Source organism: Leuresthes tenuis, unplaced genomic scaffold (assembly GCF_036924035.1).
Source record: "Leuresthes tenuis unplaced genomic scaffold, fLeuTen1.0.hap1 SCAF_20, whole genome shotgun sequence".
Lineage (NCBI taxonomy): Eukaryota > Metazoa > Chordata > Actinopteri > Atheriniformes > Atherinopsidae > Leuresthes > Leuresthes tenuis.
In genome coordinates this window covers 5,595,593-5,735,160 of record NW_027325374.1, presented here as the reverse complement: position 1 = coordinate 5,735,160, position 139,568 = coordinate 5,595,593, and the positions used below count along the sequence as shown (strand labels likewise).

The window sequence follows — 139,568 nt, the reverse complement described above, 5'->3', positions numbered from 1 at the left end:
GCCAAAATAGTTGGAAATTAATATTCAGTCAGTCAGCAAATCAACAAACCAATTTCATGTATATTTTACAAACTCTCCAGTTGGCACTTAATGAGAGTTAAAAGCAAATATCTTGAGCTGTCACATAAATGCAGTGGAACAAAAAGTGCAAAACTTCTCTCTGAAATCAAGTCAGTTATTGATTGTAAGTACCAATTTGCATCCATGCCTTTGTCATTCTACTATCTAAGCAACAGCACTATTCTGTGGATTTTATCTATCTTTATCACCCATTTACTGACATGAACATGACTTCTGTTAAATCGAAACTAAGCACTAAGAATTTTATGTCTTATATCAAACAACATCTTCGTAAAGCATAAACAGCCAAGTGAGAAAAAAATATGTACAAGAAAGAGTGAATAGTAACATTCAACGGGTGTCAGATCTTACAGAAATAAAAGTATGGATTAAAAGAATACCAATATGCAGAATTAGAACAAGTTTAACTTTAATACAGGGGTTGTTTCAGCTCTAAAATTTTCAAATAAATGCTAGTAAGGCATCAGTATGACCTGTGTTTGATTACAGGGGGTCAAGATATGAGTCTTCAGAGTTTTAGAAGACATAAGTAGGTAAAAAAGCTGCTGAAACAGTTTCCAAATAGCTGATATCTCTTAATTATTCATTTTCCCTGTTTGAGCTGAGATTTCATTAATAACAGAAGAAAAATCATCAGTATTACAGCAGGATTTACAATCATTTTAATGGCTGCCATCCAGATGCATTTCAGGCCTTAAACTGGCATTAATGCTTCTGGCAGGGAATGAGGTTCACAGTTTGGACAGGCGTGAACACTGGCTGCTGTCACAGCATCACTTTGGGCTAAGATTTCAGTGGAAATGCGCCTCCTGCTCTCTGCAGTATTCAGATCTAAGTGGTTTAAAGACGAGTTTATTGAGTTCATATAAACAATAAGCCAACTGCAGTCAAGAGGACACAGTGACGAAACTCATGGACATCTCAAAGTCTCTTAGATGGGCTTTGATCGTACAAGAAGTGTGTTTATTTCCCTTTGCAGATGTGACAGTAGATGTTGTGCATGTCAAAGTTTCTGAATATTTGTCTGTTACATTTGAATGTATTTTCAGCTGGATTGTTGCAGGTTGGTGGTGTCACAGTCTGCTCTGTCACAGTTTATGTTAATCATGTTATGTTCTAGTCATGTTTTTCCCCTGCCACCTCGGTTCACTCACGTCACCTGGCTCATTGTTCACAGCTGCATTCACTGATCACTCCCTTCACAGTATTTAGCTTCCTGGTTTCCTTTCAGTCACTGCAGAATCCTCACTATCCCTTCATGCTGAGTCATGAAAAGCTAAGTTTGGTTACCTGCCTCATAGTCTTGTTTGGTCATAGCCTTGTTAAGTTAATCATTGTCATAGTATTTATTCCATAGTTTTGTTTTCACAGTCTTGTTAGTTCACCTAGTTAAGTATTTTTGATGAGCCGGCTCTGCCGCACCTTTTGTTCCTGCTCCCCGTTTTGTAAATAAACCTTTTGATTCTGGAAAAGAGTTGCATCTGGGTCCTACCTCTCCACAGTTCGTGACAGGTGGCTTGTTGAGGTTGATGAGGACCCAAATGCATATGACAACCTGAGGCGTAAGGATGGTGAACTGGTGACTTTATTTAAACAAACAAAAGGTGCAGTCAGACAGGAAAACCAGACTTATGAAAAAAAAAAAAAGACCATATTAACCAGATGATAACTTGAAGACAGGGAATAGACTACAAACGGGAACAAACAGAGCAAAGTTGATTATCTGACAAAGAATGAGATAAACAAAGGAGAATATACACTGTGGGGACCAAACTGGGGAACCGATGACAACTACTAACCCTGAAACTAAACTAAGACAGAATAAACTAGAAACTGAACAGGAAACATAAAGAATAAATAAATGCACCAATAAGTAAACACCTCACAGAACAAAACCAAAGCAAAGCTCACACACTACAATAGAAAGAGTGGGCAAGACATAAAAAATGAGAAACTACAAAGAGAAAAGAATAAACTAGAATACGAAGACAAATAAAAACAAAAGGTAGAAAATATAAATCAAATAAAAACACTGAAAAAAATAAGACATCTAACCCAAAGACTGTAAAAATATCACTAACCCTAAGATGGGATACTAAGAACTGAAAATGAAAACGCATTCACCTTCATGGAAAGATCCAGAATCAATATGTTTCCTATGTGAGAGTTTCATGTGCCTACGTCCAATTCTATGATTATTTTACTGGACCACATTTGCTCTCAGACATATTACAAATGTTGCTGGATTCAGAAAAACTCAGACATTACTTTGCAGAGTGAAGGTAAACAATGCCAAGAGAGTGTTTTACACTTATGGATGTGAATTCTTCTTCCAGCACTTCCTCAAGGGTGCTCACGAGGAGGCAGGGACTGGGCATGCCCAACCCGGTGAGGAGGAGGAGGAGGAGGAGAGAAGACCAGAGAGGCAGAGTGGTAGAGTTGGGATGTCTGACAGTAAAATCCAGCCGAGCATTTGTGCATTTCATGGCATCACGTTTACACCTGACGGGAGACACACCGACCCTCCTTTCCTTTCAAGCACATACAAGCTGACAAGAGCTGGAGAAAGCGAATAAATGTGGACCGCAGTGGTTCTGTTCGAGCGCTGCCTGCAGCAGACCGCGATGCAACAGCATCTCATCATCTCTGGCACCGGGTAGCTGCTGCCGCTGAGACACCGGAGGCACCACAACATTATCTGGTAAGTGGATGCGTGACTGCAGGTCTCACCTTCATGTTGGTGCGTTTTCAGGTCGAACTCTTGGCGTTCATTTACCGCCTCAGATGCACGCAGTATGTGCATAACTTGAGCTACGTACAGTGCAGTCACTGCATCACCAGCACACCGAGCCGGACCTGTCGGAGACAGAACCGCCACTGAAAAGGTCACATGCCGCACAAATACCCGTGTCATTGACGCATCTGAGCGTGCAGTGACAGCCTGCAGCCTCCACTCAAGTTTTGTCCTTGCCAGGAAAGTTGGCGCTGGACTGTTTTTATCTAAGGTGAGAGTGTACGTGAGGAGATTTTCGATAACAAAGACTTTTCTGCTGCATCAATTAGTGGGTAAACAAAAATATGATCTTCAGCAACTTCTTATGCAAAACCCAACAGATTTTAGCCTTCATTAATAACAAGCTGAATATTTTGAAACTCATTTTGGCTTCATAAAACGTTTGAAAATAAATTTTCAAGGATTACTTGTAGCTGAGTGAAATGAAGCTATAGCAACAGATGCATCCTGACCCGATCATGTTTTGGTTGTATGCTGATGATAAATCACTGCAGAAAAAAGTCTCTACTCCTCTGCAGCTCAGAGAGGACAGAGCTGAACGACCCGTTGAAGGCTCTTGTCAAATACAAACCTGAGAGTAGACCCATTCTCGGCCGTGGATGGCAGCTGGAGGCATTTTGTCTTCATTTGGTACAGTTTACGAAGGCTCCATCTGAGACTCAGTCTAGACCCAGCCTCTGGGATTCAGTGAGTGGACGGTGGAGGTAGAAAATGACTATTCTTTATCACCTTCACCAGACCCGGAGAGAAGTAAAACACAGAAGAAACACACAGCCTCTCCATCATGTCTGCTTGGCTGCGAGTCACAGCGTCTCCCTGAGGAAGCTGTTGCTGCTGGTGTTTGTTACTCTGCAGGTGGATCATCTCATGTCACCGTTATTCCTTAATTCTGTGACAGTTAAGGTCAGATTCAAGGAGCAAATGGTGCTAAATGTCCTCAGGGAATGAGCGCCTTTTGAAATGAACTATAATGAACACAATAATACCCCTCAGTTCTCAGTGCTTCCAGACAGGCAATACAGGTGGAGAAATTGTTTAATCCTAGAACACTAACGTACATTTTTGTAATACTATCACTATTGTTGAGTGTATTTTACCCAATATAATATGACCCCCCAAAATACTTATCATCAAAATATATTAGAACCCAATAAACATGAAGTACTCTTCTATTATTTCCAGCTTTACAATGCCTCATAGAACAAAAAAAAGGTATCAATGGGGGCACCCGAAAGCTCTAAGATTAGTGAAAAATTAGGGAATTGTTAACAAAATTCATAAAAAAGATGAACAATAATAATAATGCAGCTGGGAACTATCATTTTACCACAATCATACGGCTGAAAATCACCCGACATTAGTGTTCTATGGTTAAGCACAGCAGAGAGGGAGGGGCTGACAGTTATATTTATATTGTTTTGGACAACCAACACTTCGCGACACAAAAATGTTACGCTTATTATCAGATGACGTGTAAAACCAGAGGCAAATTCTCCAATTTGACAAGATGTTTGCAGGTAATTGCTGGAATTACTGCTTAGAAAATGACTAATTGATCGATTACCTCTGATTAACCGCTCACCAAATGACAGTGAGGAGCTGTTATTTACTAGTCTTTCTGGGAATGAATTGGACAAAGGATTAGACGATCTTGGGGCTAAATGTTTGTATTTATGATTGAGTCATGTGCTGCAACAAAATGGCTCACTGAGCGGAGCTCTGTGGCCCATGTGTTGATGCTGGACGATTAAATGTTGTATTGTAGGAACTAGGATGACTCAAGCCTTGATGACTTGAATGAGAGCTGCAGTAACAACATGGTTTGCACTAACAACGTTTGGGTTGCCATTAACTAGAGCTGCTCAGCCTTTTTTCTATTCTCTTGTTGTTTCTACTTCTGAGAAAGGCTCAGTGACCACAGCAGTCTTGAATTCTGTTTATAAATTCTTCCTACACTCTCCCACTCTTAGCTCCCTCCTACCCGCCAATGATTTATTTTTTCATCATTTTCTCACAGCTTTTGGTTGCCTTTTTCTCTCGGGGATCTGGCAGATTTTTGCCAGCCAACTTTACAGTAACTAATTAAGAGCTGCTTGATGTATTTTTTGCTCAGATTACATTTTGGAGGTGTGATTTTGGAAATATTTAGGAGGTGAGATTTCTGGCACAGAAGAGGGGCCTTTTAGCATTTGAATAAGAGACAGCTTGTGTGATGATGGCGAGCATTAGCATTTTACAGTCCTGCTGTGTGTTCCTGTAATAACTGATCATCCAGTTCTATCTGCACCAATCTGAGGCCTTTTCTGTATGTTGGCAACGGTGCAGATCGTGCGCTTTGCAGTGGCCTGGATCCTGTATGATTAATGAAATGCTAATCTGTTTTAGAGGCGCTTTCTCTTTGCTACATGCTGAAACTCCATCTTGTTTTGTCACATTGGTCTCTCAGTTACAGTGCAATGTAAGTATGGGTATCATTCTTGGCTGTTTGGTAACTTTTCAGTGCCAGTAATTGATTTTTTTTTCTGATGCTTGATAGCCCACAGCATCCTGCTAAAGTGTCCAGCAGCAAGTGATATCACACTTTATTTGAGTCCTTGGAGCAGAGTTGCATAAATCCCAAGCTTTGTAAGACATTTCTAAATATTTTGACTGTCTTGATTTGACTCTAAAGTGTTTTTTAATCTTATTGCGATAATTGTGGCCATTTATCCCTAACCTTGGACTCAGCATCTCCATTGTAGGAAATGGGAGTATTTATCTGCAATAGATGATGACAAACATGTTACTTAAGCTGCATTTTGACAGCAAGGAGCTAGGGTCTTTAAAGATCTTTTCTCAACCCTCATCAATTTACACTGCAGGAACCGGGGGCTAAATAGGATAAATATCACCCCCTGCCCGGAAAGGAAGTAGTTCTTTTTACAAAGCCATAAACCTTCAGGGTAGGGCTTGTAGTGTTGAACATTTCTGATTGGGCAGCATTCCCAGCATTTTATTTCCAACTGTCTCTCTCAGTCGTCTCGTGTTTAATCTACACAGTGGCCTGTAAAATATAATAAATTTAAGTTGTGCTGTATAAATAGTTGTTACTTTATTTTATTTGTGGGGAAAAAAGCATTCAAACTGTCAAACAGGCAGTTTGAATGAGCTGGGGAGACACAACTCACACTGCTAGCTGCAGTGGTCATTAATGAGCTCAAATTTGTTGCATGAAAAGATTGAATCTGAATAACAAAAGGTTCATTTGTGTCTTAGTGGTTAGAGTTAAAAGCACAAAAAAAACATAGAAAGTGTAACAGTGATAGATTGTACAACAGGCCAGCTGAGGTATACTTCACACTTTGTTATACCCATACTTCAATAGACCTAATTTGCCTAATCTTCCCTGTACCTGAAGTCAATCTCAAACTGGAAGATTTGAAAGTAGATTTTCAGTTTGCAGGCAATGTTGGAAGTCACAGACAAATGGCTCAGATCTGAGGCAAAACGGAGGTTTGATTAGTGGTCAGCAGTCGATCTGGGAATATGCCCCAAAGATGGGAAACACTCCCAGTCCTCTCCTAAATATCTATCATGTTTCATGTTTCAAAGCAGTCAGCAGAGGAGGAGTTCAATGAGCCACCTGCCAGGACCTACAGCCAAGGAGAGCGCAAGAGATGTGGTCAGGGGACACGACGGGGACAAACCCGGAAGAAGAAAATAACAAACATGACGGAGAGCACGGTGAAAAACCTATGGTCTCCTGAGAAAACTGAGGAGATTTTGGTGAAACCATGGCGAGACCACCCACACCTCTTTGATGTTTTTTGCAATATCGTGACAAACCGAAAAGAGAAAAGCCGTAGAGGAAACTGCCAGTGATCATGCTGAATAGACTGATTCTCCAGGAGCTACTTGTGTCACAACATTGATGACGAGAGATTCTCACCTGCACAGCTGGAACTGCTTGATAAAGATCAGTCAGATGAGTCTGGGGATAAATCTGGTCAAAAACTGTGTAATGTGTGAGGCCCTGTTGCAGAATATCTTTGCAGAAAAACTTCAAAAACAGTTTGAACAATTCGATGATCCTGTGACACTGAAAGTTCTGTAACGTGAACTTGGCTTTAGACCTCAGTGGAAAAGGAAAAAAACTTTTAGCACAAAGGCTCACAAACAATATTTTTCAAATCGCCACAAAATGCCAAGTCAAGCGAGCCAAGTCAAGTCAAGCGCCCCGGGATGTTAAGTCACACAAGTCAACATTTGAATCCAGGTTGCTATAACAGCATTTTTTACACAAGAGAAGTTTCTGAACCTTAAAACTAGGCGCTTATGATGAGTTTTGAAGTATATTGACCTTCGAAAATGACCTACTGCTTTAGAGCACCAGGGAGCTGAAATACCGCAGTTCACAACTTTGGTTTCCAGCCCAGCACATCACATTGCTTTACTGTTGCTTGACATTTTTTGGATGTCTTCAACATCAAATTCATGTGCATGGCTGCAGATGTGCAGGGGTCACAAAGAGATTTGTTTTTATGTCAGTGGTGTTCCACTCCAGAACTGTAGGGGGAGCTAAAGTATAACCAAATGTGCTAGCGTTACTAAAAGTAACCAAAGTGGCCTGCAAAGTCTATAAATCTAGTGACAGGACTAAATCTTGAAATGTTCTACACATTCGTCACTTCACAGGAGCAGAAAGATGCAGTCGGGAATGAAGGACATCCGATGTCAATCCTCCACTTGTCACACCAAGGAGTTTATTTTTAAAACCCCATCGATCAATGAGCACCGTTGTTCATCCCCATAGGACTCTCAAGTTCACCTACAAAGATAGGCATATTCGATCAACCTAATCTTTTAATTCAATTAGCCTTAACTTTATTTATCTGAAATAGAACACTGGTCAGAATGAGAGAGCTGTTGCTTTCTTGCAGGCTGCTGAAAGCCTCGCAGCTTTGGGATACTCATCCGCATCTGCCTCGGGAGTGCTGACACTGCTGAAAGGTATAAGCTGGCTTGATGGTGCTTGGTGCAGTCTGCAGAGAGCAAGAGAGATGGGCTGGTGCTGAGAAACTGGCTGTTTTCACCTGTTTCACCTCACACTTTTACACGCACAGAGGAAATCTGTGTGATCAGGCTGCTGCTAGACTCTCAGACTGTTGATCCAGGTGGTGACTTCTCAGAAAATGTAAAACCGATGATCGATTCCCTTTCAGAGGTATGTTCATATCAAGCATGTTCAGCTTCTTTGAAGTGTTGATACGAGCTGTATGTTTGTCTGATGGGTTTTCTGTCTTTTTAGTGGACTAGGGCTTAGCTGTTATTGTTTCTCAGAGCAGATGTGATCCTCGTGCTCTACTACTGCAAGTTCACTGTGCTGACGTTTCTCACAGCCATGGCTTTATTTAGATAAATGAGCTGCCTGCTTCAAGGGCTAAATAGAGGTCAAATGACAAGAAAGAGCGCCCTGTCTGTTTCACTTTTGATCCAACCGATAATCAGCAGAAATGTGCTTCAGTCTCAGTGTTTTGTCTGGTTTTGTTATTAAATTGTCTCAGTTATTCTTTTGCTATAATGCCCATTTTTTACATCATTTAAAGGCGAATCTTTCTGAAGCAACATCTGCCAAACTTTTAAGACATTAGGTGCTTTATTCATAGACTTCAAAGTTTTTTTTCTCAGTTGCTTTAGCTCATTCACAAAGCAGTGAGTGTATTTGCAAAAACTGTTTATGCGGGACAGCATCATAGATCAACCGTTAAAGACCATAACTCATCTAGAGATTTATATAAAACCTGCATAGCGTGAGAAAGTACCAAGTAAACAGCTTAAAAGTGTAACCCAGTACAGCTAAAGTTCTCTACCATAAGACACCCTCAGATTTTCATCAACATCACACCTGATAATTCCTGTTTCGATCAAATCAAAAAATCTTGTTGCATGCTGCAACTGTTCCCTGCAATGCTCTGCAATCCTTACGAGCAGCATGAGGACTTGCAGCGATGGGGCGTTTGAAACTTAGATTATCCGACACATGGGCCTGTCACATCCATTACATACCAACCTGGTTGCAGATAAATGACTAAACCAGGGATGTTTCGGATTTAACAACATATACAACAAATAGTGCAAAGAAGCCACAGCAAATATGGTTCAGTCTCAGCAGATAACCTGTTAAAGGTAAGTTCTGTTGTAGCTTCTTTTAAAGAATTTGCATTTCTCCTCACCAACACTGCATAATTTATTTAGTTTTACAATGCAGGGATATTACCTACACACAGTGTCAGCAAAGTACAAATCTGTTATTCTCTTTATTTCATTAAGTACAGCCTTCATGATGTGAGTACAAACCTGGGGAAAACCTGAGCCATATAGCAGGAGCACATCTCTGTTTTATATGTGACACAGTCTCTGAAATGGTGCCTTAGAGTTGTTTCAAGGTCAGCTGATGTTACTCCAACACTGTCTATTGTCAACAATCTCACATCTCCACAACAGTGTATATTTTGAAATATACCATTGACTTCTGAGGTTGTATTCTGGATTTCTCTGTGTATAATACCGTCGCTGTACTTGTTGCTACCACGATGCAGATCTCTCGCATTCGTTGACAGGTTAAAACAGCTCCAGCACATTAGTTGTCAGGTACATTTCTTGTCAACTGTTTCCTGTTAGCACTGTTTATATTAGTTGCATTCTGCAAACGGCATCTTCCATGGTTTATTACATGGTTTGATGTTATTGCCTTTATTTTATCTGAAAGAGCTTTGTCTTTGCTTTCTGTCTTTTCTTCCATTTTTTTGCAGTTTTCCACTAACACCAACATTAATTCTCACGCCTCTTCATCATTCTGCTCCTTGAGTATGTAGTTGCTTCTGTTCACCCTACCATGTTCTGGTGACTCTGGTTAAACTTTATAAATGTTTTGACATAAGGGGACAGTTTTGCATAAAAAAATTAATTTATAGTGCAACTGTTTCAGTCAGAATTATCAGTTTTGATGAGCCAGACATGTAAGTTCACATGGTAACGCTTCTTGTGGCTGAACAGTAGCAGATACCTCCAACTTGATTCAAGATATGCAGCAAAAATATGTTTGGATGTCCATGTACCTTCTCAGACTCTGAGTCTCAAACTTTTGATTTGATGGTCTGTCATGTTTATGAGGTTTGAGTCTCAGAAGGCTATTTGGGACGACAGGAGACGGAGAAAGTTATATTAGCAAAGGCCACAGTTTATCGCTGGGTGTAAATCTGAGAAAAGTCTGGTATTTATAGGCCAGTCAACATGATATTACATAGACATCACTGGTAAATTAACAGAGCAGACACATGGTGTATGAAAGCAAAGCAAAGCAATAACATTTCTGGGAGGTGTAATTCACTGCAAAGATTTTTTATTTATTTATTAACCCCCTAATCCCACACTTGGGCCTATACTAGCTGTCATTGAGGTTCTAGTCCATCACAGGGCCACATGGAGACAAACAAGACAACCAACCAGGCTCACACTCACACATAAGGTCAATTTAGTGTCACCAATTAAGCTAACATGCATGTTTTTGGGCAGTGAGAGGAAGACGGAGTACCCAGAGAGAACCCATGCATAGACAAGGATAACATGCACAACTCTAATATGTGTGTCATTGTAGATCAATTGCATTGGACTTTGGTGAAGTTGTGACAGGCAATTTTTTATTATTTTCCCTTTTTTTGCACTTGTGGTCTTTATTCAGAAGTAAGAGACAAACAAAAACATGTGGTGAAGTCTCACAGTGCTTTTTTGAAGGTTCAGTAATTCCCTGTATACCACGACACGGCAGTAAACATTAATCAAACCAGAGCAAATATAATTGTTTGGGGACTACTTTTAGCCACAAAGTCATTTCTGAGTATTTCTGGTAGAAAAATAAGTGTATGTGGAACCGTGTCTCTCAGTGCAACGATTTTTATGTTTACATAAACAGCAACAATCCAACTATTGACCTGTTCATACTTTAATTTACATGTTACAGAGCATAAACCTGTTAATGACTCACTTTCCAACTCCTTACGTCACTACAATGTTTGTTCTACAAAGCCTTTATTATTATTATTACTGTACCCCTAAAAAACACTGAGGCTAACTCAGGTTCTTCCCAACCCCAAAAGTGTGTCTTTGTCATTTTTACACATCCATCTTGTTTCACACTGTCTAGCTTCATTTGATGTTAACCCTGCAGAATGGAGTCATAACTTGCAATTCTGTCACCTTTTAACCTACAAAGTGGGGGGAAGCACCTTTTTTGGCTTTGGTTTTAAAAACAAATTCTTACCTGCATTTATCTTAACTTTAGAAATAAATTACCTAAAATTGTCCATTTTGTAAAATGTCTTTTTGTAATTTTTGTGATTTTTGTGAAGAAGTGAACAAAAGTTAACTTTGTGAAAAAACTTTAAAAAAAAAACAATTTTGACATATTTAAGATAATAAGACAGCTTGAAGCACTATAGTTAGCCAGAGACTAGTTCAAACCAACACTTAAAGCTGGTATTAGCTTAATTAGCTAATTAGCTACAGCTAATCTTATATCAAGATAGAAATCAAGCACACTGCTTCACCATTTAGTTTTGAGTCATTAGTAACTGTAAACCTGTATGCTGTGCATGATAGATTAATTACCTTTATAAAGTAAATAACCACATAAAACAGCTGTGTGTGGCAGCTGAGAAAATACATTCAGTTTAAGGAGATAATCATGTAAACACACACACATTTTTATCAAATCTGTGTTTTCTGTTTAGCTGCCTGATAAATGGACTGTTCTTATATATGTAGCACCTTTCAAGTCTAGTTGACCAATCAAAGCACTTTTACACTTTTACACTTTCACCCATATATATCATGTTTTAGTCTATTCAGTTTTACAGGATTTTTTCACTGTCATACACCGATGGATGCATCAGTAAGCAATAGTAGGGTTCAGTGTCTTGCCCAAGGACACGTCGACATGTGGGGAGCTGGGAGTTGAACCACTGATCTTCCAGTTAGCAGACTGCTGCGCTTCCTCCTCAGCCCTGATGTAGCATAATGGGCCTCTCGCCCAATGACAGCTGGGATAGGCTGATGTGACTCCTTTTTGTGGCTCCATTTAAAGGTTTTGAGCCAGTATTTAGGTGTAAAATCACCGTTAAAAATGAGATTTTGTTTGGATTTCGTCATGCTTGCAGCTTTGTGAGAAACATAGAATAAGGATTTAATTTTCACAGAAGACCCCCTGCAGCTGTTTTTGGTTCAAATGTGTTTGTTTGAGAAAATGAGACCATAAAAGTGCTCATGTGAAGTCCTTCCAGGGTTCCCAAAGTAAGAGTTACACAGAGCGCTCTCCAGTCTGTTGCTACAGAATCAGCCAGAATCAGTATCATCTAACTATGTAACATGTCACCACTGGTTTGTTGTGTTAGCTGCTTGAAGCCTTTTTCTAGTAAAAAAGAATGAAAGTAGGTTATTTAATCTTTAATAAGGTCAGAATAGATACAAACCCAATTGAAGGATTAATGTGTGTTAACAGGGAACATAGATATGCTCTCTTTTATTGCTTCTCTTAAATCATTCAGGGAAGCAAACTTTTGCCTCCTTCTTCGTCTATATTGTAGCCAGACCCAATTAGAAGATCAGTAATTGCTGGATTTTTTCCTCCTTCATGGTCCTCACAAAACAGGACATCCGTCACATTACATCTCCTTCATCTGCGTTTATGGGAACTATCACAAAATCACTGTGCTGTATATGTTCCACTGAATTATTTATGTCATTGCTCAAAATAACATGGAGCAAAACAAACTCTGGCATGGCTGCATGTTCTAAAGATAGATGTTACACAACATATACCCAAAGGTGTGAGGGCAGGTGAATGATTGTTGTGTCTTTTCATAACAGCCTCTGCTGATTTAAGATGTTGGGAGTTTAGACTCTAAGGTTCTATTAGAATAAACTGGAAAAGCCATTTTCCAATGGCTTGTGGATGTGGGGATTGTCAGCGGTGGAGATCTTTAGCTATCTGTTCATAAAATGTTTGTTTGCTTAAGCATTTCCCTTATTATTGCACTGCGGCCAAGCCCAAAGATTATGGGAGGAAGTTGCTAATCAAGTACAGTTTTAACCACTTGCACCTAATTTATGTTTCTTTATGCATCTAATTCACCACGTTGGGTTATGACTTATACAGCTCTCAGATTTAAAAGATGGAGAAGAGGATTTTGTTTATTTTTAACTTCATTCTTCACAACAAAGTGGCTTGTATGGAAGTGAAATTCTTGGTTCCACTTAAGAAAAGCCCTTGTATGTATATTTATGGATAATTTTGACAAACTCATTTGGTCAAATGTAGCCAATTAGGTTGACTATGAAGCTGCTCCTGTGCTACGGTATAAGGCTGAGGTACCTGTACTTGACATCTACAATTATCTTTCCTTTGCTATACTTCAGAGGATAGCTTACTTTTTAGGCCACATTTATCACGCCACAGCATTTATCTGACAGAATCAATTACTTTGCAGATGAAGATTTTATCACTCGCTTGTCGACCCGATGAAAACGTATGTAGTGCTTCACTATAGATTATAGAAGCAGAGCTGAAACCCTTTCATCTAATTAAAATACTTTATTGAAAGCTAGTTTTGCTTTCACACCATTTAATTGTATGAATTTGCAATGTTTTTTTTCATTGAGAGGTTCGGACTGTTGGCCCGGACAAAGCAAACACTACAGTTGGGACAGTTTGAGCTCTTAGACTGTTTTATTACTTTTTTGGCACAAGTGCCCTTTATTGTAAAAGTTATTTACAGGAAATGGGAGCAGTAAGAGTGGATGACATGCAGCAAGCGAACCTGGGGAAAGGTCTGCATTAAGGGGCTTCAGCCTCTGTACATGGGCGCCCCGATCATCAGATTATTGACATAACTCGACTACACCTACACAAATTACAGCTGTAGAAACATAGTGGGCCGCACGATGGTGTGGTTGTTAGCGCCGTTGTCTCACAGTTCCAGGTTCAAGTCCCAGCTGGATCCTTTCTGTGTTTGCATATTCTCCCCGACCTGGAATTAGATTAAGTGGGTATAGAAAATGAATGGATGGATATACTTACTGTAAAGATATGAATATAACACTTTAACTTTTTGCTGTATAAGTGTGTTTCTGCTGTAAGCACTTTGAATACAGAATTTCCTCATTTAACCATATATAAGAGTGTTTCTTCAGTGTTGTAACAGTCACACCTCAGTAAAGCCTCTGAATGCTTCTTCTACCTTTCACTGCCTGTAGACTGACTGATCTACTTTAGCATGAGGTTGCAGTGATCCGTTGACTACATTAAAGGGTGTAAATGATACTAGAATTTCAGAGTTGATACCACTTTCCAGGTACTCAATACTTTATATACCATTTTAGATACAAAAAAAAACTGAGAGGTAGAGTTTTCTAGTCTCTGATAAGGGAAAAGAAGTGAAGACAGCCCCAAAACATATCCATATGTCGTTTGTTCATGCAGGCAGAGAGTCATCAACGTTCAAAGAATATGGTGCTTCTTGTCGTTATGAGAGCAACTGCATGTAAAGTGTAAAACAGCATCCATGATGGTGATAGTCAGAATGTAATGAAAGTTTTTAAACCCTTGCAAAGTTGTTTTGGTTTCTAACCCTAACCAAGGGATGGTATTTTCTACAGCCAACCAGAAAGTGATATTTCATGTTTCATTTCATGCACATTCTATTTAGTCTCTGTTGCTGTCGGTCCTTGGTTTTTAGTTGCTCTATTCTTGTCTTTTCCCCTACATGTCCTCAGCTGTCTTGGCCTTGTCCCTCGGTCTGACCTCACACCTGTCTCCTGGTAATTACACACCTATTGCCACTCCACTCATCAGTCCTCCCAGTACTTTGCTCACAGGTCACCTGAGTCATTTGCCAGATCATTGTTGCTGTTGTACTAATCCTGTGTTTCTCAGTTTCTTGTTGTCAGTCTGTCCGTCAGTTTATCAGTCTCACCTTTAGTTGTTTCAATAGATCCATTGTTCGTTTTCTGGCCTGTATTCACCTGTTCTTCTGGTGATGCCTGCATATGGGTCCTCTTCCTCCTTTTCCTTCAAGATTCAACCATGAATCTTAACACCAAGTGAACCAGCACAATGTAGAATGAAGGTGAAAAAAAAAAAAGTAATTTAGACTTTAAAAGGATTTTCTAACTCAAGCCAAGTAATGTTCAACCTTTTTGAACATTTCAGTTGGAGGACGTGTTGTAATGTTTGCTGATGAGCAAGAAGATTTAAAAAATATGCCATAAAACACAGCAACCTGTTCTATTCTACTACACAGAAATACTTAGCATAACACTGATGTACCCACACAAGGGACACATACACTTAATTCAAAGCAGTCAAAAAAAGGGTCATGTGACCCATTCACATCTATGGATCAGGGAAGCTGTGACATGCATCTTGTCATTTGAACTGTTATATATATATGAGAAATATACAGGAATATAGGTTAAATATAGTAAACATTAAATTGTAAAACCAAGACAGAGAACCCACGCACACACAGGGAGAACACAGGAGGGATTCGAATCAGGAACCCTCCTGCTGTGAGGCCACCACACCACCGTGCAGCCCATAAGAGAATGACTTCCAAATATGTTGTATATTCAAACTAATTTATCCTTAAATCTGAAATATAAGGGTATATAACCTTCATGTAAAACATTTTCTGAAGTGAAAACAAGAAAAAATGCGACTGCATTTGAATAAATTCAGTGAGGTGCTTTGGCATTTGACATGTGACGTCTCAGTATCTACAGAATGCAAACGTCTCTATTTCAAGTGGAAATATGTTGTTATGTAGCGTGAAATTGTGTTAAATATGGGAAGTTTGTTTAAAATATCAGCAGTTCTTCTATTATTCCCGCTGAATTGTGTTGGAGGAGCAGATCACACATGCTTGAGAAGTCGCCTCCCTGCTGATGCGACCACATGCCTCATTTTCATTCACTCACATCTGCTGCTTTCATTCTAAACTGTATCCCATAAGGGGGATAAGAGGGGGGTCCAGATTGAGCTGCTGCCTGGTGCCTTTAAGCACTTCACGCCCCCCTTGTCTTGCACGTTCCCTCCTAATGGCACCTCCCAAGCCCATGTTAACCACTCCACACTGACTCAGCATGTATGTGAAAGGCAGAGGGAAGGGGAAAGAGGCGGGGCTAGGTGATATGAGTGTGCTAATAGGCTGAGTGTGAGCGTTGCTGTTGGGGAGGGAGCCTGGCTGTGCTGGTCGGACAGGTCTGCACTGACTGCTCTGCTTGGAAGAAAAACTGGAAGATGAGAGGGAAGGAAGAAGGGACGACAGAATGGATGAGGCTCGATAAACCATGTGGGAGGTGTAAATCCTGTATGGATGAAGCGGCTGCGAGGGGAGGAGAGGTGAGTGTGAGATTGAGATGGGACGTGGGGGGGGTTTGTCAGTGTAGTAAAAATGTTGCTGTGAGTGTCTCTGGTGTCTGCTGACAGCACGGAGTTGACAAACAACCACTGAGGCAGCTAACAGCTGTGGACGATGACACAGACGATCCAGATGTGGACGTCTTGCTGATAGACTTGTAGAGAAGTGACAAATGGAAAGAAAATAGTGGGACCCTTCAGCATCGTGAGTTAGATTGAGTATTTGTGTGGTGGGTGCGATAGTGAGTGTGAAGGCATGAATGACATGTGTGTGCATATTTTTGTATAATCAGTTTGTGCAGGCATGTCACCACATGCACTGTCACCCCTGTTAAAGACGCATGTCATAATAAGCTGTTGTGAAATTTTTGTTTTAATCAGTTATTGACAAGTCACATCATGTTGATATGGTCTTATTAGTTTTCCAAATCAGTTCATCTTAGGAGCAAAATTTCTGCACCATGTCTGCAGAAGGATTTAGTATTTGTATCTTTCTCTGTTTGCAGCAGCATTAAGTGCTGCACAGACCTGTTTTCTTAGTGTTTCTGTGCTTCCTGAAGATTTGGTGCATTAGGCCATTATACTATAATCTATATGCATGGTTACATTATGCAGGTTTTCATCCGTCGTCTTCTATCACAAATGTAAAAGAGGGGCTACATTACAGAAGCTTCTACACTTTCAGATCCTGTGTTACCTGGTAATTTGATAATTAGGAATAGGATTTTGATTTGATTTTTTTAAAAAAAAAGTTCATGTCTATGTGTACATGTTCAACAACATTCAGACTATTGACCCTAATCTAAATAAACCGTTTTACATGTTACAGAGCATTGTTCAATTAAAGACTAATGGCCACATTACATCCACCTTTGCAGTTGCATTTCCCTCAAAACATTGAGCTTGTCTTGTATTTACTGCAGACTTTGTTCTATACTGAACTCCATCAGAGCCTGTGTTGCCAGATCTTGTGACAGAAACAAGCAACCAGATCTATGAAGACGATCCCACAACAAAGAGTGAATGGTCCACACTTATATTTAGCCTCTTTAACCGTGTCACTTTACATTTGTTTCATATTCATACAGAACTTCTTATCATATATATGCACTCTACAATCACACACCAGCCAACATATCAGGGGCATTGTAGGGTTTTGGACTTTGCCCAAAGACACTTTCACGTGGAGATGCTGGGGCTTGAACTACGTTCTGTACGTTGAAGTACGTTCTGGCTGGAAGGCGGCAGCTGTTTTTTAGTCACTTAGTGTGACAAAAAAACTTAAGTAACAAGCACAAAGTACCTCATAATAAGCAGGTCTGGCACCTGTGAACCCATTAAGCCTAGTTTATGCTTGTCTACATAACACTCTCCACATAGCTTAATTTCATTATTGATTACTCCGAATATGACCCTATTCCGTTTAAGATAATGAATAAATGCTATTTACATGGTAACATCTCATTCAGAGTAATGTCTTAATCAGGTTAAAATTAGAATATTGGTGTGCATGCAGACATAGCTGCTCTTTCCATCCTAACGAAGAAGTGGAATTCGTCTTTCTGGAGAAATCTTACAAACAAACACCGCCTTCAATCAGTGGTCCTTCAGAAGCTATGCTCCCCAAATTCATGGACATGCTTTAAGCTGATGCTTCAGTGAGTTTTGTCAGACAGAACCCTCTTGGAAGTCCTCCTTAGAAACCATTTGTGAAAGGACAGGGGCTTTGAAAAAGTATCTAACAAGTTGAACCAAAGTAAAAGTCACCAAGACACTATAAAACGCAACAGGTGAAATCAACAAAAATAATGAAAGTATTAAAATAGCATTCCAACTAAAACACAATAAAAACACAACAGATAAATATAAGCATGTCAGGGACACAGCAGCTGCTACAAAAGCATCATCAAATCTATTTTTGTGTTTGGATCTTTGAACTAATAAAAGCATGTGATTTTGTTAACTTCAGCATCCCAGCTGGAATATAATGATGTAAAAGTGCCTCTAGATGGAGTGGAGCCAGACGTTGTTGTACCTTAAAAACCAGAAACATCACTCCTGTAAAGAAGAAGAAGCTGATGTAGTGAGGCCAAAGAGGGGTTTTATGATCAGGCTTTTTTGTTCCCTGCCTGGAAGTGAATTATTTTTCTCCTGCGGGCCTTTACTGTTACACGGCGTACCAGACAAACAACCCATGAACATGTTTATGGACAGTTTGGATTTACAAGTGGCATCTTTTTTGCTTGGCTGATAGAGGTGAGCTCTGCAGTGCACAATTGTTTTGCTCACTCTGAAAATACGTCAGATATGTAAAATATGTCATGTAGTCAGAGCAGCCTCACATAGTGCGATGACCACTCTAACACACAGAGAAGTTATGCGTCCCGTCTCTGTGTCGCTGCCTCTTCACGCGGCAGCACAATGACTAACAGCTCGTGGAAAAGGGGTCATTAATAGTGACAAACCCAGTGAGTGTGCTGCTCTCCTTTGAAGATTTAAGCATCTTTTAACTCACTGCTTTGGTTTCATGGCCTAAAACTCTACTCCTTTTTTTTTTAAATCAGCAATAAATAGCTAATTTGTGTTAAAAATAAGATGAGGGGACTTTGAATCTGTTGAGCTCAATGGGGGATGTAGTTCAGAAAAAATCTGCACGTGTGAATGTCCCCTTAAAACGAGCCATCGTGTATTCAGTTTCTTTGAGAGGGGCACAGTCTCACAGGCTTATAAAAAAGTTTATTCATTTTATTTTGAATTCTTAATATGAGGATATCACAAGATTGAACTGAAGCAAATTTTTTTATGTGCGCAGCTGCTTTCACAAACATGACATGTCTCTCAAATAAAGGTCATAATCTATTTAAAACCAGCCTGGTTTGCAGTTGCAGTTTTCCTCTCAACTGATTCACTCACACCTTTTTCTAAAGGAGTCTACGGGAAACTGGATTTTTTGGGTTTTTTTTCTTTGTGTTTTTCATTTGCTGCACGCATTATCTCACCTGTTTCTAAGGATGCCAAAAAACAGCAAAGCACACTGGAAGCATTGTAAATAACTATCTTAACAGTTACTTTCCAAAACAAAAAACACTCTTCTATCAAGTGCAACAGCTTGTCCGCTTTGCCCTTTGACAGCATGTTGTACAAACTGATCATTTTCAGCAGAACTCAGTTCTCAGATTGCAGATAAAATCTCAGAATTGATGACAAGGAAAGTGATTCGTCAAATGTGTCAAGTTAACCACTGATGTTGTTATTGTAGTCTCTGCTTATGTGTGATTCCTCATTCGGTGACTCATTGTAGTGAGTGGAGGAGTTGTATGAGCAGCAAGGTCGTGGCCAGTGTGGTACTGATTGAATATTACTCTCTTTTTCTCTACACTGATTAAGCCTCTCTGTATCTTTTTTCTCATACTCATTCACACTTCCTCCTGCCTCTGCATGAGTCAGACAACCCATTGTCTTTATCTGAAAGAAAGTGAGATTCAAACAAAGTCATACTTTTTCCACTGCCTTGACACTTGCTTCTTTAATGTTTGGTTAATTATAATTCATCACAGTGTAGGTGGAATTTCAGAGTCTGAACAGCATCATTTGGGTGTGATTTTCATAAGCTGGCATCAGTGGCAAATACAGTTTATGATGCACCCTAATATCACATGTACAGAAATCAGTCCTTGCTTTGGTGAGTGTGAATACCTCTGAATTTCCCTCGTCACCCATTAAATTAACACAAGCTCATTCAATCACATTTAATACGTTACTAAACTGCACAACTTGTCTTGTTGCTGAAATCAGAGTGGACAGCACCAGCAGCAACCATGCTGAGAGCTAATATTAGCGCAAGCCCCTTCCAGAACCACATAATATCCAGGGAGCTAATTTTAGCGCTGCATATGGTGCCTAGAGTTTAATTACCTGTGTGATTTGGCTCATAAATGCATCGTCGACCTAAGGAGTTTATGCTTATCTGTGAGTGTGTCCTTCTGTGCCATTGTAACGCAGAGTGACAACAAGAGGATGACTCATCAATTTTGAGCAGATGTTGCTTTTTATTTATCAAGGTCTGACAAGGGGCTGGTCCTGCCTGTTCTCTGTCACCCACTGTTACATCCCAACAGGTCTGCCACTATTTAAAAATGCAAGAAAACTTGGTCATATGTGACATATTTTGTCTGAACACGAGCATCACAATAAATAAAAGATGCTGACATTATAGCTTCTCTCAAAGGCTTTTTATCATCATGCTTAAGTTTTCATCATTGTTAATTATCACCATAATCTCCAGGGAGACTTTCTCCAGTGCTTATGTGTAAAATGATGAAAATGATCATTACTGAAAGAAGGAGTGCATCCCATAAGAACCCAAACCCATTTTTCCTTAAACAAAAACTATTGGGAATATAAAATAGACCAAACGGACTAAATAGATCACATTTATTTTAAATAAAATGTTGTTGTGGAGAAAAGACCAGAGTAGTTGGACTCACCTTGGCAGCCTCTTATGGGGAATTTATTAACAGAAACAGCATAGGAACATATCACATGAACCTGAACCTGAACCTAAACGATATGTGGCGTAAGCAGTCAGTGGGTCTACATGATGAGATTAGCTCGATTATAGCTATGGTTGGGTTATGCTCCTTATCTGAGGGTAATTATCCTTGGATATATGACGGTGAATTAATCGAATCATTGGCGCAAAGCATATCATACAATAGATGACGCTGTACCCATTTCAACTATCGCTAATAGAGCCACTTCCGGTTGACGTCTTCACCACCAACAACAACAAGCTCACCACGTGCTTCACCGTCTACGTGTACGTTTACTGTGACTATCAACCGAGTTATCTCGGGGTCTTAATCCGACTGCAAGTGACCCGATCCGGTCCAATTTTTTATCCAGACTAAGGTGTATACATGCACTTAATAACTCAGTCTTATTAATGAATCTTATTAATTTAGCCATCAGTTTTTTACAGTGCCATGTAACCCCACTGACTGAGTGACAAGGCACTGCCCCCTACCTCAATTTTAAGTACCCCCACCATGTGTGAAAGATCTGTAATGTTAATAAATAAGAAATGCTAAATTAAAATCTCCCACATTTCTCCTTGGAATTTGCCAAGTTACTTAATTAGTTGTGCTGATGGTTGTCTGGATATGAAAGGATTTCAGTTTCATTTAAAAATAATCTTTGCATACTAGTACTAGTTCTGTAGGGCATAGCACACTGAGACGTGACAAGTGTAGGTCGAATGCAAATTGGTTTAAAGTTGGTTTGAGTTTGGATGACAGAAACAGGTGAAAAGCAGAACAGCTGCACTGGAACATCTTAACTGAAGTATTTTATTTATTTAGCAAAGAGCCATTGAAGATAGTTTGTATAGATATGTTCAGAGCATTATTGGTTCATATCTCAGCTGTTTTGACGCTTAGTACTTTATTTTATCAAGTACTTTTAGCTAATTAACTGAAATAGATTTAGATTAGATATTTTTTTAGATTAATCCAATATCCCCCAACGCTAAGGTTGGGTTCATGGCTAAGTTTATGTTTAGGTTTGTAGTTAAGTTCCTCTTGTCTACAATTGTACTTGTTCCTATAAATAACTGGATAATGTTTCGTAAATAATTCAGCTTAAAGTGGGTCAAGTGACACTTTTGGAGAGTTAAGTCCATTATCGGAATATTGAACTGGGGGATAAGGATCCCGGGAACATATAAAACACACTCTCAGATGTGCAGAATAGTTAAAAACAGATGAAAGTGATGGATTCATTTAAAAAGATGCCCAGAACTGTTTCAGAGTTAAGTTAAAATAGATATCGTGTAGTCAAAAAAAGTCAAAACAGTGTCACAAAGTTGTGAAAATCTGGCTTAATTTCATGGAAAAAAACACTGTATTATGATTAAATATATGATATTCCTACTTTATCTTTTAAAGTTGCTAAAAGTCCAATAAGTCACAAAAACGCACTGGTTTGTTGATGGCTGAACATGAGATTTTAACAGCTTTTATGCTAGTTTAGGAACGTTTTCCCATTGAGTCCTGTACAAATTAAGCTATGTCGTATGACTTTTTAATTTAAGCTAATTCATGTGACTTCTTATTAAACACTGGTGTTCACAGGCAGCTGGTGAGTGATAACGGTCTGTTTCTATTGTACCTCCTGGCATAGCAGTGGCGGTCCCACTAAACTTCAAGTTCTGAAGGAGAACACTGCAGCACCCCAAACTTACAAATATAGTCAAGATCTGGGCAGAAGATCTGGGCAGATGTAAATACTTACATCACTCTCCAATCCAATGGTTAGTTAGTCTCTTCTTAGATGGCTTTAAAATTGGGAAATTACTTTATCCTGCTCTTTACTTTCCCATTTTACTCACACGTGACTCAAACCTATGACAGTGTGGCCTCCGAAGCTGCATCACTAAGCCAGTGGATGTTAATTGGGTATTTTGGTTATCACTTTACATGCATTTCATGTTTCATGTTTCATGTGGATGTTTGGAGATTATTTTCAGTTTATTCAGTCTTTGATTATGTTTCCAACACGTTTACAGCACTGTAGGTTGATATGTAAAATCATTAAGGTCTCAATATACGCTGCATTTTTGTACTCAAAATGTATCTGTTTAGTTTGTGCATCACTAGAGAACACTAAACATTTTCTAATGTTTAGTAATGGCCCTGAGGTATAAAACACAACATTAAAAAACAACACAACAACAATAAAACTTCAGAAAACATTACAGAAAATGTGAAGACTCAGCACTGCATCCTGGAAAACACTAAAACTTAGCACAACATTTAAACTAAATGCATTTTTAGAAATTATACGTAATGTTTCATAAAACCAAAGTTTGCCAAAGTGTAGACATGTTCAAGGTTTTGCATCTCTGGGCCATGATGCTTCATCAATATTTAGGCCAAAACTAACTAAACTTAGATAATCAGAATAATCCAACATGAGCCTTTGCAACCTTTTTACAACATTTATGCCTCAAATATCAGAAATGGAGCATTTCTTATTCTTAAATTATTTAAAAAATGTATCATCAGACGGTAACGAACTGACACGAACAGTGTATGATCACAACTCTTGGTGAGTGTGCTTATAGCTGACGTAGTGTTACATCACCACCTATGCACGTGACTCTTATCTTACCCAATCTCTCAGAAATTTTACCATATATTTCAGTGATTTAATGCACAGTTTTATCCGATGATGGATTTTCTTTAAAAAATAAATATGTTAAATATGAATTAGCTTCAGCTACATAAGCTGTTTAATTAATCTAAATGAATCTTTGGAGACTTGGCCATCTCAATTAACTAACTAAATATAACAAAGCTTCAGAAGGGAAAGATAGTTTAAACAGGATTCTTGAACTGTGTTGCAGAGGATGAGGGTTTTGTTAGATCTGCAGCTGTATTTCTGCTTTCACCGCTTGTCTCCCTGTAACTCTACCCTCCCATCAGTCTGGCTGAAAGCCAGCACAGCTCTCTCCTTCACATACATGACTTGTTCCTCGTGTTGTCCTTCTGCTGCCTCTGTCTATATCTGTCTGTGGTGCTCTTTCTCTTCTCACCTGGCTTCATCTTGCTTGCTCTCATCACTGTCTGTCTTCGTCAGAGGTTGGATTAATGGATCAAAGGGCACAAATGAAGTTCAGGCTCTTCCGCTGAAGTCAAAATCAATATCTTCTGCTGTATTCCTACAGACTTCCTCTCTTGGTGGCAACAAATCACATCTGCTGCTCCGCTCTGTCGTATATATAACACAGCGAGAGAGTCCACGTTATGTTGAAAGGACTTAAGTATTTTCATGTAATTTTTGCAATAAGTTCTGCCTGCATTAGATCACAGAAGTATGTGTCCATCATCCTGTATTACTTATTAAACTAGGCATCACAGCTAACAAACGGACAGCACAAAGTCTACTTGATTTTCTGAGGTGTAGCTAGTTAAAGCCCTAATGGGTGCTCACTGCATTCACCTAAACAAGTGGAGGCAGTGATGTCCATTAACTATGCATGAGTAATTCTGTGCTCCAGCTCTGATATGTTGATGCAATATAACAGGAAACTGCTTAACTTCCCCATGAAATTAAATGTGATGTTAAATCTTTTAACTTTTTTAATTTATTTTAATCATAAATACAGTCTTTGTTGCATAATATGACACCAGTATCACAATATATATGTAACCAATGACTAAAAATGTTGATCATTCGTTAACGAATAGACCTCTTAGCGTCTGTTTTTTTCCCCTAAATCTTACAAACCTGATTTGTAAATAATCAGCCAGTTTTATCTGCAAACATTTGATGCTTCCCCCAGTAGAACACAATAGATGCAAGTTGTTTTCACCCATAAACTCCTGCAATGTTCTTGAGATATTCTGGAGAGGTGGCATGTGAGAATGCAGATGCCAGCAACATTTGCTTCGGACTTCCTGAAGTTAAATCTCTGGAACATCAGCTACTGTAAATGTTGTAGCAAATATCCTGAAGCATTTGAGGTAGTTGAGAGTGTGCATGGTGGTGAGAATTGCTGCTAATTCTTAATTCTTCTGACCCGATTCCCTTCTGGATATATGATGTCAACCCAACAATGGTCATCAAGGAGACCCACTTAATATTTTCAATCACTTAGAAAGAAAACAGTCTAGTTTTTGCCCCCTACTCCACTATAGATAGACACTCACCCGCAATCCTGTATTTCCAGCCGTTGAAGCACATCTCCAGCAGAGAGCCTCTAGCTGTGAAGCCCATCTGTGAAGCAACTGCGGAAAAGGTTCAGAATGAACTGTCTGCAATTTCTGCCGTGTTCGTGTGTGAAAACAGCTGTTTTACTGGAATTTTCCAAAGGATTTGTGATATCTGGTACCTCTCTTTTGGGGTCATGTTTGCACCTTTTAGAATTCTTATATGTGTGGTTTTAACTTGTAAGCCACTATCATGTGATCATGTGCCACTGTCCCAGTGGGAGAGGTGTTAGATGAGGGCTGTGGTGCACTATCACTAAACAGACATTTCTTGAGGACCTTTTGCAAAGCAGATGTGAATATATGTTTTTCTACTGGCTGCTGGGCTGAGTGGCTCACATTTCTTGTATACCACAGGTGATTTACAAATAGATGGACACTGAATGAGCATGTAGGGCCACGTACACCTCACAGAAAAGCTATAAATAGAAGACTGGCTTACATTGACATTCCTGGCCAACTTCCCACAGCACATGCACGTCTCTCGCATGCTAATCTTGCGCCTGGTTTTGTCACTTTCACTGATTACAGTGGATATGTGATGTTGCAGGATCCACTCCATGAACAGTCAGCATAACTTATGCTCGCTGAGTAACTGTGAGGTAAGACTAAATGTCCTTGTATGGGCAGAATTAATGATAACAATGAAAGTAGATGCATAATTAATATTGTTTGCTTACTGTTTAATTAATCAGTCATTTGGGATTTTTACTGTTATAAAGAAAACTCCAGAATCATTCAAATACTTATTTGGGTATTGATTTTATTGTGAAAGTTGGAATTTTCGCTTCTTTGGCAGGTAAAATATGTTGTAATATCAGCATTATTAGCTATTTGATGATTATATCTGAGCATTTCTTGTATTTGTCAAAAATTAGGAAAAGATGATGACCTGAGACAAAATGCAAGTACACATACCTAACAAAAACCACAGTGTCTCTCAGTCGTTAGCTAAAGAAAGCAATTTGGATGTCTTGAAGCATAATTTCTTGGATATTGCTTATTTTTCTTTGTAATAATGGAAAGCTTACAACTCACAAAAAGATGTGAAAAGGACAGTAGCTTCAAAAGAAGCAGGGTATCCAACCAATAGTCCTCCGATTAGTGGACAATCTACTCTACCTCTTGTTCCATAACCAGTCCTTAGTGCAAACGTAGCAACTCTCTTCGTTGTGACCAATTGTGACCCGCTAAATGAAATGACATTTAGAGGGAAGGAGCCTCACTGTCTTGCTCACACCTTTTAAGACAATGGGACCCCACTGAGCCACCAAAAACTGGACAAAGACCTTTTTTGTAAAGGGTGTAGCTGTGGGAAGACTAGCTTGGAGGTGTGAAAATGACTCAAAAGAAAGAGTCAAATCAAAGAGCCTGTCAATTTGAGCGAGGAAGTCAAAGACACAGAGACAAAGAGAAAGATTTTATAGCAATTTAAATGAAGGTTAATGCACAATTGGCTTAATTAGAATGTGCATATTAGGGTCAAATCTGGAGGAAACAGCCAAACAAATGTCATATGTTAAAAAAGCTGTGGGGGAATACTGGAGAATCATCCATGAGCAGCCAAGCCAGCAGGCTGAAAACGTTGATGAGCCTGAGTTACTTTGAACTAAGGACAGAAAAGGGGTTAAAAGGAGGGAAAGTTTGCCTGTTTATCGTGCCAACTTACTGACGTTCTTACTGAAGTTCTCTTTGTTCTGTCCACACCGGTTTCAACGCACACATTCTCTCCCACTGCTACCATACGGCATCTCCAATCTGTCGCTGCTGGCAACAAGCTGGAGTTCACCAGCCTCGAGTGAGTGACTTTCTTTAACAAAAGAGTTCTGGTGTCTGTCGCATTGTTGGCGTGGAAAGTCATTCTGTATGAATGCTTAGCAGAATGGTGGAACAATTGGAAACAATTCAGCTCAGCTTTGTTGAGACAGCCAAGAAATTCAACTTGAGAACAGGATTTAAATTTATGAGGATAATGACACTTATGTGGCACCTATATGGCTCATTTGAACTTATGTATTAATGAATCCTGAGCATCATGTTCTCTAAACACTCAGTGGGGTTACATGAGTGCCATCGGATCGGATTAATGGATAAATTACAATAAGACTGAGTTATTCAGTTCATGTAGACACCTTAATCTGACCAAAAAAAAGATTGGATCAGGTCCCTCGCGATCGGATTAAGACCTCGAGATACCTCAATCCAAACGTACACCAAACGTGCACGTAGACGGCAGAAGCACGTTGTGTATTGGACTGAGCCTTCTGCGCATGCTCGAGATTTTTTCCCGGGATCGTCAACTGTTGTTGGGTTAGGGTTAGGGGTTACTACCCCAGGGTATGACATGCTTTGTGATTCGATTCATTCATCGCCATAAATCCAAGGATAATTACCCTTGCTTAGATAAAGAGCATAGCCCAACTATAGCTATAATCGAGTTAATCTCATCATGTAGACCCACTGACTGTCACTAGCCAGTCAGTGGTCACTAGTCAGTGGTGGGTCGGAGAGGAAGTGGGGGATCATTTTTGATTCCTCCTCACTCTCCTGTCTTATAGCGGCAACACATTTGAGATGCTCAGAAAGTGATCTGCACAGTTAACTTAAATACAAATTCCAAAAAGCCAAACAGAATGGAGATTTCTGAGCAAAGCAAAGTTGTCATTGGACAGAACTCTCTGTCATTATTTGCATTTTTTTTACACAAAGAATGAAACAAAGTCACATTATGAAAAGAGAAAAATCCATTAAAAACAAAGAGACAAAAATTCAATATTCAAAGTTTTTATTGTCATATGCACAGTAGAAACACATGTCCCTGTACAATGGAAAACTTTGCTATCTGCAAGAATGCCAGTCAAAGGAGTAAAAAATCCTATATAGTATTAAAAAAAAATGCTATGTACAAAATAGAAATAAACAGAAGAAAAATATTAAATATATATACACTGAATAGAGCAAAAAAATCAAATGTAAACAGGTTATTGGTATTGCAATTATCAGCTGTTATGGAGCCTGATGGCAGTGAGGAAAAAAGAGTTCCTGAGCCTGGTGGTCCTGCATTTCACACTTCTGTAACTCTGGCCTGAGGGGAGAAGTGTGAACAGTCCATTTTGGGGGTTGGTGGGGTCTTTGATGGTGGAGGCAGCTCTCCTGTGGACTGCGGTTGTAGATGCTCTGCAGAGAGGGGAGTGAAGTCCCGACAATCCTCTCATGTTGGGAGATGCAAACCAAGAGGAGGCTTTTATTCATGTAGAATCACCTGAAAATAAGAATAGTTTTGTTTTCATTACCTTCAGGGATCTCTGTGTAACAATTACCGCCATCTAGTGGTCAAGTTGGATATAGCAACCATCTCAAATGACATAAACCCACTTTGCACCAACAAATGCTATCTGTATCAGCTTGTTAGCTTACCTGATGAGAAAACAAGTAACTTCAGCATCACTCCAACGACTTTTTTTGTTTTCTGCCTTTGCCCGGCTTGAAATCACTTAGGTTCATGTTTTATTTTTTGACATGATTGTTCTACATAGCATTGTTTGAATCATGTTAGAAATATAATTCTCCATTTCTCAAGGATGTATCCTTGAGGAATTGGATTAAGCGCGTACAGAATGTTATAGGCTATAGCTTAACCTTGATGGACTTTTAACGTCTCTTTGCAGCCACAGTCTTGGGCCTATTTCTATCTGATTGCTATTAAATGCCAACAGCAAAGACTCCTGTTAAAGACACAAATTTATTAATTTGATTTTAAACTTCACTTTAAAGAAATAATTTTTTTCTTCATCTTTTATTGTTTTATGATTAACCGACTCAGTTCTGAATGATTTAAACATTTCAGGATGTACATGTTGTCCATGTGGGATCAGCTCTCCCAAGACCTTAGGTGTACCCGTCTTCTCTCATTTGTCAGTTTTAGCTTGTTGTTCGTTTTTATGATTTCATTAATATATATTCTGGTTTAGCACTTTACTTATTTCCTTTTTTTTATGTCTTTGCTTTTACTTTATCAGTCTTGTACTTTAGAAACAAAGTTTATTTGTTCATTAAGATGTAAATTAATGCCACAGAGAGGGTAGAGATAACTTGGTTGTTGGTTTTCATCCATCCATAGGACTGTTGTAGCTGTGGAGGTTGCTTTTGCACAAAAACATGCTGTTTGTAGAGCATCTTCGTAGACGCACAGCGATGCACAGTTAGAATGTTGTCAGTGCCCCAAAAGGCATGAGTAGAGAAGGTTTTTTAAGCTGTAAATAGAGCAGCTTCATCAGAGTCAACTGCCACATTTGATCTTGTTTGATTTCAGTATCCCTTACTTGAATATTCTGTTTGTATCTTGAATCATCCGAGCATAACTAAGATAACGCTTCTTCTCTTTCATTCACAGGTATGAGGAATAGGGAGGTGCTGACGGCATCCTATGGGCATGTTTGTCCTCTGGCCAGTCAGCCTGTGTGTCTCTGTCTGTACGCAGATGCTCTGGGATGGAAAAGAAAGACCGTCTAAAAATAAATTGAGACCCACCACCAGCAGAAAAACTTAATCTGAACTGACAAGAAGAAAAAGGACAAAGAATCACTTCTCTTTTGCCCTGTCTGACTCTTCATCTGCTCCATTTCTGTCTCTGTCCTCGTTACATGCTAAGTGGAGGTCATGTCCCACTCTGGAAAAGTCCTTCATCTGTATGTGGAAGTGCGGTCTGCCCCAGATCAGAATGGAAAGAGTAAAGAGGGGATCGCTCAGGGGCTTTCTGTTCAGGACAGCCCGAAGGAGCTCATGTCTCAGCTAGCGAGCCAGAATACCATCAGCAAGACAGCCGCAGTCCACCACCTGGCTCAGGACAGCACATGCAGTCAGTCTCCATCTCGAAACTTTCAGCTCCAACAAGCCAACAGCTCACCTTCAGTCACCAAGCGTTGGAGTTCGCCCGTCCACTACTCTCCATACTCTGGAAAGGTCGGTGTCCCTCACACCCCTCCTGAAAGACAGCGGTCTGTGGTCACCTTCAGTTACGTTGAAAAGTCTAATGTAAAGACTGTGGGCAGTCCACGCAACTCTTTGTGTGAAAGACAAACTAGAGAAGAGCGACCCATATCCTCCCACGTTCAAAAACGCCTCAGTGATCCAGCATGGTATGGAAGTCCTGCTTCATCGTGCAGCTCCAGCCCTAAGCTGACTTTCGGATCTCCAGGAAGTCACCAGCAGACATTCTCCCCTGGCCTTCGCCAGCCACACTTGGACCCAATCGGCAGGGCAGCTACACGGAGGGCTGTGGAGGAGTTTGGCTCCCCCTTACTTAGGATTAAACTGGCTCATGCACTTGAGCAATCATCATCCTCACGCTATAACCAACAACCCCGCTGTCAGTCCTGGGCTGGGTCTCCAGTTCAGCGTCAGAACATCAGCATAAACCCCAAAGACCACATCACAGGTGGGAACCAGGCTATCTATGGGCTGCCTAGGAGCCCAGCACCAGACCAGCTATTTTCCCAGTCCAGGAAGTCTTCTCAACCAAGCCCTGGTTCCTGTGCTGAGAGTCATTGGTCAGGAGAGGACAGAGCTGTGACAGGAAGTCCAGCTACCAAAATGCACATTCAAGGCAGCACTTCACCGCAGGGAGCTATCCTCAAACTTGGCAATAATGGAATCAAAGGTTTGAACCAGTTAAGTGACAGCAAATCTTCCTCTCCTGCTCACAGCCCCGAAGTTGCCCGCAGGCTGGCTGAGGAAGCTTCCAAAGTATCTTCGATTTTCACAGAGGCAAGGAGGTCCTCACTGCACAATGCCTCAGGCGAACACATAAGCAGCTCAAACTCTGGAGAGTCAGCTCCAAATGCACAACAGTCTAAGCAAACGCTCAAGATGAACATCCCTTTAAACGATCAACACATGCCAGCAACTGACACAGACTCTCACCAGCCTGAAAACTGTATCGGAGGAAACTCCCATACTGATCATGACACACACCAGGGTAGAGATAACCAGGAGGACTGCTTTCAGAAAACCCAGCATCAGAGCTCAGTTTTATTTTCAGCTGCTCAGAGTTCCCCCGGCCTTCCTTCACGTGTCCTCCGTCCCTCTCATCCTCCCACTGAGATCAGCTCTCCCATTAGAGACCCGAGGCTGTTCCAAGTTGAGCTGCGAGGACCAGACACCCCCACCCTGCATCGCAGACAGCCCCCACAGTACACTGGAGACTCTTGGTCCCCAAACCTGGACAAAAGAGGAGACCTGAGCTGTTTCGAGAGAGGGGACTGCACAGAGCTTGCTCGCAGGCTCTTTATCACTCAAAGTGTTGAGGAGGCACCTGTGAGCTGGACTTCGAGACAGAGGTGGGGGAACCGCAATGAAAATGGCCACAAGCCTGCATTTGAGTCCAGCACTGATCAAACTATTGATCAACAATCCAGCCAGAGGCTGCGGCCACTCAGCCCCACAGCCCATCAGAAACGGGCAGAGAAGAGGAGGAGAGAGATCCTTCTGCTTGGACCTGTGGCACTAGACTCTGCAGAGGAGGATGAGAGCTGCGATGAGGAAGGTCAGGGCGGTGAGGCGGAGGGATATCAGGAAGGCCAGCAGCCTCACGTGCAGAGGGGAGGAGAGCATCCAGAGGTGGAGCAGAATGGAGGGATGGGAGGGTCTTCCTCACGAAGCTCCAGCGGGGTGACGGGGAGCTTGGGGGACCGAGACTGTGTGTCCCCAGAGTCCAGTCAGTCAAGTCATCAGAGCAACGAGACTGGGGCTGCCACCTCAGGAATACAGGTGAGCACTGGTTCGTTTCATGAAACATCAAAATTGCAGACAACGCACTCAACTTCCATGCCAAGTTACCTCTCTGTGTGTCTTTATAGTACTGTTTCTTAACGGATTACACTAACAAGAAACAACATGTTAGTTAATAAGCTGTGGGGGAATTTTTTTAACCTCCATTCTTACATCAGAAGCAACAGGAGCTGTATCACTTTTTTCATCTAATTTCCCCACAATGAAGAGCATGATTTTATCTCTCCTTTAAAGCTGCACTGCAGATTATTTTAGTTTGTCTCTGTGTGTATTTTGCAGACCGACAGCGGAAGTGCAGCCCCTGTGCCGTCGCTACACTGTCAGAGGATCGCACGAGCCAAGTGGGAGTTTTTATTTGGGACCTCTGCAGAGGAAGCTGCTGGTAAAGGGGAGAAAAGTGAGAGCATGACCACCTCAGTCGCATGTGTTTGTCGCACTCTTTTTTCGTGTTCCACCAAAAAGAAATGCTTTAGTCTTTCCACAGGAATACTTTGTGCAGAAACAGCTGAGCTGAAGTAGCATCTCTGCTCTGCTTGTCAGTATCAGTGTGTAGCTGCTTAGGGTGACTTATTCAGATGTAATATATCAGTCAGTCGGTGGAATCAGGTTGCATCAAATTAAAAATGTTCCTGACTACTGCTGATGCAATATCTTAATTTAATATGATAAAAATGAGACATTTTACTATTTCAGAAAAACATTTGCTCATCTTAAATTTGATGGCAGCAACATGTCTCAGAAATGTTGGGACAGGTCCATGTTTCCCACTGTGTAGCATCCTACAGTCTGCAAACATCTGGAAACTGAGGAGACCAGTTGCTGGACCTTCTGGGCCATGAATGTTGTCCCATTCTTGTCTGATATAGGATTCTAGCTGCTCAGCAGTCCTAGGTCTTCTTTGTTGTATTTGAAATGTTTTCAGTTGGTGAAAGATCAGCCGGACTCTTCTACGTCAAAGCATGCTGTTGTAATAGATGCAGTATGTGGTTTAACATTGCAAGGGTTCTGTGTGTATCCACTTAAGATTGGTATCTTGTGGAATATTTAACGTTATTCTAAATTTTTTTCTCTCTTCAGATTCTCTGGAAGCCTCCACAGCTCCTCCAAGTGGTAACTCCAGTGAGTCTCCAACCCCGACTCCCCCATCCTCGCTACCTCTACGGACTGCTAATCACGAGGTGCAGCACGTGGAGGTAGAGCTGGTGACTCCTCCTCCGGCTGTCATCGGGACGTCCCCCAAAACCGGCATCATTCGCCGGACGCTGAAGTACTCAGAAACCGACCTGGATGCTGTCCCGCTTCGCTGCTACCGCGAAACGGACATCGACGAACTGCTGCTGGGAGAGCAGGATGACGCTGATTCTGCGTTCGGAAGTAACCGCAGCGTGCAGGGAACCTCTGGGACAGGCAGCAGTCCTCTGGGGGAGCTGGCCTATGGGAGGACAGAGGAAGAGGATGAGGGGGAGAGAAAAGAGGGGGGGGAGGAGGAAGAGGAGGGGGAGGACGATGAGGAGGAGGAGGAAGAGGAGGAAATGGTGAGCTGGGCAAGTGTGAGGATGCAAGGAGACAGCAGGAAGCAGCAGTATGCAGCTCAGGAGGAGCCAGAGGTGTTTGGACACCTTCTGATGAGGTGAACAGAAGAGCACGCCACACTGTCATCAGCCTGAAAACACACAAACAAGAATACTGTGGTGCTGCAGGGCTTTCCCCTGACCCATATTTCCATCTGAATCTGAATCTCACTCCTAACCTATTTTTTAAGTTGGTCATAAACTGGCGTCTTTGCATTAATTATTCACATTTCTGGAACAAACAGTAGAATAAATTACACCCCGGCAAAGAGTCTCTTATCAAAACACAGTAAGAATCATGTTTCTAGATGTTTCTTCACATACTCAGAATTAAGCTTTTCTCTATAAACACAGCTATTTTGTTACAAAAAACCCTCTTCTTTGTTCAGACCAATGGAAACGTTTTTCGACAACCACAACCCAACCCTCAAGTCCCCCCTCCTGGTGTCTGGTCCCCGCTGTGCTGCTGAGGACACCTTCAGCCGGCACTTCGAGAGCATCATGGAGTCCCACCGAGCCAAAGGGACATCGTACAACAGCCTGGACAGCGAGGAGCTGCTGACCTCCAGCACCCAAACCGTTCTGAGCTTCGACTTGCCCACGCTAACCCCTGCCATCCACGGGCCTGTGTGCCAGAGCGCCAGGCAGATCGTCCGGCTCAGCTTCGCCCCACTGGCCCATGATGAGAGGCCCAGTCTCTCTGATTCTATCTTTACAGTGACGGGGGACTCGGACGCCACACGAGCTCCTTCCAGCGAAAGACTGAGCAGCGGCTCAGATGATACGCTGCCCAAAGGACAGGAGTGTGCCCAGCTGGGGAGCAGCTGGTACATCAACCCCTCTTTCTCCTTACCCAGGTGAGCTCTCGTGTGAGGTAGTCATTCTGGATGCTGTTAAGCCCGGAAGTGCAGAACACCCATCACAGGCCGAAGCGATACCTTATTTTAATAAATATTTTTTCACTTACAAGCTATAAACACAACATGACGCCTGATTAACACATGAAATTGGTTTGTGTTGCCAAACAGCTGCCTGACTACACTTTTAGCAGAATAAGAGGAACATTTATGTTCATTTGAAGTTGCTATCCTATGTCCTTTGCTCACTGTCCTTTAACACTGATTTGATCTCGATACCATGAGGAACTCGCTGCCTTTTTTTCCTTCACATCTGTCTTTAGATAGTTACATGTTTCACACTTGTGTTCAGTTTATCATCATTCAGTCCATATACTCCCAGATTGTCATTGTCTTTGCTCACCTTTTCTGGTTTTCCAGATATATTTTAATTGATATTAAATGAGTATTTCCTACTGTTTATACAAGCTTATAAAAGCATCTTTTCGATTTTACATTTCAAAATTCAGCCTATATTTGCAGGCATTTGTTCACACTTATTATTCACTGGTATAAATTTACATTTCACTTGTTACCTGACGGCATTAATAGTGGCGAGAACTATGCTGAAAAACTGTCAAATACAGAACATGTTTTAGTAATCATTCTCTGTTGAAGCAAAAGTAGTAAAAACGATTGAAAACATGATACATGACACAAACACCTTCAACTCAGAGCAACTGGAATGTGCTCGATGACAGCGGCTGGTGTCCAAACAGATGTCCCCGTCATGATATCTGCCACCTGTTACAGATTTATTTTCCCAGGCGACTGTTGAACTCTTACATCAGGTGTGTCGTAAACAAGCTGTTTGGTCGATTTAGTGCAGATTGCAGCTGACTGATTACCTTTTGCCTCAATTTCTGATTCAAACTGCGTGAGAGGAGCTATGTTGGTAGCTTAATACTTGACAGGTCAATCTGTTCTTACTCCATCCATCGATGTCATATATTTCTGTTTTATCAGGACAAATCAGGGAGGAAACTAAATGTTTTTACATACATGTTTGTTTGTATGTGAGTCAACCAGAAATTGATTTGTTCATATGGAAATACCCGTCATTTCTAGTTGTGATGCAAATCTCTGCCGTCCATTTTCTTGCCAGAATTTGAGTCAAGTACATTAATAATTCAAAGTGCATGCATAGTTGGACATGACAACCAGACCAGCCTTTTTTTAACTCACCCATTCCCTTGTAGTGCAAGTGTTGCTCTGTTGTGGTAATTTTGTGCACATAGTCCATAAAACTGCTAGAATTTGCCTTTCCAATTGTGGAATTTTCCATCTATTTGGAAAAGATGCATTTCCTTATGTTGAACACTGGGGGACATAGTCCACATATCAGACAAAAACAACATTTCGTCCATATTACAAGTTGTTTGTCAAGTTTGCTTTATTAACTCAGAGGAGCAAAAGTGAAACTGTTAACAGATACAGGTGACAGATGGATCCGCATTAATTCAGTTGTGATTGCCTGATTTCTCAGGTCAGTACTCTCCCTATGGACTCAGATTCCAGATGAATGAACATCTCTGTCTGTCATTCTTGCACAGAGCAGTGCTGCAATGCCTCTCTGGAGCAGAGTGGCTCAAAGTGAAGGTCGATAGAAGGCTGCAAGTGGTCCCTGTGCAGTCTGCCAGACAGGCTGAGGAAGTGTGTGTGAGTGTGTGTGTGTCCATCTGTGCATATGTTTTTTTTGTCGAGGCATGTTAGGAGGATAGAGGCAGATGGCTGCTGCTGCGGCAATGAGGGACTCACCTTGACTGTCGGAGACAGACTCCTGCATGCTATTCATGAGATTTCTTACATATCTGAAAGTCTTTGCCTTTATCTCTACGCTTGAATCTTTTTTAAATGTGCCTGTAAGATATGTTAGACTCAGACTATGGGAGAATGGGCTTCTGTTATGGTGGTGAAATGTCTAACACAGAGCTTATTAATGGCAATGAGGTAGTCTGGCTTTGTTAACATCAACCTAACTTAGTGTGGCAGCACTGCAGAGGCAAAGTAATGGTGCTGTTGTTGCTTTTGCCCACTAGATGGCGCAAAAAGACAAGAATCATGCAGCCAAGGGCTGTTTCACAAGAGTGAATGTGGTGTACTGTAGGTGGGTGACTTTGAGCAGCAGTGTGTGTTTTTAGTGTGTCACAGAAAGGAATCCAGTCTCGAATTCCAGCTGATTCATTTTGAGGTGTTTAAAGAAAAAGAAGCTTCACTTTTCTAGGTTTTTGTATTTGTTGTTGTTGCATAAACATGACCCCAAAGTTTCTGTTTTGTCTAAGATTTTTGTCATCTTTCTAATAGAAAACTCTTTGCACAAGAACCAAATAGTGAAGGCAAATGTTTACTCAGCACTGATCTTATCACACTTTTATTAGCTTCCCCAGAGCTGTGGAATCCAGGAGCAAGACAACTAGGCAAATATCTCTGAGGGTTTGGCCATACTTTCATAAAAGTTGGAATTTTGCCCCCCCTCCTCCTCCTTTTCCTTCTCTCACATCACCCTTTTCAGATGGTCTGTACCATTAGACAGTGGCTCATTGTGTGGAGGTGCCCAGTGGACTGAGAGAGGGTGCAATTATTTGTGGATACCCTTAAAGTAGAGGCTGACACTGTGAATTCTCTCAGGACCTCTCTACATTGTGCCAGCTCTTGATGAGATAATGCTAACAGGTGGTGAGGCCTAAACTACAGTGTCTGCTTAATCTCGTGATTATGAACACTGCTGTGGGCTCTGCTGAAGCGTATGCTGTAAACAGACTCTACAATGGCCTAAGTTGTTGACAAAAGGCCACTTTCTCTTACCGTTGAAGAGGAAACAGTTGAGAGGCACACACCTTGTGCATGTCAAGTTTAAACCTGACACCTCGCATCTTTTGTTTTCCCTGCAGGTGTTTGAAAAGCTCACACCACAAACAGGGTAGACCACAATTTGTTGGACATTCAACGGATGGACACACTGAGTGTGTGTAATTGGAGATGCAGGGAGTGAAAGTAGTGAAAGGAGGGCTGAGGGTGATTTTTAGGCAATGAACAAGCTCCATCTCAAACCATGCTTCGATTGCAAGGTCAGCAGGGGCCGGTGAGCTTTTGCACAGCGAAACGGGGAGGGAGAAGGAAAGAGGGAGGAGTGAATAGAGGGAAGAGAAACAACAGCAAACACATTCTGAAGGGAAAAAGATAGAGACAGAGAGGCATTGCAGGACAAACAGCTCTTTTTGCCCTCAGGGGAAGGAGGCTTGCTGTGAGGATCCAATGACAGCAAACACAGAGGGAGAGTGAGAAAGTGCAGGAAAATCCATGGAGTCTCAGTCAGAATCAAAACTGAGAAAGGGAATGTCAGAGTCTGCCGGCCCCGCCGGAGCCAGCACAGGTGTTCCCCTGAGTTAGGTCTGTGGACTGGACAGTGATGCGTTCAGGGTACGAGGCCAGAGGAAGAAGAGGGGTAAACACAGTGAGCGGTCGAAGGCAAGGTGCTGGTCAGGTGAGGGCAATGAGGACACCATCTGTCTTTTGCTGTCGTGGTTCATCTGTAGCCAGGGAACACAGGCATTTGACAAACCGAAGATCTCAAAGGTAGGTCCCTGTATAAGAGGATTTGATTTGCATGTTTGTCCACACGGAAAATTAAAATGTTGTTTAAGGCGTCTGATGCTTTGCAGATCTGTTTTCCTCTAATTTAGATCATTACTAACAGATTCTGGGGAAACTATGTGACTCATAAAGGCCTCTGTGTTGAAGCCACACCTGAGATATATTCTTTTTTTGTTTATTCTGAACTTGCTCAGAGGATGGCCATGAGTTGAATCATCCCACTGACAGATTGCCATTAAATGTTATGATTAAACTCAGATTGTTTTGCATAGATATAGTTCCTCTTTTCTTTTGGGGATCAAGAAGCAGTGGTCATCTTGCCCATCAACTGTGGGCTTAGGCCCATTTGGATGGCGAATTGACACTATGATATTCATGATACCCAGATTCAATATTTACTTTTCTTGTATGGCCTAAGGTTGCGGTGTTCAGTTGTTAGTGAAATGTCTCAAGTTTTTTAAGGATCACTGTTAAATAAGTAAATAAATTAGACATTTTGAATTTGAATGTTTTTCATAATTTGTTGTTTATTTGGATCACCAGAAGCTTTCCATTTTTTGGATTTTAGGATTTTTTGGGGGGATTTTGAATCTATCAAATACAGCTATTGATTTGCATTTGTGGTAAAGATTTTGATGGTGTCCAGAGTCACAGGTGACCTGCCTCATTCATCCTTAAATGAGGCAGGTCTGATTGATTTGTGCAAAAATGTCTAAAGAAGTTCATGTTTTCAGATGTTAAATGTTGAGGGTTATAATCAAACCGAATCAGATGAAAAGGAGTTTGATGACCTCAGTGACATGTTGCTCACTGGTCTACATAGGGGATATAGGGAATTATTCACTGAGTCTGGTCCATTTTATTTATTTATTTTTTTTGTACAAATTTCTTGTGTTTACCTTAAAAAAAATCAGATCCATCAGATGAGAATGCATATTTTTAAAGTTGAATATCTATCGAGTATATAAATAGTATTTCAAAAAGAATAAAAATCTTACCTCAGATGAAACAACAACACATTTTACACATTGTCAGAATTTATTAGCAAAAATAAATGTGTAAAAAATTAGGTTAATCCTTACTGGTTCTATGTGAATTAAGAGAGTAAGCAGCAGCCAGGTGCTGCTAATGTGAAAGCACCTCTATAAGAGCAGAGGTTTTGTCAGTTTGCTGGTCTGGAGCATTCAGGTGCGTGTTAACACGATGCCAAGGAGGAAATACATCAGCAATGATCTAAGAGAAGCAACTGTTGCCGCCCATCAATCTGGGAAGGGTTATAAGGCCGTTTCCAAACTATTTGTTGTCCATCATTCAGGACAGGTGTCAATCTTCCCAGGAGTGGACGTCCCAGCAAGTTCACCCCAAGGTGAAAAAGCCCAGAGCTACATCTCAGACTCTACAGGCCTCAGTTAGCATGTTAAAGGTTAAAGGTCATGACAGCACAGTTAGAAAAAGACTGAACAAGGATGGCTTGTTTGGAAGGGCTGCAGGAGAAAGCCTCTTCTCTCTAAAAAGAACATGGCAGCACAGCTTAGGTTTGCAAAGCTGCATCTGAACAAAGCACAAGACTTCTGGAGCAATGTCCTTTGGACAGACCAGAGCAAAGTGGAGATGTTTGGTCATAATGCACAGCAGCACGTTTGGAGAAAACCAAACACAGCATATCAGCACAAACACCTCATACCAGCTGTCAAGCACGGTGGTGGAGGGCTGATGATCTGGGCTTGTTCTGCAGCCACAGGACCTGGGCACCTTGCAGTCATTGAGTCCACCATGAACTCCTCTGGATACCAAAGTATTCTAGAGTCAAATGTGAGGCCATCTGTCCCACAGCTAAAGCTGGGCTGAAACTGGCTCATCAACAGGACAATGATCCCAAACACAGCAGCAGATCTACAGCAGAATGTGTGAAAAAGAAAAGAATCAAGGTGTTGCAATGGTCCAGTCAGAGTCCAGACCTCAGCCTGACTGAAATGCTGTGGTGGGACCTTAAGAGAGCTGTGCAGAAACCAATGCTGCAAACCTCAATGAGCTGAAGCAATGCTGGAGAGAAGAGTGGGCCAAAGTTTTCATCAAATTTATGAACAGCTATTTATTGTTTTGTCTTCAAATTTTCTACAGACATTCATGATCTTCAGAGGATAAAGACAAGTGGTTTTGGTGTTTACCTAATTTATTTAAATTGTTTCTATCAGGTTTATGCTTTTGGCTTTTTGGAAAAATATATTGGTAACTATTTAATGAAATGTTGTGCAGGCATTGGTGGTGTAGAGACAATAAATCAGGATTCCTTTGGGGATTCCTTTCCTTTTCTGGTACTTCGTCTCCACCAGCAGATCATTGTGTACATTCATACATCAAATCGACAGCTTGACAGATGATATGACCTTATAGTATTGATTGTCTCCTCTAATTCCCACATGGCATTTGATTCATATATCCGAATCCTAATGACTTTACTGATCCCTCGACTTTGCATTTTGTGCTGCCAGCTGGTTGGTGTCTTTTTAGATTTACTGGATTTTCAACTTTTGAACTGATGTATGCTGATGACCCACTGACTTTTCCTCTGAAAACATCAGAAATCCAAGATTTATATTCATCCTTTAAGAATCTGATCATCTTTTGATGGACTGACACAAAACGTATGGTTACATTCATGGCTCTCAGATGTTCAATCAAACAGTTGTCAAGGTGATAGACTAATTTCATCTAAACCTGTTATGTTCAAATTCAGAGGTTAAGTTTTGGTAAAATTTAACTTTTCATCCTGTACAAACTTCAATGCTCTGACAAAATGTCTACAAAATAATGGCATCAACCAGAGCTGTACGGTGTTTTACTGAGATGGAGAACCTTGTAAACAGTACACCTGCTAAGCATCAGCATGTTGACGCATTATCTTGATCCTCTATGTACTTTGCAAAGCAAGGTTGACCTTTGAACCTTCCTACTTTCTAAATCCGTGAGCTCCGTTATTAATTAGTGTTTGCTCTGGTGTGATTTTCCTCACTTGTGTGCAGTGTAATGATGTGTAAAGGGAAGGGAGCCCCTGGGATTGTAGGTTTTCTGCTTATATTGAGAAATCCAAATGAAAGCTTGCTTTATTCAGGAAGAGTTTCTTGTGTTTTGGATTAAAGCTGTGGGCAGCTCTGGTCAGCTGGTGTCACCAGACTGGCCGCAATGCTCTTGGTGGTGAAAGCAATCATCATCATTTCAGCAATTGAACTCCAAAACCTCGTTTCTGTCATGCATAATTTAGCAGAGGCTGTAAAAGTAGTTCTCCTCCAGCTCAGTGTGACATAACATGCTTAAATTATTATCACAGTAATTCAGATGTAATGAGTTTTGCTCTTCTGGAGTGGGTAATACTTTGAAGGGGCTTAATTAGGAAGTGATAGCGAAAAAGTAAGGAAGCTGGGAAGTGAGGAGATTGTGAATGCATTCTTAGACTGAAGTAATAGCAAATGTTGTGTCTTAGTAAGAAATTAAGAAATATTTGCACTTAACTTACAATGTTCATCTTTCTTTAGGCTTCTTTCTCCTGATCAGTATCACAATTTTCATCTCTGCTGTGTTTTACATAACATCTGGAACCTCTGAATATTCATACACTGTACTTGATATTTTTCACCATAATTTTTGTTCCTACTTTTTCTCCTACTGTCCTTCTCAATCATTTACCTGTTTCTGATATTGTTCCCCTTCTTTTCCTCTTCATGTCCTCTCAGCACCTGATTTTAATCACTCACTCTCTCTGATGTGTCCTCAACATTTTCCACCATGCTCTCAGCAGGGAGATGGCCCATCTGGCGACAAACTCTGAGCTGGACCAGGACCTCAGTGACCGGCTCGGTCTGGGCAGCAGTGACACCCTCACCAATGGCAGCCACCGTGCCGATGTGGCAGCCGCCAAACGCCTGGCCAAACGTCTCTTCAACTTGGATGGCTTCAGGAAGTCCGATGTGTCACGCCACCTCAGCAAGAAGTGAGCTGCCAGGGGGTGTTTTTGTCTTGTTTAAGTGTCTGAAAATGATAAAAGAGAGGTTTGTAGAAGGCTGAAGATACGAGTGGGAACGTGGGGGTATATTACTAATATTTTCAGTTTGAGACTGGTTCCTTGTTTTCACACTCAGATGTTAAAATTCTTCCTAAAAACTCTGTCCTCACACTCAAAAAGTTCCAGCCTTTGTGCAAATTTACTTTGCTTCATTTCATATTCACTTCATATTCACTGTTGCACATGTTCCTCAGGCTTAATCTCTTCCTCTCAGATTTTCTCTGCTTAGTTCTGGATTGCGACAAAGCAAAAATCCCAGCCAATAGATTGGCAGCTGATGTCACTGCCTCTTTGTGGGTGCAGTTATATACTTCAGCACCCCCCTCAGACAAATACTGGCTAACAGGATGCACTAAATCACTTGCTGACACAAATTATAAAGAACGTTACCCAGTAGAATATCTGGTCGAGTAAAAGGAATCTGTTACAGGTGCTAGTAAAAGCCTCAGCACCTGTGAAAGCTACAGATTAGCATCCACTGCAGGTTCCTTCACAATCACACTAAAAACAACACCTTAATGACTCCCCTAAAAACCATATTCATCTCTTTGTAACCCATCAGTAGCTACCAGATATCAATCACACTAAATAACTTAAGCTGTGAAGCTTTAACAGCCACCTGTAGCCAGTCCAGGTAGATCAACCACTACTCACAGACTTACAATTTACATATAACTTTGCACTAAATACAGGAACAAACTCAGTTTCTTAGTCATCAGCTACACAGTCAACTGGAATATCCCAACAGCCTGGGCCTGTCCTGAAAGAGAAAATACACACAGCCTCCAAATTCTGTGTACACAACACTATGTACACTAATGCACCCGTCAGTACAACCATAAATGTTGACTTTTAAACTGTGTACTGATAACAAGTCAAATAGTTCCTCTTCTGTTTAACTCAGAGGACATAATGCTCTGAATTCCAAAAATAATTTAACTTTTTCACTTAACTTTAGACCATCTTAAATGAACTCTGCACAGAGAAGGTGGGCACGTTTTTGGATCTTGTTGATATGTTTCTACGTTGCATCGTGGATGCAGTGATGAAGTGTTCCTAAAGCCCAACAGAGTCTGTTTACCAACCAGCGTAGCTTTATGCAAAATACTGCTCAAAAGTCTTGAATCACCCTTCATTTCTTTATTTATATTTCATATTGCCAGGAAAACAGGAAATACACGCAGTGGTTGATTGAAACGTGGTTGATTGAAAATAAATGAAAATACATTAAATAAGGCAAAAACAGAGTTGGTACAAGTCTCATGAGCTTGAAAGTCAATATCTGGTCTGAGCTCCTTTATTCTCCAACACAGCCTGAACCCTCTGAGACAAGCTTTCTGTCATTTCTTTAAGGAGTCTTCAGGAATAGTTCTCCAGGCTTCTTGAAGGACATCCCAAAGCTCTTCTTTGGATGTCGGCTGCCTTTTGTTCCGTTCTCTGTCAGATGATCCCACACTGCTTCAATAATGTTGAGGTCCGGGCTCTGGGGAGGATTCATCCCTCCATAAGACCTGTTGCCACTGATTTTCAGTCCACTTCTTGTGTCATTTGGCACAGCTCAGCCTTTTCTCCCTGTTTCCCTTCCTTAAGAATGGCTTCTTGACAGCCACCCTTCCATGGAGACCATTTCTCATGAGGCTTGGGCCAACAGTAGATGGATCAGCTGAAGGTCCAGATGCATCTCTCAGGTCCTGTCAGGTCACAGCTGGATTTTTTCCTCTTTCTTAAGGACATCACTTTCAGATCCTGTTCATCTGCTGTTGATAGTTTTTTAGGCCTGACACTTCTTCTTTTGTCCTCCACTTGTCCAGTTTCCTCAAATGTTTTAAGGACACACTGCACACCATGCTGAGATATGCCAAGTTTTCAGCTAATAGCTCTTTTGGAATCACCTTGTTGCTGCAAAATGACTATTTTCTATCTGTCAAACTGTGTTATCTTTGGTGTTTTTAATAGATGCAACTAAAGATATGGGAGCAATTGCTAGTAACAAAGTGCCAAAGGATATAATTTATAATTGGTTCTTTGCTAAGTTGTCTGTTATGTGTCGACACAACACTGGTTTGATCCTGTTGGATCTCAGTGCTGCATTTGATACGATCGATCACAGCATTCTGTTACAGAGACTTGAACATGTTATTGGGATTAAAGGAACTGCATTAGGCTGGTTTAAGTCATATTTATCTGATAGATTCCAGTTTGTTCTTGTAAATGAAGAATCTTCCTCACACGTTGGAGTAAGTCATGGAGTTCCTCAGGGTTCTGTGCTTGGACCGATTCTTTTTACTTTATACATGCTTCCATTAGGTAACATTATCAGACAGCATGGCATAAATTTCCATTGTTATGCTGATGATACTCAGCTGTACTTATCTATGAAACCAGATGAAACCTACAGGTTGGTCAGGCTACAAGCCTGTCTTAAAGACATAAAGACCTGGATGACTCAGAACTGTCTGCTTTTAAATTCAGACAAAACTGAAGTTGTTCTCTTTGGACCTGAGCGCTTCAGGGAGAAATTGTCTAGTTATATAGTTACTCTAGATGGTATTTCCTTGGCTTCTAGTTCTACAGTGAGGAACCTTGGAGTTATTTTTGACCAGAATTTATCATTTGACGCACATATAAAACTGGTTTCTAGGACTGCCTTCTTTCACCTTCGTAATATTGCTAAAATCAGGAACATCCTGTCTCAGGGTGATGCAGAGAAACTAGTTCATGCATTTGTTACTTCAAGATTGGACTACTGTAATTCCTTATTATTGGGCTGTCCCACATATTCTCTGAAAAGCCTCCAGCTGATCCAAAATGCTGCAGCCAGAGTTCTGATGAGAACTAACAGGAGAGATCATGTTTCTCCAGTTTTAGCTTCTCTTCATTGGCTCCCTGTTAAATTCAGAATAGAATTTAAGATTCTTCTTCTGACATATAAAGTTCTTAATGACCGAGCTCCATCATATCTTAAAGATTTAATTGTAAGATATTTTCCTAACAGAGCACTTCGCTCCCAAACTGCAGGTTTACTTGTTGTTCCCAGAGTTTCTAAAAGTAGAATGGGAGGTAGAGCCTTCAGTTATCAGGCCCCTCTCTTGTGGAATAAGCTGCCAGTAAATGTCCGGGAAGCAGACACCCTTTCCACTTTTAAGATTAGGCTTAAAACTTTTCTTTTCGATAAAGCTTACAGTTAGGGATGGCTCAGGTAATCCTGAAACATCCCATAGTTAAGCTGCTATAGGCTTAGACTGCTGGGGGACCTCATCTGTCACACCTTTCCTCACTTTGCTCTCTTTTTCCCCCTGTTTAATTTCAAAATTGATTTTATGTACATGTGACATTATTGTGGTTATTAACCTATGTTTCCCTGTTCCAACAGATATCCTTTGAATGGCGTTATGGTGTTTTTCCCCCCTCTTTTCCCTCTTTTCTGTCTTCTCAAACCCCAGCTGGTCGAGGCGGATGGCCACCCTTCCTGAGTCTGGTTCTGCCAGAGGTTTCTTCCTGTTAAAAGGGAGTCGTTCCTTTCCACAGTTGCCACAGGCACGCTCAGGACGGGAGATTGGACTGAAGACACATTTCGGTGCAATCTGTTGGTTTCCTTAGCTAGGATATTAATTTTTTGAATTAGCTCTATATGAATTAATTGGATTATGATTACAATGAATTGAATTCCAATTGGCTTGAATTGGACTATATTACTTAAGTGCCTTGAGATGACAATTGTTGTAATCTGGCGCTATATAAATAAAATTGAATTGAATTGAATTGAATTGGTTCATCCCTTGAGTTAGGAGCCTTTTTTTTGCTTGAATGATTCATAGGTCAGTGTTAAGTGGCTTAACAAACAAAAAAAACCACATTCCTCTGAAAATGATCGAAAAAGCAGCAAATGTCCAAAGAAAAACTTCAGAAAGCCTGGAGAACTATTGCTCAAGTCCACTTTACCACCAGATTACAAGAAAGTCTCGCTGCTTGAAGGCAAAATATAAAGAAATGAAGGATGGATCAAGACCTCTGCGCAGTGCTGTGTATGTCATCTTTCTAACATTTCATTAGTGATTGATAATATACACAAAGCATGTAAATAAAAACATTGCAACCTTTTTTCCCTGCAACTTGACGGACCCATTAAGAGATAATGGGAGACAGCACATTACAGTGGAGCAGATGGCACTAGCTTGGATAAGGATGGTTCAGCAGTCTCATCTAAAACCCAGTCAGCATGGAAAATATGTCACTTTCCACTCACTGTACCCACAGCTCCAATGATGGAAGTTGTGGCTTGGCAGACAATGCTGCGTTCAATGTCATTACGGAACAATTAGTATTGGATGTTACACGTTCCTTTAAAGATTACATAACTTTTGTGGTGTGGTTACGAATGCTTTGCAGGCTGTAGTTAGCCTGTGGTTGGGGATCCTGACCTTGATGATTAAGTCTCCAATCTTTTAGCAATCTTACATTTGGAAAAACTTTACTTTTATGTGTTTGGCCTATTTGCCCATGCAGTGTTTAACACCATGTAGGCTTTAATGTAAGACACCCAATCATGTTACTGACCTGCTCCCAAGTTATCTCAAATTTATCTAATTTATCTGAATCTAATTACTTGTGAGATACTGTACCGTGTGTTTGTTTTTCAGCATTACACAACAACATAAATTTCTCAGTTTAAACCTTTAGTATGTTGACTTTGTTCCATTTTAACTGAACATATGGGTGTCAAATGATTTATAAACATTGTATTCTTTATTTAACAGCTTAAAATGTGACAACCTTTTTAGATTCATGGCTTATGTTGGGTATAAGCTACTAAAAAGTTAGCAACAACATAGCTTTTTGCAATGCAACATGCAGTAATTATAATACTCATGATTTTATTTACAACTTTTTTAATATAATGTCTCTAGTCTTACTGCCACACCAATATCCAAGTATGAAATGATGAAATATCAGAAGTTTGACTGTGACTTTAAACACAAAAAAGCTTCTCAATACTTTTCAACATGTTAAATTATTTCAAAGTGTACTCAAAATTGCATGTTTTGGTAAGAAGCTACCTTCTGCTGCATCTTATCTTTATTTAATGAATGCTAATCTACGAGGGTCAGGGCACAATCTGTTTTCTTTTCATTTACTGTACGCTCTGCCCACAAGGTGCAGTGTTTTCATAGATCGGCCTCCTTCCAGCGCTGCACTCCTCGTCAGTCTGTCAGCTGCTTGCTCGTGCTGATGAGAAAGAATTTGGGATGAAAGGATTTGCTCTCTCTCTGACAGTTGCACCCTGGGAATCTCCGCCTTCTTCTTCTCTTTTATTTTGGCCTCCGGTCTGCATTTCAAGCCGACTGTGCAAGAACACGCTGACTGACTGACGGCACAAACTGAGACCATTCACTGAGCTGAAAAAGCTGCTGTTTGAATATTTTTTGGCCACTGTAGTTTCTTTGTTTCTTCCTGTGTAGATTTCCTGCTGCCCCCCCCCCCCCCCCCTTATTTTATTTCACGTCTGTTTGTCTAACTGCAGTAATGACTTCAGCCGCATGGTTGCAGAGGAGTATCTGAGTTTCTTCAACTTCACCGGCCTCACTCTTGACCAAGCACTGCGGTAAGATAGCACACTTACAGGCAGTAAAGTTCCCTGGCAGCTAACAAAACATAAATTCTTTTGATTAAATATAAATTCATGATATTAATTTTTTAAGTGTGACTGTTGTTAAAACACAAGTGTTCATCTCCACCTCATAAAGTCCTTTCCTGTGCGTCACAGTGGCTTTGATTGGGCCTCAGTGGGACTGAGACCTGCACTTTTGATGTTTTAATTCGCTCTTGGTTGTTGTGAAAGCTCTAACCTGGTAAACACTGCTCTCTAGAGGGCAGCTCTGGCACAGCATATAGATTTACATTTTGCACAGTATCTTCGGTTTCCAGTCATGTCTGTTTGGTTTAATCTCTAAATAAGGTTCGGCCTTTTTATTAATTTCAATTCCATTTCCATTCTTATTATTTTACCATAAAACCATCCCATGTGTATGAAAAAGTATGAACAGGCAGGAAAGAATTATGGAACTTGTTTATTTAAGTAAAAAAAAAAAACTCTCATAGCTGTGTAAAAAATTGTCAATTAAAATTAAAATATGTCATTTAGTTGGTGCACTTTTCATGACTCAAATCAGGTTATCTTTGATCTGTAAGCAGTTTACTTTTTGTTAGCCATCTGCTGACTTATTTTTGATTGTGCTGCAGGACCTTCCTGAGGCAGTTTGCCCTGATGGGGGAGACTCAGGAGAGGGAGAGGGTGCTCTCACACTTTTCAAGGCGGTACTTGGGCTGCAACCCAAAAGTCATGCCATCAGAGGGTATGTGGTCAGAGAAAAATCCTTAAGAAATACATTTATTTCTTTATAGTTAACACTTTCAGGTAACTTTGCCTGAACTGGTGCTTACACACATTGTGGAAATTATATATTTCTATACATAGTTTCACAAATATGTGATGGCAAAATTCCACAATTCAAGCTAAATATTGTTCAAATAAACTTGAAATTTGAGTGAAAATAAGAGATGGTCACCTATCCCTGTTACAGAAACAGACACGATGTAGACAGGCACTGTTGTCATGTAAACGTGGGATGTACAACAGCAAATAAAAACCTATTAAATCCTTTCCCATTGCTGGTAGTAGCGTGTTTACCCTCGGTGCTCTGAGGCATGTACGCGCACAAGCTGAGTTATGTTTAGTAACAACAATTACATTCCAGGGAACAACACAGACAACAACAGGAAGGGATGGCATTACATTATGATACAGACAAGTGTCTGCATCCTGGTGAGGATATCCAGAGCAAATCAGAGAACTGTGAGGAAACGAATATATCTGTAGTACTTTGGAGTGTTAGTGGATCAGTTTGTGGTAGGTACGATAGATGCCAAATGTGTGAACAAATGGGTGAGGACATGTTTTTTCCTCTATTTTAGAGATAAACTCCTCCCTTCCTGTTGCTCATCAATTATATCCGACCTTTCACACCCGAGGACCCAGTGTGTATAACAAAATGGAGTAATCCAACTTAAACATTTTATCAAGGATTTGGCAAAGTACAACAAGATTTGTACTGTATGCAGTCCATCATATTTCTTTTTCACACAGGTCAAAAAACCCTTGCAAACAACTCTGTCTGTGTCAAATGACTAGTTTATAGCGGCCCAAATTTTCTTTGCAGAAACACGTTTACTGACATTGTCCAACAAGGAGCTTCTGAACCTGAGATTAATTGATTTGCACTTGTCTTCAAGACAGCTGACTGTCAGTCCTGCTTTTAATCAAAAATAAACTAGTTTGCTTATCTCAAACTGTGGTCCAACACAGCCTGTAGAATACAGCATAATGGCATCCCTCCATGTTGTCATAGGTACACATAACTTCTGGCAATGAGAAAAGATTTAACTAGCGTGTTTTAGTGGGGCCACACATGTTTAGAAAACATGTTTAATTGCACTGCTTTTGGTGTAAAATTGGCAGTCGATACAAAAAAGCGATCCACAAGCATCCCCAGGCATTAAAAGGCATTTGTGTTGCCTTCGATTCCTCTGATTTTCTTTCTTTTTTTGGAAACATGTCTCTCGCAAAAAAGATCACAGCAGCTGAACTTCAGCAAAAACTCATGCCTGTTTGCGTGAAAGGATTTAAGCAATCACTGATGACATATTAGCTTCTTCAGAGGTGGCCCATATGTCAGCCGCTACTCGCTGTTTCAAGAGGCAAGGGGACAATCAAAAAAACTGGATTTGGGCTCAGTGCTGCCTGGAAAGCAGTTAGAAATATTTGTATGACAAAAAAAGTTTTTATACTTTGTTTTTCTTTGGTTAGGGTTAGGGCAGTTAAGTATATGCAAGCAGTCAGCAAATCTGATTTTATTCTTGCCTTGATGAGTCATTGTGCAGAGAAACCTAACACAGAGGTTTTTTTCCCCGCAGATGCAGTTCACACACTCACTTGCGCCCTGATGCTGCTGAACACTGATCTACATGGTCAAGTGAGTAATGTTTGAGTTTGTGTAGGTGAGCAAATGATGTGTGGTAAAAGAGAAGCTGCTTCACAGCAAATATCACACGATATCACACAGAAAAGGAACATTTTAATAGCTCTGCTCTTCTCAAAGACCCTTTTTATTAACTGAAGGTTTGCAGATATAAGACTCAGTCTGATCACCATCTGATCTGGGTCTTCATGTCTTCTTGCTGAGCTTCTTTTACCATCATTATTCTGCTCCTTTTACAGTCACATCCTTCATTTGCAAATCTGGGCCATTTGCAGCTCTGCTCTGTGATAGTGCAGCTCAGTGGATGAATGATTAATTAAAGTGATGGGACAGAGGTTTGGCTCTTACAGGGAAGAGCACTTCAGGAAAGATTCAACACTTTTAAACAGATTTAAATTTGAATTTTACTGTGATGTTTATCATCAGTGCCCTCCTCCTCATCATGTTGAGATGCAGGGGTTGACTTTTCAAATGGGATTAAAACATGTTATTTGTGATTAATCTGTTAATTGTCTCTGAGGAAACACAAACTCCCCCCGAGTCCTATATGACAATTCCTTTTTGCTTGTTTTTCCAAACCAGTGATTAGAAAAGAAGGGACAAAAAACTGCAACTATGTAATGATAAAGACAAAAGGGCAAATACTCTAATGTACATTTGTTTATAAATGCCTTTTAATGATAACTTTAGTTATGGGTAGTTATGGGTGATTTATTTCACTGAGTAATAATTTAAAAATTGTGTCACTAGTGCTTAATATACCCTTAGATTTACCATTATTTACCATTAGAAATCTACAATGTGAAAAAGAAAGTTCACCCTCTTTCAGTTCTAAAGTTTTATGTATCTGGACATAATAGAAATAATCAAGTCATTTTCAGGTCTTAAAATTAGGTAAATATAACGTCAGACGAACAACAACACATGACATATTACATTATGTTACATGTTATTATGTATTTAACGGAAACTAAACCAAAATGTAAAAACAATGTGTGAAAAACTAAAGTCACCTTTACTGTTCTTATAGCTATTAAGGGTTTTGACAGTTTGCTGGTTTGCAGCATTCAAGTGTGTGTTAACACAATGCCAATTATCTCAGAGCCGCAACTGTTGCTGCCCATCAGTCTGGGAAGGGTTATAAGGCCATTTCCAAACTATTTGGAGTCCGTCATTCTACAGAGAGAAAGATTATTCACAAGTGGAAAACATTCAGGACAGCTGTCAATCTTCCCAGGAGTGGACGTCCCAGCAAGTTCACCCCAAGGTGAAAAAGCCAAGAGCTACATCTCAGACTCTACAGGCCTCAGTTAGCATGTTAAAGGTTAAAGGTCATGACAGCACAGTTAGAAAAAGACTGAACAAGGATGGCTTGTTTGGAAGGGCTGCAGGAGAAAGCCTCTTCTCTCTAAAAAGAACATGGCAGCACAGCTTAAGTTTGCAAAGCTGCATCTGAACAAAGCACAAGACTTCTGGAACAATGTCCTTTGGACAGACCAGAGCAAAGTGGAGATGTTTGGTCATAATGCACAGCAGCACGTTTGGAGAAAACCAAACACAGCATATCAGCACAAACACCTCATACCAGCTGTCAAGCACGGTGGTGGAGGGCTGATGATCTGGGCTGGTTCTGCAGCCACAGGACCTGGGCACCTTGCAGTCATTGAGTCCACCATGAACTCCTCTGGATACCAAAGTATTCTAGAGTCAAATGTGAGGCCATCTGTCCCACAGCTAAAGCTGGGCTGAAACTGGTTCATCAACAGGACAATGATCCCAAACACAGCAGCAGATCTACAACAGAATGTGTGAAAAAGAAAAGAATCAAGGTGTTGCAGTGGTCCAGTCAGAGTCCAGACCTCAATCTGACTGAAATGCTGTGGTGTGGGACCTTAAGAGAGCTGTGCATAAACCAATGCTGCAAACCTCAATGAGCTGAGGCAACGCTGGAAATAAGAGTGGGCCAAGATTCCTCCACAACCACGTGAGAGACTGATTAGAATGATAGTTAATACAGACAACAATTATTTTGTTTTTCAGCAGTGTGAATCACTGGAACACAAAACATTTGAAAAAACTTTATTAGACAGAGTTATGACAGCTTTTATTATTTGAAGCTTATGATACAACATCTAAGATTGTAATTGAGGTAAACTATTCCTTTGATTAAGTAATAAATGATTTCATAAGCAGGTTGTAGGACTAAAGAAAAGGCTCACTCTTAAAATAGCCTGTGTGCAGAGAGTGTCTCATATTAAATAAAGAAATGAGGAATGTTCATTCCTGTGGAATTATTTTAAATCTATTTTTTTCCAGAACATTGGCAAGAGGATGTCATGCACACAGTTCATTGGCAACCTGGAAGGACTGAACGATGGCCAAGATTTTACCAAAGATCTGCTTAAGGTAAGCTATTTTCAAGTCTAAAATAGCAAATACACACACACACCGGCTGGCAAACACAAGTGAGAGCGAGCAGACTGTGTGCCAGCTTTGTATTGTCCCTCAGATTTGTGCGACTGGCTGTTTGGCCTGCGCTGGCTGCCAGCTGGCATTCACTTCATCTCCAGAGGCCTCCAATCAGAGGCTTGCCTGGGCCTGCCACTTCCTCGTACACTCAAGCTACAGAAGACTAATTGTTGTTTGATCTGGAGATGAGGGGAGTGATGCGCAGCCAGCCTTGGGGCTTCTGTGCATCACTCCTGCAGCATTATATTATCCTATTAGCCAAACTCTGCTGGCTGCAATAGATCGTGAACCTGCAGACAAGGTTCACTCGCAGGCCTTGGGCATGTTGTGTTGAAATAACCCAATCAGTGCGTGTTGCCGGTTCATTGGTGCTCTGGATAATGATGCGGAGTGGTCCATCAACATGCCACAGGCCCCCGGAGCGCCAGTCAACAAGTAGTAATGGGGAATTTATGATGCATGAGGGAAAGAAAGAGGCCGTGTCCTTCTGCTGCTCTAACAGGACTGAAATGAAAAGCTGTGTCGGTTATTAAAGTAAAGTAACATTTTATTTATAGAGCACCTTTCACGATAAAAATCACAAAGTGCTTCACAATGAAATACAGGAAACATGAAAAATATAAAACATAACAACAAAAGCAAGTTTAAAAATATGCTTTTTAAGAGCCACGGTCCACAGATCTCAGGCTCAGAGGAAGGGAGATCCAGAGAGTGGGAGCCACCTTTAGTTTTCAGCAGTGTGCTGCACAGCCATCAGGCCCTGATCACTGGCTGCAAAAGTTCTCTGATGTCAGTTGGTGCTTGTCCATGTAGAGCTCTAAATGTTAAAATGTACTCTGTTGTGGACGGGGAGCCAGTGCAGTTGAGTTAGCAACGGAGTGACATGAGAAGCAGTGTTCTGTAGACGTTCCAGTGATTTTTTACTCAGACAAGTGAGTGTGACACAATGGGACTTAGCTTGGCAGTATTTTTTAAATGATAAAAACAAGTGCAAACCAGTGATTTAACATGAGCATCCAGAGTCAACAGTTACCCCCGAGGTTCCTAACTGAGGGTTTAATAAATGAGGTGAGCGGGCCGAGAGTCTTCAATATCTTCTGTAAAAATCTATCACGGGCACAAACAATAACTTAGTTTTTCTCATCATTAAGTTGTCAGCCATCCAACTTCCGTTTGAATCTAAGCACCTTAAAAACATTAGTGGCTTTAATATATATATATAACTAGGTATCATCTGCATAGCAGTGATAAGAGATGTTCTTAAAATTATTTAAGCTTTGCTGAAAAGGGAGCAGATTTAAAAGAGACAATAAAGGCTCCAAAACAGACCCTTGTGGCACACCGTAGTTAAGGGATGAGGAATAGGACCTGAATTTAGCAGCAGCCACATAAAAGATCGTCCAGACAGATATAAGGAAAACCATCCTGGTTTACCGACCCAGTTTTTCGGTTGCTGTCGGTTGCTTAGCCATAAGCTTTCCCTAAATCTTAGTAATAAACGGTCATTTTGAAATGGGTCTTAAGCCGCTAAAAAGACAGGGATTGAGCTTGTTTTTTTTAAAGAGTGGGTGGATGACGGCATTCTTAAAATAAACAGGGACTTGACCAAACACCAGGGAAGAGTTAATTATAGTGCGCACACAGGGACCAATGGACTGAGAGACATCTTTGAACAGGGATGTAGGTAACAAATCAGGAGAACAGAATGATGCCTTCATTGAACCAACTAATCTGACCAGCTCACAGAAAGAAACGGGTAAAATATGTTCTAAAATTACAGGCCGAGCTGGACTGGAAAGAAGCTGACATTGAAGAAGCTGAGGGAAAAATATTTCTTCTGATTGACTTTTTTAATAAAAAAAGCAAGAATTTCTCACAAATCCTCATTTGAGAAGTAACAATATCACTAATGGTGTTGAATGGTACTTTAGGAGTACCTCTGCTCTTCGACACCAGGTTTGAAAAATATGCAGCCCTCACATCTCTAGCTGCACTGTTAAAAGAAACTAGAAAGGTAGATAGAGGCCGCAAGCAGATAGAGACAGAGACAAAACAAGTCGTGCATTACTTGTTTCATTCATGCTTGTATATATCCAGGAATGGTCTTTAATCATGCTTTCCACAAGCTCTTTTATTCTCTTTTTCAATGAGAGTTGCTTCTTTCCCTTCTTACCCTCAAGCCAAACTCCCTTTTCTCTTGTCCTCTGTCTCTGAAAATGTTCTCCCTCCCCTCTCTTAGGCCCTCCTTATCTCGGCTGTTTAGCTGTGGTGGAGTATAATCTTTTCCTCTTGCCTCCTGTCATCTCTGCTTTTGTCCTCTTTTGCTGTCTTCTCCTGGATCGTGTTGCACCAGCTGTGTCTGTCTGCTGTTTCAGGCTCGAGAGTTTTTTATTTTTCTTGGAAACATTTGCCAACTGCATGTGCAAACACTGTGATACAGTTAGAGAAAAACAATAGTACTCTTGTGGTCTGGAAAAGCAAAACCATGGACTGAAAGATGCTGAGAAACTGTCCATGTCGACTCTTTGTGATGTTTCAAGCCAACACAGACCATCAGAGGTCTTGGAACTTCCACTGTTTTTGAGAAGGCTCTCTTTTGTTTAGGCAAATTGTATAATCAGCCAGAAAATGGTGCTCTGGCTGTCCCTCTTTGTTAACTCATCAATGCAAGCTCCATAAAGTCTTGCAATAAAGTCATGCATTTTTGTGGAAAGGCCGACGATTTGCCAATATTTTGAGGGGGTTGTTCCAATGGATGGTAATCCCTAAGATTTTTTCATACTGATACTGCTTATTAATCCTACTCTTTATGATCTACAACCCCAAATAAGTTGGGACGTTGTATAAAATGAAAATAAAAATAATGCAATGATTTGCAAATCTTATAAATAAATATTTTATTCACAACAGAACATAGAAAACACACCAAATGTTGAAAGTGAGACATTTTCCTATTCTTGAATTTGATGGCAGCAACGTGTCTTGAAAAAGCTGGAAATGTAAGTGGTGCAACAAAGAAACCGCTGGAAGAACATGATGCAACTAATTAGGTTAATTGGCAACAGGTCAGTAACATGATTAGGTATAAAAAGAGCACCTTAGAGAGGCAGAGTCAGGGTGAAGATGAGTAGAAGTTCAGCAATCTGCAAAAATCTGTCGATATTATGCAGAGCAGTTTCGGAAGAAGTCTTTGAATATTCCATCATCTGCTGCACATGACATCATCAAAAGTGTCAGAGAATTTGGAGACGTCTCTGCTTCAGACAGCTGACAGACATGATTCTGTCATGAAAATCACTGCATGGGCCCAGGGACACTTCCTGAAATCATTTTCTGAGAACAGTTCACCGCACCATCCACAAATTCAGCTTAAAGCTTTATCATGCAAAGAAGAAGCCATATGTGCTTGTGATCCAGAAACACTCCCGTCTTCTCTGGACCACAGCGATGCAGGGCTGACATGCCTCTGTTTCGCATGTGTGCATTACAGAGGAGGAACAGCAGTGGGTCAACGAGGACATCTTTTTTCCCCCTATAAGGTGTATGAAAGAGGCTTATAAAGCCACGCAGTTGGAAGTCGTGCAGAATGAGATCTCACATAACCACGGACCTCCTGAGAAAAGATACCTTAAGGGCAGCGTGTGTCTCTCCCAAACTCTAACATCCACCTCTCCATCAGTGGTACCTTCACACATTTCAAGTCATCCATGTCATAGACACTGTGGACTCATCTGACCACAGAACACGTGGCCACTGTCTTTCTGTCCATCTGAGATGCGCTCGTGTCAAGAGAACTCGGCCATGTTTCTGCACGGACTCGATATATGACTTCCTCCTTGTATAATCCAGTCTCAGGTTACATTTCTGGATGCAGCGGCTGGTCTGTGTTGAGAGAAAATGTTTTTCCAAGGTCCTCCTGAGCCCATGTGGCTGTATTGATCATGGCGGCATGACGGTTTCTCATGCAGTGCCGCCCGAGGGGCGCAAAAGTCATCCAACAATGGTTTCTGTTCTTGTTCTTTACACACTTACATTTCCCCAGACTCCTGAATCTTTTCACAATATTCTTCTCTGTAGATGTTAAAAGACCTAAAGGTAATTTATTGATGATTCTCTGACCAAGCGTGGTACACAGCGGGGAGTCACAACATTGATCCGTGCTTAGAAAGACTAAACCTTTGGTGGAGACTTCTTTTATACCCAATCCTGACACCCTTTCCTGTCACCAGTTAATCTGCTGATTGTAGAATCTTCCAGAAAAATGTTACTTGTTTATTTCATAAACGTTTCTTTTAAATGTTGCTGGAATCAAATTTTACATTTTTCTAAATTCAATCAAGTTGATCAGTGAAGACACTTCAAATCGTTTCTTCAGTTTTCCAACTTTTCTGGTAATTAGGCTTGTAAACAGACTGAAATTTCCATCTGCCTTTTCTTTTGTTTGTTCTTTAATTAAAATCATTAGATTAGAACAGAAATGTGGTAAAAAAGAAAAGAACAACTCAGTCAGATACATTCAACCGGACCCATGTCTCGATATGTTGTTATCTTGAATGTGTTTAGTGGTTTTCATTTCACAGCTAAGTCGTTTTTGTGTTGAATCATATTTAAAAATGCCTGGTGGAAATCCTCTCCATTAACCCGGCAAGTTATACCTTAAAAACAGCCTTTGTTGTTGGTCCCTGTCCTTGCTTTTTCCCCGTTATCGCTCCATAATTTCCTGCCACAAAATGACTTCCACCCCCACTATCAACAGCATCCACATTTTCCTCATTTCCTTCTCTCATTTTCTTGCTTTCCCATTTCCCCTTTCGTGTCTGGTGCTGGTGTTTCTGCCGTAAGTACATTAGGCGAGCCAGAGAAATCCCTCATTGTTAACCCACGTGTCCTGTATATAACACAAAATGTCCTGCAGACAGTGCTCCTGTCCTCTGTACAGTTTCCTTCATGTGACTCAGGGTTAAAAGTAATCTATATTTATCCATATGCAGCAAATTGTTCTTCCTTTTTCTTCAACACTTCTTCATTATAGTTTCTCAAATAGGTCATGCTGATGTCTACCATTGGGTTTAATATAAAATCTTACATTTTAGCGTTTCATAGCAAATAAAAAAAAAAAACTAATACTGGCATGGATGTGCAACAGTAAAAGCAAAGCATTACTAATCTAATATGCCAGTTGTTACACAGAACTATCTGGGAAGTTGTTTTAGGAAACTAAAAAATGCCGTCTCTCTAAAGAAGGAAAGTACTTGGCAGATGGTTGGATGAACCATCTGTTTATTACAGGCTGTCGCTGGCTAACTTCTACTTTATACCTGCTTTGACAGAGCAGACCTAGTTGGTCGAAGAGCCAAAACATTTTTTCCACAGGGAAAAAAAACAGCCTTCAGAATTGTTCTTTGGCCTTCGATCAAGGTGTTTTGTTCAGTGGTAAAGAAATTAGAGGGAACGGACCCAAATGCAAATGCTGTAGAACAGGAGAATCCAACAACTCCAAATGAGTGAAAAGTACAAAAATGCAGCAGAACAGGGAGACAACGATTAATTGGCAAATGACTGAAGGAACTAGGAATCTATTAATACTAAGGTTGATGAGTAAAGTAACAATAGGTGAGTGATTAACAGTGGAGGCGTTGGACCCAAGTGCAGACCAAACAAGCAGGAGCCAGAATCAGAAGCTTTATTTACACGAAACTAAAACTGCTGCTGAAGCAGGGAATACAGGCACTCAACATCTAACGTAACCCAAAAACCCACAAAAGCTGTGTGACAAGGGGAAAGTAAGCACAATGATGATGATCTGGCAGAGAACAAGGAGAAGCAATGCACACATATATACTGAGATGGGTGATTAGGTGAGTGAATGCAGGTGAATAATGAATACAAAGGCAGCCGATGCATCTAAGAATAATGGCTGGAAACAGCAGGGGAAACCAAACTGAACAGAATACATAAGAAATAAGGCTCTACTAAATCATCAAAAACTAAGGCAGATACAAACAGGAGTTGAACAAAGGCAAAAAAACACCTGAAAACCACTAATAACCCGACAAAGACATAAGATCGAATCAAAACAAAACATTGGTCCAAGAAACCAAAAGACAAGACAAATCATAGCTAAAAACAACCTATAGACCATGACAGAAGACAGACATGACGGTGGTTACTGGTCATTTATTACATTATGCGAACATTTGCTAAACTTCTTGACTTCCATCACACCTTGAATCCATTCATAGCTGCCCGCACATGACTGGTCCTAAACAGCTTCCATCAGACCCACTTGGAGTCCAGCTCATTTGCAAACACGATATGTTTGTTGCATTTCTTCCTGGTTGATCCACAACTTTGTTCCAGACTCAAAGGGGTAATTTATGATCATAGGAAACTGTTGTGGGCAGCAACTCAGACCAGAATAGAGTCTGAACAGAAAGTGAAAACCAATAGAGCAGCTTTTCAGACAGCTCGTCTCAGTTTGAACCCACATTGTATCTGTATCTTTGCCTTAGTCTCTAACTGCCGAATGTTTGTCATTCAGCAGAGGGAAAATTAGAACTTTGAGGTTAAACAAAGCTGAAAATGTAATTTACGCAGGGAAAGCCTGCACTCTCCGTTAGGATCTATACATTGCTAAATCTTCACAAGTACTTGTTTACAGCTGTATTAAGATGAAGAATATTGTATAGTAGAATTTTAAATGCGTCTGCAATTGTTGGATGGATTATAATGAAACGTGGAATCAGTAGGCTAGTCATGGAGCAACGAGGACGGCACCGAACTCTCATCTAGAACAGCAATTAGTGCAGCATTTCTGGCCAAATTACTGCAAAATGAGTTAAGCTTCAGCCTCACCTGGTGTAATAAATACGGGAAACTTGAGACCTGCTCTACTCTAGCGCATTAGGTTAGTATTAAGCACAATCACTGGCTTCTTATCTGAATATTAATTGTTTCTTCTGACACCTTTCATTTGATCTTTGTAGATTCTTGAGAACTTTACTTATCATTTGGTAGTTTTTTTTAATTTTGGGCCTTTTTGAATTCTCCATAAAACAAATACAGAGATTGAATTTTAGACATGTCGTGGTGTTTTTTAGGCTGTTGGAAATGTTTAACTGAATTTAACTGAATCCCATCAAAAACAAATCCATCATGGAGGCAGTGTAGTGTGATTATTTAAGATGGTGCCATATGTTGAAGCCTTAGCCCGAGGGGCACGAAACACCAGAGTGGTGCTGAGCTGCTGAGCCCTGCAGCTAAAACAGAAATCTCCTGCCTGGTGGACTGGAAAATAATGAGAGGGGCTTTGCATCCCCATGATACTTATTTCTACCTCTTTCCTCAGGTAGACTTCCCTCTGCCATCATTTTTTTTCTTGTGTTATGGCTTTATCTTCCTCAGTAACTCTCAATTATTCCCCCTCAGCTCGTCCTCTCTTCCTCCGTCTCACCACTTCAACGTCTATTTGATTAAACCCTGCGATATGTTTCCCATTACCACCACAAAAGAGGTGCAGAATCAAGCAATCTCCTGTGCTGAGTGTGTGTGGCTTTGGCTTCACAGCCTCCTCTTACGTACGTTACAACACACCCAAAAAGATTTGTAGTGAATTTTCCACACTCATTAGGAGAAGAAGAGAAAAAGAAGCAGGTATAAAATCAGCCAGAGACACTAACACGGTTCAAAGAAACTTCTTGGCAGCAGTCAAGGTTTAATTTCATGTCAGCAATTGGTTTTCTAACCCTAACCCAACAATTTTTGGATCCTCATTTTTGAAGTTGTGTTTGGAAATGATTAGTTGGAACAGCAAAACTAAAAAACAAACAAACAGAAATACTCCGATTGTGAAGCAATCAGTCAGTCGATATTATGAAACAATGACTGTGAAATATTCATTAAAACCGCAATAAAACTATACAAAATATATTTTTGGTTAAAGAACCTGCACACACATCCATTTGTCTAAAGCTCTTCACACAGGAAGCATATTAAGGTATTAAAAAAAATCTAACGCAGTTTTAATTTGCTGCCAGATTTAACTACTTTTCAGGACCCTGCAGGAGAAGCAGCCTTGCAGGACTTTGACAATGATTGCGGGCCCTAAAGGGCCACTTTTCAGTCACAATTTCAGTCTGGTTTTGTTTTCTGGCATTAGAAACAGACAAATATGGGAATAAATGCAGCTTCATAGTGAATATGGCTGTACAATAGGAATATACTGCATTTGTGAGCAGAGAGGATCGGCTATAATGACATCATGAATATGCTAATTAGCATGACACTTTAGATTAGACAGATTTGATCTAAATTCCACCAGAGAAAACTGGGAACGCGGCCTTCACACACATTATGGGAGCTAACAATATTTACTAGCTATTAATTTTGCCAATTGATATTTAATTAAACATGTTTAAGTGGCTTCTCTTGGTTGGATAATTGACAGGTGGCAGTGCCACAGCACCACACCTTTATGAGCTGTCGTTAGGTTAATTCTGCAACTCCTGAGAGACATTTACGAATCTTTAGCTGCTAAATGGTTCTAACCGTTACTGTCTGAAGGCTGTAGCTGATCGTGTGGTGGAAAGTGGGGTTTTTAGTTCTTTTTAGCTCAGACAGGGGCTGCTGCTTGTGACACTGCATGCATGAGAGAGAACCGGAGCAGTCAAGTTGCTCAGTAAAAATCCAAAAGCATAAGTAGACATTGAGGATGTGCGTGTGGATAACTGCGAGCATTATGATCTGTATTCGTCCCCATTATAGTGTCCACATTCCAGTAGATCAGCATCTACAGAGAAGGAAATCAACACATATTTTCTTCTTATCTGCTTTAAAGATGTTAGTTAACCCTCAGGCTGCTTACAAACAAAACCTTATCATGATTTTAACTTTATCTCACAAATGTGTTGCAGGGAAGCTTCAAAGAATGGCCACTGAGACGTTTTAGAGCAACTCTCTATCGAGCCTCAAGTTTTCTTTTTTTATTAGTTATGGTTGTGTGTGTCTGGGTTTCTCTTTCTTTAGTTTTGCTGAGGCCCTAAGCAGAGCAGAACTCATATATTAGTTTCGAAGGCATTTGTTTGTGTAACTTGACAGAGAGTCGATTGCAGCAGAGCTAAAAGCTGAAATAAATGTTCATAAAACTGAGCTTTTGAACAGATGAATATACCAAACTGACTTGATTATTAAATCCAGAAACAGGATGAATGGGCGTGCTCACAGCCCAGCACATGCCCACTCTTGTACTGTTGCTTGTTTGTCTCAATCAGTGTGTTCTTGTTATAGCATTCATAATGAGCCTATAAGGATCCTAATGTACTCTGGAAGATGTTTCCTCTCTGTTACCAACAACATGCTGTCGGTAAACAGACCTGTAACAGACTGAAAAGTTACTCGAAAGCAGGAAGGGCACTAAACAAGGATGGCAAAACATCCACTCTTAATGACATTCCTGTTATAGTTCATTATTAAACTATTGGAGGCCCGTGATTAGGCTTATTTATTGCAACTTTATAGCAACAACACAAACTTAATTTACCTTAATTTCTGACATCTGGTTGGATTGATTTACAAATTATGTTTAGCTGATATGTAATTGGTGTCTGGACTAAAATGAGGAGGTAGGGGTGAGTGGTGGCTGAATGTGATCCATCGTTTTGTCTGGATTTTTTTGGATATGATTGGTTGAAGTTAGCCCATGGAAGACAGTTCTAGACAGTGGATTTGTGCAGTCATCAGTCACCTTTCCAGTTTCCTACGATCACTCAGATGTCTTACAAACCATCGACTTATTCTTCAAAAGGCTTTTTGTGAAAAATGCAAGATTTTGCTGCTAATTGAGCAGTTTTACGCTCTGTTGTGAGATCAGGTTGTTGAGCCTCAACAACTGCTTGACTGGGAGAAAAAGATCATGTTTTGGGCTAAAATTAATCGTATCAAAATGCTTAAGCCGTGTTAGAACAAGTGCCTGGGTGAAAATGTGAAAATACAGTAGGCTTCAATAGCATATAATGTTTTATTATTTGGTTGGAGGACAATCTTGATGGTTGTAATGACTCATTTGCGCTCCACTGGACTGTTTTTAGTTTAGTTCAACCCTTCAAATGCCATTAACTGTCAAAGGCAACCAGTGAGCTTCCAGTTACATCATCTTTTGCAAATTCATACACAGATGTCTGTTTGTTTAATGTTTAACATGTGGATGTTTGAGTGGTACCCTTCATACTGAAAACTTTCCACGAGACAGTAAATCAGAATATCATATGTCCTCAAACAAAAACCGAAGCTTTTATTTCCTTCATTAGCCTTTATTTCTTATTTTTCTACAGCATACCGTTTTATTGCTTCGAAAAGGAACCTGGACTGCTGTACATTAACACTTTCCACGCCTACTTTCCACGCTCTTGTGCGTGCTCTTATGCAAGTCAGCTTGAAGTCCATTCAGTCTTAAACAGATGTGGTCATTTTTTGTTCCCTCTATAATTTCCATCCAATACACTGAAAAAAGAGACGCCACACTGTGTACCAGGAAGATGGATAAAGAGAGTAGCGATTAGTACAGGCTAATTAACCGTTAGCTTGGCAGCACCTTAGCACTTCCTGCACGGTGTCAACTTGAAATCCCTTATGACTTTAACTTGGTAGGACTTGTGCATCTTTACCGTGTGCAACAGCAGATGGATTGATGCAGAGTGGTTCAATATGTCAGCAAAATATTAAAAACAGCGTGATTATTACATGAAATTGATGAGATGAAGTGATAAACACTAATATTTTGTTTGTATTTGGCATGCGCATTATGATGCATTTCAACCCAACCCCAGGCAATTAAAACAAACTTGGCTTTTGAAAATTGAAATATTAGTTTTCCCTTTTAGCATTTCTTCCAAATTTAGCTGCAGTTGTGTAAACTTTTTGATCCGAAGGGACACTGTAGTATCTTTACTGTGTAATTAAAGTATTTATTTACTAATTTATCTTAAAGTCTTTGCAGTGCTGCAGTATTTGTGCTGAATGTGTAGTAGCTGATGAGTGTTCAGCTGATTACCAGTAAGAGAGATGATTAAGATTCGTGGTCCCAGAGCCACGGCCCGCTATTAAGCCTTCATAACCACTTCATTGTTCGTTTACCCCTCTGTAGCAGCTCTCATGATAAACAAAGCTGCTGTACAGCTACTTTACTGTAGCTCCCTGAAGAATTTAAACCTCTGGCTGCTGGCCCAAGCTTGTGCTTTAGAGGGAACTTTCTTCCTTCATTGTATGGCTCAGAGATGCATAGGTTTGCACTCCCTCTCACTCTCTTTTCTCAGCACTGCTCAGGGCTTGAAGCTTGAAGTGGGTGCTAATGATGCTCTGAAGTAGGTTACCAGCCTGCAATAGACCAGGAGAAGTTCTCCTGAAACGAAAAAGCTGAACACCTCAATCACACGCGGAACTACACTCTTCAAACAGTAATTAAGCACATCGATGTAATCGATTGTGTAGCGGCATTGATTATGAGCAGAAAGACTGATGGCTTATTTGTTTCTGTAAATGAGGGTGTAACAAAAGAAAAAAGAAAAAAATCACGTGTCCCAGCTGTCAGTCTGGCCCAGCGATGAATTCATCAGAATTTTCCACAGGAAACAACGTGCCAGAAGCTGAAGGCCTTGCCAACTTCAGCATAAGCAAGCAGGTCACATCTGAAGACATGTGCTACTATTACCACACAACCTTACGTGTGTGAGGAGTGTGCACAGCGTGTTACAGTTAAAGGCAACGTGTATTTATGAGCAAACCTGCTGAAAGTCACCTATTTTTCACCATGTACTTACACTTCAAAGATATGCTGATCGTGTAGGTACCACTGTGCATGTTTAAAGGAGGAATGTTTCTTTATTCATGAAGGACGATAACATTCCTGCAGATTTGATTGAAACCATTCCCAATAAAATCCATGAAAGAGCATTTCTCCAGGTCTCTTAAAGCTTTTTATGGTCCAGGACTTTTAGGTACAGATAAATTGAAGTTGCAGGTTGTTAAATGTTACTCATCCTGTCTAAATATTTGTGCCAAAGTCCTCTGTAGAACAGCTCCACAGGAAACCTAGGCTGGATTATGACTACTTCTTTCACTTCTGTCTCAAACACAGCACCAAATGTGTGCACACCATTATTCCACAGGCAAAAAGTAGTCCCCAACAAAAGCTTTGGTTACTTCTGTTTGAGCAGCTTTTACCAAAGTAGATGCCCAGACTTTTTATTTAGATTATTAAGCCACTTTTAATGATCTTTTATGACATGTACATTAATTCTCCATCAATACCATCCAGTCCTCAGGCAGGTTTCCATCACAGTGTAGCGCACAGTATGTGAATCGCTGCAGCTTTGATTAAAATTGATGCAGCGTTGTTGTTCTTCATTTCTAATACATCTACAACCCCAGTTCCAAAGAAATTGGGATGCTGTGTGTAGATTAAAGCATCATGCAGTGATTTGTAAGGTCAATTTCTCAGACCAGGCTTGGTTTAGGGACCTCACTTCCCATCACATCACATCCCATCTATGATACCTCATTTCATACCTCAGGTCTGGAATCTGCTCTCATCAGTTCCCAGGAGTTTACAGACTGTTGTTAAAAGACAGTGGTAAACATGGCCCTGTCCCAACTTTTTTTATGTGTTTTACTGCCATCAAATTCAAGACGAGCTGATGTTTTTACTCAAAACACCCCAAGTTTTTTGGAATTGGTTTGTAATTTGGTCGAGGTGCAACTGAGAACATTTAGAAGAATCTTAAATATCAGTGATTTGTTGTTGTAAGGATGATGTTCAGTCTCACAGTTTCATTGTGGCCTGGTGTTGGGGATAGAGACGCATTTTGTAATTTTGACTTTACAGATTTAGTGGGAGCTTTTTAGGCCGAAATCTGAATTATAAAGTATTTAAGGTTGAAGAAACTAATAAACTTTAGGGCATAGATGGACTAGCTTGTTTGGTTTTGGCCTTTCTGTGGGATTTCTTGAGCAAAATAAAAACAGAAAGCTATCACCTGTATCACCTTATTCTACATATGAGAAATCAAAAGCGTATTTTACAGCCTCAATGTTGAAGCCTTGTTGGTGTAGAAAAAGAAAGCCTATGGGAAGGCTTAGAAATTTGACTCCGGTCAGTAGTTTGAGACCCCTGGGGTCAGTGCTTAGTGCTGTGGTTCATGCTGAGAGATCAACTGTAAGTAAAACAGTGCAGCTGTCTGTTTCTAGTCTGCAAACCAAAGATCTGTAAGTCCTGATAGGAACAAGGTTATGATTTCCAGCCACTTATATACAACATGAATTAGCTTTCTCTTTTCCAACACCTTCTCTCCAAAGACTGCTGTGGCAAAACAGGAATTGATCGGTACTGATCTCACACCATTTTCCTCTAAAAATAGAAATCTAGTGCAATTGAAGTGGATTGGGCAGAGGAAGATGTGGTAAAGAAGAAGGGCAGGGTGTGAAGAGGAGATGGCTGCTTAGGTCAGCAGAGGCATGCTGTGGATGTAGTCTCTGTCTCCCCAAGCTGTCTGGACTTTTCATGAGGGAAGGGGGAGAGATTTAGATAGGATGTGAAATATTGAGTGGGATCAAGGATGGGTGGGAGAGACTGACAGTTGATGGGAGAAATTATTCCATTTTGTTTGCTCTTGGTAAGCAGGTGTTTCCCTGTCTTTGTCTGAGTAACAAAGGCTTGAGTGCTTTACTCAGAGGCACCTGATTGCCTTTCTTGGGATTCTTGCTTTAAGTCACAAGCTGCTGAGCAAGAGAGGAATTGTCAGTAAGAGGCCTTCAACAGGCTGTCGTCTGAATGCAGGTTGTTTGAACTTAGCTGTCAGATGTGACCCCCACTCCTCCAGGCTCACTGATGTTCCTTTCTTTTTCCTCGTCGTAGACTTGTGGATGCCAGAAGGGACACCACTCACATCTAAGCTTGCCAAAATCCCCCAAAAAACACTGATGTCAAAAGACAGATGCTGGACACAAGGGAGCATCTGTTCTTGCTGTGTGTAACAACAGAAACGGCAGCAACGGTGCAAAGTAGAGTTTTATTGTAACATTTTAAAATTCAACAAACATACAAGAAACAGGATATCAGGAGAGTACAGGTATGCGTAATAAAGGTTTAGGCCCATAAATATTCCAAGAAACACAAAATTCCACTCCACATAGCATCGATGGTTAGGCTCTATTATTGCCCAAATTAATAAATAACTTTGCACATGCGCATTTGCCAGACCTCTGCCAAACTCAGTATCAGCCCAAATACACCGACCCGACTCTGAGTGCTGGAACTGAGCCGGCAAAGAGCCGTCATAGCACCACACCAGCAACTCTATGGATGTCAAAACCCAGCTATCATTGTTTCATTGCCCCAACAAATCTAACAGAACTACATAAGCCAGAGGACAGCCTTTAAAAAAGTACCGACTGGTCTTTTGAGGACAGATCCTTCTGTGTTACTGCTCCCGCAGGCTACCCCTCCATATCTGCTGGGTATCTTGAAGTGACCTTGGGTATTTTGAAAGGCACTATATAAAACGAATGATAAAAATAATGATAATTACGATAATATCAGTAGTCTGCCAGAGTTATAGGAAATGTTTAGCTTAAAATACAAAGTACTTGTCATTTTTGCATTCACTCACTATTTAGTTGTTGTTTTCCAGTTTATGAACGATTTGGTTAAGGTTAGGTATTAAAAACGAGGTGGTTAAGATTAAGGAAGAGTTTCCTGGTAAAAGAAACATGTTATACCCTTTCCTTACAAGCTGAAACATTTTACTCAGATCAAGATTACGTTGAGAGACAGTACAGCAGCTCCATTTTCATCCTTTAATCTAAACCTTTCGACAAACTGATTACTTCAGGGCATGGAGCTACCCGTTCGGCTCCACTCTGCCCCTCTCTTCCTTAGGGTCTGCCCCTGAGATCTGTAGGACTAATATAACCCTTGGAGCAGATTTCTGTTACTTGAGAGTCTACAGTAAAAATCTTGAGTGCTCAGAACATACACAGAACTGAAAATACTTGACTGAAAGTTTTATTCTCAAATATTTAGTTTCCCTCTTGTGCAGTTCAACCATAGACAGCTGGTAGGTTACTGATCCTTCGTTTGAGCACGAGCTCATCTCAAGTGATGTGTTCAACAGGTCAAAACTCAGCAGGTCTGATATCAGCTCCATAAACTCTGGACTTCCCTGTCGATCCAAGTTTTTAGCTGCTAACATTCAGAACCGGTGCTTATACAGCCAATAGTTCGCTGATGTTTATTTTTTTTAAATAGATGTACTGATGATGCATTCAGTGATGAATGGAAAATCAGAATTTCTAGCTTTTGACTGGTTAAAAAAATTAAGTAAATAAAGAATGGCAAATAGAAATCAGATTTCCTCGTTGGGATCTAAAACATTTGACAAAGTGCGGGTTGAGCATTGTTAGCTCAATACTTCTTCAGTTAAGTGTGAATTTTATTCTAGTATCAAAGCAAACTCCTGAGGTCAAACAAATGCAGCATAATCTGAAGATTCCTCAGCAAATCTGAACTGCTCGCTTAATGTCACATTTTCAGATATATGACCAGCGTAATAACATAATTTTCCTGGATTTTGATGTCCACCTTTTACTGCCCATACTAAGCTCCTTCTTGGGGTCATTTGCACATATTGTGTGCAAAACATTTTGCTTTGACTCACAAATAATCCGAACGTGTCCCACATAGTAAATAAACCCAAATGTTTTCTCCTTCTCTTTCATGCTTTTATTTGGCCTTAATATTGTGTGCTTTTGTTCATTTTTACCTTAGCTGTAATCACCAGAAGGAAATTGAAGCCCCAGCTTCATGTAAGTTTTAGTTTTGCTCCCTTGTTCTTTTTGGGATTTGAGACGTGATGTGTGGATGCTTTTAAATTTTGATGCGGGAGTGCAGTTAGTGTCCCTGAATGCAGACGAAATTTAGAGGTTGTACAGTGACATTCAGCTAGGAGGACTCTACTGCCACAGAGTAGTTTATGAAGCCATTTTCTGATAGGTGTTCAAAAAAGTTCAAATATGGATGATTAATTAAGTCTGGGTCTAAAGTATTTAAAGGAGTAGCTCTTGAAATGTTATCCTCATTTACTTTGCTTCTAAAAGTTTGTTCATATGATGACATTGAGCTCACATCTGTACATTGGAGTGGCTATAGTCATTGTTTTGCATCAATATGATATAAAGGCATTAGAACTGTAAGAAACTAAAATATACTGTACAGCGGACATAGACTGTAGCTGGAGTATACACTGTCAACCGATTATAGAAGTGAACATTGAGAAGAATAGAGAATAACAGTGTCACATAACTCTAATCATCCACTTGCCCTAGAGTACCCTAGAGTGCTCAGGGCCTGAGATACCGCAGTTAACAACTTTGATTTCCAGCCCTGCGCTCCACCTTTTTTGCTTTATGGTCCCTTGACATTTTTGTGGGCTTCTGGTGGTGTCTTTGTTGCTTCTCCAACATGACAAATACTTCCTGTGTAGTGCTGAACATGTGCAGGGCTCGCATGGAGATTTGTTTTGATGACAGCGGTGTTACATCCCAAAACTGTAGGGGGAGCCAAAGAGCAAAATAAGAAACCAAATTATTTTGGCAATGTTAATGTTCATCCTCAAGTGAGAGCAAAAATGCATCATATTCTTCTGCGAGGTCTTGCAGTTAATTAAGCCACACAGCCGTGAGAGCAGAAACGTGATCAGTTTCCTAACTCTTGTTCAAGATGTCCTGTTGTTTGTCTTTCTCTATAAATACTACCGACCATCAGGCTGAACTGACCTGAGAGGTAATCCAGTGAGAGCACAAAATAAATTATTTCTCACCCGCGATTAAAAAGTAATGAATGTTCACAACAGTTTGAAATCATAATTCTACAATTTATAAATGTAATATCAGTTTAAGTAACCCTTCGGAGGAGAATGTAATAGGATAACTCTTGTAATTGTTCAACAAAACTGAATGCAGACCTTTCAGTGCATATAAAAAAACATAGAAATAACTAAAATTATTGAATAAATCAAAACTCAGGTTATAAAAGAATATAAAAAGACAAGACACACATTCCACCAGTACAGCTAGATCACCAAAACTATAGAAATAAAGTTTTAGTCAAACTGTGTTGTTATTGCTTTGGGATAAAATTTAAATCTGTTTGTCCATGTTTTTAATGACCTGAATTGTCAGCCTGAGGGCAGGAGTTCAAACGGGGAAAGTCATTGGGAATTGACCTTCCCGGACCTTCCCCTTCTAGGAAAGGGAGAAGGCGTCCGTAGGGTAGCTTGTAAGTCTGTTTTTAGATTTTTAGCACAGCCAGACCTCCTGGTATGTATTTAATACACAGACAATTAAGAAGTCAAGAGATCCTTTTCAAATTTGTTGCACTACTCCTTTAATTCGCAGGTTAGGAGCGGAGGCAGTAGTGCTTGACTGTCCTTTTTCTTTATATGTGTCTTTCTGCCTTCACCTTGCCGTTTTCTCCCACCCATCTGGATCATTTCTGCATACTAATTGCTTGTGCAAGTATATCTTTTAAAAAATGCCTTCATATATAACCTCGTCTGTATGTGTGTATGCACAGAAGAGGCGGTTAAGAGACGGTGATTTGCTGGTGATGACTGAGAGAAGGAGGGAGGGAGGTGCGCATTGACGAAGCCAGAGAGAGGAAGGCAGAGCGAAGGAGAGCACTGTCCCTATCAGCTTCTTTTTCGCTCTGCGACTCAGGCATCCAGCTCTCCTTTCCTCTCCTCCTCCTCCACAGCAGCAGCAGCACGGGGAAGGAAAGAAAGAACTGGATTAAAAAGGTTGCAACAAAATAGAGAATCAACAAACAAAAACGAGGAAAGGGATGGGAGATATCAGCAGGAAGAGAGCAGCATTTTTTTCCCTTAAACACCCTCAGCCGCCAAATGTGCGATGATAAGAGACTAAAGCCAGCGCGGGGAGAAAAAATACTGACAGAGGGAAGTAGATCACGGACGAGGGGAAAAGGATGCCAGCGGACCGCCACTCGTGGACAGAGAACAGGGGGAAGAAGTGAGGCAGACAATCTGACAATCAGCACTGTGACTGTTAAACTGAGGGGATCCATTTTACAGTGGGAGCAACAGGAACAGCCACTCTTCTCTCTCTGCTTTCCTGGCAATTTTTTCTGTACTCTTTTCCTCTCTTGAATTTATTCTGTTTATATATCTCCGGGCTTGTGACGAAATCATGGACGCTGTCTGGAATCCCTGCTCCAGAGTCCGAGGGCGGAAGTCCGTCCCTCCCACCCCCTCCGAATCTATCTCAATTGTGTCTTTTTACTGTGTGTTTACATTCATATAAGCATAAAGAGCTCACTGTGTACCGTTGTGTGTCTTTGTACCTCTTCATTTCCGCATTTTGCACCCATCTGCTTCATGCTGGCTGTCTGTTCACACCTCTGCCATCTGTGAGAGTGTTAGCTTGGTTTTTCTTTGTGAGTGCTTGTAGTCTGTTGTCACGTATCAGCCTGCCATGAACGGCAGGTTATTTCCTTTCTCATACTTTTCAATAAACGAGGCAAGAAAAAGAAAAAGTTGTGACTGATCCTCACCTACAGGAAAGCATCTTGTCCACTCACAGGATGTATAATACATGGCTGTCTTATCCATAATTCAGCATCAGGTGTGCACACCGGTGTTGCCTGGTGAGCGGTGACATCAAGAGATGAGACTGTTGGGGTTTGATGCCTGCTGAGAGCACAATCTCCTTACTTGGTGGCAGCTTGTTGTGTTGTCTCCCTCTGCAGCCTCCGCTGATCTCTGGCTGCTTCCACTTCACTTCCAGCTGTCTGTTGGCACACCGGCCTCTCCCAGTGTTGACTGGACTCCATCCAGAACATCCTTTCCCACTTGGATCAACTTTTTTTAGCAGGAAAAATAAAGACTGAATCACCAGGGCTTATTTTGAACCTCCAGCAATCTTTGGACACTTCTGTGTAATTTGTGCTCTTTGACTATGATTGGTGTCAACAGCCTGCACTCGGCAGGGCGCCTACGCTCACGTTCTCTTTGCACTGTGCGCTACGGAAGGGACTTCCGGATGATGGATCCGTTTCGCTATCCAAGGACCCCACGATCACGTTCACTCAAACCCCTCGTGTTCCCAGACCTGCTGGGCAAAGCTCAGGACGGGCAGAACCATCCACAGGCCAGAAAGAGGAGGAAGGTACTGAAAAAAAAACTTAAATTTAAGTCATTTTATTTATCATCTTAAAAAGTGTTTGTTATCATGTCTATTTAACACACAAACAGAAAAACAATATTGTGAATTACTTGTTTTTCACCAGCTTCTTGATGGGCTTTACACCGACATTATGGATAAAGCACTTTGCTATTATGGCACTATGGAAAACTACCACCAGTTTCCCTCATTTGTTTCCATTTGGTGATGTTGATGAAGGCAAGCAGGTGAAGGTGAAAGGCATTCGCTCTTGTCTTACTGATCCTCCGCACCGATAGTGTTACTGATTTATGCTTCACCACTTCCATTTACATCTGCTGTTCATACTCTGCACTCCCTCGGGATTTACAGTAAGGGGGGATTTTTTTGTCCTGTTCCAAAATTAAAGATAATTCTGAAGGAATAATTCAACAGATAAACCCAGCTGTGACATGGTTTCTGCATATGTATCATTGAGATTGGAGGTAGGCTGACACAGATCAAAATACAGAAAAAACTGCATTCTTAATTAGAAAGGGAAACTGGTAAGGAAAACAGTAGTTTATACACTGTCATAGACAGCAGTCAGAGCGCTCTCAGTTTGGAGAATCAGATGGTTTCATGACAGGCAACCTGAAGCTAAAAGCTGCTCAGAAGGGGGCCATGAGAAGAGAAAAATCTTTTGGCTTTAAAACAGCTCAAACCCAAAACTTACTGACCGATGTCCTCTGCAGGTAAGACACCCGCTACTCATTCTTTGCTAAACCTCACTTAAAACAGAACATCCCTCCTAACATCAGGCTAATATCTAACTGTTACAATAGAAAAATATCAGTCAGCAGCAGTTCATTATGTGGATTATAATGACTTGTATACAAATAGACTTGACTTTAACTTTACTTTCTCTTTATAGCGCCTTGAGAGGACTTTTATTGTGAATTGGTGTTTTATGAATAAACTGAACTCGTAACTGTGAGACCAAAATGAGACACTTTGTTGACAACAAATCTCCTCATCCTGTCACCGCACTACTTTTGCCTCTTCAAAGTAAATACCAACATAAGTGGTGCTAAATATATTTAATCTCAGCTGCAGCTCAAATTCATATCACAACAGATGTTTAGTTTATTCCCAACGGGTTTACTTTGGAAGGCAGATAGAATCGCATGAGATTTGTACCACAATAATTACATAAGAATCCATCTTGCTGAGCTCCAAAGGATCCGTTGTTACTAAAATACATTAGTTCACAAACAAAAGCGACTCCTCTTCACAAAGTGGTTCTGCTTGTGCTGCTTCATTGATATGATTGGTTCACTTGTAATGGTGGTTGAAAGATACTTCATCTAATCACCTGCTAAATCCGCAATTATACTGTTTTGTCACTGTGTGAGCGAAACGTGACGTCAGCACAGCTGTTAGGTTAGCACGAAGAAGCCTCGTCACTTGTTGCACAGCTGTTTGCATCCATTGAAACGCTATACTGCATTGTTTCTTTGCAACCAAGAACATTCTGGATGGAAAAGCTTGAAATCATCACAAATACTGATGAAAGCTCAGTCAAATAAACCCCTTCATTTCAGATTTTTTAAGGACTTCCTGGCTAGTATTTTTCACCATATTTGAACATTTCACAATATATCCTTTTGCTAAAGCCATTACTTGTAGTTTGGTTGTAGCTGCAGTATGGATAGCAACGAATCCCAGGCTTCCCTTCTTCCAAGTCCTCCAGGAGGATCGTCAGTCATACCCAAGAGATATAAGCCTTCCAAGTAGTCTTTGGTTGACCGTGAACCCGGCTGGCTGTGCTTGGGAAAGTTCTAAAGGGAGGTGCTTAGGATATGTCCTTATCAGATGCCACCTCAACTGGCTTCTCCCAGTGTAGAGGAGCAGTTTGCCTGGAACTCTCCCAAACTTCCAAACCATCTCATCTTAGGAAGCATCGGCAGTCTCCAAATAAATCTAATTGTAACTGCTTACATTAACAATCTTGTTCTATGTCAGAGTTTAGGGACGTAGGCTGGTGGGTAAATTGACAGCTTTGCCTTATGGCTCACGACTTCACTGCAGATGTTGCATACAGCGTACAGTCGACCTCATGATTAATGTTCTCGTCACTCAAGTCCAAGACCCTGAGACTCTACCTGAGGTAAACTCTCCTGCAGTGGAATTCAAACATGAATTTTTAGTCAGAGGTTAAATACAGTTTTGTTTTATTTTCATATCTTTTGATTCAGTGTTTCTCACTTGGACATAATAAACGTATGCACACAGATCTTGCTCTTGTTCTGCTTGCTATACAAATTCACTGTTAATATTTGATGTCAAACACATTTGTGCTACAGAAGCAGTTTGTTTTCTGCTTTGAAAGGGGCGATCCTGGCATCCCGGGAAGCTCATCTGTATTTCTATCTGGCTTTGTTATTAAAATGCATGAGCGCATTCAGTTGAAACAGTTTGAATGCTCAAAAATGTACAGTAAAGAGGATGAAACAGAACTAAATCTGTACTGGTCCACTCTGGATGGCCGTTAATATTCATGATGCCCTGGATGGGTTTCTGATTAGACCCAGTTTCAAAGGAAATGCTGGGAGTGAACCTTTAACGACACAGCCACTTTGATTTGACCAAAAATCACAACACAAATAGATTGAACATTTTTAACAGCAGCAGTGGAGTAAAGAAGTGCAGTGCTCTCCAAACTGGCAGGTTTGGATGTGTATGTGTTGGTCTTCAAGGAATTCAGGGGTGAAGGAGGTTGCAATGAGCTGCCTCAAAGTGTCCTCACACATCTGTCCACTGCCTCGATCTTGAACACGTCACTCTGATGGCTTCCTGCTGTCTTCTATCCCCCTCTGTAGCAGAGCGGCTGTGAAACTAGAGTTGCTATATCACAGTCAGCCGACACATGGCAATGTCGATGGAGAATGTTAAAGGAGACGTGTCTAAAGGTCCTGACTGTCACTACAAATCTGGAGGACGTTTCAGTCAAATGTGCACCAACTGACAAACTCCCTCTTTGAACCCTCTCTTCTTTTCTCTGCCGTTTTTCTTTTCTGTAAGTCTACTTTGTGTCTTGATGATGATGATGATGATGATGAAAGTGAGCCACTTCTCTTAGAGGGGAAACAATGACCCATAAAAAGATAACTGGTTCAGAGTAGTGAAAGATTTGGATTTAGAGATGACAAATCATAAATTTAACCCAGATAAAAGTCTGCAGTAATTAGAATAATGTACACGCAGATAAATCCAATTCCTGTTTTGGTGGTGGTGGATTGTTCTGCAAGACTGATAAAACCTCAAGTATTTCAAAGCTACACTGCAATAATTCTGTATCTCTGGTTTCAGCAAATCCTAGTTGGCTGTGTTAATAATCTCCTCTCAGGGCTGTTTAACTTATTTTCCTTTGCTTTTATTTTTATTATTATTCTTATTATTATTAATATTAACAGTTATTCCAATATTTATAAGAATTTAAATCAAGTACAGAAATAAATTGGAGTTGGAGCCTTGCTCAGGACCCACCTGCCCACATGGCAGCCCTCTAGTGCAGGGATGTCAAACTCATTTCTACAAGGGGCCAAAATTCAAAACACACTTTAGGTCGCGGGCCGAACAGGATAAACATTTATTTAACACACCAAAACTAAATGTTTTTAGAACATAAATATGAATAAAAACAGACAGGAATATTATTCTGAAATAAACTTAAACCTTAAATTACTTATTTTTTTGCTCTGCATAAAAATATCTTGTTAAATATAACATTCAAATTCCTTTGCTCCTATGTCAATGTATATAAAAAAAAATAAACTTAAATATCCCAAAAGATTTTGCTCTCCTTAAAAATATATCCTGTCGAAATTATACAAGTTAGAAATATGAACATGCTACAAAACCTGGAAATATACATAAAATGTGTGCTTTTCAGCAATAACAATTTAAATCATTCAGTTTTCTTTGCTCTTATGACTGATCTGATTATATGCTCTGATCGCAGCCGGATACCTGGCATCTTTTTTTGGCAACAAGTTCGTTTAAGTTTGGTGTAAATTCCTGTGTTGTAGAGATTCTCAGGATGGACAGCAGGTGCTCACCAGTGAGACGACTTCTGGGTGCTGTTTTGTTAATCTTCATCACTGAGAAGAGCTTCTCACACAGATATGTGCTCCCAAACATGCACAAGGTTCGAGCCGCATGAAGACGGAGCTGAGGCATTGATGTAGGGATGGAGTGAATGAACTGTGCGGGTCCTGCAGTGTCGTACTTTGCCTTCAGTGTCCCATTACACTGCAGCTCAATCAGTTCCATCTGAATCTCTGCAGGTGCAGTTTCAACATCGACGGCAAATGGGTTGCGAAGCAACTCAAAACTCTTTTTTTGTGCTTCAAAGTCACTAAAAGGCCGTGCGAACTCAGCGCGTAGTGTGCTCAGTTTGTCGGCAAAGTCCGTTTTGGGGAACACATTTGTGCTGACTTGGTTCAACATTACTTGGCAACAGGGAAAGTGAGGCCAGTTGCACTGTTGCATTTGTGTCTCCCATAAAAGCAGCTTCACTTGAAATGCCTTCACTGCGTCATACATGTCAGTAATCATGCGGTCACGTCCCTGGAGCTGCAGATTTAAGGCGTTAAGATGAGCTGTTATGTCAGCCAGAAACGCCAACTCACACTTCCATTTTTCATCCCTCAAAACGGTCTTCCTTTACTGTCCATGAACTGACAGATTTTGTTGCTGAGCTCAAAAACCCTGTTGAGAACTTTCCCCCGACTTAGCCAACGCACCTCTGTATGATAAGGAATGTCGGCAAACTCTGAATCTATCTCCCGCATAAAGGACCGAAACTGCCGGTGATTTAACCCTTTAGCTCGGATAAAGTTTACGGTTTGCGTTACAGTGCTCATCACATGGTCCATCTTCAGGACTTTGCCACATAGTGCTTCCTGGTGTATGATGCAGTGATATGCTGTTAACTCACCAGTACAGTTCTACTCCTGCATCTTCACTCGCATCCTTCCCACTAGTCCACTTTTTGCACTGCACATAGCCGGCGCTCCATCAGTTGTAAGTCCAATAAGTTTGTCCCAGGGCAGTTTCATGTCGGTTACACTTTGACATACGTTTTCAAAAATGTATTTTCCAGTCGTTGTCCCGTGCATCGATTTAATGTCCATTACTTCCTCCGTTACGCGCAAATTGGAGTCCACTCCACGGATGAAGATAGCCAGTTGTGCAGTATCAGTCATATCAGTACTTTCATCCACAGCAAGAGAGTAGGCAATAAAGTCTTTGCTTCTTTCACTCAACTGTGCTCTTAGATCAGTGGCCATCTCACAAATTCGATCAGTAACCGTATTTCTACTCAGACTTATATTTGCCAGCATCTGCTTTTTGTCTGGACATAACACGTCGAACACCTTGATCATGCAGCTCTTCAAAAATTCTCCCTCCGTAAATGGGCGCGCTGATTTGGCTATCTCCTCTGCCACGATAAAACTTGCTTTCACAGCAGCTTCACTTTGTGATTTTGCACGGGTAAAAAACGTCTGGAATGCCAGATTCTTCTTTAACTCTTCTGTTTTCTGTTTCTTCTGCTCTGAATCCAGGTCTTTCAGGTTATCCTTGTGTTTTGTCTCAAAGTGCCGTCTTATATTGAATTCTTTAATTACAGCCACATTAGCTCCACAAATGAGACACACGGGTTTACCGGCAATGTCACTAAACATATACTCAGCTTCCCATCGGTTATTAAAGGCTCTGTTTTCAGAATCAACTTTTCTCTTCGGCATCGTGAGGGGTATCTTCGGCTAACGGCTATCTTCGTGATATCTTGTAATAGCTAGACTTAATTGACGCGAGAAGTACGCGGCAAGGCAGCTGAAGCGTTGCATTATGGGATCTGTAGTTCTGTGCAGTATTGTGTTATCAGCGCTTCATATCGATGGGCCATGAATAACGATAATGTAAAATGATCTTGCGGGCCAGATATGATTACAAGGCGGGCCGGATGTGGCCCGCGGGCCGTGAGTTTGACACATATGCTCTAGTGCGTAACACATAACTGGATGGGTTTTGCCCGTAGTTTTGCTCACAGACTCATCCAGCTTTGCATTTGTACTGTTAAGTCCAGTTTTAATCTTCCTCCCAGTTTCCTTGTTAATTCCATCTCTGTAGTCATAGCATGTCCCTGTGGGACTCACTTCCACTTGTGGCAACGTCAAAACCTTTTGCTGCCTTAAAGCTTGCATTGAGATCCAGCTGGTCCCATTGCAGCCCTCTAAAGCTGCAATTATACTCGCCCCAGTGGTCACTGCAGTAGCGAATTATGACGCTAGCAAAGTGGCATTAACGTTAACACAGGTGGGTTGGGTTTGGCTGGGTCACACAGATGACCAAAGCAACAACAAATCATGTCAATCTTTCGCACCAGCATTTGCAAAGGCAACAATAAACCAACCTTATTTGAAGGCACTTTAAAGTGATCATATTATGCTCAATTACAGGTTCATACGTCTATTTTGGCTGTCTACTATTCACAAACCACATGATTTGTCTCATACTGTACATTCCTGCAGCACCTTTTGTCACCATCTGTCTGAAATGTTTCATTTTTGCTTTTGGCTCTTTAAGACTCCCAAAAAGTCCACTCTGTACTGACTGACCAGCTCAGTGATCATTCTTCGTATGAATGTTTGCAAAGCCAACCACGACGCAGACGCTAGGCAAATATGTTTCATGGTGATGTCATTGGTCACTGGTTGGATCCCCAACTTCTCAAGTATACACGTTGAAGTACGCTAGGCCAAGATATTATACCCCACGTTGCAACCCGATGTGTTCCTCGGTTGTAAGTCGCTTTGGAATAAAGTGTTTGCTAACTGAATGTAATGTAATTAAGCAAATGAGTAAAAGCAAAAGAGTAACTGCTAATTAGCTGCCTTCTATCTGGGAGAGAACAACCCAGTTTGGTGTGGATTTGGGCTAGAAAGCACAATAGGTATAAGGTAAAGAGTATTATATGGTCTCTTTGCCTTTATTCCACAGGATTCCATAAGAAAATGACAAATTTTAAAGCACATTATTGTATTTTATTTATGTAGTCATTGAAATATTCACTCTACAGCCATAGGTTATATGACAGTTACTGTACAGATGAAGATTTTGCTCAAAAAGATTGAATATGATTTACTGTGACACATTAAAACAACAGAACACTACACACGGTAAACTACTGATGGTTTTCTTAGTAAATTAATCTGTTAGTTATAGTTTATGTATAAATTAAATCATATATAAATTGAGAAAAGGATCTTTAATTTGTAGTTTGTAAAAAGAATTATTGGGACAACCATTTCAGTCTAAAAACAAGTGTTAAAGTCTGTGTCAGCTGCTGAGTTATAATGATTTTGTAACTGGTTTTGCTCTGTGCGGGTTTATGCAAGTCTGAATCATTAATTGCCTGATTGATTTCCTCGTCTATGTATCGACAGGCCAGGTGTTTGGTGCATAATGGCTTTGTCACTGATGTGGTGGCGGCAGCGGGCTGATTGGATGATTGATGGATTGTTTGGCAGAGTGAATGAGTTCAATTGAGGCAAAGAACAGTTTGAGCGGTGTGAAAAGCGATGACGTTTCTCTGAGTACAGTTTATTGAATGAAACCGGCTTGCTTACTAAGCATCTTTCTCAGAAAACTACAATAAAACTGCCTGCGTGTGCACTGCACCCTGCGATACCTGATCAAATCTGAGCACAAATCTGAAAATTTGATTGTCTTGTATTCCTCTACAGGCGCTCTACAACTCAATCAAGAATCAGAAGCTGCAGTGGACACTGTAAGTAATTTTAACTGACTTTATGGAACTAAAGCACTTCTTACATTTCTTTCTCTCTTTCCTTCTGTCCTTTTTCCTTCTCTGAGATATTGATTAACTTGTTTGCATCCTAATAATGACGTGATTGTTGTCTGACATGTGAAGGAAACATTAGTGTGTCAAGGGTTGCTATTCTGGTTCACAGCTCCAGAGCGACTCAGAGATGCCAATTAAGTCACTAGCTTTCCAAGCTTTGTTGCCATAGTTACGGCACCATGGATACGACTCCATAGCTACCGCATTGCTCTTTCCTTCCTGCGTTCTCTCAGCAGCGAGCACACACACAGCAACAGATAAATGAGCTGTAAATATACCCTGGAAAAACATTTGCACGCGTGTGAACATGTCTTCTGCACACATGAAAAGCACCAAAAGAAAAAACTGAAAGACAGTGGCTAACTCCATTTCAAAGGACTCTGTACCTGCATCCTGTACAAAGGTGTGACCACAGCCTCCCACTACCTTTCCGAAAATAGCCACAGCAGCACCGCTCCCGAAGCAGCTGAATAAAAGTGGTCAGAGGAGCAGATCGAGTCGGAGATCCGCAGAGAGGCAGGCAATCCAGTTCAAAATCTCCGCTGACATATAGACAGCTATTTAAACACTTCCACCGCATAACAGGCCACAGGGGGATAGGTGAGATGTTATTTTTAGCCACGTAAACACCATCAAGCAAAGGAGAATCCACCTTTTAGCAAAATCAGTCACAGATTAAGAGATTCAACCCGTAGCTGTGTGGGTTTGAAGGTGAACATTTTGTATTTCAGCTGACTTGTTTGATTAAAATGCAGAGGAAGCCGTGTGTGGTGGTTGTTTTTGCCTACAATTTCACACTCTGCTCACATAGTTGTTTCATCACACAGAGGGTGTTTTTTTCAAACTCATCGACACACCAGTGGCAGATAAACGCCACATCTGCTGCTCTTGTTTGTCCTTATGCGCATTGATTTGCGTGTTTCTGGTTGTATCACAGCACAAGAAAAGGGTTTATTCTGCTCTTTTTTATTTACAGGTCAGTCCGGCTTTGATTTACTAATTTACTCCTTTAACAAACAAGGCCTGCAATAGAGGTGTGAAACTCAGACTCTAACACAAACCGTGTGCTATGTACATATGAACACAAACTGTTTGTGAAATCTCGCATCTTATTACAAGTGTGTGTTCGTGGAGATGTGTGGTTTTTCGCGTCCCAGCTCAAACGATGGATGTTATTTCACACCCCCGCAGAGAAACGCGCACACATGGCCACTGTCAGCAGTGTGGTTAGATGCACCCACATGTTCTTCGCAGACGTATACAGCGCACACATGCTTCCTCGTTCAGGAGCGGAGGTGGAGGGCAGAGGGAGAGGCGGCGGGCAGTGAGCGCTGAAACGGAGATGCAACAAGTTGAGATGCAGATGGGTACAGATCCCTGGGTGGGCATTGGATTGAAATGTCAGAAAAGCATGTTTTCTGTTTGAAACGATGAGCAAAACCTGGGTGGAAAAGCATGCTGAAGAGGGACAAAGAACACCCATCTGCCTTTTGTCCCTTTAATTCTATTAATAAAGCCTTTTCTTCTTTTCGCCTCCTCAGAGGCACTAATCATCTTTGCTGCTATTGTTTGCAGTCGCCACCTCTCACCTGCATCGGGAGGACAGGTTTTGTGTCACATAACATTAAAATGAGTATTGAAGGCTGCAGCTTTGCTAATATTAGCCGGGTATTTCATTGCAGATTTTGATTGTCATATAGAAAATGTGAATAAGAAATGGTGATTGTGAGTGTTTGAAATCTAATGCTAAAAATCATTTACATTTTCAGCAGCTTGAGATGTTTTTTTAAATGAGCAAAAAGCAACCCAGGAAAGCCTGAAAACATTTGTGAAATCGGACAGTTTTCATCCACAAGAACCAGCAGCGACGATGAAACCCTGCTGGATCTTCTCGCATCTCCAGCTTTGGGGCAAACAAGAAGTACTTGAACACACTGAAAACACCACATCTAACTACCGGCAAGGACATACAATAGGATAAAACTCTGCATTTCAGCAGGTAGAGGTAGTTTCTGTGTATCGGGAGGATATGACTATTGATGGCTTTGTTGCTGGCCTGTTGGTTGTGGAAGAAGATAAGAAGAGGCGGTGAAGAAAAATAATTTATTCTTCAGCTATGCCAAACAACCAATCAGAACGATCCTCTTCTGCTGATTTAGACTAAGATGTTCATTGATCCCAAAAGCTGATTCTCTGGGTGAAGTTTAGGTGAATTACAGCCTCTGTGAATGAGAAGATGCATTCCTGTGTAGAACAGAGTGAATATGGATGAGTTCCTGTCCTCTTTCACTCCACTGTGTTTCTGCCATTTGGTCCACTGACTCAGTGTCACAGGTGAAACACAGCCAGTCTGTTTCCACTGGCAACCAAAGCAGCAGCATCATCACAGAATACCCAGCATGCATCTCTTTCAAGTTGTTTTAATACAACATCTGGATGCTTTCTTTCTTCTACGTGTTCCTGTCATTTTCACTCCCTTTCCTTCTTGTTCTTTACTATGTATTTTCTTTTTTTCTTTTCATTTATTTTCTTTTCACTCCCTTTTCTTCTTTTGTTCTCTCCTTGCTTTCTTTTTTTCTCTCAGGTTTTCTCTTTTGTCCCTCTCTTCTTTGACTTTACTTACCAGTATTTTTTTTTTTTTCCTGGTCCTCAATTTATCTTGCACACTTCCCTCCTTTTCCTTTTGTTGGTTGCATTTTTCTTTTCTTCACCTCACATCCTCCTCTTACCACTCACTTTTCATGTTTCAACCCCTTTGTGCTGCTATTCATTACTGCCCTTTTTCTGTCCTTTTTCTTTTTGTCTTCTTCTTTTCTCCTCCTCTACCATTGATATCTTTTTCTATCTTTTATATAGTTAATTTTCTGTTTTCCCAGCTGTCTCCTGTCTTCATTTCTCTCGTCTCTTGTTGTCTTCTTGCTTTCTTGGGTTTCCCACTCTCTATCCGTTACACTGATAATATTCTGCCATCTGAGAACGATCAGCTTTGTCTTCTTTCTCCCCCCTCCATATCTGCTGTCACTCCTCTATCTCCTCCCCACCCCCCCACTCTCTACTTTGTGTTTGCGTGGAGACGGACGGATTCAAGCAGGCCGGCAGTTACCAGGCAACAGACTTCGTGCTCATTGGCTCCATCGCTGCCTCTCTTTCTCTCTCTGAATCCTGCATGGGGTTAACTGCTGTTATGTACTGTTGGTTACTCATAGCGTGGTCTCGGGGGGGCATCCATCCATTTTCTATTTTCAGGCTGAACTTTTGCATGGGTGCCGCCTGCTGAGGTAACAAGTGGAACTGCCATGTTACCTCAGATGCAGAGGCACTTGCTGTTTTAGCCTAAAGCATCTATCATCTGCTAATGTGACAAATCCCTTTAAATACACCAAAATATGCATACGGTGCCTTGTAAAGGATTATTTAGAGGAGAATAAGATTATCACTGCTGTGGCAACGTGCACGGTTAGGATTGTCTATCATTTGAGTGTTTCAGAAACATGTAATATTCAGTAATATTCAATGATATATGAACAGCAGGAGGAAAGAGGTTTAAAAGGACAGATTCAAAGAGGCAGATAATAGAGAAAAAAATGATTGTTTATATGATTAAAACAGTAAAGAAAAAGAAAAGACAGACTTTAAGAGGAAATATGGAGTTGATGTAATCCCTTCGGCATCACCCAAGTGGATTATGGATGTTCACCATCTGTGCTATTTTGGAACCAGAAGTGATCCTATTTGTATTAGAGGGTCATACAGATTAATTTGTTGGCAGATAAAAAAACTAAACAGCCAGATAAAACATTTAAAAAGTAGTTTAAAACAGGTAAAAATAGCAACAACAGAAAGTGACTAAAACCAAAAACAGGACGAGGGAACTTAGGAAGAAATATGAACCTCTAAACTGAGCTCTAATGTGCATTTCCCTTTTTGAATAAAAAGTCATAGAAAAGACACAGCAATTTATCAGGATTGTCCCAGAGAACTCTTTCAAAAAAGCATAACACCCAAAAACTTCACGTCTACCAGCAACAAATCCTCAAATCCAGTTAAATTAGAGTGGAGTTTGGTAACTTATGTCATATTAGTTTTTTAAAAGCTTTACTACGAATATGTTTGTCGTTCTGTCCATTGTTTCTAGTGTTCCTCACCAAAGTAGTTATAAAGCTCTAGTAACATAAAGAAAGTTAACTGACGTAGGAATAATTAGACAAGTTAATAAGAGCTGAAATTAAAGGTGAACACATCCAAAATGTTGTTCACAATAACGTATTGTGCAGGAAGATAATGGGCAAGTATATTGGGTTTTCTTAACAAAATATACTGTGCAGCAGTTAATGTCATATAAATACAATCCCAATCCCAAAAAAGACACAGTGTAAAATGTAAATTAAATCACTGATAGAAGACTATTTGTTAATCTCATAAACTAATACTTTACTCACAACAGAACATAGAAAACATATCAAAAGTTAAAATGAGGCATTTTACTATTTGATGAAGAATATTAGCTCATCTTGAATTTGATGGCAGTAAAACATGGAAAAAAGTTGGGACAGGTCCATGTGTCCCACTGTGTAGCTTCCCCTCTTCTTTTAACAACATCTGTAAACATGTGGGAACTGAGGAGAGCAGCTGTTGGACCTTTGGGAGAGACGTTCTTGTCTGATGGAGGATTCTAGCTGCTCAGCAGTCCTGGCTTTCTTTGTTGTATTTTTAATGTTTTTATCGGTGTTTAATTTTTTAACCATTCCAGTGTAATATAAACAACCTGTATAATCTGTACATATATTTTTGCATTTATACTATACATATTTTTATTCTTTTTTTATGCCTTTTCATTTTTCTCACCGAGAGCACCACTGCAGTGTTGTTATGTTCCGGAAACATAATGACAATTAAAAATCTTGAATCTTGAATCTTGGTGAACGCTCTGGGCTGCAGGCAGGTCAGTCCAGCACTCGGACTCTTCCACTACGAAGCCATGCTGTTGGAATAGATGCAGGATGTGGTTTAACATTGTCTTGCTTCCCTGAAGAAGACATCTGGATGGGAGCACATGCTGCTCTAAAACCTGTACATACCTTTCAGAATTGATGGAGCCTTTCCAGACGTGCAAGTTGCCAGTTCCATAGACACTAATACACCCTCCGTACCATCAGAGATGCAGGCTTTGAACTGAGAGGTGGTAACAAGCTGGATGGTCCTTCGTTTCATTAGTTTGGAGGATGCAGTGTCCATGATTTCCAAAAAGAATGAAACATTTTGATTTGTCTGACCACAGAACAGTTTTCCACTTTGCTCTCAGTCCATTTTAAATCAGCTTTGGTCCAGAGAAGACGGCAGTGTTTCTGGATCATACTCACATATGTCTTCTTCTTTGCATGTTAGAGTTTTAACATCCATTTGTGGAGGTGAGCTGTGTTCACAGACAGTGATTTCTGGAAGTGCTCCTGAGCCGATGCAGTGATTTCCATGACATAATCATTTCTGTTTTTGATGCAGTGCTGCCTGAAGATCGCACACATCCTATACTAATTTTCATCATGTCCCTCACGTGCAGTTATGTCTCCAGATTCTCTTAATGAGTCTTTGAATAATATTGTGTACTGCAGATGATGGAATAATCAAAGCCTTTAGAATCCTACATTGAGAAACATTATTCTGAAATAATTCCAAAATTTGTCAACTCAGTTTTTTTGCAGATGGCTGAAGCTCTGCCTATCTTTTCCTCTGAGGGACTCTTTTTCTCGAAGTTGCTCTTTTTATACCCAATCGTGTTGCCAACCTGTTGCCAATTAACCTAATTAGTTTTTATATACCACATACTTATCAAAAACAGCGATTTGAAAGTGCTCTGTAAGCCAATAAATAAGTAAAATGGGAAGAATGTAGAAAGAAAATGGACCAGGAGAAATCTTCCAAAAGAGTTATATAACACTTGACGCCTAAATAACTCTTGATTAAAATTCATTGAGAATTTCAGCACCTTCACTTTCATGTCAAGTGATTAACTGTTAAAAGTTCCCTCGACTCAAAATAACCACAGAAGTTTTGTTTGGAACCTGAATAAAGGTTCCTCCACCTTCTGCCTTTCTTAAACTATTTAAACTCTCCGTATAGATCCTTACAGAGTTACAGTGATGCGTCGGCATCTCTGACATGACTCTGCCTTTTGGGTAAAGATGCCCCTGTTTTTTACCTCAAAGCTGGAGCAAGATAGTTGGTATCACTCTTTTCCTTTGGTGCATTTTGTTTCCTAAAGATCCAGGAGACTGGACTTTGTTCTCGGGAAAACAGGAGCATGGAGAGGAGAGGAAAGCATACAGTCAAAGCTTTGAAGTAAAAGTTACGCTCTCCTTTTCCCCACAGTTATTGGCTGCTTTGTAAATGTCTTGAAGAGCGAAAGCTCTGCTCAGAAACCAGCAGCAGACAGTGATGTTACTCATGTGGACAAGTGTAAGTGTGTGAAATCTCTGTCCTGCGCTGTTCCTTCTGTAACAAGCGAAGAGCGAGAGGCAAATGAACAGGATGAATGATGATGTGTGTATTCACGTTGCAAACGAGACATGACACATAAGTGCTGTTCACCATGGAATCTTTTCTTTATCATTTTTGTCTCCATAGTGATGAGGAAGAGCTGCGGAAGTCTTTTTCTGAGCTCGGGGACAGCCTGTGTGACTCTGATGCCCCTAAATCGTTGAAGAGGGAGGGTAGCAGTGGGAAGCCGCTGTCAGATGAGACGGAGTCGTCGGGAATGCTGCTGTACAAGAACGGATTTCTGGTCCGCAAAGTTCACGCAGATTCAGACGGAAAGAGAAGTACGAGTCTTAGAGTTGATTTTCACTCAATTTTTAGTGTCAGTTTTGGAGCTTTTTCTACTTTTAATAAATTTCTCCAACACAAAACTGCAGAATTCCTCCCTATTACTGCAGAGCACATACTGTGCAGTAAATTCACTTTAAAACCAGCACATAACACCAATGGATGGATGCATTTCACCACTTTTGTTCTGAGAAAATATTTAAATTAGCTTATCATAAAGATGCTTTACAGATAAACACAACTGAATTTAGCCAAGTTTTAAACTGTAACCTGTGGAAACCCTGCGATACAAGTAAGATCATATATTTGTCATTTAAGTGTTAAAACGGGACATTTTTAAAAGGTTGTGATATTTTTTTCCCCAACCCAAGAAAATTAGTAAAAAGTTATGTCTATTACAATGAGTCTTTTAGCTCACCAGCAGGAAACTGCCCATAATCCAAGCTGCTGCTTCCTGCTGTCACTACGATACATTTCAAGCAAAAAGAACGACGTGACAGGGATGCTGTGTGACTTTCCGACTGTTATATTTGTATTATTTTTATATCGACTGTGTTATTAGAGCCTGATAAAGAAAAATTTTAAAAATAATTGTATTGATAATGCTAATTCTTTGTCTTCAAAAATAACACAAACAATTATCTTTGCCAACCTTCCCTCATGGCCAAGAATTTAAAATAAAGTTGCAAAAACACTGAAACAATTCCTTAATAAGCATTAGGTAATGGATCATAAGGCTCCTAATAACATTTATGACTGTATAAATATTATATATATATTTATATCCAAGTAATATATTATTTATTTTTGGTTATTTGTATATTACAATATTATTCTAAGCACCTATTAGAAGCCCATTAACAACTTATAGACCATTTAGTTATGCTACACTAAATCTTCAGTCTCTCATATTTGTTTAAAACACATACAAACATGGATCTGAATGCATCTGAATATTTTATCGATGATGTTTTTAATGATCTATCTCTGAGAGACGTTGCACTATTTGTCAGGAAGTTGCCAACAGACTACACGTCTGATCACTACATTTTGAACATGTATCAGAGAACACTTGTGTATTTGTATGAGATCAATATATATGTGACTCAGCTCATTTATTTAGTCAGAATTGGTCTTGAAAAAGTCTTTCGCTTCACTAAATACTCACCAGGGAGAACAAACTACTTGCTTCTCTCCTTGTTTTACTATAATCTTTCTATTGCAGCAATGCTATGTTGCATATTCCATAAAACCTGATTGTAAAGCTGCTAAAATGAGCTTTTGCTGCAGCAAACACTTTTTGTTACATTGAGCACAAGGGGTCCGTCTAACAGATGGAACCAACATGTATGCAGCATAGAAGGCGTAAACCTTTAATTAGCTCTGCTTGTTGTCGCTTTACTGAGATTTATTCGTACTTAATTATGCAACTGTGATAACTTCTCTCACAGTGAGGTAAAAAAGAAAAAAAAAACATTTGAGTTTTAACAATAACATGACTGTTGGTTTGGTTCATCTCAGCATTTGTAGAATTTTCTAACTATATCTATGAAACTCGAGACTTGTAAACAGTGTATAAGCACAGTATGCTAACAGGCATCTTTTTAAGAAATAAAAGGTTCTTATGATCAATCAACTGAAGTTGATTACAATTACCTTAATGTAAAGAATAAGAGGACAATAAGAATCACCAAACAAAGAAAGCAAAGTGCTGAAATATTGGCATTAATATTGACATTAATGATGTTTTACTTTTCTAATCAGCTGTATTTGCATTCAGAGCAAAGATTTCTGAGCATTTTCAGTTTTTTCCAGATTACCAAATTTGCTTTTTACCATCTCCGTCGAACCCAAACATCTCAGCTTTCACTATCGGCTGCTGAAGATGATTTATAGGATGTTTGTGTTGGATATCAAATACCAGATTTAAATTCAGCTGTGCTGGTACTTACTTTTGGATATAAACACAATGCTTACAGATCTGATGCACATTTTCACACAAACGTATATTAAATCGCAAATGCTATATTGTTGATATTTTCTCAGTTTAAGTGCTGCTGCTGTGTGCATATTGTATAGTTTTCTTGGAATGACAAATAGTTTTCTAGCGTAGGCATTGTAGAGATGCTTATCTACAAAGCAAAACTAGATGTTTGGTAGCAAAAGTGTGCAAACACATTCATTAAACCAGCTCGTTATTAAGATGTTCTGGTCGGGGAACTGTGTCTCTGGGAAGTTCGGGCTTTCAATATGATTTATATTTGCTAGTGTTTGGTGTCCTCTTCTTGTACCTATAAGTTACAATGACATGTTTTCTTCTCCTCGCAGCACCGAGAGGAAAGAGAGGATGGAAAACTTTCTATGCCATCCTAAAAGGACTAATTCTCTATCTGCAGAAAGTAAGTTTTTCACAGTATCGTACACATTATATTATATGCATCTTTACTTTTGCCAGTTAAATAGTCTAAAAGGCTGTAAAAACTGCACCAGCTCCTGTTGTGATATTCACTGTTCAACCTTCTCGATAATCCTAACACCAGCGGATTGGTAACAGGAGGTGAATCTGTATTCCTGTGGTTCATTTAAGGAAAGTTCTTACCATGATAATACCTTATATTATATATATTATACCCATACAACGCAGTAAAGGAGATGCTTTCTCCTTTTTACGTTTGGAAGAGCAGTGGTGACATAATGCGCACATGCTGCCGGCTTCTGGCACCGCTCAGAGGACGCATACGGAGCGACGGGCCTGGCTTTGTCATGGGCGACCTCTGCCAGCGTAACAGGCTGCTGCTGCTCCAGCCTCCCTGTGATCGGAGAGAAAACTGTGCCAGCCTGAGCTTTGGACTCCAGACTGATTCTCATAATTTGGGCTTTAAATAGGTGAACTACCCAGCAGAAATTCCAAGATGTAATTGAGTCAAACAGAAGCCTTCAATTAAAGATAAAACGGAATAAAATTCTGAGCAATGACATGAAATAAAAGCAACACACTGGTTTAGAACTGACTGCTGAGATTGATTTTAAAGGCATTTCTGGTTCTGCAGCTGCAGTTTAAGAATCCTGACAGCAAAATCAGATCTGCGGCTCTTTTTAGTCTTGACTCGTGACTGAGATTCTGTGGATTCAACCTTTTACCTGAAGATTTCAGGCTCGGGGATAAAGAGGTTTCAGAGAATGACTTGATGGATGTTGTTCTATCCATTCATCCATTATCTGTACCTACTTGATCCTGTTCAGGGTCGGAAAGCAGTCATGTAACTACAAGATAAACCATGAAGTATTTCTATAAAGTCAAATTTAAAACCGACTGACGTGTCTTTAAGTGTAAAGTCAAGCAGCAGTGTTTTGTTTTAAGGCTTTATCTTGTCAACAGTAATGCAGCGAGATGATATAAAAGCATGAATGACCTGTTAGAGGTCAGGTTGGGAAAGATAAAGTCTTATTGACAGGCTGAGTCTGGACCAGGCGTCAATACACAACACTAAGAGTAAATTAAAACAAAATTATTCCAATTTAGGCAGTTTTTCATTATTACTATTTTAATTTGTTTAAAAGGTGTTTGCATTATAAAAAAAAGGATAAAAAAGCTGAATTTGAGAAGCAGACTTTCCTGATTTTTTTTGTACCAAGTTGTCGTTGATTTCAACTCTCTTCTCCAGTCACATAATGAAATGAAAAACTCTCCTTAATTCTAAATAATGATGTCTCATCATGAAGGCAGCGTGTCTACAGCTCTGAAAAGATCAGTGGTTTCATTTCTAAGTGGGACCACTACCCAACTTTGGTGAAATGTTGACACGAATCTGTCTGTGATTTAATGTTATTCTGCTAAGAAGAGCTTTTAGAGAGTCTTCTTTTTATCAAAGCGAAGGCTAATCCAGTCCACAGCAAATTTAATGCGTTCTTATTTTGCCCACGCGCCAACATCAAGTTTTTAAAAATATGACTCAGAAGATTTTGCATAATCTTTTCAAGATATTCCTGAAAAATATTAGGCCACCTTTGTGCTCACCACCATATTGAGTCTTATTTATTCCTGTCGTGTCAGGGAGAGTACCGGCCTGATAAGCAGCTCTCTGACGAGGACCTGAAGAACGCAGTGTCCATCCACCACTGTCTGGCAATGAAGGCTTCGGACTACAGCAAGAGACCCAATGTCTTCTACCTGCGGACTGCTGACTGGAGGGTGTATCTCTTCCAGGCACCGTGAGTCTCATTTTCCCCACTTTATGGTTCATACAGAGCTGGGATGGACTCAAACACACTATACAGTCAATCCAACTAAAATATCATAAAGATATATTGTTCATAGCCTTGAATACGACCCATCATGGTGTCCCAACAAGTACCACACCTATAAGTGTAAATACTACATGTGTAGGACAAAACTTTGTCACTTCCTGCTTGGGTTTGGTCAATGACTTCACTTGGTTGGAGTAAAATCCATAATTTTAAAGATGTCATTTTTACTGTTTACATGCAATTGCTTTCATGACCACTAGAGGTCCCATATTCTTCAAACGTTAAGTGAAACGCATGAGCAAACACCTCGTCGAGATGTGTTTTGGCTGAGGACAGTCTCAATCAATCACACCTACATTAAACAGCATGGACAGCTGCACAGTATCTATAGCAGAGCTTAAATTTCAAGCCACATGAAGATGTGCGAAAAACAAGCTTCTACTTATCTTGTTGCAATGCCATGGTTTCTTTTTGTGACCTTTTGTCTCCTTCAAACTATACGCTAACTGTTCTTATCCATATGTGTGCTGTTATTTATCCCTTTGTTTAACTTAGAGGAAATATGCATGAACATACAGTTAAACATGTGTATTGTCCATTATCATGTCTAGCGTGGCTTGTGGGTCATTAACTTTGCTCTCACCACCACTTTTGTAGACATTGTGTGAGATGAAGAGTTACACAAAACAGTGTACATCAGGTTGAAAAGTTCCTTGCACCTTTCCATTAAAAAGGTTTCTACTTTCCACTAATCTTTAATGTCTGTTTTTAGACTGTTTTTAGACTGTAACGAAATACGTTACAGATCTTGATTTGCATATAGTTGCATCCTTATGGAAGCTCAACAGGTAGATGCAGCAAAAATGCCTAGTGGATCATTTTTAAGTCTGTGGCAGGTTGTTTCATTTTGATTAAAACAAATAGAAGACTTTTGAAGGCAGAAAGAAAATGGGATGTCCTGAGTGGCAGCATACCTCTGGAAACTGTGCTCTGCTGCAAACTGAGGAAGAACTTTCTGCAAAGAGGTCAGCCAAACTATGCCAGACTTTGATATTAACCTTCAGTTTACGGGATGGGAGAAATCCCAGATATGGAACTGCAATGTATTAATCTTCAGCTTTGAAGTTGATTCATCAAATTCCTGAAACGATGCTGGAGAGTGTAAAGTTTACTACATTAATGGCAAATACAGCTTGTTGTAATGCTAGTGTTAACAATAGCTAGTCTTTGACATACCTACTGTAATGTCAGTCATTTCACAGGTTTTGAGGTATCAAGTTCTATCTTGATCTTTTGAGATTGGACATAGAGCCATGGATGCTACGCACTACCAAAGGGTAGTGGCTTGTCAGTCTCAGCATAACCCCTAATCCCTTCTTCATCATTTAATTAACTCTTAATTGGACCATAAGTCACAAAATGTGAAAGTAGAGACTAACACCACAAACCCACTAAGAACATTTTCACAGACACAGAGGTGGCTACAGCTTTTTCTCATCTTTTACATACAAATTGTACTTGAAATAAACTTAAATGACCCTTTTAAGCAACAAGATTACTGTAAATGTTTGACAGCTGTCTAAATGTTTAATGGTAGAAGTTGTCCTACTAAAACCTTTTATATGTTGTGTGTTTTCATGTTAGCTCTATAGTTGGTTTGAGCCATATTTGCCTTGATCATGGCATCAAGTCTCTCAAACTACATTGTCATTAACTTGTGAGAAACCTGGATTCTTGTGCGATCTAACCTAGTCTTCAAGCTCTGTGTTGATAACCAAGACACTATTTTTTTTGGACCAACCAGCCTACCGACAGCTGCAGGTTGTTTTTTTGTCCTGAGGACAGTCAACGGTGGCTGGTCCTTAAAAGGCTTGGCTTCAGTTATATTACTTAAGAGGAGTTCTTTAGCTTAACGATAAATGCTTTTCTTGATGGAAAAGATGTGTTATTTCTTCTGGCTGCTGCCTGCTCCAGCAGGCGTTTGATTTACTAACTCACTTCACTCCACTAATCTGACTGATTGAAGTTTGTCTGTAATTGACAGAAATAGACAAATGGTTTATCCAATCATCTGCCAAATGTTTTTTGAGAGCGCCTGACACTTTCCAAGCACTTTCCAACAACGGTTTCCCAGATGGTTCTGTATAATAAACCATCTGGCGCGTCATGTTAGTGCCAAGCATCCTTCATGTACTTCCAGACTCCATAATGATCGATGAGATTGAGGCTCTGTGGGGGTCAGCCAGTCAGTTGCAGCAATAATTCTTTATAATTTCAACTGTTTGGGTTAGGTGTCTTCCTGGAGGATTAATTTAAGATTAATTTATGATGAGGCTAGTTGATTTTTCTCAAAGTTTTGAAATTACCAGTACATTGTTATTTTCTAGAATGTAAAGCAGGATACTCTGTGTCCCCACTACTCGCACAAATGTTATATTACATAAAAGTAAGAAGCTTTCTGGAGACACATCAGTCGTGGTACTGAAGTATTGCTGGATGCAGTTTGGTGACAGGATTTTCTTGCTTCCAACTTGGTGGAAAACGTGAAGCCAGAGGCTTCACACTTGGGTGAAAACTGCAATAATAGTGTCCACATACTTTTGTCAATATAATGCATCTAGTCACAGCTTATCATCCACCTTTGGTTTACATGCTTAGCTAACAGTGTACTCAGATCAATGATGAACAGCATGTACAGTCAAGGTGAAGGTGTATGCGTGTGTTGGCAGGATCTAGGAAGAGGCATATGAGTGGCCACATGTTTCAACCCCCAGGAGGACAGGCTCTGTGCTCCAGTTGCAGCTTGCATTTGTCCCAGATACTGTACCCATCTCTGCGTCTTTCTCTCCTCTTTTTGTATCTCTCCTCTTTGTCTCTCCTTCTCTTTTTCTCTGTCTGTCCTGGGGATTTAAGCAAGGCTGTCTGATTCGATCTGATATTTCTCATGGGCCCCTAATGGCTCTCTTAGAGTGAAAAAAGGCTCTTTTCTCACACACATTAATTGGCTCCAGAATCATGTCTTTGTCAACATCAGAGTTACATTCTCTGATAATCACTACACTGATGTTATAAGTCAGCCAAGTGCTGATGTTAGCATACAGTATCACAAAGTGGGGGATATTTCTACAAACAGTATGTGTTTTTAGTGCATTTTTATGTGACTGTTGTGTTTGTGTGTCTGCATATGAATTATCCATCACAGGAACGCTGAGCAGATGCAGTCTTGGATCACTCACATCAACACAGTGGCTGCAATGTTCTCAGCTCCTCCATTTCCAGCAGCCATCGGTTCCCAGAAGAAATTCAGCCGGCCGCTTCTGCCAGGAACTATGTCAAAACTGCCTGAGGTATTACTTACGTTAACGATCATCCTGGACTGAGATAAGTCTGTGGCCTTTTTCATACTTCCTGTTCCAGGGAAGCCTGTTGCATCTTTGTTGCACCTTCTTATTCGATTCGATGGGTACAGAGGTGGAATGGGATATTAAAGATAAAACAACCCTAGCAAGCCAATTATACTCACTTGGAGTTCTGATAACTTTGGTCCCTGCAGAAAAATAACATACTATACATATTTTTGTTATACTGTATTGCTGTAGATCAGCATACTCTGCAAGTCTGAGCAGTCACGATAATTACTGGGTACACAGTCATAAGCAGACAGCCCTGTGCTCCCACATGGCAATATCTGCATCACATGCATCCCACTAGAGCAGGGTTGTCAAACTCAAATACACAGTGGACCAAAATTAAAAACTTGGCCAGTCTAAAAATGTCTACAATTCAGGAAGTTTTTCCTTCTCTTTAGATTTAACAATGGACCTTTTCATATGGAAACAAACTGAAGTTTTGCTTAAACACTGAATGTGAAACAAGCAAAGCTTAATACTATAAACACGTGAAATCAAATATCAAGTATAAGACACATCTGTGGCATTAATTTCTTAAATAAAATTTTATAAGATAAGTTAAGATATCTTATGCCTCTTTCTTTATTTGTAGCCTTCTTAGTTATATTTCAGTGGTAACCTTTTTTCACAGTCTAACAATTATGAAAAATTTAAATTTAATAATAATTTAATGATTTAAATATTTGATTATCATTCAGTGGTTTTGTGAAAATGCATGCAAGTATGTGATTTGAAGGCAAAAATTTCCCTTCAGTCAAAAAAAGAAATGGTAGCAAATTTGTGCTAATAAACAAGGTAACAAAACTGTAAAACATTGAAGCTGACAAGATCTGATTAGATAGTTAACAAGATATCATCAAATATATAACAAGATCTATTAAACTAGAAAATGAGATCTGATAAAATTAGATCCAACAGTAGCTAATAAAATTTTGTTGCTTGAGCAAAAATATGCTAAGCTAGCTAGCGGAATCTGCAAGGCTAGCTCCTGTTTTGGGCAGTTTCCCTTTTTTTCTCTAGTTATTTAACTGTTGTTTTAATATGGAACGAAAACTGAACAACCAACACTTTATAAAGTTGAATTTTTTTTTTGTCTTTTACATTTTTGGAGGAAATTAATAAATCAACTTTTTAGCTAAAGTAAGGCTTTATTTCAACAGGTAGCTTTCAGTTGAGAGAACATGGAGTCTAGCTGTGATGCGTTCCTATAACAAGCCTTAATTTTAATTAATTCATTTAAAGTTGAAAACTCTTGTTATCTCTCGGCCCTGAGGAAGGAGTTGTCAATGTAGTCACCTTGAAGTAAGTTTAATAGTGATTATTAATTATGCATACAATCTGGGGGAAAAAAATCTTTAAATTTACTTTCAGCTTTACCCAGGGCTCATTCTAACTCCCACCAGCCAATTAGTCAACTGAACTGATAAGTGTAACTGAGAAAAGCCAAACCAGGCATTCTTTGTACACACATTCACAGAGGCAGCTAATGCAGCCAGTTAGAACCATGAAGCTCATGCACTGCCACTACAAGGTCAGTGAGGATGCAGAGGGGCATAACACTTGCATCAGGAATAGAGAACAAGTAGACTATTTTAAAGTATTTTATTTCCTGTGTTTCCCACATCTCCTTCATGATATGGTGTTGCCCTGTGATTTCAGGATGAGCAGGTCAGATCCCATGAAGCTCGATTCAGGGCCATCTCTACTGAGCTAGCTGAGTTGCGCTCTTATCCTCCTGACCGTAAAGTCAAAGGCCGCGAGCTGGAAGAGTACCGCCAGCGAGACGAGTATCTGGATTTTGAGGTGAGCTTTAGTCGGGGAGACATAAATGGGAAAATGGTCATATACAGTCTGGCAGCTCTTTATTTTTCACATCTTAATTTCATCTGTCTTGTATACTCTCGTAGAAAACGCGATATGGGACTTACATCATGCTGCTGCGGGCTAAGATCCGAAGCGGTGAGGAGGACCTGTCTGTGTTTGAGTCCCTGCTCCTGGAAGACAACAGCCTGCAGAGAGCTCACTCCAGCCCCACGCTGCAGGACAGTAGCCTGGCAAGCCAGGCCAGCAGCACCAGGGATGGAGGTAACAGCAGCAAAGCCAGCGGCTGCAGCAGCAGCAAGCCTCGACAGGAAGGCCAGAGACACAGCTACCGACAGGCCGTCAAAAAGTGAGACGGGGTGGGGGCGCCGGGAGCGGCACGACGTTGCACTACCAGCGGCAAGCTGTCTCCCTGCATAGGTTTTTATTTGAGATCCATGAGGGTTTGGAGCTCTGCTTGAAGGGGGAGCAGGAGTGAGGGTCTGCCCCATGCTCTCCCCCAAATATGACGCCCCACCCGGCACCCCGATCTTCTCATCTAACAGAGGAGGTGCAGATCCTGTGACTGACAGAGTGGCTGGGAAAAACCAGCGAGGATGTTGGTGCAGGAGGTGTGAGGAACAGCTGGGAGTTCAGAGATCTGCAGAGTGGAGGTGTCTTTGAGACCTGTGGGTGCAGCAGCAGATTGTGCAGTGAGATAATGGGCTGCTCATGGATCAAACAGGGCACCACATGCAGACTACATCCAGCATCCTTTCCTTTTCTCTCCTTTTGTTCTTTCAGGGCACCTCTCCAGCCACATTCTCCCACCCTTTTTCTTGATCTTTTTCTCTGTTTGGGACCAAACATGTTTACACACTTTAAACTGTCATCACATTATAGATGACTAATGATCAGATTTTAGTTGGATTGCTACCACCGCTCTGATGTGAAGCACTGTAATAGACTTTTCAATCAACACCAGGTATTCTGGAGCCACTACATTCCAGCTCCTTTCTTTTGCCACATCTTCACGATGTATTCACATTCCACGCGGGAACTGGAAATGACAGATTTTAGCTGCTGTATGTTCCAGTAAAGGTGGTACCCAGTTGAAACAGTGTAGAAAGTGTGGCTGCAGACATGATATGTTGCAGTTCCTCCTTTCTGGCCTTTCATGACCAGTTAAAGGTAACAGCACCAGTAGAAGTTCACAGTACTCCTGCAATGCATCTCACAGCGAGAGGTCTTTTTTGCTGTACTTGAACATTACTTTTCCCGGTTGCTTTTGCTTCTGTCCCGTGATGTGCTTCAGTTCTCTTTTCTTGGCCGAATGTTGTTTTCTGCAGTGATCCGCATGCCTGCATCCAGCACAGCTTTTAGGGCTTTTACTACTTTGAGGGCAAAAAACGAGCATTAAAGTTGCTCTCTGGGGCTTTTTAGTCATCCTCCTCATGCCATATCCAACATGCGTAACCTTTGTCTGCACTCATTTACGAACCCTGTTTCAACACTCGCCAAGCAGACCTTGAATGTTCCTCTTCTTTTTTGGTTTCAAATTTTTACAGTCTTTTACTGTCATTTCTTGATGTTGAACTTGCTTCCTTTGTATATGTCAAACGTAAGAGCAAATATGATATTGAAGACATAAAAGGAAATATGCTACCCATACTCTTTGTAAACATCCAGAACATGTTGCACTGTATATAATGCACCACCTGCTTATATTGTAGTATATATGATAATATATTTGCAATATATTCAGCACACTGATGTGATGATGCATTAGGAACACAGAGATTTCTTCTTGTTAGTCCCAAAAACGCTACAGGATAATCATGTTTTTTTCTTCTTATATACTATATGAATACTAGTAAAAGCCTATGTACCTAACAAAATTTAGTAAGGGTGTTTTCAACAGGCGTACGCTACGTGGTACTGTTAAAAAGAAATTCATTCAGCTACAGCGGAAAGTGTTCCAAAGCCAAAACCTAATAGCATGATTTTAATTGGATTAGGGCTGACAGTGTTGTGACAGATGCATGAAAAAAGTGAGGAATGTAAAAAGGAAAAAAAAAGGGAAGTCAATGTGACAAAGTATTTCCTGTTTTAGGAGTGTGGTATAGGGGCAAACTGGTCTTGGAATGGAACCATGTAATATTTTGTAGCCATAGACACCTCATAAGATTATTGATGCATAGCCATTTTGTACTCAGGCTTTAAAACGACACCTTGAACAGCTGCTGTGCCAGCGTCCAACTAGCAGGGAGAGCTGTCAACATTCAATTATGTTCCTCTTTCAGCCATAACCGCACCTGCTGCACCTGCAGTGAATATGCATGGCATCTCCCTCCCACCCGAGGAAGGGATGGATATTGCAGGGCTACATGAGACAGGACCTGTTTGTGTTAATTGCGAATGTCAAGTCTGTTTGTGAGTTGGATTGTGTGTGTGACTGTGCTGGATTGTCAGAGGAGCCTGGAGACAGTTTTTCATTTCTGTTCGTCTAACTTTCTTTCAGGATCGGCTCCCGTGGTGTTAACTCTAAAATGCGCTGTTCCACTGTACAGTTTCTAAAGCAGATTATATGATATTCAGACTTATGCACCGCATAGTGTTACTCTCTCAATCATGCTTCTGCTTCAGTTTAGAGCCTGTAATTGCCTGTAATTTGAGGGTTGTTTTTTCTTTTTAAAGCAATGGTTCGAATGTTTTCAGATGCAGTTTCTTAATTTTAAGGTTTTATGTGTCTTCTTTGTCTGGTGTGACAGTTAACCTGAGTTTATTTTATTTTGGGGCTGTTTGTAAGACTGGAGAAGGGCTTTATGGTTGTTGTTTTTCACATACTGCCTGAAGTTTTGTAAACCAAACTGTTAATCAGTGAGGAAATATGATATTCAGAAATGAATGCCTACTTGTAGCCCCACTAAATGCAGGTGTCATATTTATTTTCTGTTGCTTACTCTGGTGTCTTTAAAAGCTTTTTGTGCAGCTTGTTGCCAGAACCGACATCCTGTAGCTTTTAACAGTTAACATGGAACATTGCTGTGTATTTATTGACATTGTCATTGTCATTACGCTGTTTGTAATGTGGTCAAAATTAATCCCGCTGAACACTGAGAGATTCACTTACAGATATTCAGATAAATCAGATGCCAATATTACAAGACAACAAAAGCATCTCTCAGGATATATATGTTCTGATAATGTACATTTCTTATTTTCCCACACAAACTAAGCTTGTATCTATGGTTTTTTTTTTAAATTTTACATGTTTCATGATAGGGCTCTCGTGTTATCTATCTTTCACTCCATTGTGGCCAAAAGCTGTTATTATTAACGTGTTATTATTGTGACAGTAACACAAAAGCCTAATATTCTGCTGTTTTTCGTCATTATTATTATTATTGTTGTTATTATTATTACTGGCAATCAAATTACACTCTAAGTAGGAAGTAAGGAACTTAAAAAAATGCAAAAAATATAATTCTCTCAGTAAAATTAAATCAAGATTATCGTCAGTAACGATGTATACAGCAGCAACGATATGTAGGCTGCAGCTGCAGCCTACAACTGCTCCAAATTGGAGCTGCTGTTGGAAATTCATCTTATGTCAGGTGAAACTTCCCAAGCGTGAAGATTTTCTCCATTTCTTTGTCATGATTGACTTAAATTTAATCTCAATGGACTTTGGAGTCAAGATATTGCACCAACATGTATCTATTTTAACTGTAAAATGTTGTGATATGCTCCAAAAAAGTCCCAAAATGTCAGATTTTTATCTTGTGCACAAGAGATACTTGTTTGTATCTTGCCTGTACGATCTATTAGATCCAGAGCTTGTGAGATTCAATTTTTATCTTGTGCTAAAACAGCTGGATTATAGTATTAAATTACTTAAATGACTAAATGAAAGTAAGCATGTTGATTTAGCGTCCTCTGAAGAGTTGGGGCCCAGGGTTAGTTGCCCTTTTTGACCTAATTTAGGTCTCGGGGGCCAAAACTGCAGCCCCGTCACCTCATAAAAATGTATTGATCTCAAACTGTTGTACAGTCGAATTTTGACCCTGAACCGGTCCGTGCCAAGTTTCAGTACTGACACCAGAAGTGAGTCTAAACTAAACCCAAAGCAAGCCAGATATCAACTTTGCTTGTCATGATAATCAAATAACACAGAAACAGAGACGCCCTTATTTAAACAATCAGCAGTTGATTGATCAGAAAACTGATCACAAAGTTAGTTTTGGGGATATTTAAACCTGCACTGAAGTAAAAAAAAAAAAAGTCCAAAAAGTGACCAAATGAAAGCTACTGTGAGAACAATCATTTAATCAGACTCTGTAGCCCCCTCCCCTCCCTTCCCTCCATGTGTTGTCACCACTTGCGTTCATCAAAGAGCAGCTGTTGGAGCTCCATGGCACTGGTTGACATTGAAATGGCTGCTTCCCCTGGTGACGGATCAATGATGCTCAAGCAAAGGTCGCTTGTTGTACTGCGCTCCCACACGTAGGATACCTCTCTGTTAAAGCAGTGGCGCACGCCTGCAACTGCAGCAGTAAACGTGCACTCGCACTGTTTCCACCTCTCATCAGCCTCATTATCTGAATGTAAATAAAGCATGAGATATTATGATCTGCTTTCATTTATATTATGGTTACAGTGTTAAATGAAGGGTAATTATATAAGATAGGTCAACATTTTTTTCTGTTCTTGAACCCACGGTCACGGTTTGGTTTGGTTTATTTTGAGTTTTTTTTCTATCAATGTGAATGAAGGAAATGGCTATATTTAATGCTGTTATATGCTGTTGTGTTTTAGAGAATCGAGCCAGCTCATACAAAACTTTTTACATGTAGAGGTCTGATTCGTCTCAGTGTTTTTTAGACTGGTGCAGGTAAGGCAATGTTCATTTTATGCTTTACAAACAGTGAGCTACATGTGTCACTGCCTTGTTAAAACTCACCAAGGAAATGTTGTTTGTGTGCTTCTCTTTTTGGGAGGCATAGAGGATAAAAATAAAAGTGTTTTGAAAGGTTTGCTGTGTCTGAACATCATTATGTGGAACCTTAAAGTATATCTCATGTGTTTTCATTGAGTAAATGTTTTTTTTCCATAAAATTCTTCAATTTATCTCCATTTTCACCAGCTATAGGACTAAAATGCTCCTAGAATGTCTTTAAATCAATATTATTGACCTCATAATATACAGTAACACATCGCTATTACATTTTACTCTGCTTTATAATGAGTATATTTTAATGACAGTCTGTGCACTTTTTATATTGTGCATACAAGATGCTAGTTGTCACAACATTTTGAAACTATTGTACGCCAGAGTTGCAAATTTAGACATTAGACATGTAAAAACTAATGATATTAATAGTACAATATCGTTCACTGTAGGTAATTTTCTCCCTCAATTCAGAAGGAGTCAAGATATTTGAGAGCTTTTATCTGAATTATCTGTTCAATTTTAAATTTCATTTACTTCAGTTCAATCATATTGCCTTCAGTTCACAACAAAAGTCAATACAAGTTCAATTGGATAACATACAATTCAGTTCAGTTCATTATAACTATTACATGATGATTTGAATATTTAATTATGCTTCCTCAGAAGTATAATACTTGAATTTCAAGCACTTCATCTTATTATTAACTTTAATTGTCACAGACCTTACTTAAAGGATGCAGTAAAAGCTATTTTCTTCATTTGTGCCAAGTAGAAAACTGGATAAATGTATTATTTAGGTACTGCTAAAAGGTACTGCTTACTCACGCCAAACGATCTAATTTGCCTTTTAATATTCTTCAGTTTCTTCAAAATTAGTTCAATTATAAAAAGATTTTCATCTAATTTATGTTTCACTGATGCTAGATTACATAATGAGTCAGCATTGCAACAAAGAAACTCTAAACAGTTTTAAACTGCCGCATTTTCACACAAAACAAGTACAAAGAGACCTAAAACCCCCACATGTAGATTTGAAAGCATCTTGAAATAGCAAATGTACATGCAAAACAAATACAGAGGCTCAAAATTACTACAAAAGAGAAGCGAAATAGACACAAAAGACTCAAGCTGATCCAAAGGCTGCTATAAAACTGCTTATGAAAAATACAAGGAGACTCAAAATGAATCAACACATGCGGTATTGGGTTTAATTTCCCCTTTTAGCGATCGTTAAACCGATTTTTGGACCGCAGGAATAGTGCCAGTGAACGCACCACTGATGCATTTACAAGAAACACAGCCGGGTTTCTCGTGACGTATGTGTGGGAAAGTACACACAGCGTCTCGGTCCTGCAGCGACCTGAAAACAACAAGACACAGTCAGAACAGACCACACACTTCTACTGAAAACGGCTCATGACACTCTCATAGGAACCCGATGTAAGTCTCTTAACGCGGTTCAACAACAGTCCAGTTGGGAAACATTTATCGAAACGCCACTTAACTGGCGCTGAAGCCTTCATTCTAGCTAGTGACGAGCTCCGGCTATTTCCTAGTGTATTTGGAGCTGGTTGGTTGGCTAACTAGCTGCTCGCTCGTTAGCCCAAGAAGCTAATGTAAAGACAGTTGTATACTTTTTTAGCCGTCACTTTATGTCGAATATGTCATGTATAAGAAATAATAGAGACCACTGGTGCCACGTGGCTTTAAATAATTCTTTAAACAACCTTTTTGTACTATTGAGGAATGTAATGGGACTGGCAGGCGTCCCAGGATGTAGCCGGACCCCGTAGTTGATAGCTTTAGTTAGCTAGGTTGGAAATCAAAGAGCGCCTATGGTCACTTATGGGTCTCAAAATCTGTTATTATATACATATTTATTGCCCCTACTTTGTTGTCATGTATTATTTATTATTTGTTCTTTTCAGATTTAATTATAACAATGGAGAAACCTCCTTTCAGACAGAACCAGAACTGCGGAGACTGGGAGCTTAAAGAGAGGCTGGGCATTGGCGGCTTTGCCCATGTTTACCTGTATCAACATCGCGTGAGTGTCAAGCCAGAACAATCCTCACCCTGCTGACCCCTAACTTCACTTGAGCATATATTTGTAAATTGCATCAGAAAGGAATTAATTACTTAGTAGAAATGTCCCTCAGGAGCTCTTTAACATACAGCAATAAGTGATGGAAGAAGTATTTTAACTACAGTTTAAAATTAATCTTATAAATTAAATTAAATTCCTAAGAATAGATTGGGCCTGCAAAAGAAACTGAAAAATGTACTTATTCAAGCAGTTTAATCTTACTTAAGTAGTTTAATCTCCAGGACATCAACATTTATTTCCATCCAGAGTTGCTTTAACTTTTCACCAAGATCTTGGAATTAATGATTATATCGTTGGGTTTTTTTTGTTTAGTTTTTTTGTGGCTTGACAGTATATATTGGTTGTGTATTTTTATGGAATTATAGGAATTGATATCTCAAAAGAGCACATGTACAGCTCTGTGCAAACAGCTGACTGACATGTTTCAAATTAAAATGTAGAAATCCCTGCAATGAGGCCGACAAGCAGATGCAGGGTCCTGAATCAAACATCATGCAGTTCAAAGAGGCTCAACTGGAATACAGAGCTGAGGGGAAATGTCAAACAGGGAGCCACAATAATTTCAATGGAAAATGAAACCGTTTGGTGGCATTTTGTGTAATCTTCTTCAGTTTGTGCACATTTACTCACCAGATGAACACATTTAGATGGGAAATTAGGTCTCATTTTACTGTTGTTGTACCATACTTATCAAAGCAATCACATGTGTTGTAGCTGTGCATTACGACCTTAAAGGATGACAAATCCCTTGGCGTTAAAGAAAGATTTAAAGGAAAATGTTTAAAAATATGGGCTTTAATTGTTTGAGGAGCTGTTGTAGCATTCAGGCTGGCTTTCACAACCACAGCACCTCAAGGGCTGTACAACAGTGCAGGTTCAACATTTTCGGTTTATCTCCCTGGTTTTTCCAACTCTGGATATGTGTGTTGATGTAAAACGGATCGAGTTGACATCACAATCGCATATTTCCAGCAATCTGTAAAGAAGCTTTGTTGCTTCTGCCAAACAGGAAGAGAAACTGTCAAAAAAGAAAAAGACTATATGAAATGTAAATTAATAAGTTGATAATTTCCTCTGCCACGTCATTAAAGCACAAGTAGATCTGACTATTTATGATTGTGCATATTATTAAAATAAATGTGTTTGTCTGATGCATCAGTGACTGATTTTAAATTCTCTTCGCAATAAATAGAAAACTCAAGTGATTCAAACCTGTCAATGAGCTCTAAAATGCTGAAAAAAAGGGTTTCCGTAGCACAATGATTTTAATTTTTCTTTAATATTGTCTAAGATGGGAATGAATGTGAACCTACAGACATCATTTGATGCAGTGACGTATCTCTCGGGAAGATACAAACAGAGTTGTCTGTCTTTAACGTCAGAGAGAGAGAGAGTTTTATATCTCAGTTCTGTTCTATTTTTCTAGGAGACGAATGAAAAACTTGCGGTGAAAATGTGCCGCCTGGAGCTTACACTAAGAAATAAGGACAGATGGAGCAGAGAAATACAGATCATGAAAAAGTTTGTATTATATTTCGTTCTTGTGTTGATTTATACACCTTAGTTCTGCAATGAAAGTAGCTAATTACTGAAAGAAACTCTCAATTGACGGTGAACATTGTGCTCCTTTCTCACTCAGGTTAAATCATATTAACGTTGTGACTGCCCAAGATGTCCCAGAGGAAATTACATATATCTCCTTAAATGATCTTCCACTGCTGGCCATGGAGTACTGTTCCAGAGGAGACCTGAGAAAGGTGAGGGACTTGTTAACATACCTTTGCTGTGGACTTATTTCCTTATATTAAGTTTATACTGTGTGAAATTACCCTAATATATAAAAGAAATATGCATCGTCGCTTGCCTGAGAATCAGTAGTCCAGTTGTAGCTGTTTGGACATTGAGCTGTGTCAGTTGTGCTGACAAAATCAGCACAACTGACGGCTAATTCAGCATACTTTCACTGCCACAATTTGGACAAAATAACAACAAATAAAGACTGAAAGCAGCTCTGAAGAGAATACTTGTGAAATACAAGCTGTCATTTCCTATGTTAACATTTATCAGGCCTATGCGTTCGTTGACATGTTTCCACCATGTCACCATTTCACATCTTTCATCTGTCTGATAAATGCAGGAAAAAGAAGGGAGAGATTTCCATGGAGGGGAAACGAAAACTGTCAGACATATGTGTTGAAATACAAGAATATCACAGGAAAAGCTGAAAAACTGTAGTAGGCACATTTGGCAGAAATGCTAGTGGATATAAGATGCTGACTCTGGATGCATCAGAACTGCTCCACCTCTCCCAGAGACATGCATCCTGTTAGATGGGCTTTAATCAGGGTTCCTACACAGTCCTACAGTCTTCACAAAGTTTTGAATTTGATTTAAGGTGAAAATAAAGTAGGGTATTGGAGACTATTTTCACATGGAACTCGACCACCATGATGTCACCTCTTGGTTTGTTAGCCATTTTGAGCCACTGGCTTAAATTCACTAAGATCCAGTTTATGGATCATAATTTAGACTTTTAAAACCGTTTCATTGTGGTAAATCTGCTTGTGAATAAGAATAAGGGATAGAATAAGCCCAACACCTTTGGGTAAATATCTGAACATATTGTGCTGGTGGAAAACTTTATTATGCTAAGTTCAGATAACCACATGCACGCTGTATATGTGGAGCCTGACATGCAAATTATTGTGCAGCTTTCAACAAGGGAATTCAGACACTTTAAAAAGCCATTAAACTGGAGGATAGAACAACATTGTAGCTTTAGTCCAATATATCAGTCCTTAACATGTCCGTAAAGCTGACTCATTCTGACGTGTGTTGTGAATAAAACAACATTTTTCTCACACCAGGTACTGAGCAAACCTGAAAACTGCTGCGGCCTGAAAGAGAGTGAAGTGCTTTCATTACTCAATGATGTTGGTAGGTCCCCTGTTCTTTGATTTTCATTTTTTTTCTCTGTGCAGCTTCTGCATGAAGACGTCTTTTTGAGCCTCGTCACTGACTCTGATCATTCGCTTCTGTTCTAGGATCTGGTATCCAGTATCTACACGAAAACAAGATTATACATAGAGACCTTAAACCTGAAAACATAGTGCTGCAAGACATCAATGGAAAGGTAACCTGTTTAATTTTGGCTTTGTGTTTGCCTTCTTTGACTGCTCGGCTTTGATTAACTGTCCTACGTTTGCTTACGGTTCTGCAGCTGGTTCACAAAATCATTGACTTGGGTTATGCCAAAGATCTGGACCAGGGCAGTCTGTGTACTTCCTTCGTCGGCACACTTCAGTATCTGGTAAGCTTTAACATACAAATCATTACTCATTGTCATTGTTTATTTTTTAAATTTCTATTCATTTGTCAAAGAATGTGTAAAGTCTGTAAGTGAAACTCTTTCTATGCTTTTTTTGCAGGCTCCTGAGCTGTTTGAGAACAAGCCCTACAGTGTTACTGTGGACTACTGGAGCTTTGGCACAATGATATTTGAATGCAGTTGTGGTTTCCGTCCGTTCCTGCACAACCTGCAACCTGTGCAGTGGTAAGATGACCAGATAAGCTCAGCACTGCAGCATCGTCATCAGAGAAAGGCTTGTTGGAAACTTGCTAACGCTACAAGTGAAAGTTACTTTAAGTAACGATTTCTGTGTAAAGCAGAGGTCGAGTCGCACAGTTGTCGAACCTAAATGGTGCCGTTTGCATTAAGAATTTGAACATCGCACACATGGTTTTATATTCTGTGTGAGTTACACTTTACAAAGACGTCACTATTTCTGATAAATCAGGGCTCTTTGTAGCTAAAAACAAGAACAGTTTCTTTCTTTTCTTTACATCTTTTAGCTCATCACAGATGAACAGTGAGCTGCTCAAAGCCCATTTGAGAAAATAAAAACAAAAGTTGACTAAACGCAGCACAATTTTAACCCCTGAGATGAAAAGCAATGAAAGTGGACCATCAGATGGTGTCAAATCAAAGAAGAAAGAGCCTCAAATCTTATCGGCAAAAATAAAGAAAAGAACTAATCGCCAGAAAACAAAGAAAAGCCCAAAAAGCTGTTGATGGCTCTTCTCTTATCCGTCTAAACAAAACGCAGCACATCCTATGTCACACAGGGATAAATTATGAACTTAAGAGCCAGTTCTTGATTGCACTAGAACCCTTAGTGCATTTACTGTGTTTGTGTGGTTATTTTGGGCATACAAGGAAGTACCAATGCAGCTGATGTCAAGATAGAAAGTGGCTGGGTGAGCTCTCTTCAAAGCAGCTTATAATTATTATTATGTGTGCATTTGAATGTGAGTATTTATGCAGAGGACGCTTCATTATTACAACAGAAAGTTCTCTTCAGCCCTTTTTACACAGGTCAAAAAAACCACCAACACCCGCTAACGTTTGGCTTTTAGATGCATTTGATAAACGTTTAAACGGGATAAACGGGCATTCAGTCTTTTGTCCAAATGGGTATTTATTGTCTAGGATCGGCTCTGATGGGAACACAGCCTCCCAATGCACGCCCTAACTTTCAATGGTCAAGGCTGTTCTTGACAGAAACAAACATTTACCGACTTAACGCCTCACATGCTCTGAGGACTTGTTTATGCTTGTGCAGAGTCTGCATTTTTCTGCGTTGCTCTCCGCCCACGCAGAGTGAAGGATTCTGGGAATTTTATCAACGCAAACAGACTGTTTGTGGAGTCCTCTGTTTGCTTAGCCCTTGGAGATGATGGTCCACGTTGAATGCTAGCTCCAGATGGGCAATTTTTCATTATTTGCACACATACAGGGTTACAACGCAATGTTTGGAAAGTGAGGAGTTCTTTTTGTGTTTTCCAAGTCTGGATTCTTCTTCTTCTTCTTTCGGCCTCTCCCTTTATCAAAGGGGGCCACAGCGTACTGTTAAACTACTGTTAAAACCATAGTTAAAGGACTTTATAAGACTTTATAAGGCACAGTCACATCATCTTAATTGTATAAATAGGTGGATATGTCCATGTTTTATTTGCTTTGGTGTTTGAAGTAGACCCACTACTGTTTTTGGGGGGTTCAGGGTCAACTTCATGTTTTTGAAACCTTTATGGTTGCAGATGCTGTGAATAATCATGGCAGAACAGTTTGGTCCATATGATATTTTACAAACCACAGTATCTAGGTTACTGGTTGCTAACTGGTTTTTAATCACACTTCATAGAAACCAGACCAGAATAATATGCTGTCCCTTTTGTCCAAATTAGATACCAGATGTGAAATCATGGACAAATATAATAGTCAGTTTTGGATTATTGCTGTCGATTGGAATTGGAGCTGTGTTTATGTTGGTATCAAGTAAAAACAGCTCCTTCGTAACTGTGTTTTTCAAGATTTGTTGGTGCTAGTTCATCGTTTTGTGTCCTCTGTTCCACAGGGCCAGCAAAGTGAGGAATAAAGGTCCAAAAGACATCATGGCTGTCGAGGATCTGAACGGTGAAGTCAGGTTCTCCACACACCTCCCCTACCCCAACAATCTCAGCAGGTTAGCTCCGTAAACTCCGACAGCCAAAGACAATCGGATTTTATTTGTTTCATAATCCTGCAGAGTTTGAACGGTGCTTCAGTAATTAAATTAAGAACTGAAACAGCGTTTTTGTTTCATAGGACACTGTTGGAGCAGATGGAGGTCCTGCTTCAGCTGATGTTAAAGTGGAATCCAGACCAGAGAGGAGGCCGAGTGAACCCCGACACGAAGAAACCGCTGTGCTTTGAGGTGCTGGAGGAGATACTGAGTATGAAGGTGGGTTAGGGGAGAATTTGTTTTTCTTACGGTCGTATTATAGTGTGCCCTCTGTTGTACTTAAGGGGGTTACAGGGTCTTCCTGCTGTCACTTTCCTACTCTCATATGCTGTCTGGTCTTTTACTGACGCAACTTTTTGTCCAAAAAGTTCCCAGATTCGTTACTTGGTGCTTTTAAAGCCAATAAAAGTGGTTTGATATTCACTGTAACTTGGTGTTCATTTCAAACACGAGCAGCCCTCGTCATATTAAACCCTACGGTGTAAGTGTCGTTCTTCACACTGACAGGATTTCGCCTCTCCCCTCAGGTCGTCCACATCCTGAACATGACCACAGCTCAGGTCCACTCGTTCCAGCTGACTCCAGACGAGAGTCTCCACAGCCTGCAGAAGCGCATCGAGGCTGAGACGGAGATTGAAGTGGTGAACCAGGAGCTGCTGCAGGAGACGGGAGTGTCCCTGGACCCCAGGAAGCCTGCTGCACAGTGTGTTCTGGATGGAGTGGTACGTGGATGAGGGTGCAGCTCAGATTCAACTGTCGAGTTTGCATCAAAACCTTAAAAATCAGCGCTTGGTTTGCTTTGCATCTTGCAAAGATGATTCAACTCACTCACCAGCCACTCTTGGAGCCCTAAAACTAAGTTAATAATGCTCTTTCAGATAAACTTCTTGTATAAGTTAGTCATGGGAAATGGAAGAATCATTCAGGTTTTCTGTTTGTATCACTCAAAATATATTGTAGCATCCTGAGATTGAATTGATTTGCTGTAATAGACGTCACATTTCCTGCAGCGTGACTTTCACAGACAGACGTTATTATGCATTTATCGAGTTAAATCCACTTTTTGGTTGCATTTAAAGTTGTACCATTATTTAGTAAGTTAAAAGGTTCAAAATGGATATTCTGAGCCTCCCAGTTTTCTCATGAGCTGCTTGGATATGTGGATCTTTGGAAAAATCCCTTGCTCAAAAGGTGTTAAGTATGTGGTATTTGCTTCTTACTTTATAATGAACGTTTTTCTGTCCTTGTGCAGTTTTTAAGGCCTCGGGTAATTTAGCCAGAAACTTACCGGTTCAAATCTTTAAATGTGAAATACGATGTGAAATTAAAGGTTGAATTCTCTTTTAATGCCTTAAAATAGTTTAATTTTAGCAAGAAACTACTGATGGAAATAAATAAGAGTTTTACTCTACAAGATATAAGTCGCATTTATTTAAAAACTTATTTCACAAAATCCAAGAGTGGACCTCGTCCATGTTGATGATATGATCCGGCGACACGTTGTGTTCAGTTACCTGCTTTTCAATGAACTCACGGAAACTGTCGACCTCGGCTTGGAAGTCTGCTGGCAGTTTCTGACACACCGCTGTCCGTGCTCTCACGGAGGGGCGGTTGCATTGCATGAAGCGGTAACACCAAGAAGGCCCGCCTGCAAAGTAATTTATGTTTGTGGAGACGTAACTGCACCGTTGAGGAGCCTCTCCCGGCTGTACGTTGTTCAAGCACCCACCTGTGGACTCGTTCCTCCAGCTCTGGCTGCTTTCAGCCCGCGATTAGCTTTCTTTGTTAGCATGTAGTTGTCACAAGCCTAGAGTGTCCTCTCCATAGCAATGTTTACTCCTTGGTTCATGTCAGTCAGTATGAATTTTACATTTAGAAATGTGTTAGATTATATGTATTTCGTTATATAAGTCGCAGGACCAGTCAAGCTATGAAACAAAGTGTGACCTATAGTTTGGAAGGTAAACAGAGGAACATTTCTCCTGACTGGTTGCATCTAAATATTGGATGTGGAGCATCTTGCCATGTAATCTTTCTTGTGTTTTCCTTTTTGAACCTTTGGAATCACAGAATAATGTATGAAAAGGCTCCATTTCCAAGTATCATGACTCATCCCACAGTCTTTTTTTATGTGCATGGAGGGAATCGCCCAGAGAGGCTCCTCTGAGCTTCTTGCTGTTTGTATGAGTGATGATTTTCTTCTCTCCTGTGCAGAGGGGCTGGGACAGCTACATCGTGTATTTGTTTGACAAGAGCATCACCAGGTACTCTGGTCCCTTCAGTGCCAGACGGCTGCCCGATAAAGTCAACACTATTGGTGAGTTATTCCTGTGACTGATGTGTCAGTTTTTAGTTACTCACTTCTTGAAATTGACGTGGGTCACGTTCACCTTTGCAGTGCAAGAAGCCAAGACGCAGCTGCCTCTCGTGGCGTTGAAGAAAGTGTGGGGTGAAGCTGTGAGCTACATTTGCGGCCTGAAGGAGGACTACAGCAGATTGTTCCAAGGCCAGAGAGCTGCCATGTGAGTCGCATGACGTTTGTCTGCAACGGGTTATTATTTAACAGCAAATCATGAGGCAAAAATGTGTGTTTCACTGCTGTTTTATAAGGCTTAAAGCTATTATTAGACATTGAGAGGCATCCTCAGTATATTTGGTAGAGACAGAAAGGTTAAGTCAGTTCAAAGATCCATAGTTCAGTATCTATATTAAACTGAACCTGACCTCTTAATTAGGTCAAGTCCGAGTGAAACCCCTAAATGAATCGTCTGTGTCAGCAAACCTAAACGTGGATATCAGGCAATAATTAATATTACAGCTATGCATGTGGCAGGATAGCAGAATACTTGCAGCCCTTTATCAGAACGAAGGCCGCAGGCAGGTCTGAATATAAAATATTCAAATTCACAGTCTATTTGAGTCAAGGTAAAATTCCTTTTTTCATCCACCGTACACGGGATATCTACAGGAGAAGTATTTCTCTCTGGTCTGTGATAAGCTTCGATGTAAAAGAAACTTGTTTTTACAGGCTTTTCATTATACTCTCTGTTTGGTTAACCCCTCTAACACTATTTCTCTGCTAAAGAGCAAAGTGTCGACTCAGAATAGGTACACCTTTTGGTACAATCCACATTTGTAAAGAAAATAGCACCTCGTTAAATCTCATCAATGCTAATTTGCCCGGATGGAATTTTTTAATACAGAAAAAAAGCCTTTCACTGCGGGCCAAAAGCACTTTCTGTTCACTGCCAGCAGACAAAAATAAGAACAACGAGTTTCTTTTCAACACTGTGGCCTAGTTGATTAAGAGCCAGAATATGCTGTTGCACAACGTATTCTCTCAACACTCAGCAGCAATGACTTCATGAAGCTATTTACTGATAAAATGTTGTCAGTTAGAGGGAAAAAATAGTCTTCCTCATCCAACAATCTGTAGAATTCAAATAAGTGATGTTATGGTTGAACAATCTGGTGTAGGGCCTGACTTTAGGGTCCTACTGAACCACTGTCAACAGTCAGGGTTGTTTAACAGTCATCGTGTCTATTGGACCTCATCCCAACTAGACTGTTTAAGAACATCCTGCCCCCGTCTAACCCAAACACTTCTGAACTATAGCAGTCTATCACTATCAACTGGCTACGTGCCACAGGCTTTTATATAGCTGTGATTAAACCATTTAGTTAAAACACCCACTCTTGTTTTAACTGGCTGCTGACCCATATCTATCCTTCCTATTATCTCTAAAATTGTTGAAGAGGTTGTTCAAAAACAGCTCATCACACATTTGCAGAATTGGATTTAGACCGCCAGCATCTCGTCAGACTTCAAGATCAATAGTACTGCTTTGGACTCGTATTACCAATACTTTTCTGTTAGATTTTAGTTGTATTAATAGTGTAAAAGATGTAACCATACATACCAGAGTTAGTAGTGGAGTTCCACAGGGTTCTGGACTAAGACCCTCCTTGTTCTCCTCATAAATGCTTCATTTGGGCAATATTATCACTAATTGAACATTCTGGGCTTGTCCTGAATTCCTGAATAACCTGTAATTTTCTACTTTGAATTAAGGTTGAACTGTTGTGGTGGTGGTGGTGGTTGGCTTTGAAAATGTCATACAATCATTATCTAACCTTATAGTTAATTAGTGTCGCTTTACTTCAGCTTGCAGTACGACTGTGAAGAACTTTTGAAAGAAAAATATTGGCCAAAAATTGGTCAATATTTTTCTTTTAATTCATATTGTAAACGGGTCTCTTGGGTATGGGGTGCCACCAGGGATATTATTCACAATTAGCTTGCATGCACACATGAGAAGCTCTCATATAAACTACTGAAAAGCTCTTCTGTAAACTAGTGAAAAACCTTTATCCACACTAGTGAAAGGTTTTCACATTAATTATCATTAATCACATAATTATTAATAATGAATTATAATAAATTATGATTAACACCTGTAATTATGTCCCTAGCGATGCCCCATACTAGAGCGTCTTGTTTTTCATCTGCATAACGTCACTAAAATCAATGTGATCACACACTGAGTTACAGTAGAGTTTGGTAAAGTGTTCTATAGATGAAGCTGAGCTGATTCAGGTGATGCAGTAACGCTCGATGGGGAACCGGTCAAACGTCTCTTGTCCTTCCTCTCCCTCCAGGTTGAGTCTCCTGCGCTACAACACCAACCTGACCAGGTATAAAAACAGCATGTTTGGCTTCTCTCAGCAACTTAAAGCCAAGCTGGACTTCTTCAAGAGTAGCATCCAGTATGACCTGGAGAAGTACAGCGACCAAATGCACTACGGAATATGTGAGTTCTTACTGGCAGCTGTTTGATTTTTCATTCTGTGACGTTACTGTTCTTAAATATCACTGAGCAGGATGGTATTTATTTTGATGTTTGTCTGTCTGTCTGTCTGTTCAAAGCCTCTGAAAAGATGCTGAAAGCCTGGCAGGAGAACGAAGAAAGGGCAGCTACTTTTGTACAGGTAATAATGGGATTTCTGAATAATATCGGTAAAACTTGACGTTAATGCTCCTTTTATGTTTCATCTGTGGTGTGCTTCCTGGTTCGTCCTGCAGGTGGCAGAGGTGAGCCACTTGGATGATGAGATCATGGCTCTACACTCTGAGATTGTGGAACTTCAGAGGAGCCCGTACGCCCGACGCCAAGGAGACAAGATGGAGCAGCTGTAAGTAATCACGAGGACGTGAGAACAATCTAAATAATGTTTTGTTCATTTGGAAGACGTGGAGTAAATATGCTTTTTGTGGGTTTACAGTATTGTGGATACAAATGTCTTCGATGCTTTCTGGGCAGTGGAGCTAATACAAATTATGTAAAGTCGATGGTTGTTTGTAACCACCAGATTTTTATTTAGGGTCTCTACTTATTTCTTCCTTTTGCCTGAATGGCTTTCATTATTAGGCAACTTAATCCTGCATGATACTGAGCACATCTGACGTAGAAGTTGCCCCTCCTCTTAAGCTTGTGTTTTCTATCAGCCGTGCGAGATTTTTAATCTCACGAAATGCCTTTAATGTGTCCAAAAAATGTCAAACTTCCCACAGTTCACCTGAAAATTTCACAATATAAAGAAGTTGCATATTTAAAGATGCTTTTCTGTTCAACCGGGGAGGAATGTTGGCCTTTGTTAGAATAAAATAATATCTGACTGGATGATTTAAACTCCAGAAAACCCTCGGTCTGTAGAAGCCTTTTTGTAAGCACAGGTTTGCGTCGTAGGCTTTAAACATCTGATAGAAGCTACTTAAAGGATCACAAAAGCTTCAGAACTGTAATATTTCAGTGAGTTTGATGCATTCTCTTGCAGAGAAGAAAAGGCGATCGACCTCTACAAACAACTGAAGATGAAATGCAAAAGTAAGAAGCTTTTCTCAGTAAAATGAACCTCACATTCTTCAACAGATTCCCCTAATTCCCTAAAGGTGTTAACTGTGTTTATTTGATGCTTTTCTCCCAGTACCTGACTCAGATGTGAGTTGCGACAGCTCAGAGATGGTGAAGGCCATCATCCAGACTGTCCAGAACCAGGACAAAGTCCTTAAAGATCTGTACACCCACCTCAGGTAGGGCCAGAGTTTTATTTTAACGGCATCGTCCCACCTGGGGAGCTCTATGGTGACTCTCTCAGCACCTTACTTTTCCTCTCCTTTACAGTAAGATCCTGATCAGCAAACAGAAGATCATTGACCTGTTTCCACGAATTGAGAAAACTCTGGAGAGCATGAAGGATGCTGACAACACAGTGATGCAGATGCAGAATAAAAGACAGAGAGAGTTCTGGCATCTGCTCAAGATCGCCTGTGTAAGTAATTCTGCTTTGGTGCTAGTTAATCGGGTCATTCTTCGTTTTTACGTCACTCGAAATGATTGCAATGGTTTCATATTCTCAGCAAAGGTTTCATGCTTTGCTTTAATGATCCAAGTGTTAAACCAAGTGTTTAACAACTGTTGTTGTTAAATAAAACTGTTTAAATGCTCCCACGCTGCAACCAGCAATTATTTATTATGATCTGCTTTAAAATAAATCAGTTTTATCCACTAAATGTCTTAATCCAAAAGCAGAACATATCCATCTTACTGTTTAAACTAAGAAATGAACCATTTAGACGTCTTCTGAGCAGCTGAGTCAGTCCTGCTGGTTGGAATTTGCTCCCCAGATGTGGTGCTTTCTGTTGTCATATCTGCTCATTTTTGGCGAAAACCAAAAACAAAGTCAGAGGGGAGAGTGTGCTGCCTGCATTCCTGTTGCAGGAGGGAGACGGCATGTTTATTTGTCATCAGCATGAACCGTCTCTCTGCTTCAGGCCCAGAACTCGTCTCGGAGCTCAATAGCAGCCAGTCCAGAGTCATCCAATCTGCTGCAGGTTTCTCAGTGGTCGCAGTCGGCACAACCCGTCAGCTCTCCTCACCCCCTAACCTCCCTCCCTGGGCCAAACGACAGGTAACTCATCCTTTCATGTGTTCTGACCATGTCTGCATAGGATGAACAACTTTCCACTTGGATATAAATAGAAACTTACACCTTGTCTGTTAAAACTCTGCCCAGAACCAGAGTTACAAAATCCACCTTTTAAATGGGGGAAAAAGCTTCTGAATCAGTGTGTAAACACGACACCAAATAAGGACTCGGTTTGCAAAAGCCTTTCTCTGTATGATCAGCATCAAATACCAGCAGAGTGGCAGCTTTCTCATTAACCTGCTGGAGTACTGAGTCGTAGGTAAATGGCTTCTACTCTAATGATTTAGCTGTTAGAGGATTAGTTCGTATTTTACTGCATCCGTACCACACAGTTTGAGTGCTTGGTGGATTATAAATATACTAACATTTCAACCCTTTGGGGGTATCAACAGATGTAGACGGAGTATAATGAGTTAATGTTCTTGACACGGTCCTGTGTTGTTGTGTCCCTCCGCCCCCTCTGGGTGTTTCTTATTCTGCTGAAAACTAAACGCATTGTACGTATAGAGGAGGCCTCATGTGACCGATGTGATGCTTACAGACTCTGAATGCGTGTTTCCTTCAGTGATGCTGCCCCGCGACTGCTGCAGGAGAACCAGAAGTATCTCAGTCAGCTGACCAGCCTGATGCAGGAGGCTGTCGACGAACAGGCCAAAAGCATCGTGGTGAGTTCTCTGGCTGCACTTAGCAGCTTTTCATGCATCCTGTGGCTTCATTGAGTTTTATTTCACTTTAAAAGCAGTCGGTTCCCCTTTGGAAAACCTGGAAAACGTTGTAAATCAGTGTGGTTCCACAAAACTACTTATCTAACCAACAGCAGCAACAACATTAAAGGCAAGCTGAGTTCAGGCTGAACATCACTTAAATCCCTTCAGACAGCATCTTAATCCAAAAGGAACTAAGAAGCCACAAAAATAAGGAACAACACACCCGGTTGAGTGTGACAACGTCATTTTCTGCTGGACTTTGAGCAGTGTTTCTAACCCTTTCTTTTACAGTTATTGTTCTTCGTGTGGTCGGCCCTTAAAACTGTGTCTCTGCTGAGTGTTTTTATCAGAAAAGGTCCTGATTTGTTCGCCCTCAGTAAACCAGACACTCTGCGTACTTCTGTTCAGCTTTTCATTCATTGAAGATGCTTCTCTGGTTTGTCTTTTTGGTTTTCCAAGGACCAGGACTGGAGCTGGACGAAATACGAAACTCTAACCACGAAATTAAAAAAGCGAAATGCGTAAGCCCTGCTAAGCCCATCCTTCGTCCCCGCCTGAGCTCCAAGTAACACTAAGGACTGTAAGCCGCCAGCGCAGCGGAGCGCCATCACTCACTGCACGGTTGAGCGTGGACTCGGACATCCTGTTAGAAACGTCTCTCCTGATCTTTGGGGGGAGAAAACGGAAAAAGATGGAGTTCTCACCTGCTCGGTGGTGTCGGTCAACTCCCATTGTTTCACATGGTGGAAGGTTTTATTGATGAATTCATTAATAATCTTGTTTTTATACCAGAAAACAATGAAGCTGTCTCGCTTTTCTCCTTCTCATTATGCTGCATAGTGTTAATCATAATTCATTGGCTCACTTTTACTGTCGCCGCAACATCGAGCAAACTGTAGCACCGGACTCGAGGGGTTCAAGGTGGAGAGAACGGCGTCAGAAAGGCAGGAAGTGGTCGGGGTCGGGAGATTACAATCAGGCAAACAGCACTTTGATGCTCCCATGTAGCTTCTCTGGGAGGAGATGGAACGTTCCAGGCTGCCAAAAATCGTCCCAACGAGACAGAAACAGTTTAAGATATTTTACTATAAACTTTTGGGGGTTTAGAGTCTATGTAAGTATGTTTTTATTGATAGTAGTCTATAAATGACAGGCAGAGGTCTTTTGTCATGATTTACGTGGCTCATACATGGCTGGCCATTATGTTTATACGTTGTTTATACTGTACATGTCTGTCTGATTGTGGAGCAGCTGAGCGGATGGTTTGTGCTGCATTCGTGTCGCACAGTTGAAACGTTTAGTCCACATTCAAAGTTTCTATCTGCCAGTGTTTCAGTTCACTCACCAGATGAAAAGAAGCGGCTCCTGGAGCTGATTTTTCACGCAGTGTCATAAAATCGAACAAGACGAGATCAAAAGCTCTTGATTTTGGCCACTTTGCTCATTTTTCCACTTGGTAGCTCGAGAAGATGAAACAGAAAGTGAATTTTTTTTAAGCACAAATATCAAACTGCGCTGAGCTTTTCGTTTTGTTTTATTTGAAAGTAAACGAGCAAATCAAACAAGTATTTCTGCGGGTTTTGGGTTTTTTTGCACCACCAAAAAGACATCACCTTCAGCTCTGAGTCGATATTCTCCTGCTTTCTGACCTCTTAGAGAAAACTGTTGATAATTATTCAAGAAAATCACGTTTTAAATCATCATAAGTTGCACCTTTACCGTCACAATGTCGTTTTGAGCAGTTTCTAACTTGAGAAAACAGTTTAAATCAGTGTTAAAGTCATTTTTCGGTGTAATTTAATCAGATTGAATCATCGGTTCGGATTTAGTTCTAAGAAAGATAAGAAGTGCAAATAAAAGAATAAATACTTTCTGTATTTATTCCTGTTGGTAACCACAATCAAAAATAGGAATAGGAGTAAGGAAACTCATTTTTTGGGCATTTATTGAAAAGAAACACTCTTACATGTGTGATTCACATCAGATAAGTCCACTTTGTTGACATGTTGACCAGCTTTTCGCTCAGAACTTTGTTAAATGATCTAAATATCCGAATGTGACGTGTGCAGGTGCAACATTAAGAGGCGAACTGGGCCCAAACTGTTGATCCGGAAACTAACTTTGGACAGTTTGTCTCTTAAAGGTTTTTTTATGGCGCTGCAGTGCCCGAGGTGACGTTTTCACATTGTTAGTTTTTATCTGACCAACGGTGCAAAATCCAAACGTGCACAATTTCCAATCAGCAGCGAAATCCTCACGTTTTGATTATTTTTTTTAGATGTTTGATAAAATCGCCAAACAAGGCTGATCTTTTCAGTTGTGCTCCCATCCATCCCGTAACGAGCTGCGCCTCGGTCCGGTTTCCTCGACCTCTGATCCTCGGCACGCGAGCGCACAGAAGACCCAGACCAGTAAACGGTTGAATGTACTGCGGTGACGTCGTCTGGTGGTGAACGTGCACGTTCATGTGGCTGCTTTGGGCCACGCAACATGCTAAGCTGTATTTATGAAGTAAAAGTGCAATGGTGAAAAGTGTTTCTTTTTTTGTATTTAAGTCCTTTGATTTGTCAGTTTTCTTTTCAGTTGAGTTCCATCTGTTGGTCTGAATTTGTCCTGAATGTTTAATTTTTAGGGATTTCATTGTATGAAGATCCGATGTTTACCAGGTAATAAAATTAAATGACTTTGGCACCATTCAGTTCATCGTTTCTGCTTGTTTTCATTTGTGCAGCTGTTGTCTTCTTCTTCTTCTTCACAGGATCAACATTTGCTCAAATTTCATTCCCCCCAAAGCTTAATTTATGACAAAAAGCTTCTAAAACTCGTGGCATGTCCTCACTACTTTGTGCTGATTAGCAAAGATGGTGAACATGTTAAAGGAACACGAAAGAAGTTTTTTAACCTAAAACTGCGTTTCTGACTTATTTTCAAGTACGTTTCCCTTTTTTTTTTTTTTTTTTTTAATGCGCATTCCCAGGCCTGAAACTCCCCCGGAGCATCCGGGGCTGAGATGCCACCTTCTATGACTTGTTTTCCAGTCCTGCCCCACAACGCTTTGTTTTACAGTCACATTTTTTTCAGCTTCTTCAGCTCTAAACCAGACACCTGAGACCACCTCCTCTGTTCAAAGATGGCTTCCTTCACTCTCCTCTCAAACATCTGTCTTCTCTGTCCAGAACTGCCCTCAAAAGAAGCCTTTCGAATGAGAAGTTAGTGAAACATCCAAGATCCAAGAAGTCCAGACGCCCTTATTCAAGCTCTGCCTGCTAAAATTCGCTGTACACACCCGGAGGGGGGGGGGGGTTATAAATGATCATTATGTGTGCATAAAAATACAAATCATGTGATTTCTTAGGCCCCTCACATTATGTGCCGTACATACACACAGCTTTCCATTATAACTTATCCGTTTCCTCCAGTAATCTGTGAACTCATCGTGCAAAGGTTCAGGGAAAAGGTTCGTTTTTCCATGCCGTGTCGCTTTAATGGAGTCCCGTCCATTCCTTTAGTTTATTGTGGATGAAATATCTCTCGGATCCTCTCATCTTAAAGGGGAATGCCGGTATTTTTAAACCTTATTTCTGTCATGAAATGCGTTTATCTACTCACAGAGAACAGTTTGGTGAAAGTCGGCGTCCTTCGGAAGATATTTAGATAACTCCAGATCCATATTACGCAGTGAACGGGGGCTTAGACGATGCAGCCTCTAAATAAGGCATTATCTGCCTTTATTTCACCAATACTTTAAGCCAAATGAATGAATGAACGCGTACTACGTGAGTAGATGAACGTATTTCATGCCAGGAATAAGGTCTAGGTTTAAAAATACCGGAGTTCCCCTTTAAAGCCCAATACTGAATTAACGATCTTGCCTCCTTAGCTCAGTGAGGCTCCAGCACGGCCCAGAGCCTGGGATCCTTCTGCATTCCCTTCATTTTTAGGGGTGATAAAATATCTCTTCATGTAAATTCTTTCCAACAATCCTGAACTTGAGGCGCTCCTTCAGCCACTTCTCTGCTGAAATGGTCACATTAGCTTCGTCCCCCCCTCTGTGTGACTGTAAACTAGTTTAAAGCAGAGTTTAAGGCATCCTGTGTGGTTGCAGACTCGTATTTTTTTGTTCACGTAGGTTTTAAACTTAGGACTCAACAGAAGACTGGAAACAATCGACAGAAAGTGAGTCAGTTGTTGAACCAAAGATGCTCGGCCTTCAGTCTGAGTGATTAACGGCGTGTCACTGAGCTGTGTAGATGATCTTTTTCTCTTCTTCCTCCCTTCTCATGACCTGATTGAAGTGTTTCCTGACCCTGTGTCGAGCTCGACTGTTTCACTGCATCTGTCAGGAAATGATTTGTTACCACCATGAAGAGTCATGCCAGGTCACTTCTGCTCCCCCGCCGCAGAGTTTCAGATACGATCTCAAGCTTTGCATTTCTGCACATGTTGAAATGTTTAAGTCTGACAGATGGTCGTCTGTGGATTTCTGTTATTGTTCCCGTGTGAGACGGTTTGAAAAATGCATCTCTGGGTGTGCTGTGCTCTTTCTTGAGGAATGTTCTGAAAGTGGGTAAATAAACGGCTCTGCACGGCTAACCCTCTGCAGCAGAACCAGCCCGGTGACGAGTTCTGACAACGTTTGTCGCTGTAAAACAAGCCGCTCTGGTTGTAAACTGTGTTTTATTACCTGCTTGGCTGGTGAATCGGCGTGAGTCAGACGAGCTCTCGGTGAGAAGCCAGAACTCCTGCTCCTCCTCACATTCCTTACAGCTCGGCTCCCATGTCTGAGTGCTGATTTACGCCAGAGCCTGAAATCTGATTCTTTAACCGTTACATTTACACGTCTGTCTATTGTGGGAGTCGTATGAGTTATGTTTTAATAGACGGGTTGTCAGTGTTTGCCGGGGTAGAGCTTGTCTGCACAGAGTCCTGATTCCCAGCTGTAGGCTGCACTGATGGGAACTCATCAGTTGGAGATTGTGGTTTTGGATCAACACATTGAACATGATTGATTTAACCAGATTACTCCACATACTTTGGCGCATGTCTATAAATCAGCTCAGCTCTCTTTTAGCTTCGGTTTGAGTCTCTTTTGACCATTTTAAGACGTTCCACTGCGTTCAGCGGCTGGTTTGTGGCTGTGTTTGGCGGCTGGTTTGTGGTTGTGTTTGGCGGCTGGTTTGTGGCTGTGTTTGGCGGCTGGTTTGTGGCTGTGTTTGGCGGCTGTGTTCGAGCTGCTGGTTTGTGGTTGTGTTTGGCGGCTGGTTTGTGGTTGTGTTTGGCGGCTGGTTTGTGGCTGTGTTTGGCGGCTGTGTTCGAGCTGCTGGTTTGTGGCTGTGTTTGGCGGCTGGTTTGTGGCTGTGTTTGGCGGCTGTGTTCGAGCTGCTGGTTTGTGGTTGTGTTTGGCGGCTGGTTTGTGTTTGTGTTTGGCGGCTGTATTCGAGCTGCTGCGTGTGAAAACAGGTGAAACTCAACCAAAGCAGCAAAGCTGTTGGCAGAGTAAGAAGCAAAAAATGCTCTGCAGGGTAGAGCTGACCTCCCGGCTAAATGTATCCGATTTATAGATTTATAGAAGGCCGACTGTGTCTGTAAAAGAGTCCGTTTAACCATTCCAGTTGCATCTAATATCATCTTCAGTCCTGTTGCAAAAATAGAAAAATGGCTTCGAGCGTGTTCAGATTTCCTTTTTATGGCCAAGAAATGAACCTCGTGTTTTTATTCTGATTTATTTCAATCCAATAATACCTTTTCTTATTTATAGATTATTATTGTTATTAGTAATAAATTCATGTTGTCATAGAAAGTCTGCAGAACAGAATAAAAATAAGGTGACAGATTAAAAAAGTTCAGCTGAATAAACTTCTTTATCAGACGGTAAATCGAGTCCTTTTAAATACTGAGACGTGTAAAAAGCACGTTAAACTAGGACTTCGTAGAGCAGTTCATATTCGTAGTAGTTTCGTGTATCGTTGCCATGACGATGTATTTTTCACGGGGAATTTGGTGGATGTTTGTAATTTGTTTCTTAGCCTTTAAGTTCCAAACGATGTCGTGATCATAAATTATTTGGCTGCTGTTAAACCCGTTAAATGAGGCTTTGAGTCATTAATCGTTTGGTTAAAATTCTCTGATCAACTTCATATGGACGACAGACTGAAGTGTTGAAGCGTAGAAACGAATCAGCGTGGTTCTTTACTGCTTCTTTGTCCGTTTATTTTGAGAGTTCATCGTTTCCACAGAGAACATGGAGCGTAACGTTTGTGTTGAGTTAGAAGAGAAGAAATACTCAGATCAGGAAACCCAGGTGATGTGACTCGCTCTGCTCGTTTCCTTTTAATCTTCACCAAAGATCTCCTGTTGACTGAAGACGCAGCCGTTGGCTGGGTTGTGTCATAAACATGTTACACAAAGACCGACTGTTCACATAAAGGTTTGCATAAACTGCTGATGCAACCGGATCACATTGTTCAAGTAAAGTGCACTTTTTATTTCTTGCAACAAGTCCAATTTTTACATTCAATCAGTCATTTGCAACACATTAGAAAGCAGGCTTCTTATCATGCACACTCATGGTTTGTATTGTAGAAACAACTGGTTACAAACTAATAATTTAATAGGTGATGTATAAAGTATAAAACCTCATGATTGCAGCTCTAGGAAACATCAGTGCTTTAAATAAGTTAAAAGCTCCTCGAGGCTCTGTCATACGCCCCTCTGGGTGATGACACCAGACAAAGCAGCATGGAAATGTTTCCGGATGAATCACAGTGCAAAGTCTACGATACTGTTTGTACCATTCTTAGTTTTCAAGTACAGCAAAACTAACTGCTTTGGAAGGATATTTAAAGAGGAATCTGGGTTTGTATCTTTGGCTTTGGCTAGATTTTTGGCCACCTAAAGGCACCAGAAATAAGCTGCTGTGTTTAGTTGTTTCAGAAACTTTGTCTCAGGACCAACGCAGATTCCCATCCTGGTAGTTTCATAACTTACTCTGAAACCGTCGGGAGGCTCGGGTGGGATCTGGACTCAGGGCTTACTCTGGTTTTGGAGAAATGTGGTTAAACCACTATGAAATAAATACTACTTTTACTCCATGTTACATGTAAACTCTCTTTCCAGGTTTCAGATCATTCTCTGCTGATAAAGCTCATAATTACTGAGACATTACCGTAGAAACATTTTCACAGCTCTTCATTTACCAGGTGTTTAGATGATAATCGATAATTTTCTGTGTACTACTGTGCAGTTTCATAATGTTCGGTGTTTGTCGACCTGTGAGTTTTACTCCAACATTGACTCTGTTTTAGCTCTATCTTTGGTCTCTACCACTTTCCAAGTGTCGACCGTTTTAACACGCTTGCTGTTGTTGTTTATCGTGGCCGCCTCGTGTATTTCTTTTTAAAGTTTGGATGTTTTTCATCGTTAGTTTCGCTCAGTAGCATAACGACGATACAATGTCGCGCTGTGCTTGGTTTAGGGGCCTTCTGACCTTAAGCTAACGCTAACCTCTTCTATTGACGCCATGTTTACGGTTTATCAGCTTGTGATTGGCTCCTGTAAACCCTGTGTGCCCTCGTGGAATCCTCCGGTAACAAACTACACAGGAAGTATGTGAGCAGTTACACTGGGAACGGAGACGGTTGCTTACGTGAACGCGCGGTAAACGTATATTTCCAGCTTTAGCCAGCCTTTTAAAAAAAATCTTTTACACTAGTTATAAAAACCGACAAACACTCGCTAATGATTGGCTTTGGGTGCAATGCCAAAGTGTTTAATCGGCATCCAGTAAAATGCTGAATAGTCAGGGGTATTTATCGGCTTCAGCTCCGATCGGCATTGATGGAAACACTGCCTGCGCATGCTGATGCTGTTGTTAAGGCAACAAGAGTGGACACAGCTAATTTTTTCTGTACGAAAACACACATTTAGCATCTATATTGTCTTACATGGAGCCTCTGAAACTTACCAGAGAATGAAAACCCATTTTGACGTGCTAATTTTGGTCTAAAAGTGGCCCGTTTGCTGTTTGTTACTCAGCAGAGAAAGTGACTTTTTAAGAGAATTATTCCTGATAAGAGTTGTAAATGAGTGGAAGGTTTGAGCTAAATGGCGAGCTTGTAGCCGGGCAGATTAACTCACTATGAAGGTATGTACAGCTGTCTGAGCCATGGAGAGAATAAAAAGATAGATTATAGCTCCCCAGCTCTGAGGAAGCTCAAATACAGGCTGAAAAGCAAAACAAATATGAGGTGCTTTTCCAAAACAAATGAAGCAAAAAGGAAAGCTAAATAACCCACAAACCTGATCCCTGCACACCCCACTAAAACCTTTACACAGTCCCTTACACAGAAAGTAAGTGAATGTTTAAAACGGTCAGTGAGATGACTCGGCGTCTGCTAAACATAAATTAAGAAAAGAGGATTTTAGGAACAAAGAACAAAGAACAGCGGTTCTGCTGTTAATCTCGCACCATCAAAGATGTTCTGCTTTGGTGACGCATCACTCTGCACAATAAGAGCAAACTTTTCCAAGCTGTGACTCAACCTTTTGAACGACCCGATCCTCTCAAGGAGAATTTCATGTGAGTCTGTGGAGTCGAGGTTTCACTGGGGGCTGAGGAGGAGTACTGGACTTGATTCTGGCTGCTGGAGGAGGGCTGGGCTTGACTGGAGGTACAGGTGGAGGGCTTGGTTTGGCTCCTTGATACTGAAAAGCAAAGCAAGATGGATTTTAGACGTTGCTTCTTTTCTGGCTGCTTCCTCGGCATTTAATGCTGATGTTTACAGGGAGGGTTTTCAGAACACAGCTGTAAGACTTTGATGATTCCTGGAGTTCGGTGACTGTTTGATTTCCTGTTTCTTTATTGTATCGCTATCATCTCAAGCTGTTACGACACTGACCACTGTTACCACGGGATTACCCTGCGGTCTGGGGTAAATGCAGGAAAAGGATCTGAACCATCTTAGACCACATCTAGATGAAAATAGTTGTTTTGTAAAAACTTCAGAGAGTAATTTAAAGACTATGACATTGGATCTAAAATTAGACATGTAGCACACTTACAGAAGAGGGCAGAATGATTAGCCTCTTAGAAACTGTGCCACACCAATACAGAGTGAGTGTTTTTTACATAAATGCTGCTGTCGCAGTTTACTTTGAACTGAGATCAAATAACTGGAAAATATTTCAGTTTTTAGCACAAACTTAAATGAATCTGTTATCCACAGATATGTTGGATTATGTGATATTGTGTAACCACCAGCGTACGGTCCAGAGTAAACAGGCCCAAACCAGCAAAATATTAGTCTGTACAAATCACTTTCAAAAAGACTCACCTGGGCTTTATACAGCGGTGGTAAAGGTTTGGATGGAGGTAGAGGTTTGGTCTGTGGGGACAACAAAGAGGAAAATAAATCATTGAGATGTTTCGGTTTGTACTTTACATGCAGACACTCAAAACTTCATGAGTTCTGTGGTAATACTGAAGTTGGACATTGATAATGTTACTGGTAAATGAATCTTCTTGAGTATCTGATACCTTTGTGCCAAAGATTTACTACATTAAATTGGGATAAAAAAATATCCAGATTTGACAGATAAAGGATGATAAGACCCAGCTCACAGTATAAATTCAAGTATCCATGTCAGAATTTTTTTATTTCTTCTCCCTTCTTGTGAAAATTTCAATGCCTCTTTAGCGATGAGGAAGAACTTCCATTGACTTTACGTGTAATCTTGCCACTTACATAGTTCACTTGAACACAACATTAGAGACTCAAGACTTACGTATCAAACTCTGAACGTGATCCACAGCTTGAATTACGCATTTAAATCGCTTTAAAGGATTAAAAACAGAAAGCTCACCATCTCAATTTCAGAGGTAGAAGACACCGAAGACACCTTCTGTTGAGGCTGGAGAAGAAAAGGAACTTTGTCACTATCATTGAAGTGCAAAGAGGAAATATAACCTGCCAACACATCGGGGAGGTCGGTACCCTTGGGGCAGGTCTGCTGGGGGTCACAGTCACCATCAGAGGACTGCAGGCCTGTGACGCTGTGGACTCCATGAGAGTGGGCTGGCTGATCTGAGGTCTGTCTTTAACGCTCGCTTCCTGAAACGTCGGGTTCAACTTGCCCTGAGCTGAAAGCACCTTCCTGTGAACACGAATCTTATTCAGCTGGGAAAAAACTAAACCCAAAAAATCCAAACCCAAGAGAAAGAAACTACCTTTTATGGGTGTAGTTGTCCATGTTGTTCTTCTTACAGCACATCAGCCCTGCGATCACCACGGTGATGACCAGGAGGGTTGAGAGAGCTGCGCACACTCCGGCTATTATCACATTCTGACCTGCAGGTACATTACACGGTTAGAGCTTCACTCTGTGCTATAAACTGTGGTAAAAAGGTCTCTGTTCTCCACCCTCTGTTGTGTTCCTACAGAAGCCCAGAAGGGGCAAACAATATACTGACTGTTGTTAAGTTGATTGCAGTTTGCAACTTGAGCCACTAGATGTCACTTCATCCCACACACTGGACCCTTGAAAGTACATTTGCTACGTGGGTTTATTTGCAAGCATCGTAACTTTCTTAACTAAGGTGGTAAAAAAAAAAAAAATCACATGTTGACGTAGGCGTTTTAGTTCGTAGCTCAAACTTTATACAACAGTCGGGTGCACCTGAGTTCATAGAAAGGTGGCGAGTAAAGTAACTGTAAAGTAGTCACACATAGACTTCTGTTTACAAATTGATTCATGTAGCCTCTCTGTTTGAAAATCAACTCCATGCAAACATGCTGTAAGCGTGCACTCTGTGTAGTGTCCAACAGGGGGCGACACCTGTGACTGTAAAAGGTCAATTTTACAGAACTCAACGTGAAAATGAGTCCTTCTCATTTGATTCATCGGCTCAGGAAACATTTTCATGATGAGTTTAGGGTCCTAATGACAAGTGTCACATCTTTGAATAAACCATGATGGCTGTTTTGTGAATTACGGTCTCATTTGGAGTTAAACAAACTATAAAGCAGTGCACAGGATCTGATAACCTATGGGAGTGTCTCAAATCCATCGTTTCTGTTTTCAAAAACAATGGACATGAACACGAGGATTCTGAATGTGAGTTCGTAAATGTTATGCCATGGTAGCTGCGTCCATCTATTTTATGAGTAAAAATCTGTTTCAACTACAAGCGTCGCCCCCTGCTGGCCACTAGATTAAACATTGATTTAAAGGCTTCATTTTGGGCTACATTTCTCTTTTTTTTGGGCCGGATTTAAAGTGAATATGAGATGGAAATGCAGTCCTTTTGATTAAAGTAAAAAGCTTTAATCAATTTTTTAGTTTGCTTCTTACCTCACTGAAAAAAGCAAAAAACTGGGAATAATAATAAAAATGGGAATCTTGATATAATAATATACCAGCTTAGGTTATAAGAAGTGTGAGAATGTCTTTTGTGTCCATGAGAGTTGATAAACTCTCTAAAACTCATGTCTGTTCATTTAAATTAAGCTTAGACAAACTGAACAAAAGTTCTGCACATGTACTTTGAGGACAGAGTAGTTGCAGAATGATTCAGCAAGCCCAACAACTAAGAATGATGTAATGTTTTACAGCCGCGTAGTCCGGCTGAAACTCTGGTCAAATCAAAGAGTCAGTGCCTCGAGACACTTGAGCTCACTCATTATGAATCATTCATGTTTCTTCCTGGAAGAATGATTCATCTATGCTGGTCACTGAGATTTGAATTTCACCTGAGACAGAGCCACAGCTAAACCTAAAGGTTTTAAGGTTTCTCCTCTGTACCTTGAGGTAAATCTGCGTACTGGACGTCGCAGTGAGGTGGAGCCCAGCCGGGGCTGCAGTTGCACTCGTTCTTGTGGTTGCACACCTTAAGATAAAAAGTTGTCAGTGAGATCAAGAAATGCAAGTTTCAGGAAAACCGATTTTTAAAGATCTTCAAAGATATTTTCCATCACTTTGACAGTAGCTGAACATGTCTGCGTCGTGTTTGAATGAGCACACTGGTCACTTCTCAGTAAAAGTTCAACTTAAGACTTTGTAACTGACACAAAACACTTAACACTTAATAAAAAAGTCTGAATGCATGCAGTCACACCAATGGATACATATGTAAGATTTCCACGAGTTAGTGGCCTTTATGTAACAGTAGGTAGACAGGAAAGGGAGCAGTGAGAGTGGGGGAAGACACGCAGCAAAGGCCCCCGGGCCGGGACTCGAACCTGTGATGAGGAACCACAGCCTCTGTCCAACATTTCTGACACAAACGCTCCATAGAACCTAATCACCAGTTACAGCGACTCCACAAGTTAATGCTCGTCATCACATTTTGGTCATACAGGGAAAAAGAAAGGAAGAAGCAGTTTGTGCACAAACTTGATAAATAAAGGTTTTTATAAAAAATGCCACTGTATGTTTTGTACATAAATAACTGATTATAATCGGCCAAATCTCTGCTGATTTTTATTTTTCTTTGTTTTGAAATCAGCCCTCATCTACTTGGCAAATAAAACATACAGGCCTGAAGTTTGAAGGGAAAACATTTCTATAATCCTTCAACCAGACGTTTCAGAAACAGCCAGACATCCTCAGACTGACAGACTCAGACTTATACCCATAGAAATAATAACGCTGTCTGCAGCACATGGAGCAGCCATGTTTAGTGACATGCGCTTAAGCATCATACAGATTTGTAGATTATTTGCTGTGGAGGCCCATACCAGCATCCTCTTAACAGCTAGTCCTCTGAGGCTCCATATCGCTTCATCATCACGTCCCTCCCACTGTTTAAATTACCTTATCACATCTAAAGGATCTGATTTAAAGTCCCACTCATAGTCAGAGCCTGCCCTTGTATTCCCAAGCCTCTGGGGGTGGTGCTGGTTGAGTGGCCACATTCATCGGATGACCCAAAAAGTGTTTCTCCCACCTGCACATGTATTTGAGAAGAATTCACTTGAAATTTTTTTTAAATGACTATACCATCAGAATTTGATCTTTTCTGTACGAGAACGTTTGTAAATGCAAGAGGAGCTGTGTAATTACTGTATTTCAGCTCATTGGTGAGTTTTGGGAGCCAGCTGGACGTCGGCCAGCCTGGCTGGTGGGAGTCTCAGCTGCATGTGATCGAGCTGGAGGAGGCTTGGGAAAACGTTCTGGGACCCGAAGCACAACATGTAAGTTTGAATGTAATCAAGTATCCAGCTCTCCTTAATACAGCCGTGAATATTCCAGTTTACTCACGATAAATAAAGCATATCTTTTGTGACCAAAGCCAAAAATGTATGGAGATGAAAACCTGGAAGCTATCAAAGATTTTAGGTTATATGTAATGCAAATTATTGTCATTCAGGCAGGTGTCATCTTCGGGTAGGCTGGCCTGCAGCATAAAGGTGTGTGAGCCTTTTATCTAAAACTTACCCCCTTGTTATTGCATTTCTTTGCACATTCTTCCTTTTTGCCATAAACTGCTACATCCACACACGTGTTGTTGAGGCAAACCTGCGCACAAACATTTAAATCTGAACAGAACACCCAACATCATATTAAATAAGTGTCATGTAATGTTTCAGTTCGGAGAGTTTTACCTTATTTGGTCCACAACTGGTTCCTTTAGGCACCATGTCAATGTTTCTAGTCTTATCGTCCTCCACAGCTAGTTTACATTCAATACCGAGCTTGGTGTATCCTGCCCGTTTACCTGTGATGGACTCGCCCCCTCCGACACAAAATATAGACCCACACTTCAGATTCCTGAAAAAAAGATTGAAAAGTGAATCGAAAGCTTGTTGAGAGCTCAGTATATATCCACTATAAATTCCCCAAATGTACAGCACTGTGCAAAAGTCTTACTGAAACGTGTGCAAACATACATCTAAATACAGTTTGTAAGTTCTAAGGAGTAACAAAGTGCCTGAAGTTGTCTGTTATGTGTAACCACAACGATGGTTCATAATATGAGTAATGATTCATAAGTTAAGTGTTAAGTGGAAAAAAAGCAGCCAAAATTCAAAGAAAAACTTTTGACGGTTTTAAGAAAGTCTGGCTCCTTGGAAGGAAAATACAAACAGAGGAGAGGTGGCTCAAGACTTCTGCACAGCCTTGTGTCTGGATCAGAGTGAACACTGAAACATACGTGGAAGAACAGGGGCGGAAGCCAGATTTGTCCCGTCCACAGTTGGCACCTTCCTCACCCCGTCCGTTCAGTTTGAAACACAGATCAGGTCCGTCTCTGGCCCCTGCAAGAAGAAACAAATTAAGAGTTTCATAAACAATCAAGTGTCGCCGAGTCCACCATTTTTAGCCTTTAAGTGTCTCCACAAATCCAAATAAAAATACATCGGTAAGTGCAGCTCCTGGAGGCTCAGCTGCTCAAGTCAAAAGAAAAGGAAACGGGCTGCGGCGTGTGGAGAACACACGTACCGGCTCCAAACAGCCTCCAGCAGTGATGCTCCCGTGTGGGACACTGGCCGTTGTAGCAGTAGCCCGGCGCCTGGTTGTAGCAGGGTTTGCCGTTCATCTCGAAGCTGTCTTCGGGACACTCCTGCGACTGTCCGGTGCAGAATTCAGGCAGGTCGCAGGTGCCGACGGACTTCCTGCACACACTGCTGGATGCCTTTAACTGTGGGTTCAAACACATGGCAGGTTAATAAAGAAGAAGCTTGGAAGTTTGATTGCCCCCCCCTCAGTACAAGCTAGGTCTGAATTAGTGTAATTAGCTCATTTGTTTCTTCCAGTCCTTGAAACTGTCATCGGAGGAAGGATGTGGTGAGCAGCAGAACACAGAAACAGGAGGATGCCACCCTCTGTTTCCTGTTTTTATTAAAGTGCCGCTGGTTTGAAGAATGATGTCAATGTCCACAGTTATTAGCCAAAGGCGGGTGTGTCTGTATGAGAGGCCTCTCTGTGGGCCGCACTCAGCTGGCTCGAGTGTTTTATTGATGCTTGCAGCATAGATGAAGAGTTGGGAGTGTCTCTATTGAGGTGTTGTTGGTTGGCCAACTTTTATGTCTCAACAGTTGCATAAGACTGCCGTTTGGTAAAAACCGTCACAGTGCTTTGCTGTTATATGTTAAAAAAAACTAAAATGTTTCAACAGCCTTGAATATGTCTTTTGGACTGACTGAGTTGAAGGCAGCACACACGCAGGGAATGTTATCTCCCAAAAAGTTCACATTTAAAGAAAAAGACAACGTCTCATTCAACACTGGTTCATGGTTGACTTTTTTCTGATCCATTGACTTTCCATCTCCTCAGGTAGAAAACTTTATGTGTTCAATACCTTTATGAGCGAATAGAGTTTTAAAAAAGCTGCTCAAAGAACATTTTTCTTGGTCGATAGATAACTGATCTTTTAATCAAAGCTGAAACTTAGGTCAGTATTTAGAAATCTAAATGACGTTACTGTACTTAATCCTTAATTACACATAAGATACCTTCCAGGTTGATACGTGCTGTATAACAGAGTTGTTTAATCCTCTCATTTTTTTTGGGGGGGGTGGTTATTGCGATCTAACCCACCGAGGAGCATCTAGACTACCTTTAACTTCTATCTTTGGGGCTACTTTTAGAAAAGGTTATCATTTTCAGCTTTTAATTCTTCAATGTCCTCTTCATTATTCAGTAAAGCTTTAATCTGCTCTGGGATCTGATCCTTTTTATTAGAAGATTTATTTTAGGACAAGTCATCATTCTATTGAGTTCTGTCATTGAAATCCACTCTTAGTACAGGGGTGCTTCAAGAATTGGTGTCTTTAAGTTAGTTGTATTTGTTATGTGTCTATGGCCAGCTGCACTGAAGTTTCCTGACTTTAGTCTCGATCAAACTCAAAAGTTCTGAGTCATGGACTAAACCAGCCGGAAGTTAGGTTATATGTTGTGTTACTGAAATGATGTGTGGCTTTAGATGCTTTTCTGAGTATAAATAAAAAAATCCTGGCCTGTGAGCAGCTCCAGTACCTGACAGCTCTCACAGCACTGTCCATGAGCACACTGGGAACCCTCAATGAGGCGACATGTTGACGCATCACAACAAGGGTTGTTGCACTCCTAGGAAAGAGAGAATAAAACAAAGTACATGTTTTTAGTTTGTCTTCTCTGTTTGAACTCTTTATCAACTGTAGCTTCACACAGTCAGCCAGAAACAAAAAAATAAAACTGTATCTTCTTTCTCATCAGTGGACATATTCAAAACTTTCCAACAGCCCACAAATGGCGGCAGCGGGCTGCATCGGGAGCTTTACCTCCACAGAGCCACAGTCGCACTCCTCTCCGGGGTCCAGCATTGCGTTGCCACAGCGAGGGCCCGCGGCGATGGTCCTGACAGAGCCGGGGTGGCGCAGGCAGCTGGGCTGAGCTCGCTCCATGAACTCTGCGAGCTGCTGCACGCTGCAGTCGCTGAAAAACTCCGGAAACGCCTGAACCCCCGTCCTGAACAGGAGGAAGATGCGAGAGAGTCGCCGGAACTTTAGCTTCAGTTTGTTCGTGTATAAGGACAGAAGTATGTGGACACGTGAATTTAACAGAAACAAGCATTAACCTGCTGGTGTGAGGTTTGAAGCTCCGATTTAAGAGGTTTTATTTACTTTACTCATGAGTTTGTTACCAGACATGAACGTACATATCAGCAATGTTACAGCTTAGGACAGCGGAGGAGTTCACTATGAAGCTGAACGAATGCTCAATTCACTGCACAAACGCTGGGATTTCATCAAATGACTCTGCGGTTATAAAAATCAGGATTTTTTTGGAGCAGAGCGACAGTCTGGAAATACTTTAAGCGCTGTGAGTCTTAACGGGCTGATTTTTAGCTTCTGATGTGTTTCGTCGTCTGACAAATTAAACAGAAATATATGTGAATGAGAGCAGTTTTATTGGGAATTCAACTGTAATAATAAAAACTTACACTTAACTGCCTTTATAAAAAGACGCAAAAAGAACTTTAAAGGAACTTTAGAGCATGTGCAGAGCGCCGAGGCGTGTTTTAGTCCTGTAGAGCGTACACATGCAGGCGTGATTTGAGCGCCGGCAGCATTATCTGGGCGTGTTGGTCCAGTTGGAAGCAGGGATTAAACACGTTCTTTGCTGGCAGAATGTTGGCGAGAGTTATTAATTGGGTCTCGATATACATGAGTCGAGAGCTTGCTGTAACAAGTCTTTAAGAACCAGTGTTGGGAAGATTCACAGGATACAGATTTTTTGTAATAATTTATAGAACTATAGAACTGGGCTTGACACTGAGTCAGAGTGTCCTCAAAGCGCCACAGATATGATCTCATTCTGTGGGAAATGCTGTGAGTAGAGAGCGGCGTTGGAGCCCTGTTGTGATTTCAGAAGAAAAACATTGTTATTATATTACTGAGGCATTACTGTCTGATTGTGCTGCCAGCCACATTAGTCAGTGCACTGATACGATTAAACACAAGGCCTAAAACATGAGTGCCTAATGAAAGGAAACAACTCCTTGGAAGCTGCATTGGATGGAGAGTAAATGTCTTTTTCTTCAGGTACACAGACAGAGGCCTGACTCAAACCACGAGTGTCTGAACCTTCGTATTTCTCCTTATAAAAACTCAGAAGTTCACGAATATCACAAAGAGCTGGCGTCCTACCTGAGCTTTTCAGCCATCACACAGTTCTCGCTGTTAAACGGACCACACACACACCCGGCAGCATCATGGGACAGGCCAAAGTTATGTCCCATCTCGTGAGCGATGGTGGAGGCGAGGCCTATCAGGCTGTCATGGTGATCCTGAAGAAGAGGTGCAGATTCTTAACTTTATCTGCTACAAATAAAACCAGTGTAGTTAGAAGTCATCACACCCACCTGATTGACTCCACCAGAGTTTCCGGTGCACATGGCGAACTTGTTAGCCAGCCCAACCGTGTCTCCTTCGAAATCTTTGCCGCTGTTGGAGACAAAACATGAGGTCAAACAGGCGGGATCACAGCGTTCAACATCTGCACAGAATCCCATCATCGAGCCTCACGTCACAAACTGGGCGCAGTCGTGCTTCGTCCTCTGCAGAAGGTCGGCCTGGCGCCACACCAGGAAGTTGTCCAGAGTAGTATCCGACTTCAAGTCTACGTTGATGAGGTCTCTGTACGACCAGATCTCCAAACCCACAAGCATAACGCGAATGTTTAGCGGGCGGTAGAGCTGCAGGGGGAGGGGGAGGCGTTCAGGAGCGAATGTGCAGAGATCAACGTTAAAACGGCCCAAAACTGCTGAAAACCTTGTTGTTACCTTGTCGACATGGTTCACAGCTCCAAGAATGCGAGCGTTGGTCTCTTTTCCGTATCTTTTGTACTGCAGGAGGTGAAACAAACAGCATCAGATTTATTCCTGACAGAACTACAGCTGAAATCGAAACATTTACCTCAGTGTTGTCCACCACCACCAACAGCTCGACGAACCTCTGAGGACCGGCGAGAGGTTTCGTCTTCTGAAAGGAAAGAAAAATACAAACTACATAAGAAACTTTATTCATATTCAGCTTTATTAATCACAGATTAATCATCTGACACTTTAACTCGTGTCGGCTGACTTGAACAACGGCAGGACAACAATAACTGACAACGATTCAGTTGACCCACTTATAAAGAAATCTGTTGTTGTAGCTTTATTTAAATAAATGAGTTTTCTATAGAAGACAGCTTCTATCGAAACCCTCAATCCTTCAGCTTTTATCAGAAATCATTGCCTCTGCCCACTGGTTCATCAATAAAACTTTTATATCACGCACTTCTGTTCTTGTCATTTTGATGCATTTCTACTAATTTAGCACCAGGGGCTCCGACTACATTGAAGCTTGTCGTCGCTTTGGATAAAAGAGTCTGCTAAATGACTATAAAACATGCTCTTTAAACTTGAAAAGGAGATAAATGTTGCATCCGATCCGAGTGGCTTAAATAAAATATAGTGCGTACCCATGATCTGGATTTGAAGAGGCCTGCAACCTGAGGGCCCAGGTCCCGGTCCACGGTGGTGTTTGAGGAGCCACAGGTGGGGCGACTGCTGATGTTCAGGTGCTCCGGCCTGTAAACGGCGTGGTCCTCGTCCTCAGTCTGACCCAGGGGCTCTATGAGGTAAACCTGCTGCCGAGCTCTCAGGAAGCCGCTGCGCAGCATCACAGGAAACAACAGCATGAAGTATAACAGGAAATAAGGTGACTGCCACAGTAAACAGTCTGTAAACAGAGCAGCAGCTTTGTAAAAACACTTCCAAAATGTTTTATGAGGTCCCAGAAAGGCAGAGTAAACAGAAAATAGCAACTTTAAACCACAAGCAGATTACTAAAGATGATGAAGCAACACGTTTCTTAAGCCTCACAAAAGCCTCAAGCTTTCACTCAAAACAGTTCCGAAGGAGGCGAGTTACACAGAGGAAGCTACAGAAATAACCTGATGCCCGAGCAGATTCCCACGCTGACCGAGGAGTCGGCCATGCCCTCGATGTGTCCGTGGTAGAAGCAGTGCTCCTGGATGGAAACAGCGAGAGCTTCAGACTTCCCTCATAAAAAGTCTCTTTGTTTTTAACATGCACAAAAATCATGAATCACTCGTCCGGAATGCAGCAGTTTTCGTTTTTTTTTGGTTTGGTTACAAACACCCCGAGGTCAAATACACATATCTGCAGACACGTGTAGCCTTTTCACGAACCTCACAGATGTTTTTAACATCACGCAGAACACACATAGTGGCTCTCAGGCGTTAACACTTAGAATTAGTTAAGCAAAGGTTGAAAACAAGAACAGCAGCTCAGAGACGCCGAATCTGACCGAGTAAGTGCAGAAAACTATGTGAATTAGCGAAATAGATTCTGATTATTACATTTTTAACTTCATGGAAGCAGTGAGATAACAGTTGTTTTAAAAATGATAAAAAGTATGCGTCACATTGTTGAACAGATGATCTGACCCTCAGCTTAGATGAGCTAACTCACATGTTATTTATTTCTCCTGTTCATGATCACGTCTTTCATTCTGTGTATAAATACTTCCATCATCCTGTGAATTAACCCATTTCTCTTCAAGCATCCATGATTTATGGTTCAAATGTCTCCTGTACAATTTACTTTAAAGTTACTGTTGTTTTAGGCCCCTCTTATGAAGGAATCTACGTTTAACAGCGAACAACCTCTTTCTTAATCATTAACGCTACACTTTCAACCACTGAACTAAAGTTTCGTCTTCTTCATTAAAAATCTCACCTGGTTTGGTGACGTCGTCACTCTTTTTCCATCCTCTGAATAGTGCGTTTCAGAGTAGCCTCTCCCAACGAGATCCCTGTTAAATATTGATGAAAATATTAGCTTTTTGTTTTAAATGGAATAAAATAGAAACAGGAATCTGAAATTTACTTGTTTTTCTCCAGATGAACGGTGTGGTTTCTCCCTTCGATGGCCAACTCATACTGAAGTTTGTCGGGATAAAGCTGCAGGAAATCAAATCATTAATGACCGAAGGACTTCATCCTTCAACATGAAGTTTGCTACAGAAATTAAACACTTGAGGTAAAGTAGAAATGAATAAATTGACATTAATCTTGTTCAAAATTACCTATAAACACAAATTTAAATGTTACTATCGGTAGAGTTTAATATAGTGGAGTCAAACCTTTAATATTCCTTTAAGATATTGATGTTGAGTAAAAGATTAAAGCAGCAGAGGCTCTAAATACTCAGTACAGTATGCATTTTCCACCTGAGGGTCTACACAAGCATCTTTGTGGTGTTTTCAGGCACTAACTGGGCAGTTTCTGAGTGATGTACAGGTGACAGGTCCTCACCTGGTGGTCCTGCAGGCTCCTTGGCCTTCTCTCCTGATGTCTCTGAGGCCGGACCACCTCATAACGCGTCACGTGAGACAACAGCCCCGAGCTGTGAGCGAAACAAACTACACACAGCAAAGTGTTGCTCAGCAGCGTGTAAACAAAATGTTTAGTGTTGGAAGAAGCGCTCACAGTCTTTTCTTAAGGTAAAACACTAAATTAATACCTAAGTCTAAGTCCAACAAATCGTATTATATTATTAGCTTGTTATCACTCATGCGTCAAAACAGTATTTTACAGATGGCCTTGGATGGAGTTGGAGCTTATTTTTAGTTGTTCTATTCTGACATTTGTAGCTTTAAACTTGGGAAACACTTTAACACAAACAGTACTGTGCAAAAGTCTTGAGCCACTCCTTTATATGATGGCTGCAAAACAGGAAATAGGTGCAGCAACTTACTGAAACCTGAGCAAACATAAATGAAAATGCAGAGTATGAGGCAAAAACAGAGTTTGAACAGTTCTAATAAGTTTATCCTTTATTCTCCAACACAGCCTGAACCCTCTGAGACGAGCTTTCTGTCATTTCTTTAAGGAGTCTTCAGGAATAGTTCTCCAGGCTTCTTGAAGGACATTTTGGATGTTGGCTGCCTTTTGTTCCGTTCTCTGTCAGATGATCCCACACTGCTTCAATAATGTTGAGGTCCGGGCTCTGGGGAGGATTCATCCCTCCATAAGACCTGTTGCCACTGATTTTCAGTCCACTTCTTGTGTCATTTGGCATAGCTCAGCCTTTTCTCCCTGTTTCCCTTCCTTAAGAATGGCTTCTTGACAGCCACCCTTCCATGGAGACCATTTCTGATGAGGCTTGGGCCAACAGTAGATGGATCAGCTGAAGGTCCAGATGCATCTCTCAGGTCCTGTCAGGTCTCTGCTGGATTTTTTCCTCTTTCTTAAGGACATCACTTTCAGATCCTGTTCATCTGCTGTAGATAGTTTTTTAGGCCTGACACTTCTTCTTTTGTCCTCCACTTGTCCAGTTTCCTCAAATGTTTTAAGGACACACTGCACACCATGCTGAGATATGCCAAGTTTTCAGCTAATAGCTCTTTGGGAATCACCTTGTTGCTGCAAAATTATTATTTTCTATATCTCAAACTGTGTTATCTTTGCTGTTTTTCATAGATGAAACTAAAGAAATGGGAACAAATGACGTTTCTTTGTGACATGCTGCTGGTAACAGAGTAACTGGATAATCCTCTAGAAATGGTCAGGTACAAGGACTGGACTGAAAATGAGTAATAAAACAGCTAAAGTCTAAATTCAAACTTGAAAGGCCTTCAGAAAGCCCGGACAACTACTGCTAAAGACCACTTGAAAGGTTACAGAAAAGTCTGGCTCCTTGGAAGGAAATGAAAGGGTGGATCAAGACTTTGGCACAGTACTGTAAATAAAGAAACACCTTTCCTTTTTCTTTGTTTTTCCAACACCTCAAAGTCTTGAATATGAAGTAAAATAATGTATAAAATCAAGAGGAAAAACTGCTTATCTACTTCATAATCAAATACAGTCTCTGGTAAACGCATCGGAGGCTTTATGCGCAATTTTTTTTGTCTAGAATTGACTAAAACAGTGACAACAATTAAATAAACCAGGAGGTACAGTTTTGCTTAGAAATTTAAGCGCTTTTAAAGTAAAAACATGCAGTTTGACAACAAAAACTAAATATTTTTGGCCGTTACACTCGTTACACTCTTGCGCTCGTGACAGTAACGGTTCTTCAGAACAGTTCTTAACTGCTGATGTAGAAGCAACTAGTTCAGATTTTAAAAAAGGTTTTTAAAAGAATGTATCTGTATTTGATATTTAAAAAGAACAAAGTCTTACCCCAGACCAGGCTCAGGCGCAACAAGTTCTTCCCCATGATGCTGTGCTCCGCCCGGACACAGCCGCTCTTCTCTCACGTTACTGCGCCGCGGATCAGCGTTGCTGGACGGCTGCTCCGCTGAGGCCCCGCCTGCGGCCGAAGCTATCAGCGACTCACACATTTACGGGAAAATAACTGTCAAGCTAGCCGTCGGTCTACTTCCGGTAATATGGATTTCAAAATAAAATCCTCATCGTATTGTCAAAAGCGATGATCCCACAGACTTCAAAGTGTAAATTTACTTGATTTAGCCCTTTGTTGTTCGACATGCACCACTTTCGTGCAAGTCACTTAGTGTATTTGAACATAGATGTGTAACTTTCAGGAAAAAAATAGAAACCAATAAATGTTGAACATATTAAAAATAGGATTTCATCAAATATACACGTTAGAGTTTGTTTCAGTGAATTTCAAGGAAAATGTCTTCCACTTGTGGCTCCCACTTTGCCGAACGTCTTTAGAATAATACAGAAAAACTTCAGACATGGGTATTTTAGGCTGTTACCAACAGTTTTGTTCCTATAACCTGACTTTTCAGTCAAACTCGTGGGAAAAAAAATATCACTTCTCTTCAGTGAGTAATAGATAATGCTCAAAATCTCAAAAATCTA

At 40.6% G+C, this 139,568-nt stretch overlaps 3 protein-coding genes and 1 pseudogene across 5 annotated transcripts; 2 read left to right on the top strand and 2 right to left on the bottom strand.

Annotated features, from left to right (window-relative positions):
- The first annotated feature begins 33,392 nt into the window (after window positions 1-33,392).
- LOC140278259 (PH and SEC7 domain-containing protein 1-like) lies at window positions 33,393-100,966 on the top strand. Of its 3 annotated transcripts, XM_072373234.1 has the most exons (14): window positions 33,393-33,518; window positions 33,849-34,316; window positions 41,743-41,937; window positions 47,531-47,611; window positions 48,250-48,362; window positions 49,981-50,039; window positions 52,362-52,451; window positions 79,535-79,578; window positions 86,275-86,468; window positions 88,801-88,871; window positions 90,527-90,684; window positions 93,923-94,067; window positions 95,790-95,933; window positions 96,038-100,966. In XM_072373234.1, exons 1-14 carry the CDS (start codon window positions 33,421-33,423, stop codon window positions 96,302-96,304), a joined length of 2,127 nt encoding a protein of 708 aa, XP_072229335.1. In that variant the 5' UTR covers window positions 33,393-33,420; the 3' UTR covers window positions 96,305-100,966. The 3 variants fall into 3 exon arrangements, with proteins under 3 accessions (XP_072229335.1, XP_072229336.1, XP_072229337.1); XM_072373235.1 differs by lacking the exons at window positions 33,393-33,518; window positions 33,849-34,316 and adding an exon at window positions 37,483-37,931; XM_072373236.1 differs by lacking the exons at window positions 33,393-33,518; window positions 33,849-34,316; window positions 41,743-41,937; ... (2 more) ...; window positions 49,981-50,039; window positions 52,362-52,451 and adding an exon at window positions 69,963-71,747.
- LOC140278417 (general transcription factor II-I repeat domain-containing protein 2A-like) lies at window positions 75,872-77,774 on the bottom strand (annotated as a pseudogene).
- Window positions 100,967-102,202: 1,236 nt separating the features above from the next.
- LOC140278955 (inhibitor of nuclear factor kappa-B kinase subunit alpha-like) lies at window positions 102,203-118,944 on the top strand. Its single transcript, XM_072374089.1, has 22 exons — window positions 102,203-102,324; window positions 102,813-102,931; window positions 104,418-104,512; window positions 104,631-104,748; window positions 105,859-105,928; window positions 106,036-106,124; window positions 106,212-106,301; window positions 106,420-106,544; window positions 108,406-108,513; window positions 108,636-108,771; window positions 109,080-109,274; window positions 110,767-110,869; window positions 110,951-111,074; window positions 113,212-113,363; window positions 113,480-113,541; window positions 113,636-113,745; window positions 114,388-114,437; window positions 114,538-114,643; window positions 114,735-114,882; window positions 115,385-115,521; window positions 116,105-116,204; window positions 116,706-118,944. Exons 2-22 carry the CDS (start codon window positions 102,827-102,829, stop codon window positions 116,769-116,771), a joined length of 2,289 nt encoding a protein of 762 aa, XP_072230190.1. The 5' UTR covers window positions 102,203-102,324; window positions 102,813-102,826; the 3' UTR covers window positions 116,772-118,944.
- A 5,002-nt stretch (window positions 118,945-123,946) lies between these two features.
- Window positions 123,947-139,022, bottom strand: adam8b (ADAM metallopeptidase domain 8b). The gene is made up of 23 exons (XM_072373506.1): window positions 138,918-139,022; window positions 137,049-137,155; window positions 136,621-136,694; window positions 136,471-136,546; window positions 135,663-135,739; window positions 135,189-135,378; window positions 134,639-134,704; window positions 134,506-134,568; window positions 134,249-134,418; window positions 134,086-134,167; window positions 133,871-134,010; window positions 132,503-132,689; window positions 132,219-132,308; window positions 130,683-130,881; window positions 130,396-130,498; window positions 129,848-130,013; window positions 129,681-129,761; window positions 128,046-128,130; window positions 126,472-126,592; window positions 126,239-126,398; window positions 126,108-126,155; window positions 125,579-125,629; window positions 123,947-124,949 (listed from the first exon to the last, which is right to left on the bottom strand). The coding sequence occupies exons 1-23, from the start codon at window positions 138,952-138,954 to the stop codon at window positions 124,821-124,823; spliced, it is 2,502 nt and encodes an 833-aa protein (XP_072229607.1). The 5' UTR covers window positions 138,955-139,022; the 3' UTR covers window positions 123,947-124,820.
- Between the last annotated feature and the right edge of the window lie 546 nt (window positions 139,023-139,568).

What these genes read in the sequence shown, in the direction of transcription:
- LOC140278259 (XM_072373234.1), top strand. Translation starts at nt 33,421, where the DNA reads ATGGTGAGCTGGGCAAGTGTGAGGATGCAAGGAGACAGCAGGAAGCAG. An exon ending in TCACGCCACCTCAGCAAGAA is followed by an intron (nt 41,938 to 47,530) that starts GTGAGCTGCCAG and finishes GTCTAACTGCAG; the next exon opens with TAATGACTTCAGCCGCATGG. An exon ending in ACACTGATCTACATGGTCAA is followed by an intron (nt 50,040 to 52,361) that starts GTGAGTAATGTT and finishes ATTTTTTTCCAG; the next exon opens with AACATTGGCAAGAGGATGTC.
- LOC140278955 (XM_072374089.1), top strand. Translation starts at nt 102,827, where the DNA reads ATGGAGAAACCTCCTTTCAGACAGAACCAGAACTGCGGAGACTGGGAG. An exon ending in CAAGGCCAGAGAGCTGCCAT is followed by an intron (nt 111,075 to 113,211) that starts GTGAGTCGCATG and finishes CTCTCCCTCCAG; the next exon opens with GTTGAGTCTCCTGCGCTACA. An exon ending in ACTGAAGATGAAATGCAAAA is followed by an intron (nt 114,438 to 114,537) that starts GTAAGAAGCTTT and finishes CTTTTCTCCCAG; the next exon opens with TACCTGACTCAGATGTGAGT.
- adam8b (XM_072373506.1), bottom strand. Translation starts at nt 138,954, where the DNA reads ATGGGGAAGAACTTGTTGCGCCTGAGCCTGGTCTGGG. An exon ending in ACTCTGGTGGAGTCAATCAG is followed by an intron (nt 134,011 to 134,085) that starts GTGGGTGTGATG and finishes CCTCTTCTTCAG; the next exon opens with GATCACCATGACAGCCTGAT. An exon ending in GACAACTACACCCATAAAAG is followed by an intron (nt 126,399 to 126,471) that starts GTAGTTTCTTTC and finishes TCGTGTTCACAG; the next exon opens with GAAGGTGCTTTCAGCTCAGG.